The 144179-nt window shown below is 39.3% G+C and overlaps 2 protein-coding genes across 7 annotated transcripts; one reads left to right on the top strand and one right to left on the bottom strand.

Moving 5' to 3' along the window:
- Positions 1-46011: 46011 nt before the first annotated feature.
- LOC114257554 (syntaxin-61) lies at positions 46012-48203 on the top strand. Its single transcript, XM_082880823.1, has 4 exons — positions 46012-46055; positions 47151-47243; positions 47445-47508; positions 47801-48203. Exons 1-4 carry the CDS (start codon positions 46012-46014, stop codon positions 47909-47911), a joined length of 312 nt encoding a protein of 103 aa, XP_082736949.1. The 3' UTR covers positions 47912-48203.
- Positions 48204-49985: 1782 nt separating this feature from the next.
- On the bottom strand, positions 49986-114158 carry LOC114257548 (putative phosphoinositide phosphatase SAC9). Of its 6 annotated transcripts, none has more exons than XR_014335498.1 (14): positions 113906-114122; positions 102744-102852; positions 101709-102307; positions 98267-98399; positions 95916-97132; positions 89706-89813; positions 89396-89566; positions 79963-80205; positions 58638-59006; positions 57117-57953; positions 54224-54427; positions 52497-52960; positions 52183-52413; positions 49986-50422 (listed from the first exon to the last, which is right to left on the bottom strand). XR_014335498.1 is itself a non-coding variant. In XM_082878212.1 (14 exons), exons 2-14 carry the CDS (start codon positions 102799-102801, stop codon positions 50141-50143), a joined length of 4911 nt encoding a protein of 1636 aa, XP_082734338.1. In that variant the 5' UTR covers positions 102802-102852; positions 113906-114122; the 3' UTR covers positions 49986-50140. The 6 variants fall into 6 exon arrangements, 4 of the variants coding, with proteins under 4 accessions (XP_082734338.1, XP_082734341.1, XP_082734340.1 ...); XM_082878212.1 differs by having other exon boundaries at positions 52497-52955; XM_082878215.1 differs by having other exon boundaries at positions 52497-52955; positions 101692-102307; positions 113906-114120.
- Between the last annotated feature and the right edge of the window lie 30021 nt (positions 114159-144179).

The raw sequence follows: 144179 nt of genomic DNA, 5'->3' as shown, positions 1-144179 counted from the left end.
GCAAGTTCAGACCCAATTGGACTGGTCCTTACATCATCAAGTCTATCTGGTCAGGTGAAGCTGTCGTTCTAATGCCCAACCGATCAACACGGACAAGTTGAAGAAATACTTTCCCTGAGTGGCTCGCTAGGCCGAGAACCCGAAAGGGCGACCTAGGCAAAAGTTAGAGCACAGAAAATTTGAAATAATAAAAACTAAGCTCGCAAGGTTGAAAACCCAGAAAGGGCGGCCTTGGCAAAAGTTAGAGCACAAAAGGAGAGAGTTAATACACGAGTGAACCCAAGCCGAACTACGTAAGGTTTGATTCCCATCTTTGGGATACATAGGCAACTTCATTCTGAAGTCCAACCATAAACACTTCCCCAATCAACTTTGTCCGTGTGATCTTGTTGGTCATCTTTGTCTATTCTGCATCCAAGAGCTCGGTTTGTGATCTCCAGTGCAATGCTATTCAAACTAGGGGCAACTTTCCAATTGTTGAGGATCCGGGGTTATACATCTCAGTGACAGATCTCGGGCGTGTCCAGTTCTAATCCATATCGAAAATGGTTTTGAAAAGTTTTAATAAAAGTTGATTTCACTCAAATTAATCTTTTTACGACTTAGACCATTTTTGGACCAAACGGAAAATTTTCAGTACCCACAACCTTCAATTACATTGATTTCAGTACAGAGTTCTCCTACTCTTGAATACAAATTGAAGTTGGTTTTTTTTTATTACATTTCATAAAGAAAACTTGAAAGTACTGATAAAGCAAATAAATTTGGGGCATAGTCATGTGTTCCTGCGTCCCCTCCCAGAACTGGTCGAAGCCTCTGATGCCAAAGTAGGCCCAACCTGCGCCTCGTCATCAAGCCAAGCTATGCACTCATCAAAGAGGGTGCAACTAAAAGTGGGAGCGGGGGCCAAAAGCTCTCTCGTCCTCTATGCCGTGGCATACCAAGCTAGCTGTGCGCCTCGGACCGGAAATGCAGGAGGGTACTTTATCCCCTCTTCCGGGAAAGTCTGATCATAACCAAACTAGCGCCGGAGTCGAAACGGAAAGTAAAGTACACAGTGCATCAGACCGATCAACTGAATCCCAGGCTAGCGAGTCATGCTGTAGCTCATCGCCGGTAGATTAAGCCAGGGGCAGTGCCAAACAATGTCAAGAACAGTCAAACTGTGCATCCATTCGCACCACCATCCCTCATCAGGGGCATCGACTAAACGTCACCAAAAGAAATAGCTGCGAGCTGAATATGCTGGACATGAGTCCACAACCCTTAATTTGTCCATCAACCATATCTGGGGAGGGATAAAAAATGAGAGATTAATGAATAAAGAGGTGTATGTGGAGAGAAAAGTGAGAAAAGGGGTTTTGAGAGAAAAACCGAGCCTAAGGGCCGAGTGATGTGAGAAATATATGTGAGATAGGGTGGGAAACATTACCTGCAGCAGTGGTGGACTCCTCGTGAATCTAGTCATCTCTCGGCGATGGAAAGTGTCCAAACCCATCAATGTCTCAGCTAGTGTCATGGCGATGTAGCTCTTGCCTTCTTTCAAGCCCTCGGTAACCTCAATCAAATGGGCACTAAACCCACCAGAGCCTGGGGCAAGCAAGAAATGCGACAGCATGCACTAGCAAAGCGCATGTCGCCGAAAGCCCTGCCAATGATGGTCGCCGCAGTCACCGGCATCGGAAAACCGACGAATCAAACTCGGAATGTTCAATACTTCGTCACAAATCAATGACCGGGCGTCATGCAAAGTAAGCCCACACATGTGTCCTAAGGCTTGGACGTGGCCAAAGCAGAACTAAGGCACGATTTCTTTGTTGCGTTCGGATTCCATCAAAACTTGGAAGTCTTCGAAAGTGGGACATACCTCTTGTCCGCCGAAGCTAAAGACGTGTGTTACCGGATTCCAAAACCTTGCCGCGGCGTGAAGGAACGGAAAACATAGCGGGGTGCGACTCAATGTGAATAGTGCATTTATGCCGAAGCCTCGAAAATTTAGCTTTTCCGAGTCATCTAAGTTGGTGATCCAATTTGTGAGATTTTGGACAAGAAATGCTTCCATTTTGGTGCAAAACTGAGTTGGAATAAGGGAACCACGAAGCTAGAACCTTTATGAAGGATAAGGCACTATTTGGAGGACAAGTGTCAGAAAACTAGAGGTCCCCAGGCTAACTGGTCGGCCGACCAATTTTTCTGGTCGGTCGGCCAGCTACTTTTCTGGTCTCCGGGCCAAGAAAGTGGTCGGCCAGCCACTCTTGGTGGTCGGCCATGGAGCAAAACTTGTCTACAGCCTCTTTCTTATCTCCAGAAAAGAGTCTCTAGCTTCCTTGTGTGTGGAGAGTGCTGAAAATCCGAGTTTACCTCTGTTTCGGATGCATTCCGTCACCTTGTTTGTCTAAAATGCATTTGTTTATCGAGTTGTTGCTCATTTGTTTATCGAGTTGTTTCTCTTCGCTAATCAAGTTGTAAACTTGTTAAAGTCTTGTTGTTGTTTTTTAGGATTGAGTCGTTTTGTTGCGTTGGTTCACTACCTAACTGGGCAATGCACGATGTTCAAATTCCATTCAATCTCATTTTTTTTGCGAAATGGTGCGATGCGATGCTAAGAATACAAATATAACACTTTTTGAACAAAAGTTATTTTCATCCCATCATAGCTTCCTTTTTACAACATTTCATAGAAAAGTATGAGTTTTGAAGAAAATAAAGCTACCTAAGTTGTACAATGTGCTACAACTACATGTAAAAAGAAAAATAAAGCAGGAACATCTGCATCAATGCCATCAAGCTCAAGACCGAGAGGCCCTCTTCACCCTCTTCGGCTGAGCAGTCTCTGCACCATCATCGTCGGTATCTCCGTCTGAATCGGAGTCCCCATCCTCGAAAACCTCCTCGGTGTCGCCTCCGCCCTCCGAACCGAAACCAGAGTCATCATCCCTGCCTGTAGATGTCTCTGATTGTGGATGTGCTAACTTATCCTCCTCACTAGACTCGCCATCCTGTCTAACAGGTGCTCTGCGTCCCCCCCGGCCGCGTGCTGAGACTCCTCTCCTAGCGGCTCGAGAAGGCCTAGATGGCCCAGTCTATAGAGGTGGGACCTGAAAATGGCAGTTTGAATGCATCAACCAGTATGTATATCAAATGCAGATGCAAGAATAAAGTGGGTGCATGTGGATATAGTGTGTGAATATGGTGTGTCAGATGTGCTCTACACATACATTGAATCAATGCAGTGAAATGTTCAGTTTCCATATGTCATCAGAAGTATGATAAATGCAAGGGAATTGAAAAGTACCCGAACGCCAGAGGCATATAACAGCGTCTCCCTCTGCAGGACCATGCTCTTAAGTGAGGCTACCACTCCGAGCAACCCCTCAGTATACTCTCTGGGAGGCTGCAGATGCAAGTTCAAGTCATCAGTGAATGAATGAATGTCTAAATATTTGAGTGGTAAATGAAAACTGTAAAACATACTGGTGGTAAGTCAGGGTCACTGACGTATCAATGGTCGGGCATCGGAGGCTCTAGTGGAATCTGGTATGAAGTCCCATACTGCCAGCCCGTCAGCTCAGTCGGAAGATCTGGCCATCCAGCATACTGCCAAGTCGAGGGCATCCCTCCAATCCCACCTCTCGATGTGCTAGCCCCGCTAGTCAAAGGAATGTCTCCGGCCCGGGCACGACTCGAGGAAGGCATGTCAGCAGCTCTCCTCCTGGGGGTACGGACACCTGACAGTAGAGGCATCAGGTACGTGTGGCGATATGTCGCATAATCCCCCTCCTCCAGGAAAAGGACCGCATCAATACCCAACATAAGGTCCTCCGCCTTCTGGGGTGTGAGACCCCCTGCGGACCGCATCTCTGGTGGAGGCAGTGAGGGGACGCCCTGAGCGAAGTTGCCCATCATCTGGCGCATGAAGCGCTCTCCAAGAAACCAAGCCCTGCCGACCGGTCCCTCAAACAAGACCCTATATCGAGAGGACCCCCATGCCCCAGCAAACAAAAATTGAGGATTCCCTGGCATGTCGATCCAAGGCTGCCAAGTCACCTGCGGGTAACAAGTGTATAAATTGATTAGATGTCATAAATATGCAAGATGAATCAAAGCTGAAACCATAAAGAACTGAGAGTTCTATATCACCTCCGTCGCCCGTACAGTATCGAAGAACTACCGGAGGTAGAGCAGAGTCTCCCGAGGCCTGGGCCAGCACCGATCCTCAAATCTGCCTGAGTAGGGGATCCCGAGAGGTACCTCGACCTTGAGCTCAGGGGCAAGTGTCGGGAAGTAGGCATAAACCCACAGTTGTGAAAGGCAAGCTAGTGGTTGTCAGAGTACAGAATATATAAAATGCAGAATACTAAGTGCAGAATGCGAATACAGAATGTATAGAAAATGTAGAATGCTGAGTGCGGAATGTAGAGTACAGAATGTAATGTGTGCCGTATGCAGTGTACAGATAATGAAAAGCAGTAATGTAAATCAAGAGGACAGAATGTAGCTCCCAGGCTCACCAGTAGCCACCTACTATGGTCCCTCGCTCTCGGGAGGTCGCGCTCATGTAGCAGTAAAGGGTAGCGAGGCCAGTGCCACCCCTATCATACTGACTGACCTGTGATAGGTCTACCAGAGCACTGAGCAGATAAAGCCCAACTGTGTTCCCCCTGTCGGAGAACAGAGTGGTCCCGAGGAGGAACATCAAAAATCCCCGAGCATACTGTTGCACGGCCTCAATGGTCATGGGTATAGTCCCCCTATACCGCTCGGAGAACCAGGTGTACCTGACCCTGCCTGATGATCTGTCAATCGGCGGACGGGCTTCGAGCAGATAAATCCAAGTGGCCTCCCACTCACCCATGTCTGCATCATATGGGATCGGCTGGCCTGCCACGAGAAGTCATATGGGGTCATCGCCATGTCCCCGGTGGCTGAAAAATGGAAAGAGTTGGTGGTGTCCCACTATCTCTCTACAAGAGCGCCCAGGAGGGTCCTGCTCGCTAGATGACGCGACAATCCCGTACAGAATAAACTAAACCCAGCCTCGTCTACAATATGCCGGACAGCTTCTGAGAGCTCCATATACCACTCCCTCGCGAGGATCGATCCATAACCCCGTGTGAAACGGGAGGATACCTGCATTCAGAATGAACAAATGCATTCAGTTTCAGATTGAAAAGTATGAGCTATGTGTTCAGAATGAAAAGTATGAGCTGTGTGTTTAGAATGAAAAGTATGAGTTGTGCATTCAGAATGAAAAGTATGAGTTGTGTGTTCAAATTTGAAAAGTGTGAGCTGGGTGTTCAAAATGAAAAATATGAGCTGCGTGTAAATTGAAAAAGTGTACTGTGGTACGGACTGCGTGTTCAGATTGAGCAGTGTGCTATAAACCGAATACCGTGTTATGAACTGCGTGTTCAGATTGAGTGGTGTGCTATGTTATGAAAGAGTGTACTGTGGTATGGACTGCATGTTCAGATTGAGCAGTGTGCTATAAACCGAATATCGTGTTATGAACTGCGTGTTCAGATTGAGCGGTGTGCTATGTTATGAAAGAGTGTACTGTGGTATGGACTGCGTGTTCAGATTCAGCAGTGTGCTATAAACCGAATACCGTGTCATGAACTGCATGTTCAGATTGGGCAGTGTGCTATGTTATGAAAAAGTGTACTGTGGTATGGACTGCGTGTTCAGATTAAGCAGTGTGCTATAAACCGAATACCGTGTTATGAACTGCGTGTTCAGATTGAGCGGTGTGCTATGTTATGAAAAAGTGTACTGTGGTATGGACTGCGTGTTCAGATTGAGCAGTATGCTATAAACCGAATATCGTGTTATGAACTGCGTGTTCAGATTGAGCGGTGTGCTATGTTATGAAAAAGTGTACTGTGGTATGGACTGCATATTCAGATTGAGCAGTGTGCTATAAACCGAATACCGTGTTATGAACTGCGTGTTTAGATTGAGCGGTGTGCTATGTTATGAAAGAGTGTACTGTGGTATGAACTGCGTGTTCAGATTGAGTAGTGTGCTATAAACCGAATACCGTGTTATGAACTGCGTGTTCAGATTGAGCGGTGTGCTATGTTATGAAAAAGTGTACTGTGGTATGGACTGCGTGTTCAGATTGAGCAGTGTGCTATAAACCGAATACCGTATTATGAACTGCGTGTTCAAATTGAGCGGTGTGTTATGTAATGAAAAAGTATACTGTGGTATGGACTGCGTGTTCAGATTGAACAATGTGCTATAAACCGAATACTGTGTTATGAACTACGTGTTCAAATTGAGCGGTGTGTTATGTAATGAAAAAGTGTACTGTGGTATGGACTGCGTGTTCAGATTGAACAGTGTGCTATAAACCGAATACCGTGTTATGAACTGCGTGTTCAGATTGAGCGGTGTGCTATGTTATGAAAAAGTGTACTGTGGTATGGACTGCATGTTCAGATTGAGCAGTGTTATGAGCCGTGTGCCAATTAAACAAGAATGTTGTGTTATGAACTGTATGTTCAGTTTGAGCAGTGTTATGAGCCATGTGCCAATTAAACAGAATGCCGTATTATGAACTGTGTGTTCAGATTGAGCAGTGTTATGAGCTGTGTGCCAATTAAACAGAATGCTGTGCTATTGAACTGTGTGTTTAGATTGAGCAGTATAATGAGTTGTGTGCCCAAAACGAGCCATGTGCCCAAAATGCGCTGTGTGCCAAAATGAGCTGTGTGCCGAATTAACAAAGTGTTGTATGGTGAGCTGTGTGCCAAATTAGCAGAACGCTGTGTATGAACCGTGTGTTCAGAATGAGTGGAGTGTTGTGTATGTGAATATGTTCAGAACGAGCAAATATGATACATAGCGAAAGCATGAAAATGCAAAAGTAAAGTGCGCACCTCATGCACGTGATGAGATAAATAGGACTCCGGCTCCCGTAGCAGCAGGTCCGCAGGCGCCTGACGTGCGAAGTCCGTGAAGTGGTGAAAGGTGCTAAGAGGAAGAATGTGCTCCTGCGGGTCGTACTCCTCCGGTCGAACAGCCGAATCCTCGGAGGCAACGGTATAATGTCGGGCTCGTCCTCTGCATATGGAGAACCTCCGCCATACGGAATATCGTCGGCTATCTGAAGAAATCTGCAAAATGATGCAAAAACGAGCGAAATGAGCCAAAATTGCAAAAAGTCAACAAAAGTCAACTCTCAGGAAGAGAAAAAGTCAACAAAAGTCAACGCCCGAGAAAAGGTGCTAAACTTTGAGACAAACATACCTCAAGTGGTGAAACTGGAGAAAGAAGCTCCGAAAACAAATTCTAATCGGTTCAAAGCGAAGAGAATCGAAAGTTTTCGCGAAACAACTTCACGTGGGGCATTGGAAAATGCGTATAAAGTGCAGATCTGAGAGAGAAAAGGGTCTAGGGAGCAAGAGAAGTTGATTTCGGCCTTGGAGGTGTGAGCAAAACTGATTTGGATGAGTATACTTAAAGAACCGAAGTTAAAAGACCAAACTGCCCCGAAATTTGGTAAACTGGTCGGCCAGCCAGTTTTTCTGGTAAGCCGACCACTTTTATGGGCAACAACTGGTCGGCCACTTGTATAGCTGGTCGGCCATCCTCCTGGGTGATCTTCAAGGCTCTATTGTTCTCCCTGTGTATTTTGGTGGTGATTAGAGTCCTCGGTTCTCAGGAAAGTGCAAGAAAAGTACACTTTTTGGCGCGAAATTGTCCCCGTGGGAACTTCAATTCAAGTCTTCAATGCATGGATCGTCGTCACTCGTCAAAAGCAAGGTGTATCCTTTTTGAATATGTTGTGACCCCTCCGAGAGGTAAATCGGAGGTTCCGGTTGATTTGTTCGTGTTAATGCTTGTATTTCTTTAACCGGCATTTTGTTTCAAGGCATGCTATCGAAGTTATACTACTCTCGCATTGTTATGCACACTTTCCTCTCTAGCATTTGTCATGCACACCACTCGTTGCTTTGTTATGCACTCACTACTTGTGTTGTCACACTCATTTTGCTTACATTGTTATGCACACTTCACTTGCATTATTATGCTTGTTTTATTCACATTGTTATGCGTCACACTTAGGTTGCATTGTCATGCGTCCCTTTCCGCATTGTTATGCGTCACGCTTAGGTTGCATTGTCATGCATCCCCCTCGCATTGTTATGCGTCACACTTAGGTTGCATTGTCATGCACTCCTCCACTTGCGTTGTCATGCACTTTTCACTTGCATTGCTATGCATGTTTCTAACGATATTGTACCTGTTGAGTTTCTTTCTTTTGCAGGCACAATATTGTATGTACGGTTCATTCGAAGCTGGCGTGACCAGACGAACCAGACGGTATTGTATACTCCGCATGAGAAGTAGCGAGAATTGTATAATTCTCTTACATCCTTTCCACATGTAATGTAGTTTGGTTTGAATTCGCTTGCTTAAACTGTTGCATTTATTGTGTATATTTGCTTCATTATAGCTTTCTTTGCATGATCATAAGTTATGTTCGGCGTTGTGCATGTCTTTTGCATTTTGCCCCTGCCTGCGGGCACATCTCTTCGCTATCTTGCCTGTTTGTCTAAGTCTTCGGCCTTGTCAAACATGGGTCGTCTCTGGGCTTTGACATTCACTCTCGTCACTTATGACTTCCAAGTTCTGTCAAAGAGGGGCAACTGTAGACACCCCATTTTTGACCGACCTTGAGACTCGGACGTCATCGATTGAGCGCTCGGTGATTGCGCATGTTGTGCTCATGTCGAGGTTCCGGAGTTTTGGCTGAGAGCCTTGCCTCTGGGCCTCTGAACTCTTTGTGCTTTGGCTCGGTTTGCAGACTGAATCTTGTTTTCTCTTCCCAGAGGGAGGGAGAGGTCTTGTAGACCATCTCTCTATGGTCGTAGACCACTTTTTATGGTCGTAGACCACTTTTCCCGTTTGGAGACTAGTTTCTAATTTTTGGAGCCTTCGACCGCGCGCCTTGTCTCGGAACCGCTTAACGTTCTCCGATTGGCGTGTTTTTTGAACCATGCCTTGTTGCCTCTGCCTAGAGGAACACTGTGGTCCGGGAGACCACTTTTGTGGTCGTATACCACTTTTCATGCCAGTAGACTAGTTTTTGAGGCTTTTGGTCGCGTGCTTTGCCTCCCGATCTCTTGTCTTGCATCCGTTTTGGTTTGTTTTTGGTACAAACCTTGTTTTCCTTGTTTGGAAGGTGGTACAAGGGTGGGAGACCAGTTTTTCCCCTTGGAGACCACTTTTCCTCCTACCAGCCAATTTTCTGGTCGGATAACTGGCTTTCTTGGTCTTTGGGCCACTTTTCTGGTCGGCCACCATACCACCACCTTGCTTTCAGTGTGTAGACTTCTCCCACCTATGGCCGACCAGTTTTTGTTCTAGGAGACCACTTGAAGTGGTCAACCAACCACTTTAAGTAGCTGGCCGACCACTTTAAGTGGTCAGCTACTTTTTGGAGATATTTTCCTCCAACTAGCACAGCTGGAGGGCACTGAAGCCATCCTCCATACACGTGTATGGAGGGATGGCCTTGAGCCTTAGCTTCCTTGAGAAGCTTTGCCTTTTGTTCTCTATAAGAGAGAACCACCTCCTCCCTCCTCTAGGTTCAGAAAAATCTTGGCTGGAGTGATACATATAACCTATATCTATACTTCTTCGTTTTGCTCTTGTTTTGTGCCTTAAAGTGTGATTTTGTCTCACTTTTGTACACAAACACACACTCAAACACCATACCTTTGTTGCTGAGGCTTCTTGAGGTTGTTTTTGGTGCTTTTGGACTGGTTTTGATCCAAAAAGTGTGTTGGAGTTGCAGCTTTAAAGGTGGTCTTCAAGGGTGAGTTTCTAATCCTTAAATCCCCCATTTTTGCTTAAGCTTTTGAGCCTATTTTCATGCTATTTTAGGACTAACTCTTAACTACAAAAAGTTTTGATTTTTGGTCCTTAAGATCTTTGTTTGAAGTCCCTTTTGTGTTTGGGGTTGTTTACCCCCTCTTTGGCCTTGTTTGGCCTTGCTTTTGTGCCTTCTTTTTAAGCTTTGGGATCACCTTTGCATGACCTTTCTACCACTGAAATCCAAAGGATTTTCAGTGGTGGAGAAGAGGTTTTGAGGTCCCAAATATATTTTTAATACTTGCTTCATATGCTTCATGTTTGAGCATGTTTATTAAGCTTGTGTTGGCTTGTTCTTAGCATGTATTTGGGGTTATTTTAGCATGCCTCAGATCTGTTTTGACTTGGTTTGGTCATTCCATGAATGCCTTATACACTTGTAGTATAAATCTTGCAAACTAGCTTTGTATGCTTCATGAAGTAGCATGCCATTCTAGCTTGTTTCGTTTCCCTTTCAGCATGTTTTTGGTGATGTTTTGCCATGTCATACCTCTGTTAAGGTTTGGTTTGGTCACCTCTTGCATGCTCTATGCACTTGTAGTGCAATTCCTTGAATTAGCCTAACATGCATCATGCTTTAACACGTCATTCTAGCATTCTTTTCGCTTAACTTTAAGAAGATTTTGTCCATGTTTTAACATGCTTTAGCTCTGATTTGTGTTGTTTTGGCCATGCATGACTTGCTTTGTATAGCTATGGTTCATTCTAGCTTGTTAGCTTTGTGCACCAAGTCCACTAGCATACTTTACTTGGACTATTTGAATGATTTGGCATCATTTATTATGTGATTTCAATCCATGTTTCATGCTCATGCACTTGCATTTTTCACTTATTCAATGCGTTGGAGGGTTTGCTCCTTTATGCCTTAACATGAACCATTGCGTATGCCTTCATGCCTTAGCTTGTGAGCCATCATTTCGATGTGTTTTTGGGGTTATCTTGCCATGATATAACTCTGAATTTTGCTGGTTAAGTCATCACATGCTTGGTCCTAATAGGTGTAGTGTAATCCACCTTATTTGCCTTGCATTCTTCATGCCTTAGGCCCTTCATGCTAGCTTGTTTTGGCTTCCTTCCATACATGTTTTAGTATCATTTTGACATGTTATAGGACTGTTTTGGGTTGCCTTTGCCATATCCTTCATGCTTTGTATAGCTATAGTGCAATTGGCCTTGTTAGCTTTGTGTCTTGTTGACTCATGCATGCTATATTTGAGCTATTTAGATGATTTGGCATCATTTAGTACTTCATTTCAGAGCTTATAGCATGCTTATGTTCCCACTTCATTCACTCTTTAAGTGCCTTTGAGTGTTGTGCATTGTTGCCTAGTTTGTGGCCTAGCATGTATGCCATCTTGCCTAGGTATTTGAGCCTCCATCTTAGCATGTTTTGGTCATTGTCTTGACCTATTTCAGCTCTGTCCATGATTGGTTCATGCATATTTGCCATGTATTGCATGCCTCCTTTGTAGTCCTCTTTATTAGCGTTCATGCTTTAGGACCTTTGCATGCTATACTTGTGTTTGTTTGAATGGTTTGGCACCATTTCTTATCTTATTTTAGTGCACTTCGTGTTGTTACACTTCTGCATTTATCACTTTTTGAGCACTCTTGAGAGTTGTGCTCTTAGGCCTCTTTGATGGGCCATTGCATGTGCATGCTTGTATATGCTTCATGTGCCTTAATTTTATCACCATTGGCCACTGATTTGGGCATGACTGAGGTCTACCCCCTTTTGGTTTAAATCCATTTAGCATGTTTGTTTACATGTTGTTCGCATTCTTATTGTCCATTGCATTAAGTATGCCATCTTACATTGCATTGTGCATGCCATGTGATTATTTGCATCGTGTATGCCAAGTTGTTTCTTTGCATTGAGTATACATGTTCCTAACATTGATAAGTTGCCCTTGTAGCATTGCATTGTACATGCATGCATTTGCATTGTTCACATGTCATTAGCTTTGTTAAGTTGATCATGTCACATTGCATTGAGTATGCTAAGTTGTTGTTTGCATTAAGCTTGCCTTGTTGTGTTGCATTGTGTTTGGAATAGGTGTTAGTCTAAACACGAGAAACGAGGGACGTTTCATACTTAAAGTGATGAAATGTGCCTCAATTCTCGGTCGCCGACGCTCTTGATCATACATGATAGAGTTTTAGGCTTTATGTGTTTACTTGTGCATTCATTTTCATATTGAATTGTGCAACTTCGCCTCTCGGCCATCATGCATTGAAATGCGCGATTGGTGGCTCGAGAGTCGAGAACCTCACTCCCTTGAGTTCATGACACGATAGGGAAGGTGGTTGTGCACACATATCTTGCAAATACATTGCCATGCCCCTTTCTTGCTCTCTGTTGCAGAAAACTGGAGTTTGGCTGTCACGACCCAAACCCGCCCCTAAAAGTTTGGTCCATGACCGGCCTGTACATAGGCCTCAAAACAGAATTTTAGAATAATATTTAATCACATACGGGGCCTTAATCGGAAGCAATATCAATAAAAGACAACATCCATTGAGCTTGTGCATACACGATGGCTTACCTAGATTTAAGCATTTAAATACATTTCCAGATATACATATACAATCACAGAATTTATATAGATCTCACACATACTTACATAAGACTTACTAATTTATATGACTCCCAACAATAATTTAAGGCCTCCATGTGGAGACATACCCCAGGTGACTTGGTAGACAGGCGAACCTCGGTACAACTCTAGTGTCAATCCCCGATGGCTCACCTACAGAAATATACATAAAACAGAATGAGCAAAGCTCAGTGAATAATAGCACTCAAACAATTTAATAATTAGACTTGAATTGTAATATTTATAACGTATATAAGTGCAGAGGTCATATAATTACTTTTGTCTTGTAAACATTTTCAGAACGGTGTTGGGCCCAGTCTTCAAACATTCAAATAGAGTGGCTTTAAGCCCAGAATGTAGAACGGCCTTAGGCTTAACGGAGTTACAGATTAGCCATAGGCTCACAGATTCCATAGATTGGCCATAGGCCTTACAAATTCCACAGATTAGCCCCCGGCCTAGATATAACAGATTGGCCACCGGCCCATATAACAGATTCATATGCATATTCATAATCATTTTCATGCTTAGATTTTGCATATAATCATACGTGGTACATCCATAGCGTTAACAAATCCGATGACCCATGAAAGGACCTGATGACCCAGTTCATGTATGTATGGACCCAAGAGGTGTCTCGCACGGATTCTAGAGGTGACTTGCATTGCAGCACTTAGTTCCGTACAGCACTTTGTTCCATACCAGAAATCATTAGGTCTTAAAGACCGAATAATTCATATCATGACATAGCATAGCCGGAGTGGGTAAACAGAACAGATTAATCCCAGATTCATGAGAATACCGTTACACAATTGTCACAAGGATTTCCCCATGGTTTATTACAGGTCGACATAGTTGTCTTGTATATAACAGAATGTTAATAATAACTATTAACCATAGGCACAAGTATCACTATAGTACGGTTCTCAGGGACAGAACAATTCATATCATAACGGCCTCGGGCCCATCATTAGCAAAATAGAATGACTCTAGATATGCAAAGCTATCATTGCTCTATGATGCACACATGTTCCATTTGTTCACCATGACTCAATAAAGTTAACTTGCAAGTAACAGAACGTTAATTTTAATTACTAATGGTAAGAAAAACGTACTACTACAGTATTATTACTCACAGTGGTAGGTCTCTGATAGCGGTGAAACGATGTCCTCATCTTAACCTACAAATACAATGCACATAACAGATTATGAGAATAAAACCAATCTCTTTTTATTCCTTACTCAATAGCTATGGTGGTTCTAGACTCATTAGTCCTCCATAGGGTATAATCCATGCCTCATAAGATAGGAGGAAACGATAGGAGAAAGGTTCAGACGAAGAAACGGTATAAACCCAGTAAATAGAAAGTGAGCAGTCGTCACTAATTTGGGTATAACTATTTTTGTACTTAGAATTTGGGAGTGAGACCACCACCATTGGAAACTAGACTTCCGGGGCTTAACTTTAGGCTCAAGAATCACTCAAAACGGAGTCCGGATGCAAAAGATATGCTTGTTCAAAGTTACAAGATATAAGTTGAAACAGGGTTGGCCGCACATGCGCCCAATTGGACCGCTCGTGCCGCCCAATTGGAGAGCGGAGAACCCGGCCGCTCGTGCGCCCAAAGAGCAGAATGAAACCCTTCCTTTTTCTTCATGCTCCGCTCGTGCGTTGCCCATGGCCGCTCGTGCGGTCTGGGCAAAAACCAGTCCGAAAATAGCTCTTTTTTTGCTCCAACACTTGGTTTTTCCCATTTTCAAGCTTGGTTCTAAACATAACTCACTCAAAAACATGTAAAATTTCCTAATAACATGATAAACTCAAATCAACCAAGTATAATCTCATCTCAAATAAATCAATCTTTGCATCAAGTTAGGAATCCAAGTCTCATCTTTTCCATATATTCAAACTTCCATAATATATGCTCAAAATTATGCAAATACATCTTACCCATGATTGATTCTCACATTAAATATTGTTATTCTATAAATCATTCTTAAGATTGAACCCACATCAAACAAATTAAAGGAAATCAAGGTTCAATTCCTTGAATTCAACCCAATCCACTCATAACCCAACACACTTTTTCATATATTCATATCAAACTTCCAAGTTAATCTTTGATCTCATGTAATAGATGAATTATCTACAAAGATGATAGTTAAAGCCCCATACCTTCAACCTTTCCTTTTTCCCTCTGGTCTCTTTAATCTTCCAAGCTTTAAGGTGGATCTTCTCTCTTTAATTCCCTTTAACCATCCATGAATGTTGAGCTTTCTTAAAGAATTTGTCTCTCCCTCTCTCCCTCTCTCTTTCACGGTTTTCTCTCTTTCTACCTTAGATCTTTTTGACTCAAATATCTTGAGTTCCCAACTCACGTAACATGTCTCCATATATATAAATATACACACACTTAAGCTTTTCACAACAAGGAGGGCCAAACACGCCCTTACGAATCGCACAAAATCGAATTTCAATTAAACTTCCCAAGTGACTCTAAAAATTATGCTGATCATAAATATGTCCTATGTTCCGGTTTCTGAAGCCTCTACGGCCTTCAATTTTGCAGTACAAAATTAACCACCCAAACGTGCATTAACGAATCAGACAAATTAGAATTCCAATTAATTTTCCCAAATAGTTCTAAAAATTCCTATTAACATACCCAAGTACTCAATTTTGATTTCTGAACCCGTAAAGGTCGTCAATTTCAGTTTTAAAGTCATAACTCAACAGATAGTTCTTCAATTCCAATAGATATAATTAACTTAAAACACATTATCCCCTAGATAAATAAGGATGACTTCTTATACGCATTTTGGGGTCGTTACATTGGCAGCAACAACTGGTCGGCCAACCAGAAAAACTAGCTGGCTGACCACTTTTTCTGGTTTTCAGTAACAAAAAGTGGTCGGCCACTGGCTGGAGAGACCAACAACTGGTCGGCCACCCTCCCACAGGTTCCCAAGGTGGAGTTTCAGCTTTCTGGAGCTTTATGCAGTGTTCTAGAAACAATTGAAAACAGAGGCAAATCGGGGCATCACATTGGATTTCTGAACGAGGCGAGCGAACATGCATCCAGCCTTCTCCCTCTGAGAACTTTGCCACTGTTTTATTGCTTTCCTTAGCTGCCACGCTTAGATAGCTAGCTTATGCTTTGGTTTGTACTTTAATAGTTAAATGCATTTAGCTATTTCAATTTGTTCTGTAATAATTAGTTAACTAGGATTAGTTAATTAGTTTGTTTTGTAATAATTAGTTTAATTAGCTTAGATTAGTTAGTTAGTTTCTTATTCGATCCCTCCGTCGAGAGGGCGCAATGTTGTAATGAGCGTGTGTGTGTGTGATGCATGTCTTCCAACCCCCATTTCTTTCTCCTTTTTACTTAACCACTTACGATGGTTAGTTTTAGGGCATATTTCGTTTAGCATACCTTATGCTTGCATGCGTGCATCCATTCATCTGTCTTGCATGCACCGGGCTTGGTGCATCATACTAACTGCATTGTATTTCAATACCTATTTGAATACATGTAACAAGTTACATTTCACATGACATTCTAGGTAGCCGAGCCTATCTTAGTTACATTTTCGCATGTGTTGCATTAGCCATCTTAACATGAACTAGGATCATGCATGATTTCTAACTAGTTCTCTATTTTGACTTGGAGTACACTGTGAGTGTTTACGCTTTAGCATACTGCATGTGTGTCATTGACTGCCATGAAAGCATGCTTGCCATGAGGCTAACTGCTTGCTTGATATAACTGCCTGAATGCCTGTGGATGAAGGTTGGATTACTTGAATTGGAATAATTCATTAAAATTCGTGTTTTAGCCTACTTGCGAGTAGCAAACTTCAAACCGTTTTCAAACAAACGAACATGCAATGGTTTGTTCCAACTTAGGCGATCTAGTCTATACTTGTTTGTTGTGCCCATAACATAGTAATTCTAGGTTAATAAACGGAATAAGAACACGTGATTTCAAAAACTAGATATCATGCTTAGTACAGGCCGATCTTTGATCGAGCGAGCGGGGGTGCTCATTTCATGACCTTCCCCTCTCGTACCTAAGTTCCCGAGCCGAGGCAACTTTGGTGATGACGGACACGTGGCCTTAGGCATGAGTCAAGGTTTCCTAAATTTCCCCAAAATAAAATATTTGGGTGGCGACTCTGTATCTGGCAAAGCAGTCCATGTTTGACATTTCTTTATAAAAATCAGTTTTCCAAAAACGATTTGTCGGATTTGGACTCTTTGGTGATTTATCGGTCTCACATCGTACATTGTGAGATTAGATTCAGAACCGCGACATTTGAGTCTGAACTGTAGTAGCTCGGAACAAAACGAGGTCCGCGCCCATCATCATCGCGCACGCAGATATCGAAGGGTTCCCAGGAGCACGTCTAGACAACCTATGTAAAGAAAATGAATAAGGTCGCTTGGGCTCAGCCGAACGTTATGCTGAGTCTATTGTGTCAAGAGTCGTCACACGTCAATTCATGGTGTTTTGACGACCCTTGAAGCGTCTTTACTTCTCCCTTTGAGTTCTCTCCATGATAAAAAGAAGGGGTTGGTGTTGATTCATTGCATTCATTGATTTTTGTCCAAATTGTGGCTGAAATCATCAAGCAAGCAACTTGCTCATTGAGGTTTTGGAAACGACTCCATCCTTCTTTTGAGGCTTTCCATGACGGAGAAGTGTAAGAGGGACAAACTGAGCTTAGAAAATTCAGTCTGCACTGTTTTCAGCTCAAAACACAAAAACAAAGTTTTGCATGAAATTAGGGCACAACCGGCCCTATTTGGGCCCAGTCGGGCTTCATTGGGGCCCGGTCGGGCCCCAATGTTTGGTAAACAAAGTGTTCTGCAGAAACCAGGGGACAGTGGCTGAAGGTGAAACAGGACAAATTCCAAGGAAGGAAAACAGAGTTGCTTCTGAAAACCGTTGCATGCATGCCATCCTTACACTTTTTAGTTCTATCAAATGTTGTAAATTAATGCTCTCATTATCATTGTAATTAAATATAATTAGCATTATTGTAATGATTGTGAATGTTTATTGTTGAGTAAGTTAGATAGTTAGTTTTATTGTGTACCCTTGTTGTAATAAATTAGGTAGCTAGCTTATTTCTTATTATTAGTCTTGTTGAGAGGGCATGGAAGCACTCTTTTGATGTTTTTGTGTTAAGCCTCGGGCTATTTTTGTTTGGGAATGTAGACTTTCATTTTTTGTGTATTCAAGGACACTCCTTGAAAAGATGTTTCCTTTTTGGCTCTTCCTTTACATTATCTCTTGTCTTTTGAACTATGATTATTTTGTTAATAGATGTAAACAAACACATGATGTAATCACTAGAATAGTTCAAGGGAGAAGAGATAGTTTTGAACTTTTATGAATGTTTATATGGATTGATTCTCTCTCTCTTCTAAATTTTTTACACCCAAGTGAGCATAATTGTTTAAGGTAACTTAATTTCTAGAGCGTTACAATTTGGTATCAAAGCTAACCTGGTTTGTATACCTAGAGCTCATGGGATGTGGCTTATGTCACAATGGGTTCTCATGTTAGGATGAAACGTTAGTACATTATGCATTGGTGTGTTTATGTGACTATGTGGGTATGGGGTCAAGTTTCTAAGATATGATTTGCATCCATAACTCTTATCGAAGTCCCTATGGAAAGGCACTTGATCAATGTTTTTTCCCTTTGGAAGTCCTTGGGTGTTGTGGAACGAGTCAGTATCTAGGAGAATGATCCATGTGTGCTCTATGTGTTTATGTGGATTGCTTTATGCTTGATGAATAGATGGATAGGGTTGTGACTATTTGAGTGTGACGCGTGGGTTGGCGTGTGGGTACGCATGTGGGTACATGAACTGTGAGTTAATTCCTTTCTCTCTTACTTTATATAGGATGTCTGGACATGGTAGAGGCTGTGGTAGACCTCGCCGAGGTGGTCGTGGTATTTCAGCCCAACAAGATCTTCTTCCCAAAGAAGAAGGGGTAGGACAAAACAACGTGGCCGCTCCTCCGGCCGCAGATGCGATGGGGCCACTAGCACCAGAAATGGTTGGGGCTCTTCAAGAGTCCATGGACATACTCCAAGCTAACAAAGCGGCAAGGACAATAAAGGGAGAAACTCGAACCTCCTTCTTGAAGAAGGAATTCTTTCACTCCAACCTTGCCGAGTTTAGTTGCGGGCCCGATCCCATGAAGGCAGATGAATGGTTTGAACAAATTGTTAAGTTCTTTGAGATCTTGGACATCCATGATGGAGAGCTCCAAGTAGCATTGGCGGCTTATCAACTCAAAGGGGAGGTTGGGCAATGGTGAAAATCTATTAAGATGAGGGTTAACCACACTTGGGAGGCATTTATCCATGCCTTCCAGGAAAAGTTTTTGCCTCCCACGGCTAGGGAGAGGTTGATGAAACAATTCGAGTAGCTTAGATAGCTTGATACATCGGTGGCAAAATTTGAAGCCACTTTTACCAGTTTGGCATTCTTTGCACCCGAGCTTGTAGCAACCGAGGAGCGTCGATGCTTGGAGTTTAAGAAGAGATTGAGGCCCAAGATTTTGATGAAGGTGATGGGTAACATGTATAGAGAGTATGATAGGCTGGTTGAGGCCGTGGCACATGTAGAAATCATGCTAAAGGTTGAGGAATCGAAGTTGAAACATAAGAGGTCAGGCTATGCAGAATCCAAAGATGACACGGGATTCTCTAAGAAGTCTAGGGATTCTTCTTCTTCCTTCCAGTCTTTACCCCAACAAACCAAGTCTTTGGGGTCTGTTTCTATGAGGAGTTCAGGGAATATTGATTACTTTACTAAGTGGGTGGAAGCACAGTCATATTCGGTGTTAAAGGCATCGCACATAGCGAAGTTTATCAGAAACAACATCATCTGTAGGTATGAGGTTCTAAATGAGATGTCTCAGACAACAGTTCGCATTTCAAAGGAGAAGTAATTGAGCTACTCAAGAAATATAATGTGGCCTCCTACAAGTCATCAACCTATAGGCCACAGACCAATGGAGCTGTTGAAGCAGTAAACAAGAATATCAAAAATATCCTACAAAAGATAGTAGAAACTTATAAGGACTGGCCAGATAAGATATCTTTCGCATTATGGGGCAATAGGACATCGATCCGAATGTTTATTGGGGCAACTCCCTAGTCTTTGGTCTATGGAATGGAAACAGTATTACCGATTCAGATAGAGGTGCCTTCACTGAGAATCATGGCTGAATGTCAGACAGCAGAAGCTGATTAGTAATAGAATCGATTTGAAAAGCTGATGTTATTTGATGAAAGAAAACTAAAGGCCTTATACCATGTGCAGGGGTACCAGCGTAGGATTGCTCGAGCATTCAACGAGAAGATTGAGTCCAAAAATCTGAATGAGGGAGATATAGTGTTAAAGGACAACCGAGCTCCAATTTGCGATCCTAGGGGCAAGTTCAAACGCAATTGGACTGGTCCTTACATCATCAAGTCAATTTGGTTAGGAGGAGCGGTTATTCTGATGGATCTGGATGGACTGGAAAAAGGAAAATAAATAAATAAAATGGAGCGCCCAAGGTTAAAAACCTGAAAGGGTGGCTTTGGAAAAAATTAGAACACAAAATGAGAGAGTAAATACTCGACTGAACCCTAACAGTGAACTACATAAGGCCTAATTCCCATCCTTGGGATACGTAGGCAACTTCATTCCTAAGTTCGACCCCAACCATTTTCGACTCGGTTGTTCTGTCCATGATTGATCGATTCATTTTGCTCAAGATCCAGATCTGGTTATCTAAGCCTCCTTTTCTGTAATAAATATGGTTGTAAGAGAGATCCGATTGGCAATACAATAGTGGAAAGAGTGCAGAGAGTCCTATTTGGGAGTTAATTCGAAATTGTGTATCTTCGAGGGTTGATTTCAGGTAAGTTAAGTAGTGACCATTTGCGAAAATATGTTTTGGTGTTTTTAACAAAATTGACCAATTTTCTCAAACATCTCTTTGCAAAATAGACCTTTCATCGGACATGAGGGGAATATTTTCAATACCCACAGTCTTTCTTACATGATTTCAAAACAAAAGTGGAATAAAAATGCTTATCCAAACTCCCATGATAGTTAAAGAATTTTACATCATAAAACTAAGGTCAAAGCAATAAACTAAGGGCATAGTTGAGTCAAGTCTGTAGTCCTCTCCCAGTAGCATTAAAAGATTCCGCTATCAAGGATGTGCCCACCTGTGCCTCCTCCTTAAGCCAAAACAAGCACTCACTGGAAAGAGCGTGACCTAAGTCATCAGTAGAAGCCGGGAGCTCCCTCATCCTCTAGGTAGTTGCATATCGAGAAAGGTTCCTAGCCCAAAGTATAAATGAAGTTGGATTCTCGATCCGTTCAGCAGGGCGAATCTGATCATGTCCAAACTAGGGTCTGAATTGGAAAGAAAAATAAAAGACACAATGTGTCAGGCTAATCAATTGAACACCTGGTTGACGGAATATACTGTATGTCATTTGAGGCAAGTTTAGCAAAGGGCAACGCCAAGCAATGTCCGTTGCAGACCTGCTGCACATCCAATCGCACCATAGGCCCTCAAAAAGAAAATCTACTATCTAGGCTCAGAAGAAATAGTTCCTAGATAAGTATCGAGCACAGGGAGCCACTACTTTAAGTTTATCCATCAACCATACCTGGGGATGGATGAAAAATAAGAGAGATTAAAGAATAGAGAGATGTACATTGAGTGGGAAAAGTGAGAAAGGGTTTTGAGGAAAAATCGAGTGATGAGGGCTAGAGTGATGTAAGAAATATAAAGTACGACAGGGTGAAAAACATTACCTGAGAGAGCAGTGGACTCCTTGCAAATCGGGAGGTCTTCCGTCTACGGAATGCATCCAATCCCAGCAAAGTCTCGACTAACACTAATCCCATGCAGCTCTGACCATCTCAGAGTAATTGGAACACCTCAACGAGCCTGATGTTCACCGATAGGGGCAAGCAAGTAATGTGAAAGTAGGCACATGCAAATCGCATGTTGACGGTGCCCTCCTCAAACAGGGTCACTCCTATCTCCAATGATGGGAAATTAGTGAATTAATTTGGACACATCCAAACCCTCATCTTAAGCCAAGGATCAAGCCTCATTCGGAATTAGATCACACATCCGAGCTAAGGCTTGAGCATGGCCAAAATTGGGCTGAGGCATGATTTCTTCATCTCGGGATAGCTCCATCAATGCCCAAAATTCCTCAATAGTTGGACAGAGCTCTTGCACACCAAAGTGGAATACATACATAATCAAATCCCAGCAAAGAATCGCCACCTTGAGGAAAGGAAGATGGAGTGGGGTTTAACTCAGAGGAAAAAAAGAATTTAGGCCAAATCCCACAAAATTCACTTTATCAGCACCGTCCAAAGAGGCTATCCAAAACCCTGGAGCCTGGCTATAGTTGGAACCTCTATTTTTTGAAGAAAATCCTCAGTTTTTCCACTTCTGGGTGAAGAAGTAGTCACGAAACACCTTTTAAAGGGATAAGGTCGCATGAGTGCTTGACAGCTGTATCCCACTGTCTAGTCCGAACCATCGATCGGCCGGCCACTTTTGGCTCAGTCGAACAAATTTGTGGTCGACTGACCCCTAGAATTGCAAAAACAATGTAGTTTTGCAGTTTGGCTTGTAGATTTTGTTTCAGGTCTTGTTTTGAATCCTTTCCATCCCAATAGGAGCAAATAGGTGTGTTAAGGTTATTTTTGTTGTGTTATGCATTTATCGAGTTGTATTTTGTGTTTTGGTCAGTCATAGGCTTAATGTCAGATTCAGAACTCGTCCAAATACAACCATTCTCAATTTTAATTTCAAAATAAAAGGTGTTATATACTTGAGTGCAGTGCCATGCATGTCTAGATATCCGAGATAGTCTAAAAACAAGAGTATTTCTTTACTTCCCGGTCAAAAAGGTGTTACAAAGTTTTTACAAAAACCTATCTGAAGCTATACATGATTTTCTAAACTACAAAGAAAAAGAAATATACAAAAAGAGACATGCAAAAAAGAAGAGAATCAGGGTCGGCTCGCCCTCTTTTTTTCCTCCTTGCCAGTGGAACCCCAGTGTCATCTCTGCCAGCATCACTACCCTTGGCTTCAGAAACTGTCTCATCCTCAACCTCATCTCTGCTATCACTACCAGAGCCACTTGTGCTCCCACTGTCGCTGTCATCATCCTCGGAGCCACTGCCCTCCTTTTTCTCCCCATTGCCATCGGCTTCACTACCCTTCGAATGCTCGATATCAATGCTCACATCTCCCTTGCTATCCTCAGACGTCTCATCAATAGCGAGGTCCTCATCCCTAGCAGTAGGAGTCCTCTCTAAAGAGAAAGAACTCTCTACTACCTAGGCGCTTCTGCCCCTACCTCTTCCAAGGGCACTTCTACCACGGACTCTATCAAGGCCTCTCTCTTGAGCTGGGGGATGTCCTACTCCCCTCCCGGCTGCCGCAGAAGGCATCATTAGTACCATCGAGTTGAAATGAGGGGTTGACAAGAAACAAAATATCAGACTAGAAGAGTACAGGGATGAAGATAGTTTAACAAATCATATCAAAACAAAAGTATGGGACAGACAGTATAGAATGAGTCAGAATGGGATACTTGGGCACCTTTGCCTCTGCCTCTACCTCTGCCTTTGCCTCTGCCTCTGAAGAAGAAGAACTCTCTACTACCTGGGCACCTCTACCTCTGCCTCTTTTTTGCCACGGCCTCTATCAGTGCCTCTCCCTTGAACTAGAGGATGTCCTGCTCCCCTTTCAACTGCCAAAGGAGGCATCACTGGTACTGCATTGAGTTGAAATGAAGGGTTGATAAGAAATAGAATGTTAGAGTAGAAGAGTACATGGATGAAGACAGTTTAACAAAGCATATCGAAACAAAAGTACGGGACAGACAATACAGAATGAGTTAGAATGGGATACCTGAACTCCAGCTAAGGCAAGGGCATACTCCCTCCTCTACATCATGTGAACTAAGGACTCAATCACCTCCAAGCATCACTTGGTGTAGGCCGTAGGAGGCTACAAACAAAAATGAAAGCTTGTGAAAAGCAAGAGTAAAGCAGAATAAAGTAGAATGAACCAGTATAGAGGTATGTGAGAAAGCTAGGGAAAGGATAAGATCTACCTATCTCATATTCGGAGCGAGAGTGAACACCCGATCATCAGGAAGCTCTAAAGGAACCTCCCTAAGGGTGCCACTCAGCCTCATACATGTAATCAAGAATGGGAGTGCTAGAAAGCCGGTGGCGGGGTCGATCGCCGGAGAAGCAACTACAGCATCTCCTAACACTCGAGCAATGTCTGAATTGATAAGAGGCATGATATGGGACTGGAAGAAGGAAACATAATTCTGAGGCACATGGAATAGATCTACATCGTTACCCAGGATTCAGCATACTGCTCACTCTCGGCTTGAGGCATGGCCACCCAGGGGTGCCAGTTAACCTGCATGCATGAGAAAGCACAATTAGAAGTCTAAATGAAGAGATGAAAGAATGATAAGATGGATCAAAATCAGTATGAGTTATAAATGCTTACCCAGGCGGGGGTCACGATGTTAAAGAAGTAGTGGAAATGGGTGAAACTGTGGGACTGGCGATCTCGAGACATGAGGGCCTTACCGAAGTACAGAGACTGGAGCTTGAGATCAAGGTTTACCAATCGGACACTATGGGATAGGTGCAGCTGTCACTCTCGAAGAAGCACTTCCAGAGTAACCCTTGGCCGAAACTGTAATGCCCCCAAAGTGCGTATAGAAAGTTATCCTTATTTAATTAGGGGTTAATGTGCTTGCTATTGGAATTGAAGAACTATCCGTTGGGTTATGTCTTTGAAACTGGACTTGGTGACTTTTACCAAACAATCTGGAATTTTTCCCTCCGCTCGAGCGGAGTAGTTGGCGCTCGAGCGTCCTTTTGGGGTTTCCAGTAAAATTTGCAGGCGGACTGAAATTCTGGAAGAGGTGATTTTCCGCTCGAGCGTATAAGTGGGCGCTCGAGCGGGTCGCCCGAGCGGGTCGCCTGTTTAAGTTTGATTCTGAGACACGTGGACTCATTTTTGATGTTTTTCTTAGTGTGTTTGGAATGTTCTTACCTTATTTTGGGGTATTGATTGAGATGATAATATGATGGTAAAGCAAGATTGGACCAAAAACTTTAATTTGAATAATTCGTTTATGACCAACCGTCACTCTTTTGCCCTTTTCTTGTTCCACACTTGGAATTTGGATGTGAGATTAGAACCATTGTAAAGCTTATTTTCGGGGTTTAAATTTTGGCACAAGAACGACCTAAAACAGAGTCCGGATGGGGGAGTTATACCTGTTTGAAGTTTTGAAATCTGTGCTGGGAGCAGGTCCGCTCGAGCGGGAATAGCGGGTTTTTCGGGACAGCAGCTTTAAAAACGGGATTTTGGATCATTTCTCATATTTTTCTTCTTCCCTCTTCCTTCCTCTTTGCCTAAGTCCGAAACCTTAGCCCCAAATCCTTGAATTCCTTTACTTTGCTCACGATCCACCATGGTTTTTGGCATCAAGGATAGAGAACAAGGGAGGATCGATGTTTTTACCCGATTAGAACTTGGATTTGTGAAGGCTTCTTCTCAAGCTTACTTCTTTGCTTGATTATTGAGGTAAGGGTTTGAATACTCTTCAATACTTATATCCATAGATAGATTTGTGACATTTTATTATCTAAATACAAAATTTCCATATTTAGAGCATGTAGTGTATAGTATGAGATTTGGCGTTTTATGGTTTGAAGATGTTGGGAGTTAATTAATGGGTTAAAATGGTGAATTATGAGTCCTAGGTGTATAATCAATGGAAAAGTTGGAATAAAAAGTGTTGGGTTAATAAGTTTGATTATTTCTTGAAATCTCCATATTTTCTTGAAACCCTATGTTGATTAAAGATGATAACCAAAGATTTAACCCAAATTGAAAGTAGAATAATGAAATTGAGGTATTGAATTATGTATATACAAGTTTAATTGGAATTTGGTGATACTTGGAAATTATGTTAAGAATTTGCGAATGAACTTTGTTATGAGCACTGTGAATCATGTCTTAATGAGAAAGGAGATTGGGGGGAAGGGTTTGTTGATGATGTGGATGATGTAAACTTGGCTACGGAATATTGAATTGAGTCTTAGCAATTTAATTTGAATTATGTGGAATTATATTTGGTAGTATTGAGTTGAATAATGTTAAATAGTGTGGATTATATTGGATAGTGATAATTATGTGGGGTTATGTCGATTATGTCGAATTGTGTTAAATGTTGTTGAATTGAATTGTGTAGGGTTATCTGCAGGGACGGACCTAGCATCTAAACACTGTGAGTAGTAGTACGCTTTACCACCGCTAATGCTTGCCATTAGTATTCTGTTAATTCCGTTACTTATGTATGTAAATGATTCAAGGAAGATAAATGTTATATGTATATAAATGATTCAAGGAAGATAAATGTTATAGGTATATAAATGATTCAAGGAAGATAAATGTTATATGTATGTAAATGATTCAAGGAAGATAAATGTTATATGTATATAAATGGTTCAAGGAAGATAAATGTTATATGTTTATGTAAATGATTCAAGGAAGGTACATAAGTAAGAGAAAGAATGAAACAACCCTCCTATGATTCTGGAATTCTGTAAGACTCTGAAATAAGTTTGCTATGATAATGTTTGGGCTAAATGCCAACAAGTTTAATGCCAATACATGTAAGAGCTAAAGGCCAACAAGTCTAAATAATCAAGAAATGCTCTAGTTATGATATGTTACGTTTGAATTAATGAATTCATGATATCCTTAGTACATGGCCCATACCCGGGAGTAATAATACCGTGGTTTAAATAATTAAGTTACAAGTGTATGTATGTTACAAGTTCAAGTATATTATAAGTATAAGCATGTTACAAGTTCACGTATGTTATAAATTTAAGTATGTTACAAGTTTGAGTACGATACAAGCTTAAGTATGTTACAAGCTATGTTACAAGTTTACGTATGTACAAGTTCAAGTGTGTTTCAGGTATGTTTCAAGTATGTTACGAGTTCACGTATGTTTCAGATATGTTTCAAGTATATGTTACAAGGGCTTCATGCCACTTTCAAGGGCTTCATGCCATTTTCAAGGGCTTTAATGCCAATATGCTTACAAGGGCTTCATGCCATTTTCAAGGGCTTTAATGCCAATATGTTTACAAGGGCTTCATGCCACTTTCAAGGGCTTCATGCCATTTTCAAGGGCTTTAATGCCAATATGTTTACAAGGGCTTCATGCCATTTTCAAGGGCTTTATGCCACTTTCAAGGGCTTCAATGCCAACAAGTTTCAAAGGCCTTAGTGCCATATGTTACAAGGGCTTTATGCCACAAGTTACAAGGGCCTCGTGCCACACGTTTCAAGGGCCTCGTGCCACCACGTTTCAAAGGCTTTATAGCCATTATGTTTATGTTGCAGGATTGGGCCTAAGGCCATATGAAATGAAAACAGGAACAGACTAACTACATGATCTTTGCATTTATTTATGCATTGTTATGTACTATGTTTAAATTGTGCATTTACGTATCATACTATTCACTGAGCCCGGCTCACCCTCTGTTATGTCCGTTTCTGTAGGTCACCAATCAGGCGGTCAGTCCTAGCCAAGACGTCACTTCCTTTTTGTCAACCTCCATATGTTCAGGCACTGTTTAAGTCATTTAATTTCTTAAGCTGTCAAGATGTTGGTTTGCTTATGAGTGTCCATCTAAGGTTGTTGTATATACCTTTCATGTTTGTTTTTGTATACGCCCGACTTTAGGGCTGGAACTGTAAATGTGTATGTACATACTCTAGGATATAGTTGGGACTTTATTTATCCGGTATAATGCATGTGATGAATGAGATCCTGGCATGTAGGAGTAGCTCAATGGAATTTAATTGTTCATTATTATTTATCTATTTATTTTTGTGCTTCCGATAAGGCCCCGTATGTTATATTACCAGGATACATGTCCGTCTCTAAAGAGGTCATGACCAAACTTTTAGGGGCGGGTTTGGGGCGTGACAGGTGGTATCAGAGCACGAGTTGCTATCTCACACACGACTCCATTGAGCTTTAGGATGTTGTAGACACCCCATTTTTGACCGACCTTAAGACTCAGACGTCACCGATTGAGCGCCTGGTGATGTTGCATAATGTGCTCATTCAGAAGTTTCAGAGTTGCGGCCGTGAGCCCTGCCTCTGGACTTCCAAACCCTCTTTTGTACCTAGCCTCGGTTTGCGAACCAGGCTCGTTTTTCTCAGTTCCTTTTCCTGAGGAAAGAGAGAGGTCCCGTAAACCATCTCTCAATGTCCGCAGGCTACATTTTGTGGTCGTAGGCCATTTTGCCCATTTCGGGGTCCGGTTTCCGGTTTTTCGGGACCGTTGGCCGTGTGCCTCGGTTCGGGACCGCCTAACCATCTCCGTTTGTTCTGATTTTTGGCATACTCCTTATTTGCTCCCTTTTGAGGGACACTGGGGTCTAAGAAACCCACTTCGTGGCCGAACGCCACTTTCGGTGCTTAACAGCCCATTTTCGGGACCTCGAACTGCGCGTTTTGGCCCCCGAACATTCGTTTTGCAACGGTTTTCGTTCATTTTTGGCAGGTACCTCTGTTTTATCACTGGGAAGGTCACTGAAGGGTGGGAGGCCAGTAATTGTTGCAGTAACCAGTTATACATCCTCCGACGCCCTCTGGCGCCCGTTTTTCACACTTCCGGGCTAATGTTGAACACCTTGGGCCCATTTTCTTGAACTTTGAACCACATATTTGTGATGTACACACATGGGAGGACCCTAAAAGTTGGTGGCCAGCCATTAATGTTACTTGACCCTTTTGACCCCCTCCTTCCGGGCTAATGTTGAACACCTTGGGCCCATTTTCTTGAACTTTGAACCACATATTTGTGATGTACACACATGAGAGGACCCTAAAAGTTGGTGGCCGGCCAGTAATTCTACCTGACCCTTTTGAACCCCTCTTTCCGAGCTAATGTTGAACACCCTCGAGCCACTTTCTTGGACTTTTAACCACAGGGTTGTGTTGTACACACATAGGAGGGCACCATCAATTGGTGGCCGGCCACTAAATCAGCTTGACCCTTTTGACCCCTAGCCGGCCGGCTAGAGGATGTGGCCGGCCGGCCACCTGCAGCAAAGATACCTGGCCGGCCGAGATCCTTGCACTGTTCCCTTTACAGCTGTAGGGCTTTATCCCCCAGAAAATATCTTTATCCGGGGGATATTTTGTGGGGGAAAGTTTGTCTCCTTTTCCCCCACCTTTACACCCCCTTTTTGGCCCTTATAACCAGCTGGTGGTATCTTATGTTGGGGTTAGAAAAAATTGTCTTGAAGCTTCCATAGACAAATCCCTCTCTATCCCTCTCATTTCCTAAAAAAATTCCAAGTCCCTAATCACCATTTCTTCTACACCACCAAGCTCTACCATCCCCACTTCATTTCCAGCAACAAGGAGGACTTCTCAAAGGCTAAAGGAGCTGCAAATTGGTCCAAGAAGCAACAAAAGCTTTAGTCTTCAAGGGTGAGTGACATTTCTCCTCTTTGACCCTTTTTCTTGATCCATTTGTAAGCCCCATATGCTTATTGTTTCAAGCTCCGGCCCTAACTGAAAGGGGCCTTCTTTTGAGCTCATTTTCACTTTTCATTAAGGGCTCAACCCTGTTTGAGCCCTCCATGATGCACTTGCTTCATTGATCCTCTTATATGTCATAATCTTGCATGCTATTTTTGGCCCATGAGTAATCTGTTTTTGAGCATGATGTAATCTGTGAATGTGCTTATTTTGGGCCTTTCTTCAACATTGTTGAAGGGCCCCTCACCATTTGATGCCTCCATGTGCCACTTGTAGTTATATCCCTTATTTGGCCCCATTTTTGCATAAATTGGCAGCCCCCTTTGCTTTTGTTTTTGGCCATTTTACAGTTCTGTAAATAGTCTTATTTTGGCCTATACTTCATGTTTCATTAACATTTTTTTTCTGTTTGGTGATTATTTTGTATACTTCATGTTATAGCACCTTTTGAGCCTCAATCTTGTGTCTTTTTTTTAGCATGTTTGTATATTGATTTGAGGTTTTCCATATACTGTAAACATTCATATTTTTGGTCCCTCTTCAATGTTGTAGAAGGAAATTTTTCAGTTTGGATTTTGCGTATATCACTTGTTTCATTACCCCTCTTTTGGCCCCTATTCTTGCATGCCATTTTTGCCCTACCTATGCTTGCTGTTTGGCCATGTTTATAACTGTGAAAGTGCCTTTTTTGGGACTGCCTAGATTCTGTCTTTGCATTACATGTCCATATTGTGCATGTTTGGCATAGCTATAGGCCATTTCGGGTGCCTAGATTCGCATTTCGGGACAATTTCATGCATTTGGTGTCATTTCGCCTCATTTCGGGACTGTCTTACCCCATATTTCATTGCTGAAATTCTATTAGAATGATTGCTTTCCATTTCTATGTCATTGCATCGCATTCTGTCATTGCCTCGGTTTGCGTGCCCGTGTGCACGCATTTCGAGGCACTTCATTTTCATCTACCGGCATCCTATGTGAGTGTGGCTGAGGCTCTCTCATGTTGGTATAAGCCCATATCATGTTTTCATGCCTTTGTTCGCATTTTTGCATTGCCTCGGTTTGCGTGCCCGTGTACACGCATTTCGAGGCACTTCATTTTCATCTACCGGCATCCTATGTGAGTGTGGCTGAGGCTCTCTCATGTTGGTATAAGCCCATATCATGTTTTCATGCCTTTGTTCGCATTTTTGCATTGCCTCGGTTTGCGTGCCCGTGTGCACGCATTTCGAGGCACTTCATTTTCATCTACCGGCATCCTATGTGAGTGTGGCTGAGGCTCTCTCATGTTGGTATAAGCCCATATCATGTTTTCATGTCATTGTTCGCATTTTTGCATTGCCTCGGTTTGCGTGCCCGTGTGCACGCATTTCGAGACACTTCATTTTCATCTACCGGCATCCTATGTGAGTGTGGCTGAGGCTCTCTCATGTTGGTATAAGCCCATATCATGTTTTCATGCCATTGTTCGCATTTTTGCATTGCCTCGGTTTGCGTGCCCGTGTGCACGCATTTCGAGGCACTTCATTTTTATCCGCCGGCATCTTATGTGAGTGTGGCTGAGGCTCTCTCATGTTAGTATAAGTCCATGTTGCATTTTTCATGTCATTGCATCGCATTCTATCATTGCCTCGGTTCGCGTGCCCGTGTGCACGCATTTCGAGGCACTTCATTTTTATCTGCCGACATCTTATGTGAGTGTGGCTGAGGCTCTCTCATGTTAGTATAAGTCCATGTTGCATTTTCCATGCCATTGCATTGCGTATGCCATTGCCTCGGTTTGCGTGCCCGTGTGCACGCATTTCGAGGCACTTCATTTTCATCTACCGACATCCTATGTGAGTGTGGCTGAGGCTCTCTCATATCAGTATAAGCCCATATCACATTTTCATGTCATTTAGATCGCATTCTGTCATTTTCTCGGTTTGCGTGCCCGTGTGCACGCATTTCGAGGCATGTCATTCCATAGCATTGTGTATGTTAGGATTGTATCTTAGTTGCATTTCATGCATATCATGCATATTGCATCGTGTTCGGAATAGGAGTTAGCCCGGACACGGGAAACGAGGTACATTTCGTACTCCGAGTGACGGAATGTGTCTCAATTCCCCAGTCACCGACACTCCGGATTATCCATGATGGAGTTAGGTTTTAGCTGTATTTTCATGAGCATTCATCCTATATTGAGTTGTGCATTTCGACTCCTCGGCCATCATGCCTCGGTATGCGTGATTGGTGGCACGAGGATCGAGACATGCATATATTTGTGCAAATACATTGCTATGCCCCTTTCCTGCTCTCTGTTGCAGCAAAACGAAGAATCAGCAACCTTTTGGGGCTTGGCACGCATTTCAAGAATAGGTGTAAACAGAGGCTAATTGGGGCATTCCGGTGGATTTCCGCGCAAGACAACCCGGACATGCATCATCCATCAGAAGTAAGGCAGTCCCTGGCTTGCATGCCAGTTTTATTTATTTTCTTAGTTAATTTGTTAATTAATTAGGATTCTGTATATTTTGGACTGTAATATTCTTTTATTCGGGACTGTAATATTCGGACTGTATTATTTATTCGGACCCTCTGTGCGAGGGCACAACTGTAATAAGTGTGCGTGTGTGTGTTGTATGTCTTCCAACCCCACGTCTTTCTCCCTTTTATTTATCCGCTTATAATGGTTAGATTAGGGCATATTTCAATTAACATACAGTATGACAGCATGTTTGCATCATTCATCTGTATTGCATGCACCGGGCTCGGCGCATCATACTAACTGCATTGTATTTTTTTCAATTCCAAATTGAATATATGTTAGTTGTAGCATCTCATATGCCATGTTTAGAATAGCCGAGCCTGCTATAGTTTGCATTTTTGCATGTGTTGCATTAGGCATTTCTGTATATTTAGGATCATACATGATTTCTAATGTAGTTTTTGTTTTGGCTTGGAGTACCCGGTGAGCTTTATGCTTTAGCATCCTTGCATGCGTGTGAGTGAATGCCATGACAGCATGCTTACCATGAGACTAATTGCTTATGTGATATATCTACCTGAATGCCTGTGGGTGAAGGTTGGGTTATCTGGATTGGAATAAATCATCAAATGTTTGTTTTAAGCCCACTAGATAGTGGTGAAACCATCTTTTCTAAGCCCACCTGAGGGTGGCAAAATCTGCATTTTAAGCCTACCTGCGGGTAGCAAACCATTTTCAAATAGCAAACATGAAATGTTTTGTTCCAATTCAGGCGACTCAATCTATACTTGTATGCTGTGCGCATCACATAGTAACCTAGGCTAATAACCGGAATAAGAACATACAATGTTTTCAAAAATAGGTATCATGGTTAGTAGAGGCCGATCTTTGATCGGGCGAGCGGGGGTGCTCACGAAGTGACCTTCCCCAATCGTACCCAAGTTCCCGAGCCGAGGCAACTTTGGTGATGACGGACACGTGGCCTTTTGGCACCGAGTCAGGGTTTCCTAAATTTCTCAAAATAAAATATTTAGGTGGCGACTCTGTATCTGGCAAAGCAGTCCATGTTTGGCACTTCTTTCAAAAATCAGTTTTCTCAAAAACGATTTGCCGGATTTGGACTCTTTGGTTCAGATTTAGAACCGTGACTACAAAAGTCGAGTCCAAGCTGTAGCGAGGTCCCCCGCGGGCTTGTCTACAGTTGTCTAGAAAAGACTTAGGCATCATGCATGACATCTTTCGTGCATATGAAAGGAAATGATAGCAACGATTATGGTATATGTGATGACGCTAACCATAATGGTTATTATTCATGTCTGTTATACTTGTATATATTGTGATTGATTGCTATGAAGAACATGGTAAGACCTGCAGATGGGATTAGATTAATGAAGCTGCGCGCAGCAGAAGTGTGGTGAAGATTCGAACTAGTCGGTAAAATGATTTATATGTAAAGATTAAATAAATATATGTTGCTGGTTGTTAGGCATTTGTGAGAAAGGATGACGATAAGTGACTTGGCGAATTGATTAAACTCTAAGCATGGAATATTTCTAAGAACAAAGGAAATACTATATGTGATACTCCAATTTTAAGGTAGAATTATTCCTTACCATGACACTGTTTGGATTTGTGGTTTTGAGAAAGTAGAGATTATGCATATAATGACCTCCTTTAGCGAGTGTAATTTGTTTATGGAAACCTGTAAGCTAAATGTGCACTTTGAAATCTGAAATTTAACGCTACCATTTGTAATCTATTTTGTTACGTGTGAATTATAATCTGTAATCCATATTTTTCTACATGATATGTATAAGAACATCAAAGGCTAAGGTTTATGCAATTGTAGTGTTTTGACTTGACTAATAAAGAAGTACAAACATGTTGAGTTTTGGGAAGATGAAATAATGAGAGACATTAGAATTATGGTAGCTGACAACTCTTGGAATAGAATATTTGATGGTTGATAGCAAGCATGGAACTAGTAGTCACGAGTTAGCACGTTGGAATTGCTACCTCACATAATGTTTGATGGACTTTTGCCCTTGTCCAGTTTATTTTGATGTGTTTCCGTACTTAACCTACCATTACTAGTTAAGGATGAGGTAGTTGTATAAGAATTAAGGTTGTTCCTTTATTGAAATTTGCAAATGAGTGGTCATTAGAATGAAACTTATGTGATCCGTGTTAGTTCGAGATGTCATACCAACAATTACTTTCGATACTTCTGGCAAGTATAACCTTGTATAAGTTGACCATGGACTGGACCTAAGGAATTAACGTCTTTGGTTGTTATTTTTGAACTGATAGTTGCTTATCATTTATTTAGATGAATTGCTTAAATGCGACGTATGGAATTTTTTTTTTAATTATGATATAGTTATGTCTTCCTTGTCGTGGTACTGTTTGGACCTATGATTTGGAAAGTTATTGTGATGCGTACTTTGATAAATTGTGTTTTGTATAACAGTTGAATCATGTTACGTATAACTGGCTACAAGAGAAAGTTATGTCTACAGTGACCTATATAAGAAGTGAATTATTCTATTTTGTTAAGCGCACGACAATGACATGATATGACAAGCAATGTTTTATTTTCTGATATATTACGTTACAAATTAAGGAATGATGATTACGTTCGATATGATAAGTTTTCTGGATAATTTTCCCAAGATGACTAAATACGTTACGAAACTCCGAATGTTCAAGATATGACAACCTCGAGAAAGGCATATCAACCTCCGGGACGGCGGGAGGAGCGTCTCCGTAAGGAATATCAACGTCCATTAAAAGGAATAGGTGTGAGTGAACTGAAAATGAGAGAGAGAGAGCAAGAAATCCTAAAAGTACAACCTAGGTCACCCGAAAACTTGAAAAACAAAGAGGGAAGAGAGAAACAAAGGAAATAAACGAGAAGCTAGACCAAGACGTGTGTAAGGGAAGAAAACCAAACTCAATCAAATCACAAACCAATCGGTTCAAAGTGTAGAGGGCAGTGGTGGTTTCGAAGGAAAACGAGCGTGGATCATTAGGTAATGCGAGGGAGTGAGAAAATCTATAGAGAGAGAGGGGGAGTAGGGAAGAAGAGAAGTGTGTTTCGAAAGGTGTAGGAATGAAGGAAACCGTTGGTTTGTATTTATAAATTTTTTTGGAGATGAAAGGTCAAAACTGACTTTAGACAACCCAAAATAGTCGGACGATCCATCATAGATTTAGCCAGTCACTTTTTTGACCAGCAGCCAATAAGTGGCCAGCATGGGTCTTTTGTACAGGCAGAGTCCTATTTTTGTCCAAATGAGCTGTGTTTGTGACTGGGAGGAAGAATCGATGCCAATCAAGCTCAGTGTAGAGTTAACATGTCCATATGTGCCTTGAAAACCTAGCCACACAAACAAAGGAAGTCGATTGATGCGTAAGAAGACTTCTATCAAACAAGAGAGGGTTACAAAAGATTTTCAACTAAAGAGAAGGTCCTAGTCATTACAAGAAAACCATATTTCACAAGAGGGTAATTCTAGGACATACAAGTCCTAAACATTATTAGCTTATATGCACCGAAGGCCTTATGTACGTGATGGTGTTCCCTTTTGTTCTCCAAAGAGAAAAATGAAGAAAGAGTCATGCCCAAAGTTGGCCTAAGTTGCAGGAGAAAGGCTACAATGATGCAGGAGATTTGAAAGGTTTCCCGGTGCATTACGATCATTACTAGAATCAACATGATCACTAGAGTTTCCCTCGACATCAAAGGCAGTTTTCATGTCATCTCCATCATCGCTACTTACCATCGGAGAATCCAGAGTGGCCGGTCAAAGCAATTCCAAGCTTTCATCCTAGAACCAAAAGAGCCATGTTATTGAAGGAAGAAGTGGAGAGCGACGGTGCAAAATGGAAAATGAGCTACAAATTTAGAGTATTTACCTCTAGGAAGTTGGTAGGATGAGGAGATAAAGATCCTATGGGTAAGGCACTTTGATTGTACCTATGAACCGGCGTTGGGCCGAGTTCATAAAAATGGCCACAAACATGAGCATAGCTCAAAGATCGGCTGTAAGTCTCTCTGCGGCTATGAACTCTTCTCTCATTGTCGACAGTAGGCTCCTCCAAAACCGCCCACGGCTCCTCTCTCCTTCTACGAATAAGTCTCCTCCTACTACCACGGCCGCTGAAAGGAGTTATTGAACGTATTACCTCCAAGTCAAGAACCACGACATCCCCAGAGTTTTCATCAAACGAACCAACGAAGTCTAGATAGTGAGGGAGGTCCATATCCTAAGGAACACCGGGAGAGAGAAGGAGAGAAGTGTTGTGAGCCATTTGAAGTAAGAGAATACACATAAGGCCATATAAACAGCAACTTCGGGTGGTTGAAAATAGTTTGCAGTTGAAGTACGACATTTTTACAAGCTGTCAGAAGTTAAAAAGTCAAGACAACCTTGGGAATTGCCTGAATAGACTGGCCGAAATCATGTTTTGTCGGCCGGTCTAGGTAACAGCCGGTGAGACATAGAAAAGCTGCTCCAATTCATTTGATGAGTTTCAGAGCATCAGAACAGAAGTAGGAAGGTATTCACGGAATTTGGGAGCAAAAAGGGTGTTCAGACGTGTGCATAAACACTCAGATGTGAAGTGGAGTAAAGAATTAGAAATCATCCATAAGAAAAAGATAGTTATATATATGGGCCATGAATGGCGAAAAGTTGTTTACAAATGGCAGTTACAAAAAGTTCCCTTGGAATTGGGGATAATTACATTTGAAGTTCCTACAGGCTATATAAAAAGGAGAAAAAATGGAATGTAAACTAAGTAGCCAGAGTAATCGCCCCAAGAGGCAGCGGAATGCCAGCTCCACCGGATCCATCATCGACACCACTAGTCCCGCTACCGAAGATACTGCTGCTAGCAGAAGAATCATCTGGGGGCCCAATTAGCTCGTCATCTGCCTCATCATCATCACTGCTGATAACAATCACCTCAGGAAAGGCAACCACATCCTGCAAAAGAGGAAGTGTGAGTCAGAAGGTGGAAAATGTTGTATACAACCATTCGGAGAAAATGATCAGTTTTAGGTGACTAACCTCATAATGAATATCTGAAAGATGTGGAGGCAGTGAACCCAGTGACAAAGGGTCATGTCCATATCCTCGTTGACCTTGGATTCCCATACCGTGTCACTCATGGGGAGCCTATCCTGGACCATAATAACGTCCTCGCCCATGAGCCCAAGTCTGTACTGGCTCATCAGCCACTACCTGCCTGCTACTAATGGCACCCCCGTGGGGCTATCCTAAATCATATCTTCTCACGTGTCACTATGTAAGCAAGCTCCAGATCAATGTTGTTAGTGATGGCCACAGTAAGAGCTTTTGCCACCATGTTCCCAAAAGAAGTATCACTGTTCTCTAGTGTGTTCGGTTCGTTGAATCCGAATGAAGAGTTGGAAGGAAATTGGAGGAAATCGTCATCAGCTAGGAGTAGTGATCCAAAAAAAAAAAAAAAAGTTCAGAGAGCTGGAAAGGTGGTTTCGGATGGAAATGAATGGAAGTTGGACAGTCGCTCCTTTTTATAGCTTTCAAAATCGTGAAAAGACAGTTTTGACGCTGCAATTGCCCAATAGGGCTGGCCGACCACTTCCTAATTTGGCTGGGCAGTTTTCCAGCTGGCCAAATCGTCATTACTAGTATGTTGGAATAAAGGTGCTCAGAAGTATGCAGTAGTTACGCAATGGTGCATAGTTGACATCTCTGTCATATTCTAAGGTATATGGTTGTTCAGTGGCACCAGCAAAAAGGAAGGTTTGACCCTATTTTGTTGTGTTTTTCCTGCATTTTCCTTAGTGGCGTGATGTTTCTATTGTCGTAATCACTCTCTACACGTGCGAAGCGTGTGAAGTGTGAACCTTCGGTTAATACCACCTTTCTGGATTGGCAGTTAACACCACTCTCGGTTAATATTATCCCTTACATTGGTTGGCGATTAATACTACCCTTAATTAATACCACCCCTTGCGTGGGTTGGCGGTTAACACCACCCTCGATTAATACTGCCCCTTGCGTGGGTTGGCGGTTAACACCACCCTCAGTTAATACCGCCCCAGCACGGGTTGGCGGTTAACACCACCCTCGATTAATACCACCCCTTGTGTGAGTTGGTGATTAACACCAACCTTGGTTAATATCGCACTATGCGAGGGTTGGCGGTTAACACCAACCTCGGTTAATATTGCCCCCTACACGGGTTGGCGATTAACACCGCCCTCGTTTAATATTGCCCCCTGTGCGGGTTGACGGTTAACACCACCTTCGGTTAAGACTACCTCCTGTGTGGGTTGGTGGTTAACACAAACCTCAGTTAATACCACCCCTACGTGGGTTGGCCGTTAACACTGCTCTCGGTTAATACCGCCCTGTGCGTGGGTTGGCGGTTAACACTGCCCTCGGTCAATACCACCCCTGTGCGGGTTGGCAGTTAACACCACCCTCGGTTAATACTGCCCCTTGTTCAGGGTGGCAGTTAACACCACCCTCAGTTATCCTCAATTAATACCGTCCCCTGTGCGGGTTGGCAGTTAACACCATTGTTTCTCCTTTCATGCTAGGGCATGTTGGAGTGTGTTGTGAAGTTCCTTGTTGATATGATTGTCAATCATATGCGACTTTGGTTACAACCATCCTTTTTTCTTTCCCTCTTGTGCTGCAACACGTGTGGGTTTCTCACATTTTTTGCTCAGATAGAGCATGCTTGTGTGTGTTGTGCATTGTCCTTTATATTCTCTGCAGTTGTTAGCTTGCTTGGTGTCATTTGCATGAGGTCCTCCTCTTTCTTTTGCCATCTTTGTAGTTTTATCTTTGTTCCACCTCGTCACCTTACGTGGCGTTCACATCATTAAATTTTTCAAAACTCTAGCAGTGTAGTACATGTAAGCCCAATTATCAAATCATGGCAGCACGCACTGCGCAAGCCCAACTTTCCGAATATGTTTTGAGCATAGCATTTGCATTCTACCCCTGAACTACACTGGTTTGATCCTTTGTAAAGGAATACATAGGCAACCCTCGGGTTCAACCAAATTTTATCTGCATTTCGTTTGTTTGCCCAAGTCTTACAACCTCGTCAAAAGGGTCCAGATCCCCTAAAGATTATGCTATGTTATAGATGCGCAACATGAAGAACACAGTAGTAGCTGGAAAAGAGTTGGATATAAAAAGCACTTCTAATGTAAATGGAATGTGCCATGAACTAATGACATTACCAAATTCTCATCAAACTGACAGATCCAATCAGTATGCAACTCAGGACAATGATGATTTCATATCATTAGAATCAAACAAACAAGTACTTCTCATAAAGTAGCATCCTTGGCTCTCTCAATTTTTCTTCCTCGTATTCATTTATAACGTTTTAATATGTATCAACTTATGCATTCTGTAACTTCTCCCCAAGTATGTGTTTCCCAGTTTCACAAGTTATTTCTAGATAGGAATTGGATTTCTCAGTTATATGATTTTTTATGCTTTTAATTAAACAAATTACAGAAACATCTTTGGTAATTTCTTCAAAACCCTCGAGCAATCACTCTCGGTTCTACTGTTTTTTTATTCTTAATTAATGCTTCCATTTGTATTTAAGTAATTACTACTTTGATGAATCTTATGATAATATTATATAATCTCAATAACCAAACCAAACCAAACCAAGCTTTAAGTTCCATCAAAAGAAGTCGGCTACATAAATCCTTCTTTTCCACTCGACTCTATCAAAGGCCATTTGGTTACACAAATTAAAAAGATTAATATCTCTATTTACTACACTAGCCCACATCAATCTAGGATTGCCTCTTCACCTAACACTTCTATCTACCGTCACTGTATTGTATCTCTTACTATTGCCTCTATTGGTCTCCATTGTATATGACCAAACCATCTCAATCTATTCTCTCTCAACTTATCTTCTATCGGTGCTATTCCTACCCATTCACGAATATACTCATTCCTAACTCTTGTCTTTTCTAATCTTGCCACACATCCACCTTAGCATCCTCATCTCAATAACACTCATCTTATCTACATGTTGATTCTTAGTTGCCTGGTATTCCATCTCATACAACATCACTGGTTTAATAGTCGTTCTATGGAACTTTCCTTTTAGGCTAGTGAGTACTCGTTTATCACACTGTCTCCCAGACGCAATCCTTCACTTAAGACACCCCTGCCTTAATTCTATAGACCACATCTGTCACACCCCAAATCCAGGCATGATCGGTCGTGGCCCACAAGGACTTAGCCCAAGGCACACGAAAGCCTAAACATAAACCCAAAATCACAAAGAATAAATGTGACGATAGCTCACAAATAAATAAATCAAAACCCAATCCAGTCACAAGTCACAAGTATAAATGGTAAAACCAGCCATAACCAACTTCCAAAAATATATACTACATAGAACACAAACCACCCACAAAATAAAATAATTCTAAATAAAATCCAACCACAATGTATGCACAAAACTGACATAACAAGCTAAAACAAAATAATGAATGTCCTAGCGGTCCATGCAATTGAGTCCCCTCTACGCCATGAATCCACTCTAAGTCCTTCTAACACTTGGAAGTGATAAACAACTAAGTCAGCTGATAGCTTAGTGAGTAGCAACATGGATAATAAAATACAGTTTTGAAAATAGGGTTCAATTCCAAAATAATATATATATCACAAAAACTAAATTGGCATACAGTTTTGATAAAGATAATCTGTTTCAAAAAAAAGGTTCCACAGTTCAACAGCTAAAATACTCATGTCTCTCAAGAACATAATAAATGACATTCTCCATTTAAAACAGATTACAATATGATCACCAATAATTTTCTGGGTACCAAGAATAACAAGTAACATGCCACGAAGTTCTCAAGGCAATAAGCCTATTGGATCTAATATCGAAACAAGAGTCATCATCAGGGTGGCAACCCGGGCCTTTTCTCTAAGACGATCCGATTGAAGGTCACCTAGCATAGCCCATGTCTTTTCTTTACAATCGTTGAGCACTAGAGTCATCACAGCCCAACCCGGATCTGTTCCCTAGTGGCCAGAGTCGCCACACACAGTGGAATAAATTCCTTGGACTTTTATATATAGATGGTCCTAATAATCAATACAATTTAGTTTCGCAAAATATAGTAGTTCACCATTATAAACATGAGACCATAACAAATAGTTTACAGTATGCCAAGTTTACACATAGTTTAGAAATAATTTAATTCCATTGATACTATAATAATTTATCAAAACAGTTTAGTCATGAAACAACAATTTAATTTTCCAACAGTTCAGAGTAGGAGAACCTTTATAAAAATATGTAGCGTGAAACTACTCACATAAAAACGGAATAATGTAATCCTCGAATAGAGTATAAAAGTCCAACTAGTGCCTTGAACCAAGTATGAAAACTACGTGTCACTATTAATGCAAAAATACTAAAAGGAATAACAAACTAAGTGGCCCAGACTAAAACGCACTAACACAGCTCAACCCCACTCACCTTTACTCTTAAATAATACCTATGTTCATGTTCTTCAAGGTCTAAAATTACCCAAGACATGGGTTCAAATCGAAACTTAATTAAAAGTAACTTTACGATGAAAACAGAATTATAAACAAGTTTCCCAATTTATTCGCTAACTTTGAAAATTAAAAACCCACTCCACGCTATTAGAAAAATTCAAAAACCCTCCCGATATCAACTAATATATCCTAAGTTTTAAACCCAATTGGTTTTACTTGATTTGCTTATCAAAATAATTATTTACAATTAATTATATCCAAACAGGTTGTTTTCTGCAGTACTTTAAATAAATTAATGGTTCTCTTAGTATACACAAGAAATCAACACAAGGCCAAAAATTTAAGAAACTAGACTCGTAACTGGTTCTAATGACGCTGATTTGATAATTTTCAAATTTATACCCAAAGAGAACGACACTTCCGAAATTACTGTGTTACACTAGTTTTTTGGGCAGATTTGAATGCAACAGTTAATATAGATTTTGACGCCCAAAAATTATGAGAAAATTCTGATATGGGGTTCAATATGTAATTAATCTACTGTAACAATTTCAATTCAAAATTCATCTGTTTGATATGATTCCTCGATTTTTAAAGTTTGTGATTTTGTGCAGAATTCTTATCCAACGACTTTAGCTCCTTAATTCGCTTTAAAATTTTGCATGATAATAATATACACACACAACACTATCCCAATTAGCCAAACCGTTTCTTTTTCTTCCAACAACTTACAACACCCACATGCACCATAACTATGTAAACAACATACTATAATAGAACAAGAATAAATTTATTGTTACCTTAGAGTTGTTGAGCCACAAAGGTGCTCTCTCTCCCTCTCTCTTTTCTATCTCATGCTCTCTCTTCCTCTCTCACAGTGCTACTGCTGTTGCTGCTATAGTATTGTTAGGAACCCTAGGGTTGTTATATATATCTAAACAAAATTCTAAATAATTATCCTTTGTTTTATATTATTTTTTCCTCTCACCATTAATTTAAATAAAATATAACTATTATTATATCAAAATATACTTACTAGCTTGTCCCCTATTTTTTTTTTTTTAAATAATAAAGCTTAGCTCCAAATTAAAGACTTTCACCATAAATTTATTTTAGGTTTAAAATTAATTAAAAGATTGTTCAGTAATATTTAATTTGCACCTTAAGATTCACAAGTAAAATATTTGAGGTTTGTAAAATAATTATTATTTAATTATTTATTTTATTTGTATATTCGGGTTCTCACATTCTCCCCCCTAAAAGAAAAGTTTCGTCCTCGAAACTAACCTGAGTAAATCATGATAATAGATGTAGGTACTTCTCGCGCATTTCGTTCTCGCGTTCCCAAGTCGCCTCTTCGACTAGACGATTACGCCACAGTACCTTAACCAATTTAATGGCCTTTGTACGCAACATTTTCTCTTTCGAATCCAATATCTGAACAGGCATCTCCTTATACGAAAAATCCTCTCTGATCTGAAGCGGCTCATAATCTATCACATGCGATGTACCATGCAAATATTTCCTCGGCATAGACACGTGAAATACATTATGCACTCTTGCCAACCTAGGGGGTAAAACAACATGGTATACAACCTCACCAACCTTCTCTAATACCTTAAATGGTCCAATATATCTAGGACTCAACTTTCCTTTCTTTCCAAACCTGATGACTCCTTTCCATGGTGATACTTTCGAGAATACCGTATCCCCCACATGAAACTCTAAATCTCTCCTACGATGATCAGTATAACATTTTTGTCTACTCTAAGTAGTCAATAATCTCTCTCTAATGGTGATAATTTTCTGTGTAGCATCTTCCACCAAATCAACTCCCAACATTTGCCTCTCACCAACCTCATACCAACACAAAGGAGACCTACACTTCCTCTTACACAAAGCCTCATAAAGAGCTACTCCCAAACTAGAATGATAACTATTATTATACGCAAACTCCATGAGTGGCAAATAATCATCCCAATTACCTCTCCACTCCAAAGCCCAAGCCCTCAACATATCCTCAAGAGTCTAAATAGTCCTCTCCGATTGCCCATCTGTCTGAGGGTGGTAAGCTGAACTAAAATTTAACTGAGTACCCATGGCTGATTGCAACGCACCCCAAAACTTAGACACAAAACGAGGGTCCCGAACTGACATTATTGACACAGGTGCACCATGCAATGTAATAATCTCCTTCATATACAGCTGTGCAAATTGACCTAGAGAATAGTTCATCCGTACTGCAATAAAATGTGCTGACTTGGTTAATCTATCAACAACTACCCATACTGCATCGTAATTACTACTAGGACGAGGTAATCCACACACGAAGTCCATGGTAATATGATCCCACTTCCACTCTAGTACAGGTAAGGGTTGTAGTTTCCCCGTGGATTTCTGATGTTCTACTTTAACCTGTTGACACACCAAACACTAAGCCACAAATTCTGCAATATCTCCCTTTATACCATTCCACCAAAAATGTTCATGAAGATCCCGACACATCTTAGTGCATCTAGGATGAATGCTATAACCAAAACTATGTGCCTCTGTCATAATATCCTTCCTCAAATCACCACCAGCAGGATCACAAACTCGGCTATGGAATCTAAGCAACCCATCATCACTAACTACAAAGTCTACATGCTTAACCTCTGCCATCTCTTCTTTACTACGCTCACACTGGGGGTCAATCTCTTGAGCCAAACGAATCCGTTCTCTCGAGGTCGGTTGAACTGTCAATTGACTACAATAAGCCCTATCACCAGGCGTAACAATAAGCCCTATCACCAGGCGTAACAACCTCAAGCCTCAAACATCTCATGTCTTCCACTAAACCACTCTCAATAGACAAAGCAACTACATCTCCAACTGCGACTTTCCTACTCAATGCATCTACCACCACATTTTCCTTCATAGATGATACAAAACATTCACATTGTAATCTTTTAACAACTCAAGCCGTCTTCTTTGCCTCAAATTTAGTTCCTTCTATGTGAAAATATACTTCAAACTCTTATGATCAGTGTAAATCTCACATGACTCTCCATACAAATAATGTCGCCAAATCTTAAGAGCAAAAATCACTGTCGCTAACTCCAATTCGTGCATAGGATAATTTCTCTCATGTACTTTCAATTGTTGTGACGCATAAACAATCACTTTCCCATGCTGCATAAGCACACATCCTAAACCTTGTCGTGAAGCATCACTATAAATCACAAAAATCATCCCCACTTGTAGGTAAGGCAAAGATTGGAGCTGATGTCAACCTCTGTTTAAACTCTTGGAAGCTACGCTCACAATCATCATTCCACTCAAACTTTACCCCTTTCCTAGTGAGATTGGTAAGTGGCAAAGTAATACGGGGAGAATCCTTCCACAAACCGTCTATAATATCTAGCAAGCCCTAGAAAGCTACGTAGCTCTGTCACAGAAGTAGGTCGTGGCCAATCAAAAATTGCTACCACCTCCGTGCTATCCACAGATACCCCATCTTTACTCACCACATGACCCAAAAAGGATACACTACTTAACTAGAATTCACACTTCTTAAATTTTGCATACAGTCTCTTCTCCTTGAGGATCTGCAGTACTACCCCCAAATGCTACTCATGCTTCTCCTGACTCCTCGAATAAATTAGGATGTTATCAATAAACACCACCACAAATTTATCCATCTGGGGTTTAAATACTCTGTTCATTAAATCCATGAACGCGGCTAGTGCATTTGTGAGGCCAAAAGGCATCACCAAGAACTCATAATGCCCATAACAGGTTCTAAAAGCAGTCTTGGGAACATCATCATCCCTTACCTTCAACTAGTAATAGCCTGACCTCAAGTCAATCTTAGAACCTATAGTCTTGGTTTTCCTTATCATTGGCTACTTCCTCCCATTTTGACATTCATCCATGTTCCTCATTTAACTTCTCAAAATGTTCCTCATTTAACAACTTCTCAAAATAGTTCTTCCACCTCCTTAATCTCTTCATCCTTTACCAACACCTTGGAGTCCTCACTCTTGATGCACTTAACTTAATGAAAATATTTTGTTTTCCTTTATTTTATCTTAGCAAGTTTGTATATTCTCTTCTGTCCCTCCTTACCATCTAGTCTAGTGTTTGGTCATCATAGACTTTCAATTTATCCTATCACTATTTTTTTGACCTCCTTATTAGTCAATCTGTAACTCTTAAGGTTTTCTTCAGTTTTATCCTTCTGCCACTTTTTACAGTACTCTTTTTTCGTCTTTACTACCGCTTGAACCCTAGCCCTCCACCACCAAGTTTCCTTAGAGTTGGGTCCATTTCCTTTCGACTCTCCAAGGGCTTGAACCTCATCCCTCCACCACCAATTTTCTCCCCCATACAATTGGTCATCGAGTTCCACATAGTGTTAGCATCATCTTCCAAGTCCCAAGTACCTTTTTCATCCATTCCATTCTTAAATATTTTTAGTTTATCCCCTTTTAAGTCTCACCATCTCATCCTACGATGCCCACTATCCTTCCTAGCTTTGTATTTCCCTTTAAAGCATAAATCTAGTACCAAAATCCTATGTCGAGATGTCAGGCCCTCTCCAGAAATCACCTTATAGTCGCTGTATTTTAGACGGTCCACTTTTCTTACTAGAAAATAATCTATTTGGCTCCTGATTGACCCACTCTTAAAGGTTATCAAATACTCCACTCTTCTTATACATAATATTGGCCACCACTAGGTCAGAAACTAATGCAAAGTCTAAAAATACTCTCTCCAGCCTTATTTCTATCACCAAAACCATACCTACCATGCACCCTCTCATAACCTAGTTTATCTATTCCTATATGGCCGTTGAAATCACCACCTATAACAAGATTCTCTTCTACAGGTATCTCATGTGATACCTCATCCATTTGGTTCCAAAAATCTCTCTTAGTCTGGTCATTTAATCCTACTTGGGAAGCGTACGCACTAATAACGTTCACTATATTCTCTCTAATAACTAGTTTAACTAACATAATTCTATCACCTTTCCTAATAACTGCAACTACATTTTCTACAAGACCCTTGGCAACTATTATTCCTACGACATTCCTGTGTCTATCATTGCCACTATATATAGTTTAAAATCGGTATCCTCTATTTCCCTAACTTTCTCACGCGTCTATTTAGCTTCATGTACGCAAGCTATACTAACTCTGCTCCTAATCATAACACCTACCAATTCCATAGTCTTACGTGTTAAAGTTCCTACATTCCATGTGACTATCCTAAACCTATAGTCTTGGACTAACTTCTTCATCCGTGCTCGTTCAGAAAAACGCAGAAACCTTTTCCCATTTTCACCGCACCCAAGCGTTAATGTGGGTACCCTTGCCCACTTTTTGAAATACTTGGAAGCAAGTGCAATGCGTCACTTAAAGAGAACGACCTAACATTTAATCGATTCGAAGTAGGATTTTTTTTCATAAGAGATCCACGTAGCTTTTTTATGTGTTGGTTGTTGGCTACCTAACACACAACGCTCTTTCTTTACCTGGGTTTGGGTCTGACGGAATTGTTAAACAATCCCAACGGAGTTATATTATATAATCTAGATGATTAGTAATATTCTTGATAAAAAAAATTAAAAATTTTTGTTGGTATAAATTGAAGATTGAGCATATAATTAATAGCATTCTATACTTGGTTAATTGAATGCAATGTGATTATTTTATAAAAAATGAGGGATGGTTACTGGGCCTGCATGCTATTCTAGAAACCTGAATTTGCCGAATATAATTTTGTGAAATGCTATTTATCACCAGTTTTATTTCACCACTTTGTTTCACCTCTAGGTGGACCCACACTATTTAATAATTAATGAGATTGACCATGCTACATGGGACACCACCTAGGAAGTGAAAAGTTTTGGTAGATATAGAGCAGCCCTCAATTATTTTTCTTATTTTGATGCCTATTAATTGGATTATTGGTGCTGCAGGCAACAGGATGAGGAGCTGAATGAGCTTAGTGCAAGTGTGGAGAGAATTGGAGGTGTTGGGCTTACTATACATGAAGAACTCCTTGCACAGGACAGTATTGTTTAGGCTGTAATTCTTTGCAAGGTTCTCAGCAAAATCTGGCCTACCTGCACTTGTCCCTTCCTCAAGCACTTGCATATGATTCACTTTCTCAAACTGTAGTTATAGCGTATGAACCAAGTCAAAAGTTATTTTTAACATTATTCTTGCTGATTAGGAACACTAAATCATGTCTTTTATGGTGTGCCACAGGAAAAGATTATAGATGATTTAGGTACGGAAATGGAGAGTACATCAAATCGTCTTGATTTTGTTCAGGTGATTGTTTTCATGCACAGATTTGAATTGGATTACTTGCTTAAACTTAAATCACAGCAGTCAAGGTACATTGTATTGGATAATTGCTTAAACATTAACTCACATCAAATCACCTTGATTTCGTTCAGGTAATTATATATCCTGTCCAAGCTGTGACTTTAAAGTTAAGCCTTAACCTGTTATTTTTTTATTTTTATTTCTAACGAATGAAATGGTTTCATTAGTAACCCAATAATAAAAGATAGAATTGCAGTTTTCTGTTTTTGTTTCTCAAAACAATTTTTTGCTGCAGAAAAAGGTAGCTGTGGTGATGAAGAAGGCTGGGGCTAAGGGGCAGATCATGATGATATTATTCTTGGTTGTTCTGTTCATTGTTCTATTTGTTCTGGTCTTCCTCACGTAGGCTAAGGAGGAAGGAACCATTCGGCAATTGCATATATGTGGAAGAGAGTGCTGATGTTGAAGAATAAGGTGGGAGTTCATAAGGAACGTAGTGAATTGATTGGTGACGTGGTTTTCTTGAATAATTGTTACATGGAAATACTGCACAGAATGAAATTCTACCTTTTTGGTAGTGTTTATATATATATATATATAAATATAAAATATTTTCTGGTTTTGTTTCAGGAAGTGGTGTAGGTAGGGTTGTTTGTGATTGAACAGATTTGAGTACTAAATATATGAGATGTTAAATAGGATCATGTGTTTGACTTTCTATTTTATTTGTACAAGCATTCATGAGTTGTTTGTCATGCTTGCCAGTTCCAAGAGTTAAGTCTCTCACTGTTATAGTTTTGCAATATAATTTTTTTGTTGGGAGAAAATGGTTGACTGAAATCTTCTGTTTCTTCTAGTGTTGTGGTTGTCATTTAGCTGAATCATGTTTGCTAGGTTTGTGAATAGATGAACAATGACAATTTCTGTTAGTGTGGAAGAAATGTTATTATGAAGACTTTGTGACCCCCCAATTTATTGCTTCCTCTTCACTAATAATGCCTATTCCCTCAACTCGTTCTAAAAAAACAGGATTCTGCGTAATAAGTTTTTGATATTCAGCAACTCCTCACTCAGTCGAAAATTTAACTGATAAGAGATTTTTTTCCTATATCTATGTATGAGGTTGATGTTGGCTTTATAGTTTTGTAGTTGACAAAACAACAAAATGAAATTTGAGTCCTTAGATATCAATGTTTCATTAAAATACCAGATGAATACAACTAAGAATATCTAATTAATTAGGAAAATGTGCAGGAAATTTTTCCAAAAAATCAGGTTCCTTGTTCTTTTATGATTCTTCTATTTTTGCTCCTTTTTCTAAATGAAGACCCTACTGTTAAAATGGACTTCTAAAATTAGTTATGTGATTATCTTCAAAATGCTTTACTTTTAAATAATATATGCTTTGTAGGGTTGAGCAAAAAATTCGTAAACTGGTTTGATCCAAATCAAATCTTACAACTTGGTTTGATTTTCTTAATATACAATTTAATCTTGATTCTTAAAATAGGTCATTTTATATATTAAGATGTGGGAATATCAGGACTTCCCATTCATCTCAATCAAACATTAACCTTGTGATTTGGGAGTGCTTATACTTAGAGTTAGAGGTGAAAAACAGAGGAGTTCAGACAGATCAAAATGAGTTTAAAACAACACAATCCAAATTTGCATATTTAATAATCGAGTTTAAGTAAGTTGGGTTGAATTCGAAATGGGTTGGAAAAATGAACTCAACCAACTTGTTTACCTTATCAATTTTTTTCTCGATAGATGGTGGTGGAGGCGACAACGACAATGATGATGCTGGTAGAGGTGGCAGCAGCAATGGTGGTTTGCTGGAGGTGAGTATCATGGAATTGTGAAGGTGGTATGAGTTAAAACTTGTACACATAAATGTCATTTAAGTCCAATTTTAATTGAATTTACAAAATGCAAACCATTTAAACCAGTTCATAATAGATTTAGATAGGTTTAAATGAGTTGGGTGCTGATGAGTTTAAATGGGTACTCATATCCAACTCATATAAACTCAATTTTAATTGGCTTTGCAAAAATACAACTCATTTATAGATTTAAACAAATTTAAGTAGAGATTAAATAGATGCAATTCAGGTTAAGTTTGCCACCTCTATTAAAAGCCAATTCAAGATGGAAACTTGTATTCATCACTCCAGATTCAATTATATGTTCACACACAGACACGCATGAACTAAAGACTACTTATGGACAATTACAACCAGTCTTGTTCTTGCTGCAAATGTAACTGGAAATAGCAAATTATTATTTTTTTTCTTTTTTCCTTATATATATATACATATATATTTGCGGCATAGCTAGGGGATGAGCAAGTCTTGTTAGTGACAAAACTGGAGCATTTGACCTTTTAATGAGGTGAAGAGGTTTAAACCGAAAACGAAAGTAGCAGAACAATGTTTCAAAAACTAAAAACAAAGGCCATCGAGGAAACTGGTTCCTACTATGTAGAAGAAAGTCTATATTGAAATTTCAACATTTTAATGAAATTCATTATCAAGCAAACTTCTAAATTACAACAAAGAATATGAAATTTGACAAAAACTACAAAACCAATTGCATCCAAGTTCATGAGCCCTATTCTTTGAGCAAAAACAAATCAAATAGCTGAAAGGCTGGCCCATTTTCCAAGTTCGTAAGGATCACCATAATAATACAACTTGACTCTATTTGACAAAGACAACCCGGCAGCCAATGGCAGGGGTCTAAACTCGGAATCATCCTGTTCTGCCAGGTCATCTGTGAATGCGCCAACATCTCCAATAAGTCTGAATGAAATTCGGTGGCTTTGAATTAGTCTAGGAAAATCAAAATACATTGCCGTCCCAGTCTTAACCTCTGGCAAACGATACTCCGCAATGGTAACCATGTTATGAGGTTCCTGTAAAATGTATATATTTTCCAAGTTACGATTCAAATTGAAGTACTCAAGCCTGAAAGTCAATTAAGAAAGCAGAAACCAGTATGAACTTGGTCTCAATTATATGTATAAGATACTAAGTATAGAAGATTAGATCGTTCTTAAGACATCCTTTCTATAATTCATATAAACATTGATAATATTCATTAAAATTGTATTGAGATTTTGTTTCCTTGTGGGATTTCTCTTTAGTTTAGTTGCCTATAAATACGTTGTTATATAATAGTTTTAAGAGACTTGATACAGTACGCTTTTGGATATAGATTATTGCATTATTGATTTGGGATTGGTTCCCATTTTCTCTCCTTTTTCTCCTCCTTGGTGCTACACCAGGTGCCAGTAAGAATCTCTCTCTCTCTCTCTCTCTCTCTCTCTCCCACACACAGACATATTTTGAGATGTCTTCCTCTTCTCTCTTTTGTTTTCCTCTCATCCTCTATTTTTTCTTATCACCCACTTGGTCTTGCTTTACTTCTAAATTCTCCTCCCTCTGTGATTGATGTGCTTTGATTATAAAACCAGAATTTCCTTAAAATATTCTTATGCCCATCTCTCACAATTCTGCATATTTTTGCATTTAATCACAAGCATTCACCTTGATGCTGCAATGCTTGTGCTATTTCCAAAATGGACTATTAAATCCAGTTTTTAGGATTCTATTTAGCCCATAATAGGTGCTGTTTGGGAACAAATTTTTTGGGTTTTTTTTTTTGTTTTTTCACTAAAAGACAGATTGGTTACAAATCCAAACAAAATATCACATTAAACCCCATAATCATTTCACTTTTTCTCTCACAAATATCACATCCAACCACAAAAAAACCCAACTATCTTCCCAAATACAAAAAAAAAAAATTTCCAATAATATCCTACAACTTAAAAAACCCACTTCCCAAACACCCACATAATGAGATGAAGATCAACTAAATCTTGGGGTACACTTCCTCTAACTAGAAGACTGTCGGGTCTTACTGTCAAAGCTGTTTGATCACCATGCGTGCAACTTTTAACAAAAAACCTATGCTTCTGCTGTTTCTGGGAGGAATGCAGCAGCTCCAGTTTTTTAATATTCTATAGTCTCATAATGAGATGAAGACCAACTCAATCTCGAATAATCACAGTGCTAGAGATACAGTTTCTTTAACTAGACGGGGATTAGTGCATCCTATGATCAAAATCTCTTTGATCAGTACAAATGCTACTTTAACAACAATCTTTTAAGGCTTAGGTACTTAGAAGCAGGAGAGCGTGCAAAATATATACTAATACATGCCAATTTAACAACAAAACTAGTAAAGCAACTGGAGTCAATAGGAATCCTGAATACATATGATGAGAAGAAAGTAAGAGACTTATCTAGCTTTTGCCTAGTAAGCAAAAATAGCTTTCATGTCTTGCTTACAAAAAATCACTAAAACTATCTCATTCTCAACACTTTTTAAGGACCTAAAAAATCCTAGCATTACCCAAGGTGATTGCCTAGAGCCAAAACAACTATTTTTGGTTTTGCACAAATGGGTGAAACTAAAAGATAGCACCGGGATCACGCAAATAGTCACCATGATTTGCTCATGCTTCCGAATATTGCATATTTAGTTATTGAGCTTTGAACAAGTGAAAAACCCAATCAAAATAGGGAAACAGATCCAATTAGCAGATCCAATTAGTTCAAAAGGTAAATGAATGACATAGAAGTATAATAAAGTGGGCATTGTGAGTACCTGGAGAGCAGATACTTGGATATACAATACAACTGGGGATATATGTCTATCTTCTAAATATGATGATGGCATGTTCCACATATTTACATCAGAAGAAGGTGAATGGGTAACTCGAGGCCTTATTGCACTGAAACCATCGAGACGAAATCCTGCCAGCAAAGGTGAAGCTGGTGATAGATACTGTTCCAAGACAAGATCATTGTCCATTAACCTCTCAGCCTCTATTGGGACCTGAAAAAGATTATTAAAGGAATTAAAAATTTATAGCAAACCTAATGACTGAGACTGAACATTGATAAAAGCACTAATTGCACCTTGAATCTATTTAGTTGTGGAGCTTTGTCCAACCAGCTTCTAAAATTTATCTGGTCAGAGCCCTGTGGTGATGTAAGCCCCATATCTTTTCTCACAGGGCTTCCAACCACTAGAATTCTTTTGGCATGAAGACATGGGTCACTATCAACTGGCCCTCCGAAAGAGGCACGTCGATCAAGTTGTGAAAAAGGGTTTTCATCTAGTGACAAAAGATTAAAGTCTTTCTCAAAATTAACAGAACTTGAAACAGTTCTCTGAAGGCGTAGTGTTATCCAAATGATACGGCATCGAACAGGATTTCTAAAGGCTAACTTTACATGCCTAGGAACTGTATCCAATTTACCCAAATTTTCAGTTCTGCAAAGTTCTGAGGAAGATGTGATCAGGGAGCGAACATCCCATTTCCCCATACATGATCTTTCTTCCTTGTGTATTTTATTGCTGGCCCAAATTTGCACCTGCACTAACAATAAAGAGGAACTCATTGACAAAAAGTGGTGAAACCAGAATTTACTGCGGAAACTAATAGTTTCCGTCAGTAACATGAATAATACAAGGAAATATATATATACTTGAAGCCGTAGCACACACGATGCATGTGCAAGAAATGGTGATGAAGGCCCATATGGAGTTAAAGAAAGATAAATCTTCCTCAATTCAAAATAAGATTTTGTGTGATTACATTATATTTTGATTGGCCAGTATTGGGACGATACTTGCATCATTTGAATTGTATCATGGATGGGAATTGTTAAGAACATGGTTGGAAACTAGGCTTCAAGTTATAACCATATAAACTAACGCAGATGATTTGAATGGGAAATCCAAAAGGAAAATAAAAGAGAAAAAAAGAATTACTGCAATCAAACTGGGTTTGGTCAGACACAGATGCTACAGTTACAAATAAGTGGAAATTTCATACATATAATTTGAACCACTTATTTGAAATACAAGAAGACCATGATCCCAAACAAAACTTGTACAAAATAGAAAGCAGGGCACTGATAAGAAACCATACTATACTTAATGCATCATAGAATAATGCTCTTGAAAGAACCTGTAGCTCCTACGCAATAAAATAAAGACAGCTTTGCAGCTCAAAACAAAACAAATTTGAACGAAAATATCTTGATTCCACTCATTTCTTGAAGAAATTTGTCACTCAGGAATATACAAAATTATATGAAAAAGTTTACGTTGAAAAAGATTTGATATCTCATTGCAATTAAACCAAGACAGATGGTTGAGGAACTTGAGCAGCTATGAAGAGTCCTGCACAAAAACACTATTTACTGTTGTCCAATAATCCTGCCTCTCATCATGGATGAGAAGAGACAGCTCACAATAGTTACAAAGAAACCACACACTTTCAAGAGCCTTACAAACACTTCTATCTCATAAGCCATAAAACAATTTCCTTAAATATATCCTAAGAATTTCTGAACCTAATTTCTTGTTGAACAAGGATTAGGAAAAGTTATAAAATATTTTGTCTGAAATAGAACTCTAAAAATGACGTTTTCTCAGACATGCATCTACAAACTGGAAACCCTAAAACAGCAATTTGAGAGAAGTAGACCACATCCAACAAAACATTTATAGTTCAAGATAATACATAAACATCAATTGTTAGTTTTTTGCTTCTCATAAATGCATTGAGATACAGAGCTTTGTCAGCTGATATTCATTTAACAAGAAGCAGCTTGGTAAAGATAGGTGTACTTACAGTTGGAGCATCAGACATCGAATAGCCACAGGGACTAATGAGTAGGACCACCCCCGAAACATCAGAAAGATCACCAAGAACAATAACAAATTCAACACAGGAGGTATTAGAAGGAGCTTTCCAATATGAATATGAATGTTGTAATCCAGAATCAAGTGGTGCAAGCAATGACAAGAGTGGTTCTGAACCTGCTGCTGTTTCAACCTACAATCCAAGTTAAACATCCAAAAGGTAAAATATCTGGATGCCAAAAAGAATGTAGTGCCTACAATAGTCTTGTGGCGTACAAATTACATAAATCTTATATGTTCATGTCAAGGTACTTCCTGATTGTCAGAGCACATGATATGACATTATCTTGAAGATTTCTGCATGAAGCAATTTAAGCTTTCTGAAATTCATAATAAAGCAAAAATTCAGCACTAGGAAGTAAAATTGATATGATGGTATCACTGCTTGAGAAAAAAAGAAAAAAAAACCGTGGTTAGTTCTGTAACCATACACTGTACACTCCACACAATCAGATTCTTTTCAACAACAATCAACTCTGATGCATGACTCAATGTCAAGGTGCGCTTATCCAACGGCCAACACCTTGCCTCTCTAGTCAACTATGGCCCTTGCACAGTGCCCATAAGCAGGACAGCACGACAAACCAGAGTGCTGCACATGTCCATGCATGTCCAGGCACCCTGCTGCAAGCTATGCGCCCAGGGCCCAGTGCCTGCCAATGGGCGCACACCAGCTCACATAATTTGCACTCAGGGCCCAACACCACACCTGCAATCAACTCCAGCACCCCTGCTGCGTGCGCATCTGCACTAGTTGCCCAGGCCCTGTGCATCCAGGCCGTAGAAGTATTTCTGATGTTCCCTCTTGCCAATTTGTTAATGACCTAAATAGCTATTACACCCCAAGAATAGATGTAGTGCATTAATTTGTAACTTCTTTTGTGCACTGTAATAGCTCGACAAGATGTATAAAATGCTTCATTTTATTATCACTCAGGTCTCATACAGGTTTGCTTGCTAGCTAGTCTTTGGTTTGTTGGTTGACACTCATTGGGCCACATGTTTATTTTTTAGTATTTGTTTGCTGTTGCAAACACCACTGTGACATTTGGCAGATTAGTTAGGTTGTCTAGCTAGTACCATTCACGACTTTGCCCATTCCTCAAAGCCAACAGTGACAAATTGGTATCAGAGCCTCAGTTTAGTGAAGTGACCAGCACAGTTGACACCGGTATTGGTTTTCTTTGTCGATAACTGACATCTCTATTCAATTAACATTTAGTTTGCCATCTCAGAAGAAGTGAATTGATCTCTTAGTACTATGGAGCATATGACCGGGTCTTTCGCCAGTCGTCAGGAGCGAGTGCACAATGAACCACATGGTGCACACTCCCAGCACCCTTGCTGTGTGCTCACAGTTGCGCCAGTTGCCAGCGCCCATGCATGCTCAACCATAGCAGTATTTTTTTATGTTTCCTCCTAAGATTGCTAATGGCTTAAAAAGCTGTTTTAAAGGGATACCCAAGTGATGAACTAGACTACCTTGGCCTTTATTGTAATGTAGGAGTAGATGTGTAGGACATTAATAGTAACTTCTATTGTGCATTGTAATAGCTCAAGAAGATGCATAAAATGCTTCATTTCATCGTCGCTTGGGTCTTATACGTGTTTTTGCTTGCAAGCTAGTCTAGTGCTTAATGGTTGACACTCCTCGACCCACAAGTTTACTTTTTAGTGTTTGCTTGCCTTTGCAAACACCATGGTGGGTGTCTAGATAATGCCACACACAATGTTGCCTTTTCTGCAAGACCAACATGTGACACTAAGTCAGATTCTCCTTATGTAACATATTCTGTTACTACCATGGTTCTAAAAGCATATTTGAGTCATGTTCAAAGAAATTCATTGTGAAAAGCTTCAAGGAGCAAAAGTTTGAGCAATTCTGGTGAAGTGCATGGTGGCCATGGTTATCAAAATCGCAATCCAGATCATAGGATCCTACGATCCTAAATTGTTAAAACGATCCAAATCGTTGTAGGATCAGTGTTACAGTAAGATTAGAAGTAGGATCATATAGGATCGTAAACAGAATAGTTGGATTTGTGTTTTCACCTTAATTTTAACATGTATCATCCTAATTTGTATTTTTACCTTATTTTTAATATAAACTAGAATCTTACGATCCTCAATTCGATCCATGAAACCCTCTCACCGATCCTACATAGAATCCCGGTTTTAACAACCTTGATGCTAACTGCCCCAATCCAGTTACAGGAGGCATATAATTATAAACCAAACTAAACTCCAAAAGCTAATCCCATGATTTGTTATGTGCCTTTGATTAAAACCAACCATGGGGGGCAGGCCTAGGTCTAGACCTAAACAACAAAAAGGAAAGGAAAACCTTTAAGAAAATAACGAGAGAGAGAGAGAGAGAGAGAGAGAGAAGGTTATCGAGGGATGGTCATCTAAGTGATATAGTTTCCATTTCTCATTTTTATTAGGAATCCTCACTCTTCTTTGACTATAGAACTTCACACAAGAAACAAACCACCTAGTCTTATTAATCAAAATTCCAAAACATGAAAAATAGGTAAGTTAATAAAAAAAATATCACATGAAACACAAATAGAAAATACTAGATAAAATCTCCACATTGACTCTAGCTGTGTACAAAGACAGCCATGGATCTATACCTTAATGAATATTGAATAGTGATGGTGACAAAGGATGAGTAACATTAGATAGTTACAAGGCATCATAACAAAAACATGGTAGACCTAGGACGTGTCCAATTTATCACACGAAACTACATATATAAGAAAAACTATGCCCATAAATTTATAGACCAAAATCAAAACAAGATAGAAGCAAGAACATACTGAGTGTAAAAAGCTGGCAAACGGAAATTCGGCAAGTGATTCTTCTCCATTAAGTAATTGTCTTAAGATTTTAGCATTTTCATGTTTATCAGAAGACTTATTTATTTTAGTAGGATAATCCCTTGAAGAAAATCCAATGACATGGCCCAAAGCTTTCTGTACAGCACTGTTTGCACGAGCACTTCTGCGCATGCTTATCAAGACCCTGACATAGTCCAAGATTAATGCATCAAGCACAATATCAGTGCAGCATAGCTTACAAACAACTCCATTCAGATCCATTGAACGATTTGAAGATACATCAGCTGGGCTGCTATGGATTGATCCAACCTGGCTTGATACACCATTATAGTATGACACCTCCTTTGAGTTGTAGCTTGCTAGCAGAAGAGCTCCTCTCCCAGCAGAACAAATTTTGCAAACCTTTCTCTTACATTGAGAACAAAAAAAGACAGATTGTGAAGATGCTGAAGCAGACAAAGTAGAGGATGCATGTCCATCTGCCCCAGCTTCAGCATGAATCTGACACATGCCACCAGAACAACTCTCCCCAATATTAGCAATATTCCAGAAATCCATAGAACTATAATCAATAGTCTCCAGACCAATAGCAGCAGTAATTTGGTCTTCAACTGAAGCCTGCCCAAGCAAAGCAAGAGTGTTCGCAACCCTGCATAACTTTCCTATGTACAATTCATCAAGCAATACATTTGGATTTACAGTAGCATGATCAATGCCAATTGACAATAAAGCTCTATCTCTTTCAGCGGCTGAAAGATCTAGGTGAAGCCTTTCAATTTCGAGTTTCATAGCTTCTATGAAACCCAGTTTCCTTTCCTGCAAAATTGAATAATTAAGTAGGCAAAAGTTACATAAAAAAAAGAAAATAATGTTGCTTCAATAGTCATATCTTATATTGTGAAGTCGAAAAGATGCAGAACGTGAACCACAACACTAATCAATTAATTTGGAGCAGCAATTTAAACAATGGCAGCAAACTTACATTATTCTGCAACAAACGTTTTGTGTGAACGTCGTCACAAGGTTTTCATATAGTACGCACATCTTTGACATGCATAGCCTATCACAAGAAATTTTTGCAGCATGCACATTTGACATGTGAGAGTGATATTAAGTCAGTGCACATGTTTTAAAGGAATTACACACATGGCTTACATTGAAAAGCCAATGGAAGGTCTCTAACAGTTTTAAATGGGTTTGCTCTGAGACACACCAGGGATTACAGCTGTGAAGTGTTAGGCACATGATCAACCTTGACACTCACTCTACAAAAGAAGTTATAGGTATGCATTGCATAATGGATATAGATATTTTGTGTCATGGAATTCATAAAATGAAACAAATAATGAAAAAAAAAGAAAGAAAGATGTCAAGGAATCATAACTGCAGATCAGGATAAAATGTTGCCAAAGAACTACCAAAAATTTACATCATAGTGATGTAAGCAAGCAAGCAGTAAAACGATAATCCAGAACAAAATTTAACATAATGTTAACATACCATATTGGGGCCTGAAAGGAACTTGAAACAATTTATGTATTGCTGTGCACCACTGTCTGAAAGTCTTATGTCTTGTGACAGAGACAATTCAGAATCAGTTTCACCAGTCAGGTGTGCAGTTGCAGCTTTGTCAGGGATGTCAAGAAAGTCACTTCCCTCATGTACAGAATTCCCCATCACTGGTTGAGAAATGGATTCTGAAGGCGTGTTGTTTCCCGTCAGATGGTCTACCCATAGGTCAGAAGATGCATCTGGTTGCGCAGGTGGTGACACTTTTTCATTGGATAAAGCAGCAGCACAAAATGGACTCATATCCAAACCAGACGAAAAGATACTTTTCCAAGGAAGAGAAACTCCAAGAACTTCTACCTGTATCAGAATTCACTACAAGGTCATTCTCAAGCAGTAATTAGACCAAGCAGCCTTAAAATGCATATAAACACCAAATCACCAACCTATTAGAGAAAGGAATAAAAGACACAATAATAAATGTGTGATAGAAGTTGTCTACACATCAGGATTTCTGATCATAAACAAAGTTAATTATTGTACTGCATAGAGAATAAATAGGATGTAGACCAGAAAAGGATGAAATGAATGAACAACAATGTAGCTAAATATTAAAGACAAACAAATGCGTTAGTCAGAATGGCAAGAGTGTAGAACAAATTCAAGACTCTGTGAAAAACGTGTTTACGATCCTACAACTGCATGCAGCATACACTAAGTGATGCATATAACTGACTAGTGGTCTGAATTATGATCCAAGTTGAAAGTAGCAAAAAAGACACAAGGCAGACATTCACAAGTTAGCTTGTGTGAGAGATACAACTATAGAGGAATTGCGGATATTTTAGGCCAGTCTGTTGTACAATTATTTGTCCCAACCCTAAATAGTTCAGGAATAAAGATCTGCTGAGTTATGTTGATGAATAGTTTTATGTATACTACATACAAACAATTCACCAAAATCGCTTCAAGAGAACTCCAATTCAAGGAGAGTGCAAATGTCCACTAAGGTTTGCAAGGATAAAGACCCTCTTTCCAGATAAGGAATTATTAACTTCCAAATTTCATGCTCTACACCTAAAATGAGACTCCCACATAAAGGAAGAGAGATTGTAAATCAGCCATAGTGTAACGCCTCTAGTATTATTGCATGACACATGCATGTTTTGTTTCATGTTTAAGTGCTTGAGTTGCACTAGCCTCTTTAATATTTGAAATGCTTTGGAAATATGTTTTGGTAGGAAATGGATTGAAGTTTAGGGATACAAGATTTAGAAAATTTCATTTTTAAACATAGTATGCTCATGTGTGCTCTTGAATACTTAATCAAGGTAAGGTGCTTAATTGTATTGGTCTAATGTACTAGACAATTTCATATATTATCTGAAAACTTAATCGGGATTAATGGTAATTAAGCGTGATTTCTGTAATCAATCAAGATTAATTAAGCTTAGCCATAATTAATCAGGTTAAATGTAATTAGTAGGCCTAAACTTGATTAATTAGTACTAACCTAGCTTAATTAGTGTTAATTTAGTTAGTGATGTTATTAATAGGGACAACCAAGCATACACCTCACTTAGGACTGTGCCACCCCCTTATATTAGATATATGTAAATATTGTAGAGACAAGTGTCTCTTCTTCAAATAAATCAAATAAAAACAAAATGAGAGAGAGAGAGAGAGAGAGAGAGAGAGAGAAGAGGAAGGGGGAAGGGGGAAGTTTCAATTCTTGATCTAAACTCGTTCCTAGCTTAAACTAAGGTAATATTCATGTTCCTGCACCTAATTATGACCTTTTAATTGGTTGGTTTTGTTTAGAGATGATATTTTTAGAGAAGAATCAAAGAACTTATTTTCCACACCTATATTAATTGAATTTAAGCTTTTGAGTTGGAAAATCCCTAATTATTTGAGAAGTATAATCTAACAAGTTGCACTCTTTTGACCATATCTCCTAAAATATGGGGAATTTTAATTTAAGGAAATGAATTCAATTCTCTCCTTTTGCTGAAATGAATTATTGTCAAGTATTAGTGTCTAAGGGTAGTTATGTCCTTTGCTCCTTTAGCCTTTTATTATAAATGTGTAAGGGAGAACCCTAATATGATTAGTGTATGTTAATAAACTCAGCCGTTCTATCTCTCTCTTTTCTTCTTCTATTCATTCTTTTCTTTTTCTTATGCAAATCTAACATGGTATCAGAGCTTCATCTTCCTCCTTGAAGATTCTTCCCCTTGTTCCTTGTTTCATTCGTTTTTCCCTATACACAACCAAAAAAAAAAAAAAATCCTTCATGGTCAAAATTTGATGGGGTTTCACCCTAGATTTTTATTTTAATTTTTTGATGTGTGTTCGAATGTTTTTCCAATGTTTTGTTGATTTTTTGGAAAAATTGGTTGATTTTTCAGAAGTCCTTGCTGGGGTTGTTTTTCAGCTAACAATTTTGGCTTCTCCAGCCCATGTTTCGGCTCTATTTTTGTCTCTGGAGATAACTTTTGTCCCTAAGTTGAGTTTGTAGATTTGCCTTTGTTTTTTGCTGGTTTGGGTTGGTGTTTGTTTTTTCTATTGTGGGGATTTAATTTTCAATGGCTGAGGGTGAGACTGATACAGTTAGTGATGAGGATGGGTTGTGTCATGTTATTACTCTTAACGACAGTCCCTCTCTTCAAATTAGTCTCGTTAAACTGGATGGTTCCAACTATTTGATTTGGTCACACTCTTGCAGTCTTGCTATTGCTGCTCGTTGTTTGACTAGCTACATTACTGGTTCTCTTCCCCTATCAGATGGTGATGACTCAATGCATACTCAATGGATTTCTGAGAATGCTCTTGTTATGACTTGGCTAATCAACTCTATGCAGCCCACCATTAGTCGTAGTTTCCTCTTATTAGATACTACTCATAAGATTTAGACAACTGCAGCCCAAATGTACTCCCAACAGGGTAATGTTGCACAGGCGTATGAGTTGAGGAAAAAGCTTCAAGGCTTAGATCAGAAGGATAGATCACTCGCAATATACTATGCTGAATTGAGTAGCTTGTGGCAGGAACTAGACTATTACCATAGCTTCCAGGCTGTTTGCTCTAGGGATGCCACTTTGTTTCAGCAAACCGTGGAGAAGGAACGTGTGTATGACTTTCTTGCTGGACTGCATTTGGAGTACGATCAAATTCGCATCCAGGTGTTAGGTTGTTCACCTTTTTCCACCCTACACAAGGCTTATGCTCTTGTCCTGCAAGAGGAGAGTCGACGTAGTGCTATAGTTCATTCCTCTATTCAAGATCGTTCTACCTTGGTTGTTGCTCCTCCTACTCGAGCTCCTTGGTCTAGTTCGGCTCAGAAGGTAGTCAAGGTACACTGGTTGATCGAGATCAATTGAAGTGTAATTATTGTAAGAAAGACAAACATGATCGAGAGCATTGTTGGAAACTGAATGGCCGCCCTACTCGGGTCAGGGGCGTGGTAATACAACTTGTCCCCAAGCACATATGTCTAAGATTGTTGCTAGCACTTCTTTTGAGCCTAGTACTCTTTCTTAGGATGACTTACACACTCTTAGGCATTTGCTGGCTTGGCTTGATTCTCCATCTACCATAGCTTCTTCACTCCAGCTTCTTCCAATTTTGCCCACACAGGTATTCTTGCTAGTGCTCTTAGTATATCATCGTCGCTTTCTTGGATTATTGATTCTAGTGCCCCCGATCACATGATAGTGTTAGAATAGGAAATTATATTCACATATTCTGATTTGTTTTTGTTCCTTGATTGATGCAATGGGCTTTAATGAGCTGGCCCGTAATTCATGCCTTATGGCACTCCTGTAAATATGCTTTATTCTTAATATAAAAGGAGATGAGGTCTCACTCATTCCCTATCTCTTTCTTTGCTCTAAAACTTTCATGGTATCAGAGCCACAAACCTAAACCCATACACCACCACACAGCCACCACAAAGCCACCCATACACCACCACAATGCTACCCATCCATTTTTGGCAGACGGAACAACAGCCCTAGCCCAGTCAGCCACTGCCATAGGGCTTCATGGCCTCGTCACACTCTGTGAAGGCTGCCGATGACTCTGGTCTTGCCTGTTATTTCACAACTCATGGCACTGTTCATCAAACTTCATGCACTAATACCCCTCAACAAAATGGTGTTGCCGAACGAAAAAATCGTCATCTCCTTGATGTGGCCCGTTGTCTATCCTTTGAAATGTGTGTTCCTCATTCCTATTGGGGGGAAGCGGTTCTCACTGCCACTTATTTGATTAATCGTCTTCCCACCCAAGTCCTTCAAAAACAAACTCCTCTTCAAGTTATATTCGAGTCCACTTCTACTGGGTTCTCTATTCTGCCTAAGACCTTTGGTTTTGTTTGTTTTGTCCATAATCATTCACCCCACTGTGGTAAATTGGATCATCGGTCTTTTAAAAGTGTTTTTTTGGGTTACTCTGCCACACAAAAAGGTTACAAATGTTATCATCCTCCCACTCGCAAATGGTTTGTCTCCAAGGATGTCACCTTCTTTGAGTCCCAGTCCTACTTTCTCACCTCCCCAGTGTCACGGTCATCCCTTAAAGGGGAGCCTTGGTGTGAAGAGATTCATGTTCCACTACCGCCAGTGGTTGAACAGATAAAGGATGATGAGCCCGTAGTTGTTGTGGAAAGGGAAGCAGGCAAAGTTTATGTCCGGGACAAGGATAGACAGAAAGTCATCTAGATGTAAGAGACTATGTTCCATCCTCTACCGCCAACTTCTTCTCCTTATGAGTGTCCAGAGTCATCCCCCTCTCCTGAAAGTCCAGATAATTTTGATTCTAATGCTCCTATTCTTGAGTTTTCTTATCTTAATGTTCCCATTGCTAATAGGAAGGGGGTTAGGTCATGTACTCAACATCCTATTACTAATCATGTCTCTTATTCTAATCTGTCTCCCTCATATAAAGCCTTTCTATCTAAGATTTCTTCTGTGAGTCTACCAAACAATTTTCAGGATGCTGTCTCTATTCTTGAATGGAAATATGCCATGATGAAGGAGATGAGAACTCTCAGCAAGAATGGCACTTGGGAGCTAGTGGAGTTACCTAGAGGCAAAAATCCAATTGGGTGTAAGTGGGTGTACATTGTAAAATACAAAGCAGATGGTTTTATAGAACTATACAAAGCAAGACTGGTTGCTAAGGGCTTCACTTAGACTTATGGGGTAGATTACTAGGAGACATTTGTACCAGTTGCTAAGATGAACTCTGTAAGAATACCACTTTCTGTTGCAGCAAATTTGGATTGGTCACTTCATCAGTTTGATGTAAAGAATGCCTTCCTTCGTGGAGACCTAGGAGAAGAGGTCTATATGGATATTCCCCTTAGTTTTGAGGATGCTAAGTCCAAAGGTAAAGTGTCCAGGCTCTGAAAGTCACTTTATGGGCTAAGCAGTCTCCTAGGGCTAAAGTAGTCTCCTAGGGCTTGGTTTGAACGGTTTGCTCAAGCTATGCTGAGATATGGATTCAAGCAAAGTCAAGCTAATCACACCTTATTTGTGAAGCACTCCTCACATGGTAAGACCACAACTTTTATTGTTTATGTTGATGATATTGTTCTGACAGGAAATTATTTTGAGGAGATCCCTCGGTTGAAGGAATACTAAGCCAAGGAGTTTGAAATCAAAGACTTCAGTAATTTGAAGTATTTCTTGGGCATTAAAGTAGCTCGATCCAAGGATGGCATTTTCATATGTTAGAGGAAGTATATACTGGACTTACTACAGGAAACTGGGATGCTTGGAGATAGACCATGTGATACACCTCTAGAACCGGACCAAAAACTAAATGAGGATCAAGGGGGAGAGCCAGTGGACAGGGGGAGATACCAACGACTAGTGGGTAAGCTCGTATACTTATCTGACTCACGTCCAGACATTGCCATTGCCGTGAGCATGGTTAGCCAGCTCATGCATGCTCCTAGAACTTCCCCCTTAGAGGCAGTTATGAGAATCCGGAGGTACCTAAAGTCTTCTCCTAGAAAGGGTTTCTATTTCTCAAAACATGGATATCTCAGTGTGGAGGCATTTACTGATGCGGATTGGGCTGGATCAGCCATTAACAGACGATCAACTTCTGGGTATTGCACATTTGTTGGAGGCAACCTAATCACATGGCGAAGTATGAAACATAATGTTGTTACTAGATCTAGTGCTGAGGCAAAATTCAAGGCTATAGCTCAGGGTGTATGTGAGCTGCTATAGATTAGACTATTGGTGGGAGACTTTGGATCTATCACACCGATTCCATGAGATCATACTGTGACAACAAGGCCGTGATCAACATAGCTCATAATCCAGTTTAACATGACAGAACCAAGCATGTGGAGATTGATAAGCACTTCATCAAGGAAAAGCTCACTAGTGGCACCATATGTACTCCATTTGTGAAGACTGGGGACCAACTAGCAAATGTTCTCACCGAAGGAATAGGGAGCAAACCGTTTCATGACATTCTCAACAAGCCGGACATGAGAGATATCTTTGCACCAGCTTGAGGGGGAGTGTTAGAATAGGAAATTATATTCACATATTTTGATCTGTTTTTATTCCTTGATTGATGTAATGGGCTGTAATGAGCTGGCCCATAATTCACGCCTTATAGCACTCCTATAAATATGCTTTATTCTTAATATAAAAGGAGATGAGGTCTCACTCATTATCTATCTCTTTCTCTTCTCTAAAACTTTTAGATAGGTGCCTCTAGTCTTTTTTATTCTTATTCTCCTTGTTTTGGCCGAGACAAGATTAGAGTGGCTAATGACACTTTATCCTTTGTCTCTGGCAAGGGTTCGGTTCATTGTTCATCTTTACTTTCTCTTTCATACGTGCTTCATGTTCCTAATTTTTCCACTAACCTACTTTCTATTAGTAGTCTTACCACTTATCTAAATTGCTCGGTGACCTTTTTTCTTACTCATTGTGTCTTTCAAGAACTAACTACGGGGAAAACGATTGGTAGTGGTAGAGCACAAGGTAGACTGTACTTTTTGGATGCCGTTCTGTCTGCTGTCCCATCTCAGGCTCTCAAGTGCACTACTGGCTCCCCTCTTCATCTCCTTCATCAGTGGTATCGTCGTTTGGGTCATCCTTCCTTTAGTGTTTTAGAGAACCTTTTTCCTTCTTTAGTTCGTGATTGTCCTAGGAATATTTTTAGATGTGATGCTTGTGAACTAGAAAAAGCATAAACGTACTTGTTATTCTTCAATTAATAAAAGTACTTTTTCTTTTATGCTTATTCATACAGATGTGTGGGGCCCTTCCCCTGTGGTTTCTACTTCTAGGTATCGTTGGTTTGTTACATTTATTGATTGTTATTCCCGTGTGACTTGGATTTACTTGCTTCAAACTAAGAGTGAAGTTTTTTCTTCTTCCCAAACCTTTCATAAAATGATGACCAATCTTTTTAATGCTCAAATCAAAATTCTACTAAGTGATAATGGGATTGAGTATGTTGATGGAGATTTTCAAGCATACCTAGAGGCGCATGGCATCCTTTATCAGACTAATTGTGTTGGTACTCCTTAGCAGAATGGAGTTGCTAAATGCAAGAATGGCCATCTCCTTGAAGTTGCTCGCTTTCTCTTGTTTACCATGAATGTCCCTAAGTCTTATTAGGGTGATGTTATTCTTACCGCTGTTTACCTTATCAACCGTATGCCTTCAAGTGTCCTTCAATTCCAGATTCCTCTTCAACTGCTTCCTGTAGCATATCCTACCTCTTCTCTTCCTCCTCGAGTTTTTGTCATGTCTGTTTTGCTCATCTACAACCTCGTACTCGTGGGAAACTTGATCCTCGGGCTGTGCGTTGTGTCTTTATTGGTTATGATCCTCACACTCGCAAAGTGTATGTTAGTATGGATGTCACTTTTTGTGAATCTGAGTCCTTTACTTCTCCTCCGCTATCTCCTTGGGGGGAGAGTGATATGGATGAGATTGTGGATGAGGAGATGGCCTATCAACATGAGTTATCTTTTTTCCTTCCTAGTTAGCAGACTGTTATTTGTGGTGAGAGGGAGCCTAACAGTTCTTTTGACGTGGAGCCTGACATTGGTGGTTGTTTGGACAGGGCTAATCTTAAAACTTCTTCTCGGCTTCCGAAAGAGCAAACTTCCCTTGTGCCACCAGACCAATCATCGTCCTCATGCTAGTTCCAGGTAATGCACCTCAGCACCCTACAAGTATTGCTCTTAGAAAGGGGGTTTGGGCTTGTGCTCAGCACCTCATTTCTAAATTTGTGTCATATGATTCATTATTTTCTACATATCATGTTTTTGGTTCGTCTTTGTCTTCTGTGTATTCCCTAGGGTTGGAAGGAAGCTATAAATGATCCTAAGTTAAAAGTAGCCATGTTAGAAGAGATGCAAGCTCTAAGCAAGAATAATACTTAGGAGTTGGTTCCTCTTCCAGTGGAAAAAAACCTATATGGTGTAAGTGGGTGTTCACCATTAAGCAGAAAGTGAATGGAACAATTGAACGATAAGCAGGACTAGTGGCCAAAGGGTTTACTCAAACATATGGAATTGATTATCAAGAAACCTTTGCTCCTGTAGTAAAGATGAATTCCATTTGAACTATTCTCTCATATGCAGCTAATTTGGGATGGCCTTTATAGCAGTTAGATGTGAAAAATGCATTTCTCCTTAGTGATTTAGGAGGAGGTATATATGGATGTACCACCAGGATTCTCATCTTAGTCTACAGTTGAAAAAGTCTGTAGGTTGAAAAAGGCTTTATATGGTTTGAAACAGTCTTATTGAGCTTGGTTTGACAAATTCCTGAAGGCTATGTTGAGATTCGGGTATAAGCACAGCAATGCAGATCACACAATGTTTGTCAAACGCCATGCAAATAAGGTAACTGTGCTTATAGTATATGTGGATGACATAGTTGTGACAGGCAATGATGAGAAGGAAGCGACGCCTCTTAAGATGTTGGCCAAGGAATTTGAGATCAAAGACCTTAGTCCGTTGAGGTACTTTCTTAGGATTGAAGTTGCCAGATTTGGAAAAGGCATCTTTATTTCTCAGCGAAAGTATATCCTAGATCTCCATGAAGAAATTGGCATGTTAGGCTGCCGACCTGCTGATTCGCCAATTGAGGCTAATCACTATCTTTGTAGTGGTATTGGTCAGTGTTGTGAAAAGCGCGCCTAGGTGCAAGGCGCATCGAGGCGCAGGCTATACGCCTGAACTGGTCCCAGGCGAGGCGTTTTGAAGAAGTCGCACGCCTTAGGCGCGACTTGAAGCAGGCGAGAGAGGCGCAAGGCTCGCGCCTAGGCGCACTTAATGGTTTAAGCCCTAATTCTGATCTAACGGTTGTGGTGTGTATTCGAATGGCTCTAACCACAGAGGATTATAACTCATGTACAATACAACCCCAATACGACTCAAATGAAATCCCTAATTTGTGTCATCTCTTCCTCTCTCGACCTCGACTTCAACTTCGACTTCGACTGTGCTGCTGAACTTCGGCTTCGATTTCGACATTCCAGGTGCGCTACGACTTCTTCTTCTTCTCCTAATCTGTGTCGTCTATTTTTTTTTTTCTTTCAGCTTCTTCGACTTCGACTCTCTCTCTCTCTTCCCTTCTTCTTCTTCTGCCCTAATCTGTGGCGTCTTTTTTTTTTCTTCTGGCTTCTTCGACTTTGATCGTATAGCGATTCCGGGTTTTACCCCTTGTTGTACAGTAATCCGAACTTGGTTCCGTGGATGTTAGCAGTTGTTTATATCTTGTTTACATCCTTTCGTACTTTGTATTTGAGTTATAGGATGTGTTGGGTGTGTAGGTTGAGTTTTGGTCTCTAGTGTAGTTGCCCAGGTTTTTGGTGTTACGCTCGAGCGGATCGTTCTGCGCTCGAGCGGAGTTTGGTTTTTGGTTGTCCGCTCGAGCGGGCATTCTTGCGCTCAAGCGGGATTTATACACTCCCAGTATCTCGTGTCCCTGCAAAACTTCTGCATGTGTGTTTTTCACGCTCGAGCGGGTTTCCTACGCTCGAGCGGGTCGCGCTCGAGCGGGTATGTTGGAGCTCGAGCGGGTAGTGCTTTGTCTGTGAAAGTTCTGGGAGGGGGAAATCTACGCTCGAGCGGACTGGTTTTCACGCTCGAGCGGATGTATTTTATTCTTGTGTCTTGGAGCTCAAGCGGGCCTTCTTGCGCTAGAGCGTCTCTAGATTTTTGTGCTTGACGCTCGAGCATTCTATTCTCCGCTTGCGCGGAAGTGTCGTATATCAGTGGGCAGCTGGACATTTTTTAATCACTTTTTACATTCACTCTCTCTTACTTTCTAAAAGCACTTTTCAGAGCCTCTCTCTCTAGGATTTCCCTTCTCTCTACGGTTTGATCTAGTTAGAGTGTTCTCCTATCCTTCGGCCTTTGTAAAAAGCGTGTTGATCGTCGAGGGCTTCATTTTGATTCGAAAAGTTTGGAGTTTGGAACACTTTGGTTTTGGTCTTCTTCTCCATTTGAGCTCTAACTTCGAGGTAGGGATATCCTACTCCTCCTTATGAGCTTTGTCTTTAAAGTTTAACATTTTGATATGTTGGAGATTGTTGGGTAATTTTGAGAAAGTTTGGGTCTTTGTGTAATTTTACAAAAGATTGGGGTTTTATTTATATAATCCTATATGCATGTTTAGCATGGAGAAATGAGATAAATGTTGGGTTATTGATAGAAATGGAACCTTAGGGTTGTTTTGTTAATTATGGAAAATGCTCTAATTACATTGATGAATTAATTTGTGAAATTAATTTTGAGAAATGAGAAGTTGAATTGAAAACGTTGAAATTGGGAACATATGGGATTAAAGGGTGTAGTTGGATCATTTATCACTCACCTAGTTGAAATGTTGATATTTTATCCATTTGGTGCATTTATTTTCTGTTTAGAAATAACTGCTTTAGGCTATCGGTGGAGGATAGTCTTGATTGTTGTAAACAATGCATGATAATTAGGCAAACTAAAACTAATCGATTGAGTATGCTATCAAGTATAGCGGTTGGAATAATACATTAACTTTATGTATTGATTGATTGTGTATATGATCTATGTTTATATACATTGTGTGTGGGAGAAGATAGAGGATGTACTCCACGGTTTAAGGGAAGATAAGGGATGGACCTATAAACCGGATATCGTGTGACATTGATACGGCACTACAATGTGTATCAAGTGTGGATTATGGAAGTGTTTGAATTGATTTGATATAGCACTAAAATGTATATCGTTATCAATTGTGAAGTATAGAAGTGTTTCTATGTGTTATTGATACAGCAACAAAATGTGTATCCATCATGAATTTCGAAAGTGTTTTAAAGATGAGTCTTAACCTCATTAGGTTATTTGGCTAGGTTCTAAGCCTTGTTTTCAAACTCAAAGTTGAATAAGAAATGGAGACTGAAGGGTGCCATGGGCATGATTGTCGCAAAACTGTAATACAAAATACGTTGGAATACAAGTGTGGACCATCTATTGAATGCTATTATTTTAGTCATTGTTTATAGTTGGTTTAGTATATTTCTACTGGGCTGTAGCTCACCCTTTATGGGACATCATTTTCAGGTACAGATAGCATGCCACCTCCAAGGACATAGCTTGGGAGGCTTGAGACTATTGAGCTGTTTTGTGTTTTGATTGTATTACATGTATATCAAGTCAAGGGCTTTCTTTGTATAGAGTTAGTACTCTCTTTTTGTACCAAGTGTTGACTTGAAAAGTTGTAAGCCCATAGGGCATTTACTTTTGTCATCAACATGTAATACATTTTGTAATGATTACTCTGATGGAATATATTTATGCTTTATTTTCTTGTGTCTAAGCATGCTATTGTTGGATGATTTATGGGTTTATTTTGAAGGCGTTACAGATCGACTCTCATTCTCTCTCTCTCTCTCTCTCTCTCTCTCTCTCTCTCTCTCTACTACTTCTTCTTCTTCTTCTTCTTCTTCGACATTTCAGGTTTTTTTTTTCCTTCTTCTCTCCTTCTCTCTTCTTCGCTGCTTCAGTCTCTATTGTCGACTGCTCTGCGTTTTGTTTTTTTTTTATATATATATTTTTTTTTGTTCAATTATGCCTTTGAGTCTCTGTTAGGAAGAAAAAAAAAATACAAATACAAATACAAATACAAAATAAGACTTATATTATTGATTGATTAACTAAAAAAATACACTAAATATTTTTTTACAAATAATTAATTAATACACTGTGCTATTGGTCTCTGTTTTTTTTTTTTTTTTTCCTATCTCTATTAGGAAAAAAAATTACAAATAATTAATTAATCACACATTACATTATACTGAAATTATTTTCCATTTATTAAATTTGTTGTGTAGAAAATGACATCGGAGAGTAATAGAAAAGATCCGGCATGGCAACATGCCCATTTAGTAGAGGAGAATAATTTAAACAAATTTGAGTGTAATTTTTGTGGTAAAGTATCAAATGGAGGTGTTTATCGGGTGAAACAACACCTCGCGGGAGGTTATAGGAATGTCACTGCTTGCCCGAAGTGTCCAGCTCATGTAAGAGAAGAGATTAGAGAGTTCATGTCAAAAAAGAAGAGACAAAAAGAAGAAATGAACATGTGGCCTGATTTCGATGACATAGACATGGAAGATGAAGATGAAGATGAAGATGATGATGTTGTTAAGATAAATGTCAATCAACGCCGTAAGTTGACAAGTAGCAGCCAAGGTTCATCCAAATCCAAATCCAAATCAAAAATGACAAAGAGAAAAGGGCCTATGGATGTTTACTTCACACCTAATCTTGAATCAGTGGTGAAAAATTGAAGAGACCAAGCAAAAGGGCAGCAAACCAAAATTGATGCGAATGACCCTTACAAAAAAGAAATGAGAGCTCGCGTAGTGCAAAGATTTGCAAGGTGGATGTATGATGCTGGTATCCCTTTTAATGCAGTAAATTATGAGAGTTTTGGACTAATGATTGAAGCCATTGGGCAATATGGTCCCGGTATGAAGCCACCCACTTACCATGACGTGCGGGTTACCCAACTCAAAAAAGAGGCGAAACATACTAAAGATTTGATGAAGAATCATAAAGAGGATTGTGAAAAATACAGGTGTTCCATAATGGCTGATGGCTGGACTAATAAAAGAGGAAGGACATTGCTTAACTTTGTAGTTAATTGTCCAAGAGGAACCATGTTTGTTGAGTCGGTTGATGCTTCTAGCTATTCAAAGGATGGCCAGAAGCTATTTGAATTACTAGACAAGTTTGTGGAGAAAGTTGGAAAAGAGAATATAGTGGAAGTTATCACTGATAGTGTTGCAACTAATGTGTTGACGGGTAAGAATATTTCCTCATTCCTTACGTCAAAATTGTTTACTCATAGTTTGTTTTGTATTTAAAATTTAAAAACTTGAAAATAATAATTTTTTGTAATTGTTACATTATAGGGAGGTTTTTGGAAGCCAAGTATGAACACTTGTATTGGACACCATGTGCTACTCATTGCTTGGACTTGATGTTAGCAGACATTTTCAAGATACCTAGACTGAAAAAGACATTTGAAAGGGGTATTGCAGTGCATGGATACATTTACAACTGGCCTATGTTGCTAAACATGATGAGGCGCTATACAGATCTAAAAAATTTGATCAAGCCTGCAAAAACTAAATTTCCAACCGCCTTTCTGACTTTGTCTAGGATGCATCAACAAAAAAATAATTTGAGAAAGATGGTCACCTCCGAAGACTGGACCTCAAGCAAATGCGCAAAGGAGCCACAAGGTAAAAGAATGGCACAAACTCTGTTGATGCCTTCATTTTGAAATACTGTTGTGTTTGCCCATAAGGTCTCGGGTCCTCTCGTCAAAGTGCTTAGATTGGTTGATACCGAGAAGAAACCTCCCATGGGATACATTTATGAGGTAATGGATAAGGCAAAAGAATGCATTTCAAGTTCATTTGATCATAAAGAAGAGAAGTATAATGAAATCTTCAAAATCATCAACAAAAAATGGGATGTCCAATTGCATCGGCCTTTACATGCAGCAGCACACTTTCTTAACCCAGAATTCTTTTACCCAAAAGCTTTAGAGGTGCAAAAAGATCATGAAGTGATGAATGGGTTTTATGAATACATGCAAAGGTTGGTCCCGGATGTCATTGTTCAAGATTTAATCACTAATGAGATGAGTATTTATACGAAGGATGAGAGCCTTTTTGGCAAGCCTGTTGCGATTAGGCAAAGAAATACAAGGGCACTAGGTAATATATTATAAACTCATAGAGTTTATTTTTAGTAATACTTTTAGTAAAACTCAATACTTTGTAACAATTATTTCTAACTAGTGATTATCGCAGCTGATTGTTGGGCGCCATATGGTTCTAAAACCCCAAACTTTTGCCATAAAAGTCCTTAGCCTAACATGTAGTTCATCAGGTTGTGAACGAAATTGGGGTGTATTTGAACATGTGAGTATTTAATATTCTAACTAATTTTCTGTTAAATTCAAATATTTTTTATTCTCATTATATAGAATTTAAAATCTTTTTAATACTTGCAACTTCATAACAAGAAAATAAATAGATTGGAATAACATCTCAATGATTTAGTGTTTGTCAAATATAATAGAACATTGAGATTTAGGTATGACATGCGCAACACTCTTGATCCCATATCTTTGCAAAATATTGATGAAAGCAATGAGTGGTTGCGTAGGAGGATGGACGGAGAATCAGATGAAGATAATGAGCCAGTGTTTGATGATGATGATGGCTTGACGTGGGCCACTGTTGCTAGAGCTTCTGGAGTAGAAGAAAGTAGCCATGCAAGTAGAGCAACAAGTTCACGCTCAAAGGCACAACCGAGGATATCTAAATCATCAAGATTAACTCCACTTCAACTAATAGATGAAGAGGAAGCGGGGCTCAGATGACACAGAGGAGGAAGATGTTGAGGGATATAAATCAACTAATGGAGAAGAAGATGATAGTTTGCTTGCCATTGATGTTGAGGATGATGATTGACTGACCGACCTAATCTATCCTTTCTTATGATATTACATTTTTAAGTGTTAAGACATATATTAGTATTCGTTGGATATTTATGTTTTGGATGTTTAGTGTTTATGTTTTATTTTATTTTATTTTATTTTATTTTATTGAATGTGGATTATTTTATCTTTGAAAATTGGAATGCTATGTAATATGCACTTTCATGGCTTTGAGAATTATTCTATAATTTATATTTTGTCTTGAATCTTGATTATTTTTTATTTTTAAAAAAAATTGTCTTAGTACTACAAATGATTAGTCTATGTTAATTTTTCTATTTTTTACCAAGACCATGCGCCTTACTTCAATAAAGCGCGCGCCTCGCCTTGCGCCTAGGCCCCGAGAGACCTTTAGCGCCTTGGTGCGCCTTGAGCCTTAAAAACACTCGTATTGGTAATCTTGTGGAGAAGGAAAGGAACCAACGACTTGTGGGAAGGTTTATATATCTATCCCACACTCATCCAGATATTGCCTATGCAGTTGGGATTGTGAATCAATTCATGCATAAGTCCCGTGCACCTCATTTGGATGCAGTATATTGCATTTTGAGGTATCTTAAATCTACTCCTGGAAAAGGGATTTTATTTTCCAATCATGGTCCCTTGAGGTTGGAGGCATTCACAGATACTGATTGGGTTGGTTCTATAGATGACAGATGATCTACCTCCAGTTACTATGCATTTGGGAATGGGGGAATTTAGTCACATGGCATAGTAAAAAGCAAGCAGTGGTGTCCAGATCTAGTGTAGAGGCAGAATGCAAGGCTATGGCGCATGGTACATGCGAACTGATGTGGCTCTAGTCCTTGTTAAGTGATATCGGGTATGTTTGCAGTTAACTGTTAACACTGTATTGTGACAACAAAGCTGCCATTAGTATTGCTCACAATCCTGTTCAGCATGACAGAACAAAGCATATTGAGATCGATAGACATTTCATCAAGGAAAAATTGAATAAGGGTTTAATATGTATGCCTTTTGTGAAGTCTGAAGACCAATCGACTGATGTATTTACTAAGGGTGTGTTTGTTTGGAGAGATTGGAAGAGGGGATTGGACACCATGTCCAATGGATCATGGAGTCCATTGTTTGGTTGCAAATTCGTAGGCCGGATTAGGAGTCCGGTTAGACTATTAATCCCACATAAGTGGGGCTATTGTATCCTAGGGGGGGCATAGGATAGAATTGGCATGGGATAACTATCTCATGGGATTAAATGGTAAAATAACATATTTGCCCTCCAAGTATTTGATTTTATTTTGTTTTATATTAAATAAAATTTAAATGTCTCAATTTAAAAATAAAATAATTTTATTTAATTTTTATTGATATTTTATTTATTTAATTTTTTAAAATAAAATTTTATTAATGTTTTATTTTAAAATTTTATTGATGTTTTATTTAATAATTATTATTTTTTAAAATAAATTTATTTAAAATTTTATTTTAAAAAAGAACACAATTTTATTGATATTTTATTTATTTAATTTAAAAAAAAAATTTATTTAATTTTCAAAAAAAAAATTTATTTAATCTAGCCCCAAAAAAATTAAAATATTAAAGATATGTTTAATATTGATATTATTTAGTAAACAATTTAAAAGGTCAAAATTGTCTTTTGAACATTTATCCTTCTTCATAATATCTCAAAAACACATAAGATTCAAAGGAATAGTCATTTCCTTACATCTAATCCCATGATTAAACAAACATGGAATACACATCCTATCCAACTAAATAGTCCAAGGACTATGTATTCCAGGATTAACAATCTAATAGATTACAATCCCCCTTATCCAACCTGTCCAAACAAACATGACCTAAGGGTCTTAATAGTAAGGTTTTCCACCCCATTTGCTGCAAGTTGGGCATGAAAGATATCTTTGCACCAACTAGAGGGAGAGTGTTAAGTATTAGTTTCTAAGGGTCGTTATGTCCTTTGTTCCTTTAGCGTTTTATTATAAATATGTGTAAGGGAGAACCCTAATATGATTAGCATATGTTAATAAACTCATTCATTCTCTCTCTCATTTTCTTCTTTTCATTCTTTTCTTTCTCTTATGCAAATCTAACAATTATGTGCCAACATGCATTGCATTATGTGATGTAGGTTGATTTAATTTGGAACTACACACACTTAGAAAGACTTCAGGAGAGTTGAATTTCCCCAAAGCCAATTTGAACTTCTATTTTGAATGCTTAAAGCTTGGTTTGATCCAAATTGTATTGAAATGTCTCAAACTAATGAATATCCTATGGTTATGTCGAAATAAATATACACATGGAATCCTCGGCTAGTCCCAGCTATTGGGGGACAGAAAGTATAGTACTAGCAGCTGCTGTGATCTCCATTGCCACCTATGATTGGGTTTGTCTAACTGCAGTCGACCCGGTTATTCCATTTGTTAGTAACAGTTGGATGTTCATTATCATTTTTTGAAATGATATGTATATAACTCTATTTGGTTCTCAAACTGTTTAAGCTCTCAGTTCAACTATGTTTTTATCATATAAATGATAATTTTCACAGCATTGATTACATGCTATTCATTGGGCTTCGGCTCACCTCTCCTCCCTATATGTATGTAGGTGACAAAAGTGATTGTGTCAGCTTCGTATATATGTGTATAAGACATAAAGGACCTACATGTTTGCCTTCTCCTTGGGAGAAATGTTTTGTAATAACTCAAGTATGGTTAATTTGGTAAATGAAATGTATGCAGTAGCTCTGTTTTAAAGTTGTACTCTATTGTAACTAAATGAAGCAGTGGTTTGTATCCATTTCATTGATCTATGCACTTTCTCTGAATGGATGTTGTGGGATTAAACAGGTTAAAGAATTTTAAAGACTTCTGCTATTTATAAGGACTTTATCTCAATTCTCTTCAGGAGTACCTATGAAGCATGGGCACCTCTCCGGAGGTGACATACAAGTGTCCAACACGTGTCGGACATATGGGGACACACTGGGACATGTTGCGAACATGTTGGGACACGCTGTGGACATGTTGGAGACACGCTGAGGACACACCAAGGACCATTTAAAAATTTTTTTTTACTAAAACAGCATACCTAAAATTAATAAATTTAATAAAATTAAATATTTGACATAAAATAAATATTAAATATTTTAAATAATAGCATATAATAGATATAAAATTATATGTTTTGCACGTGTCCCCAACGTGACGTGTTGTATCCATTTTTTGAAAATTTGCATGCCCTTGTCCACGTCGTGTCACGTATCCGTGTCCATACTTCTTAGAAATCGAATTGTATAGTTAGGCCTTTGGTAGCCTATGGCTACTGGCCGATCACTACCCTATCTTTGTTTCAGGTGGATGGGGTCAGGACACATAGCACTGAGTACATTGCCAAGGGCCTGAGCTGCAGGCTTCTACCTTCCAATAACAACGGCCCTAGCTTCATAAAGAAAAGAGAAGATCAAGGTTTGAATCTACAACGGCTAACCTCTTCTGGAGCTAGGGCAATTTGGTCTCCAAAACCACCAATCCGTGTACGTAAGTAGCAGCTATCTCCGACCGAGCATAACCAATTGATGGTAATAAAGACAAGGGCGGGGACGTGGGATTTCATGAACAGGTAGAAAGATGCACCTTTCCTGTATTGCAAGGTGAGATAAGGTTTTTCTTACTTCTCTGGGATTGGATGAGGATGAACTTCTAGAGAATAGATCCTACGGCGCTCTTCTCGTAGCTAGGCTTTCTAGGTCCGAGTAGATAGGTTGTTCTAGAGCTTCCCTATCCTGTCTGTGAGTAATAGCAAGCTACCTTACGGAGTTAGTTTGAGGATACCTAAACTATAGTTTAAAGGCTTTCTTACAGGGAATAAAACCTATATCAGACAGCACTCACTGGCCTTAGAGAACTGAAGGAAGTTTTAAACATACAACTCCCAAAGGAAAGAAGACTGACACTCAGCTATTCCTTTCCGTCCTTATCCTCTATAAACTGACCTTGAGAGGGAGAGATAGAAGATCAGCCTCCGACCAGCTGATATGGCCAAAAAGATTGCTGCCTCTCTTCAACCCTCTAATAAAGCAAGAATTTTTGCTTCACTAACCTTGATTACACGAAGACATGCAATTGCACGTACAAATTACTGCAAACATGCCCTTAAAAAATCTTGTTAAAATGCACAGTTCTATTAAACATGATGGAACCTCGTACTACTATTTGAGTTTCCAGGATGCCGAAAATTACTTCAAAATAAAGCTTTCGAAGAGGGCCTGCTCACCTTGGGTGAGTTTATAGATAAAGGAACAGGTGATTCTTCAAGGATATCAAGTTTACAATTCACAAGTAAAAGCCCACTTGGATTAGCATTCTTTTCCTTTGGACATACAAGACTCTGCTTCATTCGTAGATTTTATTAGTAGTCTTTCATTCTAGAAGGGTTTCACTTTGTATACACCCAGTATGCACCTGGGTTTGGTACTTTTTCCCTTTTATTAAACTAACATTTTCATTATCCATAAAGGAAAAAGGGCAGAGTGAAGAAAAAAATAAAAAAATAAAAAAATAAGAAGAAGAAGAAGAAGAAGAAGAAGAAGAAGAAGAAGAAGAAAAGAAATGAAAAGGATACTAGACCTAGCACAGTGTTATTAAAGGCATGCCTAGGCGTGCTCCTAGGCCCAAGGTTTGCGCCTTGTAGTGTTCCAGGCCAGGCGACTTCTATAAGGCATGCCTAGGCGTGTGCCTAGGCCCAAAGCTTGCGCCTTGTAGTGTTCCAAGCAAGGCGACTTCGATAAGGCTCCTGACTGGTCCAAGGCACAATAAGGCCCAAGGCTTGTGTCTTGAGGGCTTTTTTTATTATTGCTTTAATTGGTTTTGTTTAAAATCTGGCCATTGATTTAATATAGTGAAGTTACAGAAGATCTCTACTCTTATTAGAGATGCCAATATATTGAGCATTCAATCCCAAATCAATGATAGAAAAAAAATTAACCCTAATTCCTAAGCTCCGAAGAACACTAAATATTTAACATTTCATTTTGTTTATATTGAACCCTAAACTAGTTACTTATATTAAATTATAATTTTTTTTTTCATACAAGATGCGCCTCACTTCGGTGTAGGATGCGCCTCGCCTTGGCCCCAGGAGACCTTGGTGCCTTAGTGCGCCTATCACCTTTAATAACACTGGACAAGCATTTTCAAAGACAGAGCAATTACAGGGTCATTTGAAATACACTCATCAGAAAGGGTTGTTCAAGTCTTATTACATTGACAAAGATTTAGAATTTCATCAACCACCTCTTGCTCTACTATTCCTACATACTCATTCAACCAAAAAATTGTTCACGAAACATTTATGGGTGCACAGCTAGAAGCACAGATACTTCTAAGGTGGCTTGTCTGTATTGGACAAAAGACTCGTCCGACTGCTCCCAACGTGTGTGAGACACATATCCAACTTTTTCCTACTATTTAGAAAACAAAAACAAATTTACAACCAAACACAATTGAGACACTTGGGTTTGGGGGACATATACATCCATCGCTTAGATTCACATAAAACACACTGCAAATTCTTTTTTTCTAATTATTTTTTAAAATTATAATACTATTGAGAGCTAATGATTCAAATTGAGTAGATTTATACCTATTAATTTCACCTCCTTCATGTTTTCCTAATTTTAAGAACTCTAAAGCCTAAATCTTCTAATTTGTTTATAAATATTAAATAGAACTATATGAAATGAATAATAACTCTTATGTTCACACTTCTTTTCCAATAAATAGAATGCGAAAAATGATAACTATTTAAATATAGCAAAAAATATAAATGTATTTGTAACAACAACAAAAAATTTGATGAAATTATTATTATTTTCATGTATGTATATAAATATTTATTTACTTATTGTTGTGAACTTCCTGTGCCTAATCCTATATTTTCAAAAATTGTTGAGTCCGTATAGTGTCGTATCCATGTCCAATGGCCCCATGTCCATATCCGTCCGGCTTAGGTAAACTAAATTCCTAATTAACAATACTTGGATCTTTTGAAGAATATCAAAGAATCCAGTTGTTGCACTGTAAATCTCTTGAAACCACACGTTGCATCTCTTCTATATAACCAAGCAATCATCAAATATATATACACATATTTTGTTGATAAGTACCTAGCAATCATCAAATATGTGAGTGGAAAAGAGACTCTCCATAAGCAGCTAATATAATTAAACAAGAACAAACAGATGAATCATGTGACATACTTTAAAAAATTCTTTGTACCTCACCAAGAGTTAACAGGGTTGTTCCAGTCGCGCCAGGATAAAAGGTAAGTGCGACAACTCGAGTAAGAAAGTCTAACTCTCCCTCCAGTTCTTCATAATCATATAACAATGCAAGACTAGAAGTATCCTGAGAATGGAAGCGTGAACCTGCACCAGTGACAGCCACATCCTCTGCACTAATTGGTCCTGGTAAAGGTATCAGCATGTTCGTGCCATTTGCACATTGAGGTATAGAAGCACCCTGTCAACAGAAATCAACTCTGGTCAGAAACTAGCAGAGTAATTCACACATGCAAGCACGCACACACAGATCCCGGTCAACAAAAATAACCCTGCTTAGAAACTAGTATAGTGATTCACACATGTAGATGTATATGGTTTTGTGTTGGACTAACAAGTTCCCACTTGGAAAATGATGAGTAACTAAGAGCAAAGTGATAACACTAAACAGCAAGCCATATTTTGATAATGGAAGCACCAAGTAAATGACATCTTGATGGGGATCAAAAAGGCATTGGATGACATTAAATTGAAGAATATAGGAATTTAGTATAATTATAAGTTATGGTTTTAGTAGGATTTTATTTCTTTATTACTTATTTTCTATATATAAACAGGCCTCTTATGTAACGCCCCAAGTAGCCTATTGGCCCAACAACTTCAATGAACTGGGTCTACCAACATGACCCTAAATGCTTAAGCCCAAGTTGCTAATTGTAGTCTAACAGATAGATTCTTAATGTACTAGACTAACATTTCATTTTCTTCTCCTCTTTTTCTTTTTTTTCTTTTTTGATAAATAATCAAACTTTATTGATAAAGCATCAAGGCGATGCAACGTATACAAAAACCAACTAAAGGGCTAGCTAACAAGCTACCCAAAAAGAAAGCAAAACCAAAACAACTAACTAATCAAATTATCTACAAAATCTACAAAAGTCAGCACACTGAAACGGTAATCCAACTATGTAGCATAGTAAGCAAATGCTGTTCCAACCATGGAACTGACCGAGTCACACCCGTAAAGGTACGCCTATTCCGCTCCAACCACATCAAACAATGACCCACAAGCAGTCACGCCTTCCGACATCTCTTCCCAATCCTTCCCCCAACCTAACTCTGCGGCATCTCCACTGTTGATTTTGGTTGAACCCAAACCAGACCAAAAAGAGCAACAATAGACATCCACAGACGTGAAGCAACCAAGCAATGGATAAGCAAATGGTCTACTGTTTCCACATCCCCACAACACAAGCAACACCAATTAACTAAAATATGACAACGACGAATCAAGTTATCAATAGTCAGAATACGCCCTAAAGCCACTGTCCACACAAAGAAAGTGACTTTAGGCGGACATCCTAGCACCCAAACACTATTCCAAGAAAAAAGAGCACCATCCCCTCCCACAAGCAAATGATAAAAAGAGGACACCGAAAAAACCCCTTTGCATATCGTTCCCTTCCCCCCCCAAATAGAGATGGCAATTTGAAACCGGCCCGACGGGGACCCGACCCCGATTAGAGCGGTTTTTTTTTCCGAAAAATATCCCCAGCGGGCCGGAGATGGTACTCAAAAATAAATCCCCAATGATTTTCGAGCCGGGGACGGTGATATGTTTTTCACCCCCGGCCTCGACCCCGTCCCCGTTAGCCCCCCGAATTAAAGTTGCTATTTATACCCCTTAATATATATTATATGTTCTATTCTATCTCTCTCTCTCTCACTCTCTCTTTCCTCTACTCTCTCTCACTCTCGCACCTCTCCTCTCTCTCACTCTCGCACCTCTCCTCTCCGCCTCCTTTTTTTTTTTTTTTTTTTTTTTTTTTTGATCGGCAAAAGAACACTTTATTGATGAATCACATATACAAACATATGATAGAAAAACATCAATAAAGAGGAGCTTGGAGCTAAAATGAGCTCCAACCTCCTAGTTGGTGAGAGACCAACACAATACAAAGACAAACAACTGAAAAAGCACCCATCCGACACCGCCTCCTTAGCGCAGAGTCGCTGTCCACCTCGACCGCCGCTTCACCTCCGCCATTCGCTCCAGAGATCTCAGATCCCTGCCCTACCCTCAGTCGTTGTGCACCTCCACCTCCACCTCCACCTCCACCTCCGTTGCTGCCCTCAGTCACACAGAGATCTCATATCTCCGCCGATCTCCATCGTCCCATTTCTCTCTCTCTCTCTGTATACATGTATGGGTGTGTCTGTGGGTATGTATAATGTATGTGTGTGTCTTTGTGTGAATGTATACAAGTATGTGTGTGTGTGTGTGTGTGTGTCTGTGTATGATTTTTTGATGATGTTGAAAGTTGTTGATGGTGTTGAATGTTGAAACAGAGTTGGATCGGGGAATATTCGGGGTCGGGGAAACCCGATCCCTGTTGGGGACGGGGATGGGGACCGTGATAGGTTCCCCGTCGGGGATCAGGGCCGGGGACAGGGAAGTTTTGGCCATCGGGGATCAGGGACGGAGAGGGTGATCCCCGGCCCCGCCCCGCCCCGCCCCGTTGCCATTCCTACCCCCAAACCGAAGGCCATACAAAAAACCCAACAAATCTACCAGTTGCCCCAACTCCCAATCCTACACCTCACGACAGAAGCCAACATTCCAGACTACCACCTACTCTTGCACATGCGCATAAGATGCCACCTTCGCCTCCCCATCAAGAGCAATACGACAAAATCGAAGGAAACCCCGCCGCTAGAGTTTCTGCTCCACACCACCTATCCTTCTAAAACCTGACCTGAACCCGAAAACAAACCGTCTTCCAAAACTCCTCCTGACCTAACCATATCCCCTTCCATAAACTCCGCCCATGTGACTGCCGCACCTCACCTATACACCACTTTTCCCATCCCAACCCATACTTTGCCCCCACCACTTTCCTTCACTACCGCTCCTACTCCACCTCAAACTGCCACGACCACTTCCCCTGAAGAGCGAAATTAAATAAGACTAAGCTTCGAATACCTAACCCCCAACCCCCCTAGCCTTGGCAACACAAATCCAGTCCCAAGCTACTAAGTGATAGTGAAAAGCCTCTTCAACCCCTCCCCATAAGAAATCCCATTACAATTTCTCCAACCTCTTCGCAACTGACATAGGAATCACATGGACCGACATGAAATAAGTTGAGATACTAGATATGACACTCTTGATTAGTGTGATTCTCCCTCCTTTCGATAATCGTTGCCACTTTGAACCCGCCAAACGCCGCTACACCTGATCCATCATTCCATCCCACACCCTCTTCTCCTCAAAAGAAGCACCCAAAGGTCAGCCCAAATAAGAAATGGGCAAAGCTGCCACTTTGCACCCCAAAATAGCTACCAGAACCGGTAATCGCTCCACCTCCCCAATCGGAATCATCTTCGACTTGCCCAAATTTAGCCGGAGCCCAAATTTAGCCGAAGCCCCAATGTTGCCTCGAAACATAAAAGAATACACCTCAAGTACCTGATCTGACGAGCATCCGCCCCACAAAAAATAAGGGCATCGTCAACATAAAACAAATGAGATACCACCAAACTAGAAGTCTGCTCCCTACCTACCTCAAAGCCCGCCAACAAACCTCTATGAACCGCAATGGATAGCAAGCGACTCAAAGTCTCCATCACCAGAATAAACAACAAAGGAGACAAATGAGGTGTGTTTGGTTTGTGTTTTGAGATAAAAAAAAAAAAAAAAAATTAAAATTTGGGAATAGAGTTTAGAATTTTTTTTGGTTTGTTTGCTTGTATATTTTGAAAAATATTTTGGAGTTTGGGAGTTTGGAATGATTTAATATTTTGTTATAATTGAGTAGATATGTGTGAGAAAAAAAGAGATTGAGAAGAAGAGAGGAGAGAGAAAAAGTGATTGATTGATGTGTAATAGAGAGAGAAGTAATTTTGAAATTTTTTAAAGAAAATTTGTAACCAAACATGTTTTTGGAAATTTTCTTCCAAAAACATGTTTCAAAACACAAACCAAACACACCCATGATTTCCCTACTGCAAACCCTTATAGGTAGGGAAAAAACCTTCTGGTGTCGCATTCACCAAAACCAACATCCGAACTGTAGAGATGCAAAACTAAATCCATTTCCTCCACAACTTCCCAAAGCCCATCCTTTCCAGTACATATAACAAAAACTTTGAACTCATATTATCATACGCCTTTTCAATATCTAAATTACAAATAATACCTGCTTGCCCCTGCCAAATCTACGAATCAACACACTCGTTAGCCACCAAAACAGTATCCAATATCTGACGCCCGCCCACAAAAGCATTCTAAGACTCTGACACCACTCCCTCCAAAACGCCCCGCAACCTATTAGCCAAAACTTTTGGGAAGAGCTTGTACACACTCCCTAGCAAACTAATAGGTCAAAATACCGGATGTCCTCTGCCCCTGCTTTCTTTGGAATCAAACCAATAAAAGGTGCATTAAGACTCTCTCAAACTGCCCCCTCTAATGGAACTGCTCGAACATAGCCATCACCTCTGCCTTCACCACTCCCCAACATTGCTGAAAGAAAAGCAAAGTGAAACCATCAGGCCCTAGCGCCTTGTCCCCAGGTATACTCTGCACTGCCGCTACCACCTCCTTTTCTGAAAACGGTCTCTCCAGCATCTGCCTATCCGCCTACAAAATGACATCAAACTGAACCCCATCCAAACTCGGTCTCCAGTCACCTCTATCCTCCCAAAATAAATGCTGATAAAAATTAACTATGCCTCCCTTCACCTCCTCCTCCGAAGATAAAACCACGCCATTGACTCGCAGCTTCCCTATTTGACTAGCCCGCCAATGAGCATTCGTTATGCAGTGAAAAAACTGTGTTCTGGTCCCCATCTTTCAACACAAACATTTGGATCGCTAACAATAACTAATCTCCTCCATGCGAGCTACATGACCATACTCCTTCCTAGCCTTTTCCTGAGCTATTAAGTCCTCCTCCAATAAACCCTCCTCAACTTCCTTCACATCCAAACCCTATAACATAGCGAAAAGATTTGCCTTCTAAATCTCCACACAACCAAATACCTCCTTATTCCATCTTCTCAGATCTACCTTAAGAAGCTTCAATTTCTAGGCCAGCCGCCCACTAGGATCTCTCGACAAAATATAACCCTCCCACTAGGTCTGAACTTTGTCCACAAAACCTTCTGACTACAGCTACATATTCTCAAACTGAAAAGGTATCACGACACTCCGAATCCCCCCCTCCCCCAGCTGTCCAATAGAACAGGCCAACGATCGTAAATAGGACGTGATAGTCTCAACTAAACCACTTGAGAAAAATATTCCTCCCAGTCCCCAGAGATCAAAAACCGGTCGAATCGAGAGAACAGTCGTACCCTAGACCACGTATAACTCCCTCCCAGCCTTGGTAAATCTATCATCTCCAACTCATTAATAAAAGAAGAGAAAGCTTACATCGAACCCACTGCAGGAGTCAACCCTAACTTCTCCTCCGGCCGCCGCACCACATTAAAATCACCACCTACACACCACGAAGCCGCCCATCGATAAGTAATGCTCTGCAACTTCTCTAAAAAAAAAAAGATCCTGCTCTAATCACCTGACTGGTCCATACACTCCTATGAACACCCACTAAAAATCATCCTCAACACAACGAAATAGGCATGATGGCGAAAAGCCACCTATCTCCTCCTCCTTCACCACCACCCTTCGATCCTAACCTATGAAGCATGGGTACTTCGAAAAACAAGCCGTACCCGTACCGGGTATTTACCGGCGTATGGTACCTCGTATGGTACTTCTTCATACGTACCGGGTACACGAAACACGTACCCAAATTTTTTCTTCTTAATTTTTGGCGTACCCAGACGTACCTAATATATACTCAAACCGTACCGTACTTCAGTTGAAATAATATTTTCTTCTACTATAGAAATAAAACCCCTTTAACTAGACTTCTTTTTTATTTTTAGTTTTATACTTAGTATGTTTTTAAAATTAAACTATGGTTTGTAAAATATATTGACATTTAATTTTGATTTATACATTTACTTTTGGCATTAAATGTTAATTATAGGTTAAATCTTAACAAATTAAACCATTTAATTAATTTTACATTACTATAAATTAAAAATAAATATTTTTTTACAAGCGTACCAAGCCGTACCCGTACCCTACTTTTTTTGAATTTACCGTATCGACGTACCCGTATCGTACCAGTACCAATACTCGTACCCGTACCCATGCTTCATAGATCCTAACCCACTAGAACCCCTTTGGCTGCCCCAATAGCCGGCAAATATGTCCACTCCACAAAACGACTCCCTCTCGTGTCTTCTAGACCGCCTCCTCATCAATACATTCCATTTTTGTCTCCTGAAAACACACTACATCCGCCTTCACACTCTTTAGAAGAGAATGAATCAAAACCCTCTTCCCCTTATCATTCAAACCGCGCACGTTCCAGCATAAAAATTTTAACCGCATAGCAACAATAGTTGATCACCACGACCCTTTCTCAAAGCCCGACCTCCTTCTTTCGGGTGTTTGTTATAATTGGCTGTGCACTCCAGATTTCTCAGTTCCCTAGCCTCCTTTCCCTTCTGACCCACAACCTGAACCTCCTTTCCCGAAGAGCCACCCCCTCTCTAAGATACCTCAATTACAGAAACTAGCTTCATGGCTTCTTCCTTATACCCTTCAAATGACACGCCAAGCATCTTACTAACCTAGTTGATCTAAGATAAATCCTATTCAGACACCTCACCCGGAGAAAAGGAGGTTCATCCCCCTCCAAAACAAGCCAACAGCTCTCTAATAGTCCCATTGTGCTCGTTCTCATAAAACTCCCCTAAATCCACAGCTAACGGGCACAAAACTAGAGGCAAATTCTCACACATGTCAACCTATTGCCCTCCTTCACCATTGTTCAAATCTGGCCCAGAAGCCTCACGTCGGCCCCACAAATCCCTCTCCTCATCTCCCTTGTCAGACATCAGAACCAAGCTTTGATTTTGAAAAAATGGCAACAAGTCTCTGTCCAGCTCCAATTTCAAATCGTGACGAGAAGAAACAGCAGTGGGACTAACATACCTCTCCGTGGAGATGTCAGCCTTTGTCCCCAAAGGCCCCTACTCATTCGTTGTAGACAGTGAAGCCACCAATGTCTCAACCATCAATCGTGAGCCCACGCCTCAATGCAAAACCTCGAAAACCCGTTGAACTAACGGGTTAGGCTCCTAACCTAACTTCTGGGCAGGTGGATTAGATTGCTTGTACCCTAACCCAACCCTAGAGTCTTGGGCCAAATTAGAGTCTCCTGATACATCAAAAATACCTGCTTTAGAGGATCCTAAAAAATCTCCCCCCATTTTCAACCCATTTACCCTATCTTGAACCCAAGTCTTTTATCTTTGGCCCACTAGACCCAGCCTTGTATGCTGCTGATGACAAGGCCTCTGAACATGATTTGTTACACCCTTTAAAGGGTTTACCTGTTGACCAGGCACATTATCTTCCCCAAATCTTTGTGGATTTGGAAAGTTCCTTTGCCTCCACCATCCCTGCCGATCATGGTGCTCCAGCCCAGCACCTTCCTTTTTCAAAAACCCACGCCACTGCTCAACCGACAACGCCACCGACTCCACCACCGGCCTTGCTTCCGATCAAATAGGGAGAGAGTAACGCCATAACCCCCATCGAACTAAGACCCGCGAAAGGATTTTGCTAGCCAAACCTCGAACTTTCATTCTAACAAAACCCAACTAGTCCATCAATTCATCTACTTCTACAAAGCCTCCACATCTACTTCCGATGGCACGATACACCGCAAGGCCTCGGAGGTGAATTACGAGGCCCAACACCTTAATCCAATTGCTTTGCGTCAAAATCGGAGCACTATCGTTGGCACAAAGTGCCACATGTGTCCACTAGTTGAGAATCAGATCTTGGCCAGCAATGGTCCACCTGTGATGCAGCACTACCTTAGCCTTGTGTCTCGACTAGAATACGAACAGGACAAACTGACCCCCAATACCGAGAACCTCCACTTTCCCTGACGACTTCCACCAACGGTGCACCCAATCAAAGACAATCGGTACTTCCAAACCCTTTTCTCCCACCCGCCCCACCAGAGCTTTGTCCAACCTCAGAAACCACCTCCTTTCTTCTCTCTCCTTTACCACCACATCTCCCTCATCCCCATTCCGAAAAGGTGCTCTTCCCACCAACGACACCTCTTTCGAACCGCCCATACTTCCCAGTCTCTTCTTATGTTTAACCCATCCATTCCCAAAGGCAAAACCCTCCATAACCAGAGCAAACCCGTCTTATCCATCCCCAAAACCAGATTCTAGTACAAAGATTTGTTCTCTTTTGTTACCGGTTGTAGCCACAATTTGGACCGAAGAGGCCCCATCCTCCTCCCCTTGAACCTATGTTGCCACACTTCGGCAACCACCGATGAAAAGTCCTAAATAGGCCAAACGACCTGGTTCCCGCAATGACTTACAAAGCTTCGCACAAAACCAACTGACTTCATAGCTGCAAAGGACAACCGCTCTGCGAAGGCCCTGCCCTCGCTCCACAACAGCCAAGTGACAAAGCCCAATCTGATCTTCCGCCTCCTTTGTAAGCTCAAAAGAACGACCTCCTCGGAAGAGAATTCTCCGGCAAGGGCCCTCGTGTTCCCCAGAGAGCATTCCATTAAGCTCGGAGCATCCTTTCTTTTATAGAATCACACCAAATTACTAATAAAGATTATCATAGACTAACATTTCATTTCCATTAATGTAGGATACACTATATCTCTCACTCAAATGTGTGGCGTCCTCGTCGTGTTACTGAAGCCCATGGCCAAATAGGTCATAATTGACCACAAAGAAGCCCATATGCAGCACAAGGTATACTACCCCAAGGCCTCTAACCCCCTCAAGAGCCTCAGCTCCTCTAATGCACCACCACAATGTTGTTTACAAGACCAGGGTTGGCTCTCATACCATTACTAATGCCATAGCAACCTGCTAGCCCAGCAAATTAAATGGAGTGGGTCTACTGAGTAGCAGTCCACCTGACTCTTAATGTACCAAACTAGCATTTCATTTTCCATCTATGTGGGATATCTCTCTAGATTTGTGCAGTATCTTCATTTCTGATCAAAACATAAATTTAAAATAAAATAAAAAAAGCCCAACGTTAATAAATTTGAAAAAAAAAAAAGAGAGAAAGTGACCAAAATTTAAGAATCCAAGATCTACCAATAAAATTCTTGTAAAAATTACGACGTAAACTCCCAGCAACACACTATGGTTAATCCTCGTAAAGAACTGAATAAGCAATACCAATTTCTCTGTCACAACATATAATAATTCTGAAGTGCAAGTGTGGAACTGATGTCCAACTTATTCACAAAAAATAAATAAATAAAGAAGATGAAAGAAAGAAATCAAACCTCAACAACAATTTTAAGCCCATCCAAATTGCGTCCTGTCCGTACATCAACTGTTGACGGAAAAGTCGAATCATCTGAACCATGCGAAATTGTAAGAAGAAGTTGACAGACATGGCAAGGCTCCCCAAGATAGATAAAAAGCTCAATCACATCTGTTGCCTGTGGGCACACCTGTGGGATGAAACAAAATATCAGTAAAACCTCGGGAAAAAAAAAAAAAAAAAAAAAAAGAATTGATGGACAGTATTTCAATACAACTATTCAGTTATAATATGATGCCCTTCATGATGCAAAGAAAAATTATTAGTACCCAAATTAGGTCTTTTCTCTTGAAACTAAGAAGACTGGCTCCATCATCAGAAGTTGGAGACATATTGGGGACTGGCTTAAGTAAGCAAGCAGATGGCCGAGACAGTACCTGTAATGATCAGCATGAATATCAAATAATGCTCTGTTAAAACACTGAAGCATCAAATATCAAGAAGATTTTGTCTTTGAATTAATATTTTTTTTCCAATCAAAATATTCACATATATAAGAAAAGAAGTAACTTGTTTAGTTACAATAATAGCCATGCGTAATACATTGATAACAAGTCAATATATGATAGTTCCACAATAGTTAGAATTCTGGCCCTAAATGTATGTAGCTAGAAAAAGTGATTGAAGGCTTCATGTTCCAGATTTTGTATGTGTATATATGATGTAAAGATCTATATGCTTTAGTGATGTAGTAGAATAAATACGTTAAGTGTCAAAATGAGCCAAACCAAACTAAGCCTTGTGTCCCAATCAAGTGGGGTTGGTTACATGAATCATTTTTCGCCATTCTACTATATTAAGGGCTATATGATCAGTAAAATTAAATAAATTCATATTTTATTTACAGCTACATACCATGTCAACTTAGGTCTTCCCCTCCCTAACAACCCCATTTATAGTGATTCTAACCTAATGCATTCAAAATGCAAATCAACATCAATTTGAGAGGGAGAAGACAAATTCCCAATTAGGGGTAAACCACTAAAGGTTAGAGAGAGAAACCAAAGCTCTGCTCCAATCAATGTGCAAATTCTTAATAAAAAAAAAAAAAAAAAAAAAAAGCTGAGTACAATGGTATTACATCACCTATTTATAGACTACAACTAAGCTACAACTAATAGGCCACAAAATCATACACTGAAGGTATTTATTCTTCTACATCAGATCCTACTCTTCCTTCCTATTGCATCTATAGGTCTTTGTTGTACATGACAAAATCATCTTAACATGTTCTCTTTCAATTTATCTTCAATAGGTGTTACACCTAACATTTCACGAATATATTCATTTCTAATTCTATCTTTTCTACCACATCCATCTAAGCATTCCATCTCAGTAATTAATACATATGTTTCTTAGTAGCTCAACATTCAGTCCCGTAAAGCATCGTTGCTCTTATAGCTAGTCTATAAAATTTTCCTTTTAATTTTGTTGGTATTCGCCAATCACATAATATGCCACACACACTCATCCACTTAAGGCAACCTATTTCCATTCTATGAATCACACCATCTCCAATCTCAACATGCTTATTAATCAAACGTAACTGATGAAAATGTTTACTATTTCCTAAATTTCAATCTTCATTTCTCCATTATTTCCACCTCTATTGTTGTTAAAGTTGCATTTCATATATTTAGTTTATTTCTACTAATTTTAAACCGTTTTGACTCAAGCACTCCTCTCCAAATTTATAATTTAATATTGGTTAAGAGTCAAAATGAGTTTGTAAGTAAATTTTCACTCAGTGGGTTGAGTGTCCTATTAGTTGTGATCTATAAATAGGTGGCTTAATGGTCATTGTACAAGTTTTTGATTAAAAGAATATAGAATTGATTGTACAAAGTGCTCTAGTTTCTCTCTCACCTTAGAGGTTACCCCTAGATTGGGGATTTGTCTTCTCTCTCTTAATTTGATCTTTGATTTGTATTTTGACTACATCATGTAGTCCTTCTAAAGAAGGAATGTAATGTCGTGATCACTGTACATAGTTGGTTTTGAACGATAAGACGTACTTTTCTTTCCATTGGAGATGTACTCCTTTTGTGACTAACCCAAGATGATTGAAACAGAAAATATTTTTCATTTCATTTATTTATGCACCTGCTGTGAATGGATGTTGCCGAATAAACAGGTTAAAGGAATTGAGAGCTTATGCTATCTAAACAAATTTTACCGGAGTATGACATCTTTGTTCAATTAGACCTTTGGTAATCTATGACTACTAGACGATCACTACTCCATCTCAGTTTAGGGTGGGATAGGATCGTGACATATTAGCCACCAAGACTACATTAAGGATCTATCTTTCTAATACAAATTATCTGGAACTCTCTAACCACTTTCCATCTTCATTTGCAATAACTTACCATATAGAGTACTCCAAAATCACCTACTCCCAGCTGATGCATGGCTGAGACCACAGGCCAATAGTTCCTCCTCACATTAGCATGAAGTCACTACATATCGGAAAAAAGAACTTACCTCAGAATTAAAAAGGGCTAGCTCCTTAAATTTGTTACTGCCAAGACTCTTCCCTTCACTGTCAAGGGATGCTACATCCAACTCACCATGAGATTCCCCTTCAGACAGTTGGAATTGACTAGAGACCCTCCTAATAACTTCTTCAACCCATGAAATAGCCTCTGACCCCCCCCCCCCCCCTAAAATTTTCCCCTTTTCTGCAATTCCTTCCCCTGAAGCTACCCTAGATCCTAAAGACACTCCTCTATGCTCCCTCAATAATCTCCTTGGTCATCACTAGGGCTCAACCTCACCATTGGTGATTCTGCAGCTTGTTTTCCTTCCTTCCTAGAAATAGACAGCCTAACAATGCTACACCACCAGCACAGGAGAAGAGAGAATCTTACCTTGGACTATAATGCTTCGGGCCCCATCTCCTTATGAACAACAAAAGAGGAGACCTCTTCTCTAGAGCAGAGCAGCTGCAGAAAAAATCTTGTAGGACAAAGCCCACCTAAGTACTGGCCATCTTTTCCCAAACCACACGTAGACCTCTTCGTTCTAAAGGTAAATCAACACTTGGCCTATAAATGTTGTGTGCATGCACATAGTTTAAGCAAGGTACAAATTAAAGATTAGAAACTAACATCCCAACTCAGCACTCAGTAGCAGCCATTTCTTAGATTTCAAGACCCATATGATGATCGATTTAGGGAGACTAAAAGTTAGGGAATGGAATGATCTCATTCCCTTTTATATTAATCAAAAATAATTTAATTACAAGAAAGCCCTAAGGCATAAAATCAGGGACCAGCTAATTACAGCTTAGGTAAATAAAACAAATAAATATAACATTATATTATTCTAACACTTCCCCTTAAGCTGGTGCGAAGATATCTCTCATACCCAGCTTGTTAAAGATGTCACGAAACGGTTTACTCCCAACCCCCTTGGTGAGAATATCCCCTTGGTGACAATATCAGCAAGTTGTTCACCAAACTTCACAAATGGAGTACATATTGTATCACTAGTAAGTTTCTCCTTGATGAAGTGTTGATCAATCTCAACATGCTTTGTCCTACCGTGTTGAACAAGATTGTGAGTTATGTTGATAGCAGCCTTATTATCACAATATAGCCACATGGAATCCATCTGGTTAATGCCCAAATCACTCAACAACAACTTGATCCACAAGAGTTCACACACCTTAGGCCATGGCTCTAAACTCAGCTTCTGTACTAGATCTAGCAACCACATTCTGTTTCTTATTCCAAGTAACCAGATTTCCTCCAACAAAGGTACAATGCCCCAAAGTAGATCTCCTATCAGTTACTGATCCTGCCCAATTAACATCCATATAAGCCTCTGCACTAAGATGATCATGTTCGGAAGAATAGAGTCCCTTTCCAAGAGAGGATTTTAAGTATATCAGAATTCTCATAACTGCCTCCAATTGTATTGCATGAAGAGAATGCATAAACTGGCTAACTATACTAACTGCAATAGCAATATCAGGACAAGAATGAGATAAGTAAATAAGCTTACCCACTAGTCTCTGATAGCTCCCTCCACCAACAACCGCTCCTCCACTATCATCACTAAGTTTCTAGTTTGGCTCTAGTGGCATATCACAAGCTTTACTTCCAAGCATCCCAGTCTCCTTTAACAGATCAAGCACATATTTCTTTTGACAAATGAAGATTCCATCTTTGGACAGAGCAACCTCAATACTTAGGAAATACTTCAAGCTTCCCAAGTCTTTGATTTCAAACTCCCCAACCAAATACTCCTTCAACCGAGGAATTCCTTCAACATCATCTCCGGTAAGTACTATGTCATCCAAATATACAATGAGAGTTGTAGTTTTATCATGTGAGGAATGCTTAACAAATAAAGTGTGGTCAACTTGACTCAATTTGAATCCATATCTAAGCATTGCTTGAGTAAATCTCTCAAACCAAGCTCTTGGGGACTATTTGAGACCATATAATGATTTCCAAAACCTACACACCTTACCCTTTGTTTTAAGGTCTTCAAAGCCAGGAGGAATGTCCATATCACCTCTTCTTCTAGATCACCATGTAAAAACGCATTTTTCACATCAAACTGGTGAAGTGGCCAATCTAGATTAGTTATAAGAGAAAGGAGTACCCTGACTAAATTCATCTTAGCCACCAATGCAAATGTCTCTTGGCAGTCTACACCATAAGTCTGAGTAAAGCCCTTTGCCACAAGTCTAGCCTTGTAACGCTCAATTGAACCATCTGCTTTGTACTTCATAGTATACACCCACTTGCATCCCACAGGTCGCTTGCTCTTAGGTAACTCAGTCAATTCCCAAGTGTCATTCTTACGGAGTGCTCTCATCTCTTCTATCATGGCATGTTTCCACTCAAGAGTAGCAAGAGCATCCTGAAAATGATTAGGTATACTAACAGAAGAAACTTTGGACACAAAAGCTTTATAAGAAAGAGATAAACTAGAGTAGAACACAAAATTAGAGATAGGATGTTGAGTACAAGACCTCATCCCCTTCGCTTGACAATAGGAATATCAAGATCAGAATGCTCGGAAGTCTCAAGAATATCAATATCAGTATACTCAGGAGGAATAAGAGTTTTAGAGTTACTTAGACTCTCATCAGAAGAAGAAGATAACAGTGGAGGATCAGAAGTGGTCTCTTGTATCCAAGTAACTTTATGTCTGTCTTTGTCCCTGACATGAACTCGCCCTTCCTCGAGAGCATTAGATTCTATATTTCCAACAACAGTTGGTCCACATTCTACATTTTGAACCACCGGTAATGTTCCAGGAACTAATAAAGATCTAGGAATCTCTTCACACCAAGGCTCCACCTAAAGGGATGACTAGGACACCAGAGAGGACAAGAAGTAGGATTGGGACTCCAAGAAAGTAACATCTATAGAAACAAACCACTTGCGAGACGGTGGATGATAACACTTATAGCCCTTTTGAGTAGGTGAATAACCCAGGAAGACAGAGATCCAATTTACCCCAAGAAAGGGAATGATTGTGAACCAATCAATACATAACCACCAAGGGGTCATCCTAGTTGGTAAAGGAGTTTGCTCCTCTCCTTACTGATTAGGGTTCGAATCCCCTACTACTCAAGTGGAAGTCCGACAGTTCAGGTGGATCGGCTAGCTTCCCCCAGTTTGGCTTGTAAGGGTAAATCCTTAGAGTCCTGCCTTGGAGGTGTTCTGTGCATCAAAACAAAACAACAAAAAAAAAAAAAATCAATACATACCCAGAACCAAAGTCCCACAGATACCTCAGCAAGAGCCGACAGAGAGCGGAGAGCCTGCTGATGGAACCGAAACAGACAGAGGGACTATCAGCTGGGCAGAAGGACTACCGACTGGTCCTGGTGAGCCTCCAGTGGCAGTCGGTTACGCCTGGGTGGCCTTCGGCAGTGGTCAACTAGGCCTAGGCAACCTTCATCAGTGGTCGACTAGGCCTGGGTGGCTTCCAACAGTAGACGAGTGCGTCTGTGGGAGCTTTAATGGCTGTCGTAACCCTTAGGCAGACCAAGTAGGTGATCGAAACTTGTTGGGTGGCTATGTGGTGGTTGTGTAGTGGCTGGCTGAAGGTATATAGGTTTAGGTATATGCCTCTGATACCATGATTGATTTAGGGAGAATAAAAGTTAGGGAATGGAATGATCTCATTCCCTTTTATATTAATCAAAAATAATTTAATTACAAGGAAGCCCTAAGGCATAAAATCAGGGACCAGCTAATTACAGCTAAGGTAAATAAAAACAAATAAATATAACATTATATTATTCTAACATATGATATTGCGTCAGGGTGGGGGCGGGATGAGATAAAAAAAATAAAAAAAGGTATAAGATAACAAAGAAACATCTTTAACAAATGATTAAGCAATACAGCGTGATATCGTTAATGTAGTGTGAAATGCATAAAGCACAATGAGTAACATCAAACAATAAAAGTACATTTGGATCATTTGAGAAAATCAACAAAATAACATACATGTAAAGGCTGAACAGGAACTGATGGAAGATGCTTGAAAAGCCTCAATCCAAGAAACATCTCTAACTGCTTCTGACGAGAGCTATCTACAACTGCATTTTTATATCTCCTCTGCAAAGTGATTTTCATATTCTGCACTGCAGAAAACTGTTTAAATTTGCCAGCTTCCTCATTAAAGATGCTTAGAATTTGGCTGTGCATAGCTTCAGAACCAGTATACAATGTTGCATGAACATCACCGGCAAGCAGGAAAAGATCAGCCAGTTGAGATATTGGTGACAAAATTGTTGATCTCTTAAACTCCTCAAATGTCATATCAAACCTCTTCCAAGGTTTGTCTGGACATGGATGATTCCAGGTGGTGGTCCTAGTATTGTGATCAATATAATATGTTTTCCCTGTTACTGCATCAGATCGTTTCTCCCAGCCTGGTGGCAGTGGGGCAGTATATCCATCATAATTATTAGTAGACTGAGAACCAAATGCGAGATCACTGTCAAGAGATATCCCTAGCCGTCTACATTGCTCTACAAAAACTTGGAGAGAACCAAAATAACTAGCAGCATTGGTTCTATCCAAAGAATCTGCACAGTTAAAACGTATAACTCCGCTTTGATGTGATCTCAGGCAGAATGCACCATCAAAATCATCATTAAAGATGATTTCACCACTGCATTCATTAATTCGCTCACGAGAGGGCAAATAATCCCCCTCACAAATGCCTACAGACACTGTGTGTGCCTTTAGAAGTTTCCACAGTCCTTCAATTGTTTGCTGCTCACCTTTCAATTTTATACTGGCATGCCAATCATAGTTTACCAATTGAACTCGAGTGCTAGGAAGTTTCCCAGTTGATTTGATATAGTTCATGGATTCCTCAAAATGCTGCACTAGAATGAACTCTGATTTTCCCTCTGCATTTCTAAGCAAGTTGATACACACAATTGGAAGCAAAGCATTTTTCTTCTGATTCCCACCAACAGCTGCATCTAGGTTCAGTGCACCATACCTCTTACTTAACCTCTGATAATACTGTGCACTTCCTTTATAAGGATCTTTATCTGAAACATATATTTCTGCTTCTGCTGCAGTGATCTTTAATTCTGCCCCCCACCAGATCGGAATCGTTCCTCGTCTCCAAACATACGTGTTGAATGGAACACTTTGACCAGCCTTTTTTGGGACCCATACGAGTTGCTCACACTCAACTTCATTGCCTGTCAAAAGCAGTCATCAGAGGATCCCAGAAATTCATTTAACAATAAATAACTAAGATACATGGCAGGAAATAAAATCAATGGCACAAGATAAGTGGCACAAAGTTGATTGTGGGTGGGAGGGGGAAGGAGACAGTGAATGGATACATACAATGAAATGTGTATATATGGAAATGTGTTTTAGTATATGAGGGGAAAAAAGGTTGAAAATGATACAATGCAATCTGAAGAATACAAAATTATATATCAGAACTCCAACTCATTAAACAGAAATAAACTAGCCCAACGTTAACCCCCAAAATTGTACCAGAGAAGCCAATAAGAAAATCAAAATGGATACTTCTGTGGCATATGAATTAGTATGTAACAAAATATAGATACATCCCCAATCTGTTTGACACTTTATGTGTTGATCCTGCATTGCAATCACTCACAAGCTAAAACACGTTAGAGTTTTTTCGGGTGAATGAAAAAAAAGAAGGCTAAAGTTAGCATTTTCCAATGTATCACTCATCTAAAATGACTTAGATGACCTAGATCAAGTAAAGGTGAACAGCTAATCTAAATTACAGGGGTCAAGAAAAGGTGGATTTTGTCGATGAATGTATGTTTTATCAGTACAAAAATAGAATGGATACAAAAAACAGTTGCAGTAGGCCAGTATTAGTTTCCTCAATTCCTTACAATGGCATTGATTTTTTTTGGGGGGTGAATACAATGGCATTGATTGTAACGATACCACAACACAGACATGCATGACGTGAGCTATTAATTTTCATCTGAAGCATATGTACATAACAATGAACAGTAAACAAAGACAATATAAACTTAAAAAAGGGCCATTTAAAAAGAGCAAGCATGCTGGAAGACAACCCATATGTGCAATTATTCCTTCAAACTAGCATATGATAGTTCAAAAGATGGGGCGGCCATGTTGTCAAGGCACCCATGGCTTTTGCCGGGGCAAATTTGGGTGGGAGGGAAAATGTACCCTTTGAATAAGATGAGAATAATCTATTTGAGGGTAGTTTTTTCTTTCCACAAAAATTGGCCATGCCAAAAACCTAGGCTGCCTTGGCTATCGGACCACCCTAAAACAATTTGAGCTTTAAGGAGGTTAAATAGCTATGTTACCTGTACTGAAGCATGAATTTAAGCCCCTTGCCAAGTATCGAGTACCAGGATGCAGCCTGCTTCTTCGAGCAGTGAGAGCAACTATTCCTTCTTGCTGACCTAAACTTCCAAAAGTTCGACATTCTGCAAAACCCTATACATAGGTATCAATTAAGCGAACATTAAAACATGCCGATTTATTTTTAACATAACCACAGTATTTCATATACCATTTTGACTCCATGGTTTTAGGCACAGTGAATCATTTAATTGTGAATTTAAAAACAATAGATGCTACAAGGCAAATTAAGCAGTAAAAGCAAGGATAATGGTGTCAGATCACCAATTGTTCCAAAAGCTTAAATTGTTCTAACACCCTTCCTTACGTGCAACTCTATCTTGCATGTTGAGATGCAAACATTTTGACACAGACCTGGCGGCAACCCAATACTTGGAGCAATTTGACCATCAAATTGCAAAATAGTAAGTTGCGGTCAGCCCGACATTGTCATAAATGCTTCAAAAGATCCATGTTCGATCCGAAACAGTCCAATGATCAATACTTGCATCTTTGTTGTGACCTAAAGCGAATTTGAAGCAGATTCCATTATTTAGGGCTCCGATTTTGCAATTTTATTGTTATTGGAAAGATTATGTGAAGATAGCTTTAGCTAGGTTGGCAATTTCCAATGATGAACGAAACCTCTGGAGTCTGTACTTTTAAGGCTTTAGGTTAGTGAGATTGAATTCACCACTTCACAAGATCTTCTTCAGCAATTGACGCAGTCTTTGGTTTCATTGCTGGCAGGTAAAAGACCCATCTGAACCACTGCACATCACTGCCTTATATCTCACTTGCACATAGGCACCAGCCCATCTTAGGACTTCGATTTTATCTGCTCTGATTTCTCCTCTTGACATTGTTCTTTTGAGCCCACTTGACCAGCGCTCTACAAGAACTCAAGAGGTCCATTTGCTTAGTGGCCTTTAGGTGCTCAAGCGCTCTACCTTTTGGGTAAGGATGCTTGCTCAATGCCCTACAAGCACTTGAACACTAAAACTACCGAGACGTGCACTCGCATTGTCGGCTTATGTTCAACTTTTTTATGACCTTTGTGCTCCTGTAACCCTGTTCGTTTAAAAGTCACCATTTTAGCATTTTAAGTATGTTAGTGATGTTTATTGAAGCAATTAGACCCACTTTCTATGTCTATAGTTGCTTCATGACATGTTCATCAAGACTCTATTGATGAATCTCATTTGGTCTTAAATCTAGAGCATCAAATTATGAATTGATCTCATTAGTCTCATCTAGATTGATATAAAACTCATCAGAACCTTCACAATTCACTCTATGTCTCATGAATACCATGCTAAGAGGCACGGACACGGACACGGACACGGACACGGATACAGATACGGATGTGGACATGGATACGGATACGGACACGGACACAGGACACGGTGGTTTCAAAAAAATTTGGACACGGACACGGCGGGCACATAGCCATAAAATATGTTTTCAAATATTTGTATTTGCTATCTAGATTAATATTTCATCCACAAACAATCAATATTAACAAAAACTAACTCTAATTCTATAAATAAATAAATTTAAAAAACACTTTTAAATTAAAACTTACAGTTTATATATTTTTATGGATAATCTATTAAGTGTTTAAATTTAACGAAAAAAATAATAATAAACATTCAGCATTCATTAAAAACACTAAATAAAATGAGCGAAAAGACAACTTGGCATGTCCCTAGTGTGTCCCCGAAGTGTTAAGTCCCCAGAAAATAAATTAATTAAATGAGGGGACACGCCATGTGGTGTGTCCCATACGTGTCCCCGAAGTGTCCGCGTGTCCCCAAAGTGTCCGTGTGTACAACATGGATACGGCACTTGTTTTGAAGTGTAGGTGCTTCATAGATACCATGTATATTGAGCAACAAAGCCATTGAAGACAAAGATCAATGCAAGAAGCTACCTAGAGGATATTGAATCTACAATGTGTGATGGGGTCAATGCCACTTCAGAGCTGAGATAAAGCTTGATGAAACTTGTGGTGTACTTAATTGTTTGTAAACTTGCTTAATTGATGGATTGATTCATTGATTGATAATCGAATTTCCTGGAGTTCTCTTAATCACTAATTTAATTTTAAAATCGGAATTGATTTGAAAGATTTCACCAATTCACCCTGCTCTCTAGGCACAAAAACTTCGATGTTTAGAATTTCAATTGGCATCTGAGCAGTTAATTAGAAGCTTAACTGGTTTGATAGATCTTTTGTTTTGAGTCCATGGAGATGGATTCTAAGAGAGAAGGTGGTATCATGTCTACACCACCATTAGTCAATGTTTTGGAAGGCTAAGAAGAAGCACTTCCTGAAATCTCTTGTTGAGCATGTTTGGTCCATTCATTCAATACAGAATTGAGACCCTTTATGTGATTGAACTGGAAACAAAAGAGAAAAAGGTAAAGACCAATATGCAATGAGATCAAACTGGCATTGATAATATGGGGTATAAGGCATTTTCTGCAATTTTCAGAGTTGTAACCCCTAGTGAGTTCAGGTGCATCTCTAATTGTGAGATAGCTCAAGATGCTTGGGACATTTTGATGTTTACCCACGAGGGTACCCAAACTGCGAAGGAGTCTAAACTTCAAGCCTTGACCATGAGGTTTGAGGAGTGTAGGATGGTAGAATATGAAACCTTTGACCAATCCTATGCTAGACTTAGTGACATAGTGCCTGCCACTTTCAGTGTAGGAGAAACAATTATTGAGGGGAAAAAATGTGAGGACAGTCCTAGGCCTCTTCTGGGTGTTTTAAGGCCAAGGTCACAGTCATAGAATACAGCAAGAATCTCATAGATTCTCTCCAAACCTATGAGATCAATATGTTTCTTCTTAGAAAGCCTAGTGAAATTTCAAGGAAAGGAATAGTTTTTAAGGTGGGGAGGGAGGAAAGTGTGATCTTGGGAGATGGTATGGAGATAGGTGAGGAAGATATAGCACTTTTTGCCAAAATTTTCTTGGGCAATTCATTACATATCAACAAATCAGTAGTCATAAAGCCATTATTTGTCTTGCATAATTCTGTGTCAAATTTGGAAGCCATCTCATTACATTAACATGTCGCGCACAGCCTGCCCTCTTAATATCAAAATTTCTTGGTACTCCATTGTAACATGAAGGTCACATATGCTAAAGTAGTATGCACAAGCAAATTAATAATCCAAAAATTAGCTTTGAAGGATTAATAATCAATATCATGCAGAGATTACAACACTGCAATCATTTGTACAGAAGGTAAAGGCACTCGCCCAATATTTAGAATGACATTGGTGAAAGAGCATCAAACAATCAGCTAGAAAACACAGAATTTTTTATTTTATTTTATTTTATTTTTTTTATAATTAGAAAACACTGAAAATACCATGTATAAACCAAAACCTGCAGAAGAATGACACAATGCTGCGGCAAACCAATGTTTTTGAAAGGCGTTGAAAACCATCCATTCCAAACAAATTCATCATCAGGATGTTGCAAAGGCATACGGCTTGGAAAAGGCCGAGTAATATCTCTTGTTTCGCAAAAGTAGTGCTTTCCATCAATATCAAGTTCTGTCAATTCTTGAGCATTCTTTGTTTCTCCTTTGCCCTGGGGTTGAGGATTTTGAAGTGAAATTTTGATCCATTGGCTCTCGGTCACCGTACATATACACCCCCCACCAGGCAAATTTGGAATGCTGGGAGTCAACCTTGTTGCAATAAGAAGCAATCCAAAACTCCCTAGGGCTGCATAACCCAATATTGCCCTGGCATAAGCTATACTCTTGCAAAGCAACTTTGATCCATTAGTAATGTAATCTAAAGCTTCATTTTGCGAGCTAAAGACATCATAACCCAGTTTCCCAGTATAGCGAAGTGCTCCAGTTGTTGGGTCAACATAAATCACCTGAGTGTCACTCCTAGAAGACAAGCTGACAACAATATATACTTCACTAGAATCCAGTGTAACCACAACAACAGATGTGTCCCGAAAATGACTGGCTGCAATGAACACCGTATAACATGTATGAAAAGCAAATAACAAAGAGAACAACATATGCACATCAATAAAAAATAATCAAGTACTCTAGAATTAATGCTGCAACCAAGTCAAACTTTGTACTTAACATCAAGATCTAAGAAACTATTGATTCTTCTATGGAAAAAGATTTAAGAAACCAAGAAAGATCAGTTTCTTAATCAATTGAGAAGGAATCTAGTAGCAGACACATTCAAACATCCCATCTTTCAAAATTAGTAAGCATATCCTGTGGCAGAAAGTGTATAGTATATATATATATATTGGATAGACATGCCCATGGCAGAATAATAAAGAAGTCAATATGACCTTGTAGAAGGTAAATATGGTAGAAAATCCAAAAAGGCCATCAGACAAAGCCAGTCCCCAATAATTGAGGGGGGTAGACTGGATACACACCTAACCTTTGGCATAATATGCACAAACACAAAGTGGCTGCTCTTAGACTCAATTCCATGTCTTTCACAACCAGTAGCCAGACGATTCACCAATGCACCAAGCAAGGTCCCTTACAAGTTGCAGAAACAACCACCCCACCCAAAAAAAAAAAATCATATTAATAAATAAAAGTTCATGATAGTACAATAACGGATAACAAAAGACAAATATGGGGAAAAGAGAAAAAAATTAAATGCAAGAAAAAGTTTTTTGACGCTATCAACGAGGAAAATGATTGGAGTTGAGTTAGGGTGACAAAACAAGGTAATAGGTCTACAAAGATCTCTCACACTGTTGAAATTTTCCCTGGTTGGCCAAGATGATGCTTGAAGCTTTGAAGTCTCAAAGGGGAAGGGGTTTTCTAGGCAATATGAGAAGAAAGGAGTTGATCTGCATTATGAAACCCGACTTTGGTGATGTATGGGCAGGCTTTGCTAGAATGATGAGGGATTTGGATTCAATTGGGAGGTTGAGGAAGAAGGGTTTGATGATGTTGTATACTTTCATTGATTTATCTATGGATCTTAAGAATGCTTTTCTTAATGGCCATCTCACTAAGAAGGTTTACATGAGTCCTCCCCCTGACCTTCACCATTCATCTAGACAGATTTGTCGTCTTTGACGTGCTCTGTATGATTTGAAGCAATCTCCTCGTACTTAGTATGATCGCTTTCAGACAACTGTTACACTGCTTGGGTTTAATCATTGTGCCCAAGACTGCCTTGTTTCTCCTCCACACCTCTGCTGGTTTTGTTGCCTTATGACTGTATGTAGATAATATGATCATCACTGGCTCTAGCTCTGACTCTTCTACTATCTCTGAGGTCAAACAACATCTCTTCCACACTTTCGAAATGAAGGATCTAGGACAATTGCAGTATTTTCTTGGTATTGAGATGATTTCTTCTCCCAAGAGCTACTTGCAGTCTCAAGCCAAGTATGCTAACGAAGTTATTCACCGTGCCGGTCTTACTGACACTAAGATTTCTGATACCTCCGTTGAGCTTAATGTGAAGCTCAACACTACTGATAATATCCCTCTAGATGATTCTACTTTATATTGAGAGCTTGTAGGTTGCTTAGTCTATATAATGGTTACTCACCCTGATCTTGTTTATGCTGTTCATGTGGTTAGCCAATTCATTTCTACTCCTCGCTCTACACATTGGGTTGCTTTGATTTGGATTCTTCGTTATCTTCGCATTGCTATCTTTCAAGGCTGCTTGTTGTCTTCTACTCCTTCCTTGGATTTGGTGGCCTATGCTAATGCTGATTAGGCTGGTGATGTTAATGATCGTAAGTCCACTTCTGATTTCGGTATGTTTCTTGGCAATTCCTTGATTTCTTGGAAAAGAAATAAACAAACTGTTGTTGCCCATTCCTCTACCAAAGCTGAGTACCGTGCTATGGCTCATGTTACTGCTGAAGTTGTCTGGCTTCATTGTCATCTATCTGACTTGGGCATCCCTCAGTCCTCTCTCTACTGTGACAACCGCAGTACTATTCAGATTGCCCATAATACTGTCTTTCATGAACGGACGAAGTACATTGAGATTGACTGTCACTTCATCCATCAACATCAGCAATCTAGCTCCATCTCGCATTCTTTTGTCACTTCGGCTCTATAACTTGCTGACTTCTTCACCAAAACTCACACCACTACTCGTTTTCGATTTTTTCTTGACAAACTCCCAGTGTTTTCTGCTAAAACACCTTGAGTTTGAGAGGGGGTGTGAGAATATATTGTATATATTCGATATTTGGCGCAATTCTAATTGTGTATATATTAGGCATGATTGTGATTATGTAAATCTTGTATTTCCTTTTTTTGGTTTAGGAGTTAGGGTTATATAAACTAAGGTCTTGATGTAATCGAATATAATTGAATATACAAGTTTATAAAATATATTCTCACACATAATAGCTCCAATCTCTAGGAGAGGCGCATTTCGAGGACTATCTAAAAAGGGTAGGTTGAGGATTCAAAATTGTCTTGAAAACATATGACAGGTTTCAGTAAACTCTTAGGAGTGTTTTTATGAGGGGTTTAAGAAGAAGAACACGCAACTTTTTGAAGCAATTAAAGCAACAAGACAAGACAAATATGCAGATAGAAGGTTGCCAATGAGTGGGAGTGGGAGTACAAGGAGCACATCAGGAAGATAGTTAAAAATTTTAGTGTACAATGAACTATGATTGCATAGAAGGTGCATAGGTGAAAATACAAGTGCGCTTAGAAAGGGAAGGGGATTGTTATGCATATTATCATGAGGAAAAAAGTAATCAGTTGAAATGTATGAGGCCTTATGACTCCTGGTATTTCCTAAAAGATCAAAAAGTGGATGTGTGTTTATAGGAGATGAAAAATGGAAAATATATGGACATTGAAGAATTAGAAGTATTGGGGGAGTAGGTCAACAGATAGGGAGTATTTAGGGGTTGTGGACAAGTAGTGCTTTTATGTGGGAAAGCAAGATGATAGCTAGGGAGGAATGCAATATTGGGACGTTCTTTGTCTCTTGTTGTTTAAATGAATAGACAATGGCTTTATGTGGATTGTTTTCGGGTCTTTATGCCTAGTAGAGGATGCAGATAGAAGGGATATGTGGGAGGAGGTAGTAGCTATTGCTTTAAATGAGATGTCACACGGTCAGCTACCCGTGAGTGATTTTAACATTGTCCACTACCCGTCCGAACGATCTCATTGCATGCATATCTCTAGACCTATTGAAGACTTCTCCAAGTTTGTTGATGAGTTCGGTTTGATAGACCTCCCACTAGTGGGGGTTGTTTCACTTGATCAAATAGCAAAGATGGTGCTTTCAATGTCTCAAATAGACAGATTTTTTTGTTTCTTTGGATTGGGCATAACACTTTTTTAAGATGGTCAATTATTTGTTACGGGAGCCAATATTGGATCATTTCCCATTATTACTTTACAACTGGCATAATTAAAGGGGGAGATCATTGATCAATTAGAAAATATTTGGTTCAATGGAGCATTTCCAAAATAAGGTTGGGGTACAGTGAATTTATTCAGTGCAAAGAAGTTCGAGTTTGTTTGGGGCCAAAAAGATGACATATTGAAGAAAGATTTTAAGAAGTGGAAGGAGGAGTTAGAGAATCTGAGGGTTCAAAAAGCAGGAGTCCCAGAAGACATTTGTGCTTTGAATAAATTGGAGAGTAGTTGGGTCTTGTTTGAGGGGGGAAGCTTTTGCAAATGCAAAAAAGGAGTTTGCTAAGATTACAAAGATGGAAGAGATTAGTTAGAGACAAAGTAGAGAAAACCCTGGCTTCAGAAAGGAGATAATAATAAATAAAAAAAACTCATTTTTTTCCCATAAGATAGCAAATGCTCACAAACAGGTTACTTCATTAATAAGATTTGAGTTAGGGACAATTTTGAATTTAAAGGAGAAGCATAGAAGTGGAATTGCACGGTTTTATGAGGGTCTCTTTTCATATTATGGGTGTTGGAGATTCAAGTAGATGGTGACAGAGGCCTAGAGTATAGGGCATGGAATTCAGCCACATTTCTGATGAGCAGAGGATTTGGCTAGACTGTCCTTTCTGTGAGAAGAATATCATTTTGGACTTGAAGTCCTTAAATGGGTACAAGGCCCTGGGCACTAAACAAACAATTCTGGCATTTTCCTAGCATTGTTGGGTGGTGGTCAGAGAGGTGATATGATTGGGAAGAACTTGAATAAGTCTTTCAAAGCATTGATCCCCAAAAGGGGAACAAAGGAGACAACAGATTCTGGCCTATCAGTTTGCTCAAAGGGGTGTACAATTTTGCTGAACGTGTTAGCTCGGCAATTGAAGGTAGTGTTGCCTAGTCTCATTTCTAGGTCTCAAAATGCTTTGTAGGGGAAAGACAAATTTAGATATGGTGCTAATGGCCAATAAAGGTTTGGATCAAGATTGCGGAGTGGGAGACCAGAGTTGATTTGCAAGCTTGGCATTGAGAAAGCATATGACCATATAGATTGGGAGTTCCTTCTTCATGTGATGAGTAGGATGAGATTTGGTGTAAAATGGAAGGAGTGAATTCCGTTTTGTATCTCTACTGTCAGACCTTCAGTTTTAATGGTTCTCCAATTACTTTCTTTCAAACCTCTGGAAGGTTGTGCTAGGTTAAACCATAATGTACTATCTCTTCAGTTTATTTTAGGCTTGGGTGCTGTATGATTTCAGAATGGTTCTGCATATTCAATGTGTAAACTTTACAAAGGAGTACATCAATTTATATAACCCTAAACCTATGACTGCAAAAGAAAATACAATCAATTGGAATATTTACAGGACCACAATCATTCCTAATTCCTAATATAGAAGATACATACAATATATGCAATATATTCTCACGCCCTCGCTCAAACTCAAGGTGTTTTAGTAGAAAACACGAAGAGTTGGTCAAGAAGAAACTAAAACCGAGCAGCAGTGTGAGTCTTGGTAAAGAAATCAGTAAGTCGCAGAGCAGAAGACACGAAATGAAGTGAGATAGAATGGGACTACGGATGCTAATGGACAAAATGACAATCAATCTTAATGTACTTCGTCCGCTCATGAAAAACAGTGTTATAGGCAATCTGAATAGCGTTGTAGTTGTCACAATAGAGAGAAGTCGAAGAAGACTGAAGGACACCCAAATCAAACAAGAGACAGAAAAGACAGACAATCTCGACAGTGATATGCATAGCACAGTACTTAGCTTCAATAGTAGATAGAACAAACAACAACAGGTTGTTTCTTTTACAAGAAATTAAGGAACCGCCACGAAACATACAGAAATCAAAAGTGGACTTGCGATCTGTAACATCACTAGCCCATTAGAATTAGCATAGGCCACCAAGTCTAAAGAATAGGTAAAAAAATCATAGCAAGCTTTGGAAGATAGTACCATGGAGATAGTGAAGAATCCGAACCAAGGCTGCACAATGCGTGGAACGGGGAGCAAAGACAAATTGGCTGACCACATGAACAACATAAGCAAGATCAGGACGAGTGACATTCAGATAGACCAAGCAACCAACAAGCTCGCAATAGGAGGTAGGATAATCAAGTAGAACACCATCAATATGATTAAGCTTTACATTAAACTCAATCGGGGTATCAAAACTCTTAGTGTTAATAAGGCCAGCACGGTGAATAATTTCATTTGCATACTTAGCTTGAGACAAAAAATACCCCTTAGGAGAATAGGCTATCTCAATACCAAGAAAATACAACAATGGGCCCAGATCCTTCATTTCAAAAGTGCAGAAGAGATGTTGCTTGACCTCAGAAATAGCAGAGGAGTCAGAGCCAATGATGATCATATCATCCATATAAAGTAACAAGGCAAAAAAACCAACAGAAATATGGAGGAGAAACAAAGTAGAATCTTGAGCACAAGGATGAAACCCAAGCTGAGTAACAACAGTCTGAAAGTAATCATACCAAGCATGAGGAGATTGTTTCAAACCATAAAAAGCATGCTGAAGGGGACAAACCTGTCCAGAGATATGAGAAAGGCTAGGGGGAGGTCGCATGTATCCTCAGTGAGATGCTATTAAGAAAAGCATTCTTAACATCCATCTAATAGAGAGGCCAATGATGAACAACAGCTACAGAAATCAAAGTACAGACAGTAGTCATTTTGGCAACGGGCAAAAGTCTCCTCATAATCAAGACTACAATCCTGTGAGAAACCCTTGGGCGAGCTTTGTAGTGCTCGAGAAAACCATCAGAATGAGTCTTAACTTTATAGACCCATTTGCAACCAACAAGATTCTTGCCTACGGGCAAAGGAACCAGCTCCTAAGTAGTCTTTTGCAATGCAGACAACTCATTCTCCATAACTCGAACCCAATTAGGATCCTGACAAGCCTTCTTGTAAGACTGAGATTTTGAAAAGGAATGAATAGCATAAAAGAAGGTGCAACGTGAAGGAGAAAAACAAATTCTAGCAAAATCACGTTTTACCACAGCATTATGTTGACGAAGGGGATACCGACAATCATCAGGATCAGTGTCATCAAAAGTAGTAAGATTAGCAGTGGGGAAGGAAACAACCAGTGGGGAAAGAGCCTTGCGACGAGAATAAACTAATAGTGGAGAAGGAGAAGGAGAAGTAGAAGGAGCAGGAGAAATGGGAATAGGAGGGGGAGTGGAAACAAACTCATGAGGAACAATAGAGATGTACTCATCAGGAGAGATCTCACCTCAAAAGGAAATTGATCAATGTGAACCAAATCCTCTTTGAAAACAGGGGCAGTGATAGGAGAAAGTTGAAAGTAAAATAGACATTCGAGAAAAGCAACATGGTGGGAGACATAAAGGCGACAAAAAACAAGAATATAATAGCAATAGCCCTTCTGAATAAGATTGTAACCTAAAAAGACATACAAGACAGACCGAACACTAAATTGGATCTTATCTTTACAGGAAAGAAGAACAAAACAGGCAGACCCAAAGATGCAAGAAGGGAGTAATTGGAAACTTAGGAAAACAAAGCCTTATAAGGAGAACGACCAGAGAGGAGAAGTGGGCATACAATTAAGAAGAAAAGCAATAGTAAGAACTGCCTCACTCCAGAACGGAGCCGAAACATAGGCAAAGAGGAAAAAAGACCAAGCAATCTCAAGCAGGTGATGATGTTTACACTCAACCCTGCCATTTTAGGCAGGTGTATCAGAACAAGAAGTTTGGTGAATGGTGTACCCAAATTGGCCAAATACGCACAAAACTCAGTTTTAAAGTATTCCTCACCCAAGTCAGACCACAACATTTTAATAGTAGACCCAAACTCTACGATGATCATAGATTGAAAAGTACGATATATCTGGTATAAGTCTAATTTATGAGTCAAGTATAGCGAGTGCAATCATCAACAAAGGACATATAGTAAGCAAAACCTCCTTTGGTGAGAACATGAGGAACCTAAACATCAGTATGGACTAAAGAAAACGGTGTATTAGAAATAGAAATACTTTCCTTAAAAGGTAATGCTATCATTTTGGCAAGTTTACACCCCCGACATTCAATAATTTGATTAGGGAAAACTTTACCTAACAATCATGAGTGAGCCAAAGACAGTAAATGGTCAACAGACAAATGGCTTTATCTAGAATGCCATAAATAAAATTGACTCGGCTAAGAATCTAACTGATAGGAAGAAAGAGCAGTCGGAGAGGTAGACAAAAGGAGATGCAAGTTTTCCACCACATAAAGGTCTCCAACTCTATAATCAGTCCCAATCTACTGCTTGGATAACCGATCCTATACATAATAGACAGAAAAAAGAAAAGATAATATCAAAACCAAAAGCATCAAGCTGACTGATAAAGAGTAAACTGATAGATAACTAAGGAACATAAAGGACAAATGGAACAGTGACGACAGACAAGTCAGATGGTAGGACAAACCCTATGGATAAAACAAACATATCAGACCCATTAACAACATTTATAGTAATAGGAAAGGAAAGGGGAATACAGTTTTGAAGTAAAGAGAGATAATGAGTCATATGAGAAGCACCAAAGTAAAAAAGCCAGACAGAAGAAGAGATACTAGAAGAAGACCCAAGCAAACCTAAATGAAGAGAGGTAAGTGCGGAGGCAAACGAGGATAGCTGGAAAGTAAAGAATATATGTTGAAACTGAGCAATCTGAGCACTCAAGGAAATCAAGTCATAAGCAGCGAGAGGCTAAAAAGTACTTGATGGAAATGTGCGAAACTAGGGCTGAGACTGTTGAGAAGAGGAACGGCCTTGCTTGGGACAGTTGAACTTCCAATGTCCCTTCTAATGGCAAAACACATACTCATCTAACACTAGAGGCCCCTTCTTGGGCTTGGCAGAATAGTAGAGTTGATAAGGAGACAACATCGACAATAGTAGTGGCTGAGCATGAGCTAAGAAGACCGAAGGAAACTAAGTCTGACAATGAGACGGGTTTCCTCTAGGAAAAGTTCACGAACCATAGTATCCACATGAGAGAGGAGAACAATGAAGGATGGCACTCCTGATGGCCTCAAACTAAGGACAAAGAGTCGTTAAGAACTGCACCAAACGACCCTCCTCTTGGAATTGCAAGTAAGCATCAAGTCCCTTAATGCTAGATGGTTCCATGAGGGCCAACTAATCCTAAAGACCCATCATCTCAATGTAGAAATCCTGAATAGACCGATCCCGTTGATGAGCACTCTAAATAGCTTATTCCAACTCATACCTCTGGGCAAAATTGGACTGCTAATAAACTCTCAATAAATAATCCCATACCTCCTTGGGAGTAGTGTATTTGGAAAACATCATCTCAATACAATCTTCCACGGAGTTGTGAAACCAAGTCCAAACATGGAGATTGTCGCAATCCCAAATGTCACAAGCAGTCAAATATCCTTCCTGTTTCGAATCCGATGGATGAGACACAAATCCAAAAACATACCCTCATTTTATTCAACCAAGAAGAAAATTCATCATAACACTGGCCCAATAAGCATAATTGACACCAGTGAGTTTGCAATTGATGGCTTGGATCTAACATTCTAATAAAACAAAAATAGAGAATTGATGGGTCGAAGTATAATAACTCAAAAATTGGTACCAAGTAACCAGATAATCACAAACACAGGGGCTAAAATGTAAATAGAAGCTTTATTACGAGGTCAACATAGTGAATCAACAAAAGAGGAGAGACCACGAACATAGGAGAAGACCACAAACATATGCGACAACTCAACTAGGTGGGTTTCTCGAACCAGTCGAACCAGACGAGGGAGGAAGAAAGAGCTATCATGAGTCATACATAGAGGAGAAGACCACGAACAGGTGCACCAAGTCACCCAGATAGGCCTCTCGAACCAATCGAACCAGACGACCCAACCAAATGGATCAAACGAAAAAACCCAGATGATCGAATGAGCCAGATGAGCGCGATGGGTCGTGATGAACTAATGCAAAAAACAGAGTAAACTCAGATGCGGTGAGCAGATGGGTCAAATCCCAACGAACCAATGATGGGTCGTAGGATGGGTTGAACAAACAGAGGTTGCTTGTTCAAACTCAGATGAGTACGACCTCAACAAACCAAAAATCAGGACCAGAGGTCTGATACCATGTAAGATTTCTAAATGGTTTTGTATATTCAATGTGTAAACGTTACATAGGGTACATCAATTTATATAACCCTAAACCTATAAATGAAAAAGGAAATACAATCAATTGAAATATTTACAGGGCTATAATCATCCCTAATTCCAAATATAGAAGATACATACAATATATGCAATATATGCTCATAGGTGGTAGGGAAATGTTTTACACAATCATTCAATTCTACAAATAGAGGCCTTGTTCTCAAGCACATGTCCATGAATCTGAAAAGAATAAAAACACCCTTTCTAAGATGGCAACGAAGAAAAGAAACGGTCATCAAATTGGAGCCCTAGGCAAAAGTATATGAGCTATTTAATTCATCAAAGCATCCCAATGAAGAGAAAAAAAGGGCTCACATCCCACCCCATTACCTACATTGGCATTCTCCTTGCCCTAGAACAAGTAGAGGCTGCCCCAAGCAATGGAAGGTCTATCAAATTTATTTCTCTTAACAAACTCAGCTGAGAGCCTCATCCATCTAGTAAGCCAAAAAAACCAATTATCTTAATGTGATTGGCTAAATTAAAGCTTCCACACAAGTTCAAAACTTTAGAGGCCAAAACTTCCTCAATGAGCTGAAAGCTGGATTTAGGTAAGTCCTCACTCTTCCTAAGAAATTGAATCTATAAAAACAAACACCACTAATATAAGACATGAGAGCTATGAAACTAGCCCATTCTTGGATATTTTTTCAAGAAGATTATGCAAAAATAAATTAATAAATAAAAATTAAAATACAAGCATATCCTTGGAATTGTAAATCACGGTATTTTAGAAGGTTACGTAACTTAGAAGTCTTTATTATTTTGTCATTAGATGCAGATTGTTATACGGTTTTGGGTAGAACTCACCCCAAAAGCTAGCTATTAAGATGAGAATGCCCTCACGCTTATATGCTTAATATTACTTTAGTACTCATGCAATGTGGGACTTCGCGTTATCCCAAAAGACGAGTCTATGTAAAATACAATTGTATGACATCTATTTCCAAAATGCTAATTGTGGCAGATAAGAGCACTTCAGGTTTTGAAAATGATACTAGGGTTCAAGTATAAGACAACCATATAAAATAAAGGCATATGTCATAGGAAGATTTTGCGTATAAATAAAAACAACATTTGTGCTCACTTCCAACCCTCCAAATATTAATGACCATAAAGGTGCTATTGTCGACAAAAAATTTTGCCACAAATGATGATTTAGAAGTTAATAAGGGTTTGTTTGGGAAATGGGTATTTTAGTGGCTTTTTGGTTTTGTGGCTAAAATATAAGGTGGAAAAAAAATGAAGTGTTTGGGAATGGCTTTTTGGTTTATTACAAAAAAATGTGCAAAAGTAAAAAGAACGGGAATGAATCTTTTACTTTTTTATGAGTTGAAAACTTTTTGGCATTTTGATTATTTTAGTTGCTTTTTTACTAAAATTTTCTCATCCCGAACGGACCTAAGAAAATTTAATAAAAGACAATCATATCACAAAATTGGGGTTCTTTTACAATGGTTTAGAAATATGCATCATTCCACCTCATGATGTTAAAATACCCAACATGCAGGACTGTCGGATAGAATTGGAAACAAAATTATTTATACACTAAATCACTCCGTAATAAGCGCTCCGAACAATATGATTAGGAAAGCTCTTTACAGCTGATCCAGAAATTATTACTGGAAGAATCGATTTTGAACACAAATTAAATCACACTATCTATGGAGCGCGACCAATAATTAGAGATTGGCCACCAAAAATTTATCATTTGCAGTTTAGCAATAAATCAAAAATGATGAGGGGTTGCAATCAATGGGTGTTCAAAATGTAATGCAGATATTTGGAGGATGTATCAACAAGTTAACATAATGAATGTAAAATATGAATTAGACACGCAACAAAACACAAGCATTCATAAATGTAACAAGACATAAAATTATCATATATTCTCTCTCTTCTCATCACAACCAGGAGAGAGAGAGAAGTTTGAAGGGACTCACAAGGTGATTCCATGATCTCTGTGTGGCGATAAATTTGATTTGGTAGTTAACGAGAAAGAGAGAGAGAGGGGTTGACGATTGGTGATGAAGAATTACCAAGCAATCAAGCTTTATGTTTGTTATGTATTGTGAAGGAAAATAGAGAAATTTTTATATCGATTGATTCATCGCCAGATTCATATGGTATTTATTCATTCATGGTCTCTCACTCATCTCCACACTGCTTTTGCGGGGCACTTGGATTGGAAGATTCGGATTAATAATATCCTATGACTGTTTATCTTTGAAATTACCAATCCCCTTCGGAGATGTATCCGATGGCTCACGTTTGTTAGGATGAAAATGGTGGAAAGTAAAATTAATAGAGAAAAATAAAGGTAATGTTTGGTTTAGTTTTAAATTATGATTTAGATGAAATATGTTAATTTAATATATTTTTAAGGATTGATTATACTAACACTCCTGAAGTTTAGTTGGATTAAATCTCACCTCTTGACGTTTTAAAAATTATATTCGCACCCTTATAGTTAATAGTTTCATTTCGCAATCCTATTACTTATATAAAATGGCAACCTTTGTAAAAAAATTGAGAAAATTATATTAAAAAAAAAAAGTAAAGCAAATTGAAGGGAAAAAACAAAACAGAGGAAGTAAAGCAAAGAAAAAAAACAGAAAGTACACGAGTTCAATCTCTTCATTCCATCTAAATAATTACAATGCCAGGGGAGTCAATGTAATTTTCCAAACGTTAAGGGGTGATATGTATTAAACTAAAATCTCAAGAGAGTAAGTGTAATTTATCCTATTTTAAAATACAACTCAAAATTACTTTCAAAACTCCTCTCTTCTCTCTATTTTTTTTTTTAATTATTATTAACCAATAAATCAATCACTTTTTGTTTCTCATCTCTCATCTCACATTCTATAGATCAATCAATAAATAAATAAAAAATTACAAATCATCTCAAAACTATTTTCAAAACTCATAACTGAGCAAATTTACTGGGTTCGTTTGGTTTGAATTTCCCAAAACTTTTTGAGAAAATTTCTCTACAAATGAGTTTTCAGAAAAACTCAAACCAAACAAATTTTTCCAAATTTTTTTTCCAAAACTTGTAAACCAAACAAGTTTTCCAAACAAATCTCTCTCTCATACACATCAAATCAATCACTTTTTCCAAAACTCTCTCTCAAAATAATTTTCCAAAACATCTTTCCAAAAAAACCAAACCAAACAACTTTTCGTACTTTTTATCTCCCAAACTCATCTCCCAAAATCAAACCAAACAAGCCCAAATCATGATTCAAAAACTCAAAACTCAAAATACAACTCCACACTTAAATCATAATTCTACAACTAAACCAAACAAACCCAAAGCATGAAAGTAGTGGAAGTTATAAGAAAATTAATTTTTTTTATACAACTCATAATAGCATGCAGTGTGTTTGGTTTCAATTTTATGGATTCAATTTTCTGGAAATTAAGTTTTTTTATTTTTCGTGTTTTTTTTGTTTTTAGTGAATATTTTTAAAATTTTAAACGATTTTTATACTTTTTTAAATGCACCTTACTTAAATGTATCTAACAAGGAATAAATATTTGTAAAAATATATATATATATTTTAAAAAACAATAAATACACAAGAATACGAAAAATATACTGAATTCTCGTTTTTTTTTTTTTTTTTTTTTTTTGCATTTTTGGTATATAGTGAATTTTCTAAAAACAAATTCACAAATATTATACTTTTTAAGTGTATTTATGTTAGGTGTATCTAAAGATTTTTAAAAAAAAATTACTTAAAATATTAAAAAAAATTCAGTGAAAACAAAAAAAAATACGAAAACAAAAAAAATTCAATTTTCTGAAAAGTGAATCCTGAAAATCCAAACCAAACTTTTCAGAAAGTTTAAATTTATTATAAAAGTAGTTACTTATAATTAGAATTCCTATTTTCTTATAAAATTTTCTTCCTAATCAAATTCATACATAAAATATATTTTCTTTTTCTTTTCCTTTTCTTTTATTTCATTACTTTCTACCATTTTCACTTTTCATAATTCTCTAATCAAATGGAGCCTATATGTTTGGATTAGGAAAACTCTACTTACACCACAATGTTACCTATTACACCTATTTTCTTATTATATATCTTTAAAAAATAATTGAAATTCTCATTACACCCTTTATAATATCAAAACTGACCCTGAATTGAACCATTTTTAAAATCTCTAGAGATTTTTCTCATTACATCTATTCTTTTTAAATTACTCCGGTGTTATATTACCGAACAAACTATATTTGTTCAGTCATCTGTTGCCGCACGTTTACAAATTCACTTCCTTTATCATTTTTGTTTTCTAAATTTATGATGGGTTTGTTCTTATACATCACCAAACAATTTGAATTATTTTGGTATCATATTGCCAAACAAATTAGATTTGTCTAGCCATCTGTTTCGACACGTTTACAAATTTACTTTCCTTAAAGTATTAAACATCCATACAAACATGAAATGTATGTTGGAATTTATACCATGTCCCACCAATGCGAATGAAAGTACACACACACACAGAGCAAAAAGAGAAAACAATCACACGCAGATTTACGTGGTTCGGCCCAAATTGCCTACATCCACAGGAGAGAAAGTATAGAGAATACATGTAAGATGGCCAAACACTCAAAACCCACACTATTACTCAAACCCTATGCTCAAGGGTAGCTGAGTCCTTACTTACCTGGTGACCATAGCATTTTTTCTCTCACTCCTTACATCTGTGTTTTTTCCCTCACCTCAATCTCTCAGTCTCTCTCACAAAAATCCTATAGTCCATATGACTATTTATAATAGTATACCTATGAGAATCCTAATTCCATACAATAGGTAACCAAATCTTTCACATTAGATTTCCTAGTAAATTTTAGACTCTACTATCCTAACCCAAATGCATGTATAAATCAACCTAATAACTATATGAGACCCACCTTTATCACTTGGGTGGATTAATCCTAATAGTATACAAACATCCATAAAAACATTCATAAAATTTGTCAATACAAATATCTATAAAAACACACTAAGTCACAATCTATCTATTTTTTTGGATGAATAATGTTGGAAAATTCATAAGTGAATGGAACTGACTCCATTCGAACAGTAAAGTGTAACTCTTCATAGTGCCTCTTCATTATAAAAGGGGTGACCTAAGGATGGTGTCTTCATTTTAAAGGGTATGACCTAAGGGTCATGTTTCTTCTTCGTGTCTTTTCTGTTTAAACTGAATAGGTGTCAACAAGCCTATATAAATACAGCCCCCATTCCAATTTTTTTTCATTCCAAATTCCTTAAGTTCAAGCATTCTTCTTGTATTCTTCATCTATGTGAGTCTGAATTTTGTGAGTGCAAAACATATTTTTAGTTTCTTGTACAATCAAAGAGTGTGCTTTTTTCGTTTGTAGTGATTGTTGTATCTTGAAGACAGGACGTCCATTATTCTCAAGTACCATTAACGAGGAGAAAATTCTATCTTAAAGACACAGTGTTCAAACACTGGCCTCAATCACAAATTTGTTCGTAAACAATCTGCAGAAGCATTGTAAGGTTTAATTTTGTTATTTTTTTATTATTAATTATTTACTATTTTCTTAAATTAATTATTTTCCAAAATTATCTCCAACAATTTTAAGACAGAATTCCATATACTGTTTTCTGTATTACAATATTAGTTTTCGGTTAAAATTAATTTTTAGCAAATTTGTTTTTCAATATGTACAACATATTAGAACTCTGATTTTATACTGTTTTGACTTATTTATTACACATTCGTTTATTGATTTTTACCCGAATCTGTATTGAGTGTAACTCTTTTTGGATTAAATTTTGGTTCTGGTTCCCATTTTTTTCTACAATATCTGTATTATGTTTTTTCCTGGACGTGATCTGGGGTTTTTACCCATATCAGTATTGTTGTGGAAATCTGTTTTGACTTTATTTTAACAGTCCTATATTGGTTATACGTTTGGAATTTCCTGAATTTCTTGTGGACATTGCATACTGTTCTTACATCTTTGCTTTGCCATAGTAGTTTTTTAGTGGAGCTCTGTTATTCTATTTTATGGGTTTACTGGGTCTTCTTTGTGGTTTTTCATTTACAATAAAACTTTAGTTTGATTTTTCTATACTGTAATGTTAGTTTAAAAAAAAATAAAAAATTGCTTTACCTGAATTCTTATTGCAATGAAACTCTTTTTATTGTTGTCCTGATAATTCTATTATATAGTTTTTTTGGACAATATTTTAAATTGTTCTGGTACTGTTTAATTATTGTATATATTTTATATATATAGTATGGAATCTTCTATTTAACATAAATTATTATTTTTAATCAGAAATGCTATAGAAAGTAATGTTACACCGAGAATTATTGCCCCTACACCCGTTGTGTGTACACCAGTTGCTTCTATTTCGACAATTGTTGGACATGGTCATGTTCCTATCAATCATGGGGAAAAACCTGAAAAATTCAATGGTACAAATTTTAAACGTTGGCAACAAAAAATGTTATTTTATCTGATCACTTTGAATTTGGCAAGGTTTTTGCGAGAAGATGCTCCATCTCTTAGTGAGAATGAAAGTGATGCACAAGTTGTTGCAGTGGTGGATGCATGGAAACATGCAGATTTTATCTGCAGAAACTATATCCTCAATGGTTTGGATAACACATTATACAATGTGCATAGTCCTATCAAGACGGCAAAAACATTGTGAGATTTGAATGATCGCAAAAATAAAACGGAAGATGCCGAAACAAAAAAATTTGTTGTCGGTCGCTTCCTTAATTTTAAGATGGTGAATTCCAAAATAGTGATCAATCAACTCCAAGAACTTCCAGTTATCCTGCATGAAATTAATGCAAAAGAAATGTCTCTATGTGAATTTTTTCAAGTGGCGGCTATTATTGAAAAATTACCGCCAACTTAGAAGGATTTTAAAAACTATTTAAAACATAAATGCAAAGAGATATCACTGAAGGATTTGATTGTTTGCTTGTGGATTGAAGAGGATAATCGTGGTTTTGAAAAGAAAAATGGACTCATGGAATTCAAGGCAAACATTGTGGAACATAAGTCAAAATTCAACAATAAAAAAAGAAAGCATCCCGAAGAGAGCTCCAAGCAAAGAGCTAAAGGTGGAGACAATCAGAATTTATTGACAACTCTTTTGTGCGTGACAAAATGGGACATCGTGCTAAGGATTGTCGCAAAAGGAGGACTCAAAGGAACTACAAGAAGAAACCCGCGCAAGCTAACCTAACTGAAGAAGAGACTCTTTGTGCAACGGTTTCACACCTGAATGTATCTGGCGTCATGTCTGAAGTGAATTTGGTGGACAACCCCAAAGCATGGTGGATGGACATAAGTGTTACTCACCACATTTGTTTCGAGAAAAAGATGTCCTCATCTTATCATGCTGCAGAAGATGGAGAACAACTCTACCTGGAAAATCTCCAACTTTCAAAGTTGAGGAACAAAGAAATGTGGTGCTAAAGATGACATCAGACAAATAACTCAATCTCAAAGATGTGCTGCATGTACCAGATATTCGAAAGAACCCGATTAATGGATCGTTGCAGAGCAAGAATGGGTTTAAATTGGTGTTTAAGTATGATGAGTTTGTACTCATCAAAATGAAATGTATGTAGGAAAAGGGTAAATGAGCGATGGCTCTCTAAACTTAATCTAATGACTGTTGTTCCAAAGTTTAATGAAATTAACATATCTTTTGCTTACTTGCTTGAGTCTTCATGTGTGTGGCATAGTAGATTAAGTCATGTAAATTATGATACTTTGCGAAGATTAATTTACTTAGATTATTTGTCTAAATTTCAAATTGATTCAAATCATAAATGTGAAGTGTGTGTTAAAGCAAAATTAACTAAAGCACCATTTCAATTAATTGAAAGGAAAACTGAGCCATGGGACTTAGTCCATAGTGACATTTGTGATTTGAAATTTGTTCAAACTTGGGGTGGCAAAAATTATTTCATCACTTTTATTTACAATAGCATTAGATATTGCTATGTGTACTTGCTACGAAGCAAGAATGAAACCTTGGAAAATTTCATTAAATATAAGAATGAGGTTGAAATACAATTAGGCAAAAAAAAATAAAAAATAACGCATTAAAAAACGATAGAGGTGGTGAATATGATACACTTTTTGGTGACTTATGTTCACAACTCGGAATTGTGCATCAAACTACTGCGCCTTATACATCTCAACAAAATGGAGTTACTGAAAGGAAAAATTGAACTTTAAAAGAAATAATGAATGCTATGTTAATAATTTCGGGACTACCTCAGAACTTGCGGGGGGAACTATTCTTTCTGTCAATTATAGTTTGAATAAAATACCTCACAAGAAAAACCCTTCAAATGCCTTATGAATCATGGAAAAGCCGAAAGCCTTCTTATAAATATTTAAAAGTGTCGGGGTGTTTGGCCAAGGTAGCATTACTAGACCCTAAAAAGGTCAAGATTGGTCCTAAAATAATTGATTGTGTATTCGTTGGGTATGCAAACAATAGTAGTGCCTATCGATTTTTAGTACATAAAAGTGACAACTCGGAGGTCCATGTTAATACAATCATTGAGTCAAGGAATGCTTCATTTTTTGAAAATATTTTTCCTTGCAAAGCCGCTCAAAAGATTAGTATTCCTAAACAAACTCATGATATTGCATTTGATAATAGTCAAGAATTGGTTAAAGAAAACCAAGGAGGAGAGTTCGAAGAACAACCTAGATAAAGTAAAAAATCCAGAGATGAGAAAACTTTTGGTCCTAACTTCTTAACATTTCTACTTGAGAATGGACTTTCAAAGAAGCAACGTCAATTCCTGAAGCTCCTTTATGGAAAGAGGCTATTAATAGTGAAATTAAAACCATCTTACAAAATCATACTTGGGAATTGATGGATCTTCCATCAAGTTCTAAACCTCTTGGATATAAATAGATATTCAAAGGAAAATGAAACCTAATGGATCAATTGACAAATATAAAGCAAGACTTATGATCAAGGGTTATAGGCAAACTGAGGGAGTGGATTACTTCAATACATATTCACTTGTAACAAGGATCACATCCATTAGAATGTTAATTGCAGTTGTTGCTTTAAACAATCTAGAGATAGTCAAATGGATGTAAAGACTGCATTCTTGAATGGTGATTTGAATGAAGAAATTTACATGGAACAATCAGAAAGTTTTGTCATTCCAGGCAAAGAGATGAAAGTGTGCAAATTAGTAAAATCATTGTATGGTTTGAAACAAGTACCAAAACACTGGCATGAAAAATTGATAACGTCATGATGATAAATGGATTTAAAATCAATGAGTGTGACAAATGTCTTTATGTTAAAAACACGGAGAAAGGTTATGTCATTGTTTGCCTATATATAGATAATATGTTAATTATTGGTAGCAATAGTGGAACGATCAACTCAACCAAGAAAATGTTGAACACTAAGTTTGACATGAAAGATATGGGAGTAGCAGATGTGATTTTAGAAATGGAAATTACTAAAACATCTGAAGGATATATTTTGTCTCAAATTCACTACTATAGATGCGCCCTTGGGCCTCATGCTACAGTTCGGACTCGATTTGTGTCGGTTCTTAATCTGATCTCATAATGTGCAACGTGAGATTGATAAATCACCAAAGAGTCCAAATCTGGCAAATCGTTTTGGAAAACAGATTTTTGTAAAGAAGTGCCAAACATGGACTGCTTTACCAGATATAGAGTCGCCACCTAAATATTTTTTATGGGGGAATTTAGGAAACCCTGACTCGTTTCCCTAAGGCCACGTGTCTGTCATCACCAAAGCTGCCTCGGCTCGGGAACTTGCGTACGATCGGGGAAGGTCAGCTATGAGCACCCCCTCTCCCCCGATCTGAAGATCGGCCTCTACTAACCATGATATCTAATTTTGAAAACGTTATGCATTCTTATTCTGGTTAATTAGCCTAGAATTACTATGTGATGTGCGCAGCAAAACAAGTATAGACTGGATTGCCTGAATTGGAACAAAACATTTCATGTTTGTTTTGAAAGCGATCTGCTACTCGTAAGTAGGCTAAAATGCAGATTTTGCCACCTTCGGGTGGGCTTAGAAAACATGGTTTTGCCACTATCTAGTGGGCTTAAAACTCATAGTTTTAATGCATTATTCCAATTAAGGTAATTCAACCTCCACCCACAGGCATTCAAGCAGTTTTATCATATAAACAAATAGCCTCATGGTAAGCATGCTGTCATGGCAACACTCACACGCATGCAAGGATGCTAAAGCGAAAAGACTTACAAAGTACTCCAAGCCAAAACAAAAGTTATGTTAGAAATCCATGCATGGTCCTAATTATACAAAAATGCCTAATGTAACACATGTAGGAATGCAACTACAATAGGCTCGGCTATTCTAAAATGACATGTGAAATGCTACAACTAACACGTATTCAATTTGGGATTGAAATACAAATGCAGTTAATATGATGCGCTATGCCCAGTGCATGCAAAACGAATGAATGTATGCAAACATGCTATCATAAGTATGCTAATTGAAACATGCCTTAAATTAACCATCGAAAGCAAGTAAATAAAAGGGAAGAAAGACGTGGGGTTAGAAGACATACACACACTCACGCACACTTATTACACAATCACCCTCGCTCGAAGGGTCCGAATAAATATTACAAAACAAATAAATAATTAACTCTTCTAACTAATTAAATATTACATATCTTCTATTTAATTAACAAATTAAATGCAGAAAGAGGATGGCCGCAGCCTTGCCTCGGAATGCTAGGATGATGCATGCTCGACTCGCCCCGCCCGGAAACCCATGCCATGCCACTGTTGCCTCTGTTTACACTGCCTTGCTCCTCTGAAAATTCTAAAAGTTCCCAGACCCATTTTGAATCACCCTCTGAGTGCTCTGGGGTGTCACCGGCCACAATTCAAGTTCACCGGCCATGGGGATGGGCTTATCGGCCAAAAGTTACACCAGTGGCTGGACATTGATGGTCGGTCGGCATTGTATGTGGCCGGCCAGCAATTTCTTCCTGCAGAAACCTATTTTTGACAGCAGCAGAGGGCAGACAGTGCATGGCAAGGAAATTCAAAGCAATGTATGCATGGCCACTCTCCTAATCATGCTATGGACTCATGGGAGTGTGACCTTCGATACTCGGGCCACCAATCACGCATTTCGGTGCATGATGGCCTAAGACACCAAGTTCGTAACTTAATGTAAATGCATGCATAAAAGAGATGAATGCCTTATGCCCTATCATGTTGGGATCAAGGGCATTGGCGACCGAGGGTTGAGGCGTGTTTTGTCACTTTGAGCACGAACGCACCTCGGCCCTCATGCTTGGTTTGACACCCCAAACCAAACCATGCAATGCATGTATACAAACATGGCTCAAAAATGCAACGTGGCTTGAATATACAACATGAGGTTAAGTTACAAGGCATGCCAAATGCAAGGTGACCTATCATGCAAGAATGTAATGTGCCAAGTATGCAATGCTACAATGTGATGCAACCTAACATGTGATGCAAGCATGGTATAATGTAAGCATGTAATTAGAGGCAATATGTCAAACATGCAACTATACACAAGGAGGGACTTAAACCGAAATGGGAGGCCTCAGCCACACCCCAAAACAGTGGCCAAAGATGGTGCAAAAGAGCACCAATTATGCATGCAAACATGCACACAACAAGGTTCATCATCTAAGCATGGAAGGGGCAACTCTAGGCATACTTGAAGGCGATATACATGGACGTTAAACACTCATGTTAAACTCTGAAAAGCATGCGAAGAATGATGCCAAAACATGCTAGGGAATGGGTGCGAAATAGAAGGCATTCAAGGCCACAAAAGAGAGCATTGCCCAACACCTATCCCAAGCAAACATGGTATGGACTATGCAACCAAAAACAGAGTTACAATGCACCAAAACAAGTCCCAAAACCCACTGTTATGGCAGCTCGAATGACTCAAACACATAGGCATGCACAAAAGCCCAAACATGGAGCATGAGACCACACCTCTCCAAGGCATTGAAAGGAGAACAAATGTAAGCATGTAAGCACAAATCATGGACTGAAATGACATAATAAATGATTCCAAATCACTGAAATAGCCAAGGTAATGCATGCTAATGACTCACACACCCGATGTCAACATGCTAGAATGCAAATGGACTATACAAAGCATGAAATGTATGACCAAATCAATACCTAACAGACCTCAAACATGATGAAACATGACCAAAAGATTCACAAATCTAGGCAAAAACATGAGAGCATGGTAGGCTAAATGCATGATGCATTTCTAGGCAAAATAAGGGAATACAAAGCAAGTATATTAAGCATGCAAGGGGCCATTAATCCGACCAAAAACAGAGATATAATATGACCAAATAACACCCAAAAACCTCTGAAATGAAGCCAAAAGCAACTAAGCATACATGCTACCCTTATGAGCCAAAAATGCAAACAAAAGAGAGACAAAGGGAGAGGGGTATCCCTCCCCTATGCAAGACTTCAAGACCCCTTCTTCACCACTGAAAATCCACTGGATTTCAGTGGTGAGAAGGTCAATACACAAAAGTCCCCAAAGCTTAACAAAGAGAGCACAAAAAGGGCCAAACATGGCCTAAGAGGGGGAGGCCGACCCCCAACACCAAAGTGACCTTAATGAAATATCTTAAGCATGCAAATACAAGACTTTTTTCAGTTATACACAAAGCTTAAATCAGTACGCAAGATAGGTTAAAGACTAGTGCAAGATTGGAGAAAATAAAGCAAAAGTTACCCTTGAAGAACACTTCAAGAACAGCAAGTGCAGCCACCTTCTTCTGATCAAAACCACCTCAAAACTTGAAGAACAAACCCTCAACACCTCCAAAGTCGAAGTATGGTGTAATACTATGTGTTCTAGTGCAAAACTAAGAACAAACTACACTTTTAGGCCCTCAAACACACACAAATCAAGAGAGAGAGGGAGATATAGAGAGAGGGGGTGATATATATCAGTGATATATGTAATTAGTTCTGGTTTTGCTGAACCCCTCAAATGGAGAAGAGAGGTCTCCTTATATAGACAAGGCAAAGGCTTGAAGCTTCTTAGAGAAGCTAAAATAAAAGGGTCAAGGGGGGTCAAGCTTCCAAGGGAAGCTAACCCAAAGGTCCAAGCTTCTTGAGGAAGCTAAGACAAAGGGTCAAGCTTCCTCAAGAAGCTAGACCAAAAGAGGTCAAGCTTCCATGAGAAGCTTGAGTAAAAGGGTGCAAAGGTTCAAAATAGCCACACACGTGTATGGGGGGGAGGGTTCGTGCACTCCAGCTGGCACAGCTGGCTTGCACCATGCCTGAAAAAGGAAAAAAGGAGGTACCGGCCAGAAAAGTAAACAATCGGCCAAATAAATGGTCGGCCGGCTACTATAAATGGTCGGCCTGCTATTTTTCTGGCCGGCCGGCTAAATTGGTGGCCAGTACATGGTTTCCAAGGCCAAAAAGTGGTCAGTGGATGTCCAGATTTAAGCCCCAGAAGTTAGCTTTCCAATGGCGCAAACCTTGCATTAAAATTCCTCCTGTGCAAAATGTTATGCTTATTTTGGTGAAGCCACGCAGATTCGATCCAACCGGATTGATCCCCTACTTCAACCAACGATATCTCCCCCCACCCGGACTTGGCTTTAGGAGATTCTTGAGTGCAAAATGAAGCCCCGGAAGTAAGATTTCCAATGGTGGTGGCCTTATAGCTAAAATCCAAGTATACAGATGAATAAGCCCGATTCAGCGAGGGCTGCTCGATTCTCTTCTACCCGGATTCATGCCGAATTTCTCCCAAACTAGTTTTCTTCTCTCCTTTCCTTTTTTCTTCAACTCCAAACCCCTAAACAAAGTGTTTTTGAAAGATTTTTCAAAGATTTTATCTCTCTTTCGTTCATCTCCACTTTGTCCTTGCTCGGTTTACTGAAAAGCGCAAGATTTAATGAAAAGCGAGCGTCGGAACATCATAGGAACTTTATTTTCAAAACATTTTGAAAGAGAGGGTTTCAAGTCTAAAACCTTTTGATCAAGATTGTTTTGGTCCAAAAGGGTGTATGAAGTTGGGACCGGACTCTCCTCTTGCCGAAGAAATTGAACCTTTGCCCTGCACATCTTTCATCACCGAGCAAACCATCAGTAGCGCCCAAGTCTTAAGGACGGTCAAAAGTGGAGTGTCTACAGTTGCCTCTCTTTGACAGAACTCGAAAGTCAAGAAGTGACGTGAGTGAATGTCAAAGCCCAGAGACGACCCATTTTTGACAAAGTCGAAGACTTGGACAAACAAACAAAATACCGATAAATAAATGGTTGTGCCCGCAGGCTGCCTACGTATCCCTTTGCAAGAAATCAAACCAGCGTAGTTCAGGGACAGGATGCAAATGATATGCAGGAAGACTTTGATAATTGGACTTATACGCTACACGAAGCCGGTTTGAAAATTGGACTTATACGCTGCGCAAAGCCGGTTTGATAATTGGACTCATACGCTACACGAAGCCGGTTTGATTGAAAATTCAAGATTTACACAAAAAATGAATCGCACTTTTAGAGGATTTAAGGTCTCCTAGACCCGAGAGTGCACAAGACAGTGCGAGTGATACAAAAACACAGTGTGCACAAGACAATGTGATGTACAAAACAATGCTAAGAAGATGCACAAAACAGTGCGATATAGGTTGGAATGCACAAAACAGTGCTAACAAGATGCACAAAACAGTGCAATGTAAGAGTGAATGCACAAAACAGTGCTATACAGGTGCTCAAGAGAGTGCTATGTGGCTAAAGGTGTACAGAACAGTACGCGCAGGGTGAATGCACAAAGCAGTGTGATACAAGTGAGGTGCGCAGGATAGCGCGATGCAATGCACTAACAAGTGCAGGTAAGGTACGCAAGATAGCGTGATAAAATGCATGCACAATGCAAGTAAGGTGCACAAAATAGTGTAATGCGCAAAATAGCGCGAATGAAATGGAATGCACTAACAAGTGTAGGTAGGATACGCAAAATAGCGTGAATGATACAATGTAATGCACAAAACAGTGCGATGCGCAAGAAAGCACGAAAGTAAATTGCACAAAACAATGCGATACGCTAAACAACGCGAGTGTAAACTGCAGAAAACAGTGCGATGCGCAAGAAAGCGTGAGTGATTACAAATGCGAAAGTGCACAAGATAGTGCGATGCGCAAAATAGCGCGAACCTGAACCTGCACAAAATAGTGCGATGCACAAAACAGCGTGAATGATAACCTGCACAAAACAGTGCGATGCGCAAAACAATGCGAATGATTTGAAATGCACTAAACAGTGCGATACGCTAAACAGCACGAGTGATTCGAAATGCACTAAACAGTGTGATACGCTAAACAGCGCGATTGATTTGAAATGCACTAAATAGTGCGATACGCTAAACAGCGCGATTGATTTGAAATGCACAAGATAGTGCGATACGCTAAACAACGCGAGTGATTTCAAATGCACAAGATAGTACGATAAAATGCACCTTTTATGCAAGTATGGAGGCATTTTCCATGCGAAAGATACGAGCATTTTCTATGCAAGTATGGAAGCACATTCTATGCAATATTGAAAGCATATTCTATGTATAAGACGAGCAAAGCATATTCTATGCGGAATCGAAAGCAAGCATATTCTATGCATGAATCATAATGATGCGCGGCACGCATGCAACAACAGTGTATATGAAAGTTCACATGCTATGCAATAGAGGAGTATCAAATATGTACTCTGGTGCCTCTGATTTGCCTCTTAGAGGACTTCGCAACACACTCAGCTTAAAAAGGGCACACCCTGTTCATATTGGCGAGAGAAAACATCTGCATGTGAAACCCTCGGGTGCTGCTTGGACTGCCATTCTGACTTGAAGCAGGCTTACACTTGGGGTCGAGATAGACTCATACTCCAGAGAAAAGGCGAGATCTGAGAAGGTGCACTTGGAATGTAGTCTCGGATTTTGATAAAGTTGAAACATGCTAAGATGCTCCAAATTTTCCCTCTTTTCTTTTGCTTTGCAGTCCAGAACCTAAATAGCTTCAGATAGGTCCTTGTTTTACTGTTCTGACATGACCCGAGTTGAACCCTACGGTTTTGCGAAAGAGCAAATCCTATTTTGTACAAATACAGAGAATGGCACGCACTCTGAGCACAAGATGATTTTTTTTTTAAATTGAAATGAGTTCTCGACCAGGTATTGAGCCTACGACTTAACACAATGCACCACGACTCAAACAACGGAAGACAAAAGGTAAACAACCTAAACACATCGAGAAACACTTGAAACGGCTTGAGACAAAACAAAACAAAAGACACAATACACAGACGTGTTACAAAAACGAGAGACCTCAGACCACGAGGAGCCAATTTCTTCGGGTATGTTTCCCACCCTTTCTCATTTGTGATTCTCACATCACTCGTCCCTCAGGCTCTGTTTTTCTGAAAAAACCCTTTTCTCACTTTTTCTCGCAGCGCACATCTCTCTATTCTTCAATCTCTCATTTTTTTATCCCTCTCCTGGGTGGTTGATGGATAAACAGAAAGTTGTGGGCTCTTGCCCCTAGCATTCCACTAGATTCTTCTTCTTGTTCACAATAGTGAGTTTCTTCCAGAGAGGGGCTGCGCTACAACTGGGCGGGTAGCAAATCTGCAGCTGACATCGGTTGACGATGCTCTGCTGGGGAGTTTGGACGTGATCCGATCTGTCCAGATAAGGAAATGGAATATCTTGTCCCATTCTAGTTCGTGCTTCGTACTTGGCTTGATACCTCGTTACTTGGAGGATGTGAGAGAGCTTTCTGCCCTTCTGCTATTAACTTCAGTTGTACCCTTTTCTGGCAGGTAGAGTGCCCTTCTTGGCAAGTATGGTGCCCTTTCTGGCAAATGCATTGACAACGGGGAAAAGACAGGAAGCCTGACTCAACTGTGCCCCTAGTTCATCATTTTGGCCATTTTTTGGTTTTTGGCTTTCTACTAAAATAATTTTGACCAAAATGAGAGTTAGATTAACATGCTTGTTCGATTTTTGATTTGAAAATCATGCAAGTTAGGCTATGAGCACTAAAAAATTTCCTTTTTTGGGTCCAAGAAAATGGTCCAGTTTTGGAAAATGAAATAATTTTCAAGAAAATAGTCAACCTCAGTAAAAAAATTTCAAAAACTATTTTTGCAAACGGTCAATGCTTAACGAGCACAGAACTTGCTCTTAAGATGCACAACCTCGAATCGGAGGCAATGGAAAATTGCCACTTGTTCCAAAGGGCACAGCACGGCAACGGAAAGTTGCCCCTTGTTTGGATAGCACCGCAGCGCATTGTAATTAGTCCTCAGAGTGACGATCACAACCGAACTCTCGGATACAGAGAAGACAAAGATGACCAAAACCATCACATGGACACAGTCGAATTTGAAGTGTTTTACGGCTGGACTTCAAAATGAAGTTACCTACGTATCCCAAAGATAGGAATCAAGCCTTACATAGTTCGGGGTTAAGGTACACTCGGGTATTAACCTCTCCTTTTACGCTCTAACTTTTGCCAAGGCCGCCCTTTTTGGGTTTTCAACCTTGCGAGCTTTGTTCTTCTTTTCTTTTCAATTCTTTTCATTTCTTTTCTTCTTTTTTTTTTCTTTTTCATTTTTTCTCTTCATTTTCTTTATTTTCATTTTTTTGTATTTTTCATTTTTTTTCTTTTTCTTTGTTTTCTTGCTCTAACTTTTGCCTGGGTCGTCCTTCTGGGTTTTCGGCCCAGCGAGCCTCTCAAGGGTAAAAGTGTAGCTTTGTCCATGTTGGATGGTTTGAGATCCTGAAGTCATCTGAATCCAAGAGAACAATTGTTGTTCATTGATGATGCAGGAGTCCATCCAATGGGGGCTGAATTTGCCCCTAGTGTTGTGGATAGGAACTTGGTTGTCCTTTAGCAATACCTTCGTCTTTCCTCCCTTTTGGGATTTGGCATTCTTGCCGATTTTTGTTGATTTGCAGAATGATCCATCTTCGGCTCTTCGTGCACAATCTGACATCTTTCGCCCCCTAGTTCGAGGGGTGTTCCTGATCTAGCTTCGCAAGCTCCCTTTGATCAGATCTGACATTCTCGCCCCTAGTTTATGGGTTGCTTCTGATCTGGCCGCACGGGCCTTTCATTGTGGTTGACCGTTGAACATTCTGAATGCAAGTTCAAGGTTTGAAAGCAAAGGGGTTGAGTCTTGAGGCTGAGAGCGATCCTAAGCTGCATAATCTCAAGAGCAATTCCACACAGGTCTTCGCAGGACGGCGCAAAACAGTTTTTTGAAATCTTTTAAGAAAGCGACTAATCGCTCGTGCTGAAGATAGTGTAGAACCAATCTGGATCAAGCCAGGATCCTTCTCAGTACTCACACTAACAAGCGTGATCTCAATCATTAAGGGCTTAGCATGCCTTTCTTTCTCTCAATTGATCAAGTTTTTGCAAATCTCGAGGAATTCCTTCCTCTTCGTTTTCATCACAATGTTCAAAAACAGTTTTGAAAAACTTAGGTCAACGCAATGACTTAAAAGCACAGAAAAGTAGGTAAAATGCACTGTCGTTCCATTCAACTTTCTGGCACAACTGGCACAAGGCAGAAGCAAGCACAAAAGCATGAAAAACAACTATTGTTTCATTCATAATTGTTGGTGTAACTAGCTCCATGGCAGAAACAGACTCAAAAGAAAGCGAAAAGACAAACACAAAACAAAATAGTGATGCCCGAGGTAACACCCCCAGAATCACCTGACTCTAACAAAACAGGACTGACTCGATATAACAAGATAGACCCGAAACAAAAAGACTGACTCAAAACAAAGAGACAGACTCAAAACAACACAACAAAACAGACCTAAATACCCAAGTCAGAAACTAGCATTCGCAAATGCTCAAAACAGTGCGTGCCATACGCTACATCTGGAGTAAATCAAGCGCCGCCCGCAGGTGGTTCATCCCCTGATCAAATAGTCACATTATCCCCCACAAGTTCACTGATCCAATGCCAATAGACTTTGCAGGACCTGGCGCGACGATGACCTTGTTGTCAATCAGATCTTGTATTTCATGGCGAAGACGGTAACAACTATCAGTGCCGTGGCCGACTTGTTGATGGAAGGCACAGTTCTTGGCCGGATCATGGGAGGGGAGAAGTTCATCTGGCAGTGGTTGCAGCTCCAGGGGTTTCAGATCCCCCTTTCTAATCAGGACCCTCAAGGCCACTGATAGAGACATATACAGTGGGGTGAACACCCTCTAGCCCCGAGGTGGGTGTTTTGAGGTTTGTGGAGTTTTGCTAGACATGCCAACAAAGGGATTGACAGGCGCTGACTGGGTTTGCTGATCTCTTCCAAGCACGGGATTAGAGCTGAAAGAGACATTCCTGGTGCAACGACCCTTTTCCCGACTTGTCCCTTGATTTGAACTGCTCTCATTCTGAGTGGCAAAAGTGTCATCCACAGTTTTTGCAACAACTGCGAGTACTTGCTGTTTGTTCAGCCCTTCGGCTTTCAAAGCCTCAATATCCCACTGAAGGTGTTCATGGGGGCCAATGCCTGCCCCTACCTTGTTCTTACCACTTGCCTCCACTTTGCCAAGGAAGTGGCCTTCTTCTAATGCAGCTCGTCCCAAGGTTGGGGAGCCTTTAGGCATGAACTCCCTGGTACGTGATGTGGTCGATGATGGGGCAAAAACCCCAAAGGCTAAATCTGCCACAGTTCTCTGAAGATCTTCGATCATTCTCATCAGTTCAAAAGTAGTGGGCTCATGGGTTTGAGATGATTGGAGTCCAGGTGCATCCATCATGCATAAGTCCATGCTGACTGGAATGAACACCTCCAGTTTGGGTAAATGGGCTGGGGTGATGTATACGCTGGGGTCGTAAGGGACGGCCAGTGTGTGGATCAGGTTGAGATGTGGATGAGGTATTTGGTCATTGGGGGCTAAAGGTGGAGCTATCGTCCGGTTGTCGATGAGATTTTGGACCTCATGACGAAGGCGGTAGCAACAGTCGGTGCCATGACCGCGCTGCTGATGGTTCATACAGTACTTGGAGCGGTTATGTCTGGCTGGGAGTGGGTCAGGCAGAGGTTGAGGATCGAGGGGTTTGAGATACCCTCTTTCCATCAAGACTTTTAGTGCGCTAGTAAGGCTCATATAGAGGGGGGTGAAAGTTCTGCCCTGAGCTCGGGCTGGGCCGGCGGTTTGTAGGCTTGGATTGGCAAAAGGGGCGACTGTGGCAACTATATTGATTTCGGTGGGTTTGGGAATAACGCTACTACCAGCATTGGTACTCCCTGAAATCACCCTCCTTGTCGATTCACTTGTTCTAGGAATGATCCCACTATTGAACACATTCTCGATTTGAACCCCCAGTTCATGCAAACTTTTGAAAGTGAATAGCGGAGCGACTATCAACTTTTGCAACATATCATGCTCGAGGTTTCGCACCATCATCTGCACTTGATCCCTCTCAGAAGGGCGATCTGTCATATGTACTGCCTTTGCTCTCCACCTTGCAACAAATTCCACAAAAGGCTCTGTTGGGTTCTGGCGGGTTGTTTCAAGCTCTTGCATGGTCATTTCAACTTGGGTATTGTAGGAATACTGATCGACAAAGGCCTCAGCCAGTTCTTCCCAGTTTTGCTTCACTTTATCCTCCAACCTAGTGTACCAAGTGGCTGCTACACCTGACAGGGTTCTTCCATACAGAGAGAGTTTCTGTGGCTTAGTCAGACCCATCGGCTTCAGGACATCCAAGAAAAGCCGGATATGTACCATAGGATCTCCAGACTTGTCGAAACGGTCAATATGTGGCATTTTGAATATGTCTGGAAGCCGTATGGCAGCCTCGGTGTATCCATCCTCAATGTCGGGAATGGAGTTAAGACCATGTGCCTTTTTGAATTGCTTTTCAAGGTTCACAATTTTCATCGCGGTCGGATCAAGGTCATTAGCATCAAGGGGATAAAGCCTCTCATTAGGCTGCACCAGGGGTCTAAAAACTCGGGCTTGAGCCAACCCTTCTCGAGGATCTGGACCCTGCAAATCTTCAGCTGGCGGAAGTGGGTTAAAGTTCGGCTGGGGTCCCGAAGCTGGATGTGAGGCAGATGCCCCAGATGGGCGTTGCGTTTCAGTACTAGTCTCATCCCGCATGGTAGTTCCCTGATTTAACGCTGCTATCACGGCCACAAATTCTTCCGAACCCTGTGCCATCACGGGTCTGCTGATGGTGTGATTGGTGACTGTCAGATCAGATGAACCAATGAGCCCTGTCTGGCATTTCTTTGCCTTACCATTGGCGAAGGAAAACTGGTTGCCCTTGAATTGAATCTCTGACCTGACAAAGTCTATCAACACAAGTCCAATGAATCTGGGGGATCTTAGAGCCTTCTGAAGCTATGGTTCCAGGATTACCTAGCAAAAAAGAAAACATAGAGCATCTCAGCCTGATTTCACTAGAATAGACATGAGCATAGCTGAATGACTGTACTCTTTACTGAATTCTGCCCCAAAATTCTGCCCTGTAAATTGATACCCTCAGGTAAAACTGATTGCCCCAAAACACTGATACTGATGCCCTCAGGCCTGGTACTCAAACTTGCAAACTGATATGCACATTCCCTGTAAAGATATACTCTAAAAGCACATAGCAAGTAAATGAGAACCAAAATACCCCTATGCTGGGGTAGGGTTTCCCTGTCCTATTTTGTCAGGCGCTAGGATTTCACTACGCACGCAGCGGTTTCAAACAACCTATAATCGGGTAAGCAACCTGTTCTAGTTTGAAATGGTCACTATGGATTCCGAATATGCACTAGGTCGAATGGTCAAAAGGGTGCCCCGGTAAAAACCGGGATTTGTGTTCCCATGCTGGCAGAGCCCGCAACCGGTCAGCCTTATGGTCATGCCTTGACAAGGCAAGCCTCTGGCAAACCGTTCAAGAATAGCAGATGGCCAACAAGGTGTCCTAGGCGCACCAATGTACATGTAATGCAAAGAAACACACAAATGTAGTCAAAACAAGATATCATAAGTTCGAGTCAAGCTCTTTAAAATCCCCAGCAGAGTCGCCAGAAACTGTAGACGCGCCCTTGGGCCTCATGCTACAGTTCGGACTCGATTTGTGTCGGTTCTTAATCTGATCTCACAATGTGCAATGTGAGATTGATAAATCACTAAAGAGTCCAAATCTGGCAAATCGTTTTGAAAAACAGATTTTTGTAAAGAAGTGCCAAACATGGACTGCTTTGCCAGATACAGAGTCGCTACGTAAATATTTTTTATGGGGGAATTTAGGAAACCCTGACTCATTTGCCTAAGGCCACGTGTTCGTCATCACCAAAACTGCCTCGGCTCGGGAACTTGGGTACGATCGGGGAAGGTCAGCTATGAGCACCCCCTCTCGCCCGATCCGAATATCGCCCTCTACTAACTATGATATCTAATTTTGAAAACGTTATGCATTCTTATTCTAGTTAATTAGCCTAGAATTCCTATGTGATGCGCGCAGCAAAACAAGTATAGATTGGACTGCCTAAATTGGAACAAAACATTTCATGTTTGTAAAACGATCTGCTACTCGTAAGTAGGCTAAAATGCAGATTTTACCACCTTCAGGTGGGCTTAGAAAACATGATTTTGCCACTATCTAGTGGGCTTAAAACTCACAGTTTTAATGCATTATTCCAATTCAGGTAATTCAACCTCCACCCACAATCATTCAAGCAGTTATATCATATAAGCAAATAGCCTTATGGTAAGCATGTTGTCATGGCAACACTCACATGCATGCAAGGATGCTAAAGCGAAAAGACTTACAGAGTACTCCAAGCCAAAACAAAAGCTATGTTAGAAATCCATACATGGTCCTAATTATACAGAAATGCCTAATGTAACACATGCAGGAATGCAACTACAATAGGCTCGGTTATTCTAAAATGACATGTGAAATGCTACAGCTAACACGTATTCAATTTGGGATTGAAATACAAATGCAGTTAGTATGATGCGCCGAGCCCGGTGCATGCAAAACAAATGAATGTATGCAAACATGCTATCATAAGTATGCTAATTGAAATATGCCCTAAATTAACCATCGAAAGCTAGTAAATAAAAGGGAAGAAAGACGTGGGGTTGGAAGACATACACACACTCACACACACTTATTACACAATCGCCCTCGCTTGGAGGGTCCGAATAAATATTACAAAATAAATAAATAATTAACTCTTCTAATTAATTAAATATTACATATCTTCTATTTAATTAACAAATTAAATGCAGAAAGAGGATGACCGCAGCCCCGCCTCGGAATGCTAGGATGATGCATGCTAGACTCGCCCCGCTCGGAAACCCGTGACTTGCCACTGTTGCCTCTGTTTACACTGCCTTGCTCCTCTGAAAATTCTGAAAGTCCCCAGACCCATTTTGAATCACCCTCTGAGTGCTCTGGGGTGTCACTGGACACAATTCAAGTTCACCGCCCATGGGGATGGGCTTATCGGCCAAAAGTTACACCACCGGCTGGACATTGATGGTCGGTCGGCACTGTATGTGGCCGGCCGGCCATTTCTTCCTACAGAAACCTATTTTTGACAGCAGCAGAGGGCAAACAGTGCATGGCAAGGAAATTCAAAGCAATGTATACATGGCCACTCTCCCAATCATGCTATGGACTCATGGGAGTGTGACCCTCGATACTCGGGCCACTAATCACGCATTTCGATGCATGATGGCCTAAGACACCAAGTTTGCAACTTAATGTAAATGCATGCATAAAAGAGATGAATGCCTTATGCCCTATCATGTTGGGGTCAAGGGCATTGGCGACCGAGGGTTGAGGCGTGTTTTGTCACTTTGAGTACGAACGCACCTCGCCCCTCATGCTTGGTTTGACACCCCAAACCAAACCATGCAATGCATGTATACAAACATGGCTAAAAAATGCAACGTGGCTCGAATATGCAACATGAGGTTAAGTTACAAGGCAAGCCAAATGCAAGGTGACCTATCATGCAAGAACGTAATGTGCCAAGTAAGCAATGCTACAATGCGATGCAACCTAACATGTGATGCAAGCATGGTATAATGTAAGCATGTAATTAGAGGCAATATGTCAAACATGCAACTATACACAAGGAGGGACTTAAACCGAAATGGGAGGCCTCAGCCACACCCCAAAACAGTGGCCAAAGATAGTGCAAAAGAGCACCAATTATGCATGCAAACATGCACACTACAAGGTTCATCATCTAAGCATGGAAAGAGGCAACTCTAGGCATACTTGAAGGCGATATACAAGGACTTTAAACACTCATGTTAAACTCTGAAAAGCATGCGAAGAATGATGCCAAAACATGCTAGGGAATGGGTGCGAAATAGAAGGCATTCAAGGCCACAAAAGAGAGCATTTCCCAACACCTATCCCAAGCAAACATGGTATGGACTATGCAACCAAAAATAGAGTTACAATGCACCAAAACAAGTCCCAAAACCCACTGTTATGGCAGCTCGAATGACTCAAACACATAGGCATGCACAAAATCCCAAACATGGAGCATGAGACCACACCTCTTCAAGGCATTGAAAGGAGAACAAATGTAAGCATGTAAGCACAAAACATGGACTGAAATGACATAATAAGTGATTCCAAATCACTGAAATAGCCAAGGTAATGCATGCTAATGACTCACACACCTGATGTCAACATGCTAGAATGCAAATGGACTATACAAAGCATGAAAGGTATGACCAAATCAATACCTAACAGACCTCAAGCATGATGAAACATGACCAAAAGCTTCACAAAGCTAGGCAAAAACATGAGAGCATGGTAGGCTAAATGCATGATGCACTTCTAGGCAAAATAAGGGAATACAAAGCAAGTATATTAAGCATGCAAGGGGCCATTAATCTGACCAAAAATAGAGATATAATATGACTAAATAACACCCAAAAACCTTTGAAATGAAGCCAAAAGCAACTAAGCATACATGCTACCCTTATGAGCCAAAAATGCAAACAAAAGAGAGACAAAGGGAGAGGGGTGTCCCTCCCCTATGCAAGACTTCAAGACCCCTTCTTCACCACTAAAAATCCACTGGATTTCAGTGGTGATAAGGTCAATACACAAAAGTCCCCAAAGCTTAACAAAGAGAGCACAAAAAGGGCCAAACATGGCCTAAGAGGGGGAGGCCGACCCCCAACACCAAAGTGACCTTAATGAAGTATCTTAAGCATGCAAATACAAGACTTTTTTCAGTTATACACAAAGCTTAAATCAGTATGCAAGATAGGTTAAAGACTAGTGCAAGATTGGGGAAAATAAAGCAAAAGTGTTACCCTTGAAAAACACTTCAAGAACAGCAAGTGCAGCCACCTTCTTCTGATCAAAACCACCTCGAAACTTGAAGAACAAACCCTCAACACCTCCAAAGTCGAAGTATGGTGTAATACTATGTGTTCTAGTGCAAAACTAAGAACAAACTACACTTTTAGGCCCTCAAACACACACAAATCAAGAGAGAGAGGGAGATATAGAGAGAGAGGGTGATGTATATCAGAGATATATGTAATTAGGTCTGGTTTTGCTGAACCCCTCAAATGGAGAAGAGAGGTCTCCTTATATAGACAAGGCAAAGGCTTGAAGCTTCTTAGAGAAGCTAAAATAAAAGGGTCAAGGGGGGTCAAGCTTCCAAGGGAAGCTAACCCAAAGGTCCAAGCTTCTTGAGGAAGCTAAGACAAAGGGTCAAGCTTCCTCAAGAAGCTAGACCAAAAGAGGTCAAGCTTCCATGAGAAGCTAGACCAAAAGAGGTCAAGCTTCCATGAGAAGCTTGAGTAAAAGGGTGCAAAGGTTCAAAACAGCCACACACGTGTATGGGGGGGAGGGTCTGTGCACTCCAGCTGGCACAGCTGGCTTGCACCATACCTGAAAAAGGCAAAAAGGAGGTACCGGCCAGAAAAGGAGACAAGCTGCCAAATAAATGGTCGGCCGGCTACTATAAATGATTGGCCTTCTATTTTTCTGGCTAGCCGGCTAAATTGGTGGCTAGTACATTGCTTCCAAGGCCAAAAAGTGGTCAGTGGATGTCCAAATTGAAGCCCCAGAAGTTAGATTTCCAATGGCACAAACCTTGCATTAAAATTCCTCCTGTGCAAATAGTTATGCCTGTTTTGGTGAAGCCACGCAGATTCGATCCAACTGGATTGATCCCCTACTTCAACCAACGATATCTCCCCCCACCCGGACTTTGCTTTAGGAGATTCTTGAGTGCAAAATGAAGCCCTGGAAGTAAGATTTCCAATGGTGGTGGCCTCATAGCTAAAATCCAAGTATACAAATGAATAAGCCCGATTCAGCGAGGGCTGCTCGATTCTCTTCTACCCAGATTCATGCCGAACTTCTCCCAAACTAGTTTTCTTCTCTCCTTTTCTCTTTTCTTCAACTCCAAACCCCTAAACAAAGTGTTTTTGAAATATTTTTCAAAGATTTCATCTCTCTTTCATTCATCTCCACTTTGTCCTTGCTCGGTTTACCGAAAAGCGCAAGATTTAATGAAAATCGAGCGTCGGAACATTATAGGAACTTTATTTTCAAAACATTTTGAAAGAGAGGGTTTCAAGTCTAAAATCTTTTGATCAAGATTGTTTTGGTCCAAAAGGGTGTATGAAGTTGGGACTGGACTCTTCTCTTGCCGAAGAAATTGAACCTTTGCCCTGCACATCTTTCATGACCGAGCAAACCATCAGTAGCGCCCAAGTCTTAAGGGCAGTCAAAAATGGGATGTCTACAACTACGTTGACAAAATTCTTGAGAAATTCAATAAGCATAACGACCGTCATGTAAAAACACTTGTGGATGCTAACCTTCATTTAATGAAAAATAAAGGTGAAAGCATATCACAATTGGAATACTGCCGAATAATTGGAAGTCTAATGTATCTCATGATTTGCACGTATCCTGATATAGTGCATGCAATAAGTAAATTGAGTAGATACACTAGTAACCCAGGAAAAGACCATTGGACAACTATAGTTAGGGTTCTTAGATACCTAAGATACACCCGTGACTATGGGTTGTACTATGCTAGATATCCAACGATCCTAAAAGGGTATTGCGACGCTAATTAGATATCTGACACTAAGGATTCTAAATCTACTAGTGGATATGTCTTTACCTCGGGAGGTGGAGCGGTCTCTTAGAAATCTTCTAAACAAACTTTACATAGTTAGATCCACAATGGAATCTGAATTTATTGCTTTAGACAAAGCAAGAAAAGAAGCAAAATGACTTTGTAATTTCTTAAAAGGTATTCCAATATGGGCAAAACTTGTGCCAGTGATTTGCGTTCATTGCGATAGTCAAATCGCAATGGCTAGGGCACAGAATCATATGTATAACGGTAAGTTTCGTCACATTTGTTATAGACATAACACCGCTAGGCAACTGCTCTCTAATGGAATAATTTCCATTGAGTTTATAAGGTCAAAAGAAAAATAGTGGCTCTATTGACAAAGGCTTTGACCAAAGAGCAAGTGTTACGATCATCGAGGGGAATGGGATTAAATCACTTAAGAGTTATCTAAATGGTAACTCAACCTAGTTGACTAGAGATCCCATGATTTAGATTCAAAGGGATAATCGAATTAAGAATGACTCAAGGAGTAAAACTCCTACCAATTTCTATGATGAGATAGTGATTACTTGCAGTGATAAATAGGTTAAGCTTTGCTTTTAATGTGACTATGTCATGACCCAAATCCGCCCCTATAGGTTTAGCATCATAATTGGCTAGTAATCCTAAGGTTGCCAAAGGCCTCTGAAACTGATTGACAAATTAAGGGGCTAGCGGAAGCAAATATTAAAATATAATAGTCTATAGAGCTGTGTAGACTTATAAGACATAAAAATTTTAAACTTATATTTACATATATTATGATGTCATACTTGCGTCATCACCAGTACAGATAAACAAAAGGAACTTAGCCTTGCTACATCATACAAAAAGTTGACCAAATCAAAACAAAAGAAAACAAAAGCTTAAGATAGAACTGATCCAGACTGGAAGTCTCAAGCCTGGTCACCTACATATATAATATAAATAATGAATTGGAGCCTAGTGAATAACAACGGAGTAAAGGTTTTATGAATGATGTCCATAACAGATTCAGAAATTAGAATTTAGATCAGAAACAGATTCATATACTTATTTAAACTTGTAAATAGTCATACGTGGTACATCCATTAATGCTAACAGATCAGATAGTAAATGGTCGTTAAGACCCTTATTCACATGAGATGGTCATAAAGACCCATGTATAGATTATATAGTTAATTATGCATAATCAGTTCCATGAATGGAACCCACTTGAAACCCTGGTACCAGGTCACATATAACTTATCACATGATGCTAATGATGCCACAATACATTTCAGAAAGCTGGACAATCATTCATGGTTCAACAAATAGTATTTTAGAAAACAGAGCTTATCATATCATTTCATTCGGAAATTACTTACAGTCAAACATAGCTTTACAAAATTGTTACTCACAGATAGCTTCAGAAGCTGAACAGATAACTTAGATAGATCAGATGGACGGTTGTGCGTGACCTATATAGACACATAATAGATACACATTGAAACACACGCTTCAAATACACTTTCCTTATTACATTTCTTTCTTAGTGTGTTTCTAATTCATATCCTCATTAATATGGCCTAAATCATGGCTTAAGAGTGTCTAAAATGGAATGAGAATACAAAACTGCACTTTGAAACACTTTGCAAAATTTCTGAAAACAAGGCAGTTTGCTCGAGCGCAACTATGTCCGCTCGAGCGGTCTACAAAATGTACAAAAGTATTGGGAGTTCTCATTTTATGCTCGACCCATCTTTTGGTCGCTTGAGCCATGTACCTTGCAAAGGTGAGTTCGCTCGTGCGAAGCTTTGGTCGCTCGAGTGCAAAAGTATTGGGAGCATGCAAAGTACGCTCAAGTGAAAGAACCATCACTCAAGCGATCAAGCAGAATTCTAGAATTTCCAAATTGCTCTACAAGCTTCAAAACTCAATTCCAAAGTATCAAAACTCATTTTTTTTTGGCCAAAACTTGAGAAAACACATAGAAACTCATATAACAACATGAGTTGAAGATCATTTTTGTAAAATCAAGGTCCAAAGCACAACCATTTCTTCAAACTATGTCAAAACTTTATGTCCAATACATGCATGCAATGTTTTGAATTCAAACTTTTAAAAGCAAGAGTAAATGAGATGCTAAGTATAAAATCATGTTGGATACTCAAACTTATGCAAGTCTAGGCCCATGCATGCAAGAATTTGTGAAATTAGAACTCAAAAAAATCATGACTTATGAATGCAATGCATGAATTGATCTCAATTCCATCTTCTAAGCTCAATTCTTGTTCTTAATCTATACACTCTCTTGAATGCCTACCTTTGATGTTTCAAAGACAAGGCTAAGAGTTGAATTTTTTTACCTAAACTCCTCAATTCCTTGAATCTAGCTCAATTATACACAATTCCTAGCTTTTTCCTCTTAGTCCTTTAATCTCTTTGTTAATTAGTCAAGTTGAATCCCCTTCTCTCACTCTAGCTTGCTTCTCCTTCTCTCTAGAACACTCTAACTCAAGAATGATGAGTGTAAATGAATGCTAGAGCTCAAATTAGCCTTATATAGGCTTGATTAGCTTAGGCTAATTAATTGTGATTAGAGCTAAGTTAATTCAACTTAATAATTAATTTTTTCTAATTATTTGACTCCGAATTGAAATCCAATTAAACTTACCATAAAATTTTAAAAATCCAAATTAACACATTGACATAGTCAATTTCATGTTCAGATACCGATAAGGTCTTCAATTAACAGAACAAAGTAGAATTCTGAACAAATATACCTACAGCTAACAGATAAGTACGCAAAACACATACAAAATGCACAATTAACACATAATCTCATTCTTAAAACTTAATTAGCATTCTTAATCATGTATTATGAGCTAATTACGGATCAGGGTTGTTACAGACTCATAGCTTGGAAATTCAAGTGGGGTATAGCAAGATACTTTTAATGGGAATAACCTATATGAGTGTGAACTGGGCCGATTCTATGAGAATTGAAAAGGCTAAATTCTCTAAAGCATTCATGAATCTAGGAATTGTCCAGTGCCAAAATGGACACAACCAATGAAACCAATTTGTGTACAGAAATAAACATGCGTGATAGGTTATTGTCTTGGTTTACACCAACGGTAGAGCAGTTCAAGACATCATGTTTACTGATCAACTAGTAAATCTAATAGTCTTTCACAAGGGAAGGTTCAATACCAAAAGTTACCTATCATGTGCAGGATATTTCCAGATTTGTGCTCACATAGTCTGCATGTTTTTGCATTTCTCGTTTCGTCAATCTCATTTATGTGGGGGATTGTTGAAAAATTTATAACTGAATGGAATGGACTCCATTCGAATGGTAAAGTGCAACCCTTCATGGTGTCTCTTCGTTATAAAAGGTGTGACCCAAGGGTGGTGTCTTTTCATGTTGAAGGGTATGACCCAAGAGTCATATCCCTTCTTTGTGCCTTTTCTATTCAAACTGAACATGTGCCAACAAGCCTATATAAAAGCAGCTTCCATTCCAATTTTCTTCACTCCAAATTCCTCAAGTTCAAGCATTCTTCTTGTATTCTTCATTTGTGTGAGTATGAATTTTGCGAGTGCAAAACATATTTTTCGTTCGCTGTACAATAAAAAAGTGTGCTCTCTTCAATTGTCAATGTGTTACTTTCTATCTAATTTTGGACATAAATTAGTTTTGGAAATAAATTAGAAAACAAATTAAAATGTGAAAGATCAAAGTAGAGAAAAAAAAAAATTAAGAGCCATAGTAAGCAAAGTATAATTACCCAATTTCTACTATCTTATACTAGTAGTCATGCTACGTACAGATAGAATTTTGTCTTTTTATTTTTTTGGGGTTATAAACACACATATTTTCATTAAAATTTTTTTTAATTAATTTATCATATCAATTTGAGTTATACATAAAAAAAATATATATATATATATATATATTAATCTTAAATTAATACTAAAAGTTGATTGTTCAAGGAAAGTATCAAATGTTAACTGAAAATATTAAGATTTTACATTTTTATATTTTAAAAACATTATTTTTATGAGCCTTATTGAAGGGTTATATTAATTTAAGCCTAGTTTAACGAATAAGTCTATATGTATTGAGATAATTGCATAAAATGTGGTAATGTGCACATAACAATTACTTAAAATTAAAAAAATTACTTACAAAAAATATTTGAATTTTAAGTTTAAGTTTATATATGATTTATCATTAACAGTATAATATTGCGGAATAAAATTTTCATATTTAATCTTAAAAGAGAAATTTAACAAATACCTGCTAGGATTTTATTTTTTATTTTTTTAATTATACTATTGTTCATAGGTTAAATAGTTTATACTGTATTTTTGGAAAATTAGATAAAGATCCATAAAGAATTGGGTAAATTATACTTTGTCTCCTTTATGTTTGGTTACTTTCTCACTTTGATTCTTAAAGTTTTTTTATTCTCACTTTGTCCTTTCATGTTTTAAGTTTTTCCTATTTTACTTTTAAAGCCAATTTATGTTTAAAGTTAGATCCAAAATGACACATTGACAGTTAGGTAACATGAAAATATTTTATTATATATAATTCATACATCTGACATAAATTTAAATTCTAATATAATAATATATATATCTTTATGTTATGTGACAGGTATTTTCTTTCTAATTTTGAATATAAGTTAGATTTAGGAGTAAAGTAGAAAAAAATTGAAACATGAAGAGGTATATATAATTCATACCTCTGACATAAGCTTAATTTCTAATATAATAATGTCTATTTTTTTATGTTATGTGACAGGTATTTTCTTTTTAATTTTGAATATAAGTTAGTTTTAGGAGTAAAGTGGAAAAAAATTGAAACGTGAAGAGGCAAAGTAAGAAAAACCAAGCTTCAAGAGCTAAAGTGGAAAAATGACCAAACATAAAGGGGGTAAAGTGTAATTTATCTATAGAATTTGTAGTAGTTTAAGGATAACTCGGACTACTTTT

The sequence above is a fragment of the Camellia sinensis genome, chromosome 7, assembly GCF_055761805.1.
Source record: "Camellia sinensis isolate YWXY chromosome 7, ASM5576180v1, whole genome shotgun sequence".
In the NCBI taxonomy this organism is placed as follows: Eukaryota; Viridiplantae; Streptophyta; class Magnoliopsida; order Ericales; family Theaceae; genus Camellia; species Camellia sinensis.
This window is presented reverse-complemented; position numbering and strand designations above follow the sequence as displayed.

Excerpts from the sequence above, each read along its gene's own strand:
- LOC114257554 (XM_082880823.1), top strand. The coding sequence starts at position 46,012 with ATGGCCGTTGAAATCACCACCTATAACAAGATTCTCTTCTACAG. Across the intron at positions 47,244-47,444 it reads GAAGAACTCCTTGCACAGGA|AAAGATTATAGATGATTTAG; the intron begins CAGTATTGTTTA and ends TGTGCCACAGGA. Across the intron at positions 47,509-47,800 it reads ATCGTCTTGATTTTGTTCAG|AAAAAGGTAGCTGTGGTGAT; the intron begins GTGATTGTTTTC and ends TTTTTGCTGCAG.
- LOC114257548 (XM_082878212.1), bottom strand. The coding sequence starts at position 102,801 with ATGGAATTGAGTCTAAGAGCAGCCACTTTGTGTTTGTGCATATTATGC. Across the intron at positions 89,814-95,915 it reads TTCCTGTTCAGCCTTTACAT|GTACTGTCTCGGCCATCTGC; the intron begins GTATGTTATTTT and ends TGATCATTACAG. Across the intron at positions 89,567-89,705 it reads AGAGAAAAGACCTAATTTGG|GTGTGCCCACAGGCAACAGA; the intron begins GTACTAATAATT and ends TTCATCCCACAG.